Here is a 144,179-nt window from a genome sequence, read left to right as displayed (position 1 = left end):
GACCCTACAAATTCCACTGCTGAACGTAGGCCTTCCTATATTGGGGTGTTTTGCCAGTGGTTGCCGTGTTTGGCAGGTGGATTGGCAACCGCAATTAGGCTTTGATGATGTTTCAAGAAACACTGCTACCCATCCCTACACCGTTCAGTTCCTATAGTCGTCTTTTATGACACCCACGGGAAAAGAAGGGGTGGTTCATTAGAAAAGTAGCATACTACGAATGATTTAAATAGAAGAAGATTTACGAATAAAATTGAAACATTTATGAGAAAGTATATTAAATTTTCGTCATCCATTTTGATTTTTTTAACACACGGACCAAAGGAGCATTCGATACATCTGATGGCCAGTGACTACCGCCATTCATGAAGAGGAATAACCTACCTTCTAGGAAGTAACCTACTCTTTTCTTAAAGGTTTAAATATTCTGTCATAGTAGATCCTTATTAATATTATAAATTTTAAAGTGAGGCATTAAGAGGTAACAAACACCTCTTAATGCCTCGACGACTCAACCGATTATCGTAAAATTTGGTATATACGTACTATGTGGGAAAGAGAAGGATGACTAATAGTCTATTAGTTATCCTGGTCAATATATATCTCAGTTAGGTGGACAACATTAAAGGTACAGGCTTTTTCATTTAAGTGTTTCCTCTTGTCGGGGCAATTAATTCATAACACCTAGTGTTTCCTTTATCTGTCCCATTTAGTTATTTATTGGTCTTTCTCTTCACCTTTTATCCTCTATTTTTCCTTCTAGTATTCTCTTTAAAAATTGTCATATTATATGAGGTGGCTTAGATTTTTGTCCTTTTTATTCTTTATTATTATATATTTTTATTTATTGACGTTCTCTTCTCATTTACTTTTCTCAAGAGTTCCTCGTTCGTTACTTTTTTCTTTTCAGCTTATACTTTCCATTACCATATATATCGACATTTCCAATACTTCAAGACTCTTTCTTCCCTTTTGCGTCATTGTCCATAAATTGGTAAAGATTAGCAAAAAATTCAATTTTTTTTAATAATAAAAATCGAATTTACATTCTTTACATGATTTTGCATTTGTGCAACTGCAATTCCGAGACCGTCCGGTATCCCAATCCAATAAGGTCAACATAAAACTTACGAAACTTTGTTATAATAGTTTGCAAAAATAAACAGCTACCTATTTCAGTTGCGATCATGTTAATATGGGACCAATGCGCAAGTTTATCCTATCGATTCCGAGAAGGATTGCTTGTCAGCTAATTTGTGATTTCAAATTGAATAAAAAATATCGAAATCAGGTAAGAATTGCAGGAGATATCGCTTAGTAAAATAAAACCTGATGGGTTCGAGGTGACACTGCAATTCGTAATTCTTATTTTGGGGCCTTAGCTTGTATATCTAGAGCATCGAATGTCAAAAATTATTTGCAGTATATTTTTTCAAATGAAAATAAATACCTGCAAAAAAAAGTATAAAATAAATAAAAAAAATATAGATTATTTGCAACCGTGAATAAAATAACCTATATAAAAAAAAATCCAAATCGATTTATAACTGAAGTGGTGGCAACGCATGGGAGGTATCATGGGCGAAACAGTATACTCTGTTATGTCCATGGTACTGCTCATGTCTATAGGTGACGGTTACCACTTTCCATCAGGTGGGCCGTCAGTTTGTTTGCCATTTTAAGTTGTATAAAAAAAAATTAAACAAGTAATTCTCATAATCGACTTTAATTCGAGTCAAAACAACAAATAGTTGCTCATATCAGCAACTGCAGTTAGGTGTACAATCATAATTGTAATAGGATTAATACAATAGGATTAGTTGGGATCTGACTGTATCTGACTTAATGGTGTCTGTAGCATAGTGGTGGGCACGTTGCTTGGTGAAAAATGAGATTCCGGATTTGAATCTCGGTCGGATCAAATTAGGAAACCGTGATATTTGAGTTAGCTTGGGTGTTCTAGGTTGTGCACCCAGATTTTTTTTTTAGCACTGAGGTGGCAAACAGGTATACGGCACACCTGATTGTAAGCAGTTACCGCAACCGATAAACGCCTGCAAAACCAAGAGCAAATATACATTTGTCTATACTTTTGAAATATCTCTATTTTTATTTTAATAAAATTCAATTACATTTACAATTAAAATACATGATCATTACGACAGAATAATGATTAGTAAGCGCGTCTCCGAGCGAAGATTGTCGGAATCGAAAACAAAGTTTTAATTAGAATACTCCTCTAACTCGAGTTTTACTTTTTACAGTTTCAGGACTCGGCTTGATATACTAATAATTGCGTAGCAGAGTTTAAAGAAATCCATTGAAGCCTTTTATATTGAATATTGCTGTATTTAGTTGATCAGGTGCCATTATTATACGATATTCAGTCGCTTTTCTTTGTTAATTAAAATATAAATAATATTTTTTTTTTAATGGATGATAATGGTATGGTAACCCTGGTAACCCTGGTAACCCTGGTAACCCTGTCTGTATACACTGGCGAGGCACCAATGGTAGATGTCGGATGAGGATGAATGCAGGTCAGTTAGTCCATCCTGACGAATTCAACTAGAATTAGCCACGATGGTTTCCAGAGGGGACCACGTGGAGGTCGACCTGACAGGGTATATTGCTAATAATGGGGCTATTTGACCCCAACATATCATATTGTGGTATACAATATAAGCTTTTATAAGAGAAATAGCTAGAAAATTACTTGTCCACTTACATGGATACGTTACATTTAGAATTTCACATCCCGTGGCGTTGTTGAGACAATATACATGCATATTATTGCGTACTAGAGTTAACGGGATAATTCACACTGACAGAATGGAACGAAATGCAATGCGAAACCTGAAATAATCCACATTAGTAATATTATAAAGAGGAAAAATTTGCATTTTTAAATGTTTGTAATAAATTAACTGAAAACTACTGGTCTGATTTCAAAAATTCTCTTAACATTAGAATACTACATTTATCGTCATCATATCAGCTATTAACTGACCACTGATGAACATAAGACTCCCTTTTAGGGGGTTTTACCAGTAGTTGCCACGCTTGACAGGCGGATTGGCAACCGCAGTCAGGCTTTGGAGATGTTTAAAGAGGGACTCTGCTACCCATCCCTCGCCCTCCCTTAGTCGCCTCTTATGACAACAATGGGAAAGGAATTGGTGACCTATTCTATGCCATAAACATAAGGCGATTGCTACATTATCTCTGAGTAACATAGGTTATATATTATTTTCGAATTTTTTTTTTACTTTATTCTATTTAGTTGTGCGAAGCTGGATCGAAATGTTGATGATGTAATAGATTGAAAGAAGGCTAGTTTCAAAGTGAAAAAAATTAATCCAGAGATATTTCTCTAATTTATAAATAACACGAAAAAAATCGACGCAGATGACTGGAACACCGAACACAAAGTGTCTTTATGTAAAATATTTGGCAAATAAGCATACAGTCTGGCATATGGTGAGAATGAGTTGATAAATACTTGCAATTCTAGAGACGATACTTGAGCAACGAACCTATCTGGCTTCTTACTAATATAATAAAATTGCAATTAGATTATGTCTGTATAAGAGTAACAGAAATCAATACAAAAAACTTTCAGAAAATTTATAAATATAATTCTGTCTGTATGTTTGATTCAGTATCATGCAACTACTACAACAAATTAGATGCGAAATACATTGTAGTATTTCTAAAGATCTAATTTAAAAATTGGTATATGTTTTATCTTTATACACTGTCCAGAAAGTGATTTATTTAATTGATATCTATTATTTGTATGACACTATAGTCCTCAGGAATGGCAACGCATGGGGGGGGGGGGGTATTATGGGCGAAACAGTATACTCTGTTATGTCCATTGTACTGCTCATGTCTATAGGCGTTACCATTTTCCATCAGGTGGGCTGTCAGCTTGTTTGCCATTCTAAGTTGTATAAAAAAATTCTACTTTTGAAATCTGCGTGCGAAGTAGTGGACAAAAAGCTATTCAGACAAAAATCCTAGGTCACAATAGCTAACACAATTTTAGCAAGATATTAATTGTAACTTTCAAACTAGAACACACACAGCCAATTATATTTATTTGGCGGTAGAAATATGTACCCATTAGGACGATTCATACAAGTATTCTTTTGCTTCAATTTAAAACTTAAGAAGTATGCTATGAGACATGAAAGTGCAATACAAAGGCATGTCACAGTACAATGGCGTTCCAATTTCAAATAATGATGTTCAAATACACTCACTCACGCGTCTCAGTCGTCCGTCGCGTTCTGTGTGAACGAACCACAATGGCGCTTGTTCAAACGTTGCATGAGCAATAAAATGCAACGATTGTTGCAAATAGCCTGAGAAACGCTTTAGTACTAACGCTATTATATGTAGCCATTTTGTATGTGTATTCCCGCTTGCGTATTTGCTTCTATTTCATTATATTGTAAGTGTTATCCTTGTAAAACATTTCACGTTGTGTCGTATGGAGAAAATGAACAAATTCCTGAACTAGTCACTTTTATAAGCGCGACCCTAGTTCGCAGAAGTGAAAATCATGTTATATGGACGGCACAGTATCATGTGCGATATCTGCGGTGTTATTCATGGCTTTAGGCAACGGTTACTGCTTTCCGTCTACTGGGCTATTTTTATTTATTTATATATGTACGTGTTGGCCACTTTCCTAGTAGGTGTCGTAAGAGGCGGGAACTAAATGGTCGAGGGATGGGCAGCGGCGTCCCTCTTAAAACGTCATCAGAAGTGAAACTGCCGTTGCCAACCGCAAGTATGGCAACTACTGGCAAGCCCTACTTTATGAAGGAAGCTATGTTCAGCAGCGGACAGTTAATGGGTAATACAATAACATGTATGTATAGGAGGTGAGTTTAATGCTAAAAGCATTCTTTCTCAATCAACCAACTATATCAACTTATGTACTTATTAGTAGATACATTTTTTTTATAGGTGAAAATGGTATAGTAACGGTAACTTCGCCTGCGCTAATGGGCTACGCTGGCGGAGCACCAGTGAAGGGTGATAGATGAGAATGAAAACAGGCCAGTTAGTCCATCATGATGAATTCATCAGGAATTAGCCATGATAGTTTTCAGGGGGAACCGCGAGGAGGTCGAACTGGTTGGGTTATATTGCTAGCGATGAGATTCTCAGTCTCCATTACTAACAATTCTTTTCCTCCCTAGTAGATACAATTCAATTTTTAAAATAAAGCACACCTGCAATTTTCTGATGTACTGGTACTGACGGGCGGTTATAGTGACACACTCACCATCAGGTTAGCTGCATGCTCGTTTGCCCCCTGCATTATGTATGAGAAAAAAAAATTCTTAATAAAGTTTTTTATATTGAAGCCTTGTAATAAAAATATATATCCTTGAAAATACACCTGTTAGTTTTAAATATAATAATTAAATTATCTTTAAAACTAAAAGGTGAAAGGAGAAAATAAATACAAGTAATAAAAAAACTGCCATAAAATATGCCCTATCCCATTTGTGTTTCTACCGTGAAGCAGTTGTGTTTGCATGGCTGTGTTTCGGTTTGAAGGGTGGGACCCTATGTACCCTAGGGTACAGAGTAATAACACCCGAGTCCTCAGGAATGGCAACGCATGGGGGGTATCATGGGCGAAACAGTATATCTGTTATGTCCATGGTATTGCTCATATCTATAGGCGACGGTTACCCCTTTATTCCATCAAGTGAATATATATATGGCAAACAAGCTGACGACTCACTTGATGGAAGAATGTGGTAACCGTCGCCTATAGATATGAGCAATACCATGGACATAACAGAGTATATATATATATATATATATATATATATATATATATATATATATATATATATATATATATATATATATATATATATATATATATATATATATATATATATATATATATATATATATATATATTATATATTTATTAGTTCAATATCCTCAACAATAACATCACTAAATCACAAGGCGATGTGAATCTCGGATGATAAATTGTAACATTAATTGCTACGGTGCTAATAACCAACAGGCAAGTAAATCGATTGCTCGTAAGCAGCCATTCATCGGTAGACATCCAATTGTAGTAATTAAGCACTGCAATGCAATGACGCTCCTGTGGGTTCCAATATAGGGGAATATAGGAGGCGGTAGTCTAATCTAAGAGAGCATACGTGTTCATTTTGTTTCGCAAACATAACAGCATCTTTAATCATTGTAAAATTTGTTATTGCGATTTTAAAAAAAGAAACTAGATTTTTGAATTGATTTTGATGTATTTACTATGGTTGCAATCTGAAAGTAAATAAGTCGATTTATAAACGGCGTAGTTATGAGGCAAAAACACAAAAATAAAAGAGGTTGATATATATATAAAACATAACATGCATGCAAATAATGATCTTGACTGTATAGATAGAGCATCATCATATAAAGTTTTCACCAAGAATAGATCAATTTTTTTATCCATATGGTGCTTGAATAGTGACTATAATATGCATTTCTATGTATGGAAGAAATTAAATGGTAAAGTTAAATTAAAAAATAAAAACGATAGAAAACTATTAAGAATATAATATATTTGAAAGAACGAGATGATCAGTGCATAAATATTAGTGATGATTCATCATCATCTCCATCTCAGCCATTATCTGTTCACTGCTCAACGTAAGCCTTCCCCATAGAATGCCATAAAGAACGGTCCCGAGCCACATGCATAACTTGAATGATTTACTTTGATTTATAAAGAAATTTCATTTCAAAATCAAAAATCATTTCAATATCATTAAAAATTAATATTTAATCCAATTTATTTATTATTATTTATTAGTAAAGTACCAGGACTGTAGAACAAAACTGCAGTTCAATTCAGCGATGCAATGCCAGAGGGGTCTATAAAAATGGCCGTGAATCGATGATTTCATACGAAAATGAAATCCGTCCATTCAAATAAGAGCTCTGTATTCATAAACTAACGTATGCGAGTAACCAGATAATAAATTAATGCTGATTTTTAAATGATAGAAAAGGACAGTTATAAATAAATTGTATATCACTCACAACAAGGCAGTTTTTTAGTCTTCTCTGTGGTAATGGTCATTGATAATAATCAATGAATGAAAGTGACAAACAGAAACAATAGGTAAGACTACACTTGCATTTATGATTTCCTATTATTTTATGTAATTTTTCATTTGCAATGAAAAAGCAGCAGCCAGCAACTGATAGACGAACGTACAAATGTGGGCCGAGACGTAGACGAGGCACACATACGTGAGTCCATCTGGAGAGCTGGTAACCCTGCCGGCGCTAACGGGATATTAATAGTAATATAATAATAGTGAATGGTGATAGATGAGAATGAAAACAGGTCAGTTAGCCCATCATGATGAATTCATCAGGAATTAACCATGATACTTTCCAGGGAGAACCGCGAGAAAAAAGAAATCGACCTGGTTGGGTATACTGCTAGCAATGAGATTCTCAGTCTCCATTACTAACAATCCCTTTCCCACCAACTCAGATGAGTTGAAAGGCTGTCTCTTGTAACTTGAGCGCGCAATTGTATTACATCCATTCGATACTGTTGACCACGTCACAGGCACTGATGGAGTTTGATGGTTGATAATATGGTAAATATCTAGTTGCTCACTCGTGTCTGTCTACATCAGGGGATCCCAAACTTTTCTTGATTAGAAACCATTTTTATAATATTCTTGTTAGTAGGGACCCCTATGTAGGTATAATAAAAATACACTGTAATAATCAAATTGAAACTTTAATTGCCTCTTAGGACATACACGGAAAAGGAAGGGGTGGCCCATTCTGTGCCGGGGCACACACGTTTTAATACATATATATATATATATATATATATATATATATATATATATATATATATATATATATATATATATATATATATATATATATATATTTTCATTAATTAATCTTTATACTGTGAAGAAGTTGTGTTTGCATGGCTGTGTTTCAGTTTAAAGGGTTGGATATGACAGTGAATTTATAGAGTACAGAGGAGTAACACCTGAGTTTTCAGGAGTGACAATGCATGGGGGGTATCATGGGTGAAACAGTATACAATACCATGGACATAACAGTATATGTTATGTCCATGGTACTGCTCAAGTCTATAGGCGACAGACACCACTGTCCATCAGGTGGGCATTCAGCTTGTTTGCCATTCTATGTTGCATAAAAAAGAGTACTTTTTAAATAACCAACCAGTATGTTCTTCTAAAAAGGGATAAAGAGATTCCTTCAGGGTCAACACTGCGCGCGTAATTCCCCTGGTATTGCATGCGTTCATAAGCTACAGTAACAGCTTACCATCAGGTGGGCCGTATGCTTGTTTGTCATCTCAGTAGTATAAAAAAATATTCAATTGTTTTTGAGAACTAACAATTAAATGCATCGTTACTTAACGTAAGGTAGTAATATATTACATCTGATATTTAAGACAAATCATAAGGGGCCCCCATAGATGGAATGGAGTGGGAATGATTGGGGTGATCATTGTGCAAATGTCATTCTGTAAGCACCGCATCACACCGCACTCCCTCAGGGTGCCTGGAGCCGATTACAAATTTACATGACAATCGGCCTTAATCGCGTACTATCCAGTAGCTCGCATAATCACGGGCCTGTAGTGAATTATTACGATCCCTCGATTCTGTTGCATCGGTTATTTTTACTCGATTATCAAGGAAAAGACAATTGTGTCTATAATTATTAATGTATATCCTAGTATTAGGTACATATTTAACACATAATTTTGTTTGATTAATACGTATATGTATGTATATATATGTATGTATGTGTATGTATGTATATTTAATTTTTATATATTTTTAATTTGCAAAAGCTGCTTTTTTAATTATACAATACCATCATACCTACTTGTACAACAATTAGTCCATTACCTTAAGGTTGTCTTGAAAAGATCGCTCTCAGCAATAAGACCGCCTTACTGTACTTATACAATTGTATCGTTGAGCTTGTAAATTGTCTTGTTTATTTCCTATATTGTATAATACAAATAAAGTATACTCATTCATTTATTCATTCAAAACAGGGTAATGTCTATAAACAATTTTTAAATTTTTCTTTTCATTTTCATTTCTAATTTCCAAATATCTATATATGGTTTGTCTGGATACTGATAGTGGTAAAAAGATTATTCCTTTTTCATGTGTATAAATTTCGATCGGGTTCTTCGTTTCAATATTATATGGTCGATAATTAATATCTAATATATCTGTTATATAGATATTGTAACTGCGATATATAGATATCGCTATATATTACTTACTCCTACTCGCAATTATAAAATACTAGCGGCCCGTCCCGGCTTCGCACGGGTTGACATTTTTACAACACAAAAAAAGTGATTATTGTGACATAACGATAATAGTTGGACATATATTCGTAGTATCGCGAAGTTTTTCTATAGTTATTGATATTTTCTTCAATATTGTACAACATACTTTTGTTGTATCACCAATAGTTTCCGCAGCGCACGCGACCAAAGATATTTTATAGCATTTTTTTTACACCTTGAGTTACGTTACTAAAGTTTTAGTAAGAATCCCTAATCTTTTCTAGCAATATATATAGCCTATGTTACTCAGATTAAATGTAGTTTTCTAATGGTGAAAAAATTACTGAAATCTGCAAAGTAATTTTTGAGTTTATTCATTACAAACATACACACAAAAATACAAATCTTTCCTCCTTATAATATTAGTGTAAATAGTGTACGAGTAGATGTAGATTAAGTTTTAATGGTAAGCAGTTACCGCAGCCTGTGAACACCTGCAATACCAAAGGTATTACGCGTGCGTTGCCGACCCTGAAGAAACCTCTTTACCCCCCTTTTGAAGAACCCCATGCTGTAGTCTCTTGAGAAAGCCTCGGCAGGGAGCTCATTCCCCCCGCTAGGTCGAGTGACGACCTCAAATACATTGCAGGGAGTCTGTGAATGGAGGTGGCTCAGGACCGTTCCTTAAAGCAGTCTATGGGGAAGCTTATGTTTAGCAGTGCATAAATAAAGACTCCAATGATGATGATGATGATGATATAATATTCTGAACATTTATATTCGACCAAGTAATATTAAAAATTGCTTTAGATGTTGAAGCACTGGGTAAAAAGGTTAAGTCGTATGCAAATATTGGAGTCCCGTTAAAACACCGCAGTAACCCTCTCCAACGCGATTATAAATCAAATATTTAGTCTACGAGGTTTGTCCGGAAAGTACGTATAAAAGTTTTTTAAAAATTTTATTTTACAATTATTCAGGTAAATCAATTTTATCCCCTTCAAAGTACTCCCCCTGTGACATAATGCACTTGTGCCAACGCCGTTTCCACTGTGAGAAGGCTCCTTGAAAGTCCTCTGGTTGTAGGTTTCTCAGCTGCCCCGTCGTAGCTTTTTTTATCTCATTTATGTCCCCCAAATGCCGCCCCCGAAGTACCAATTTGGTTTTTGGGAACAAGAAGAAGTCACACGGGGCCAAATCCGGCGAATAGGGGGGGTGTTCGGTCACCGTAATGGAATTTTTACTCAAAAACTCACGGACAACAAGAGAGGTGTGGGCAGGGGCATTGTCGTGGTGAAGAATCCAACGCCCCTCTCGCGCCAATTCTGGACGAACTCGTGCCACACGAGCTTTGAGGCGTCTGAGCACATCGACGTAGAATTTTCCATCAACTGTCTGGCCTGGAGGGACGAATTCTTGATGGACAATCCCCCGAACATCGAAAAAAACAATCAACATTGTCTTGACATTTGAGCGGGATTTTCTTGATTTTTTTGTTCGTGGTTCCCCGGATGTCTTATCGAATTAGATCGGCAAAAATTTCACGGCCATTCTTGCCGAGTTTCGAGAGAAACTTGATTACGACGCGCTGCTCTTCAACGGAAGCGGGCTCCATGCCGACGGGGTTTCGTTAAGAGGTAACTTCACAGATGGCGTGACAAGCCAGTTCGCACCGCACGGCGGTCAGACCAGAACTGAAGCATTGTTAGGGACATAAGGAAGGGGTCCTGCGCTTACCTGGCCTCCCCACTCCTCTTTCTCGCATTCCAGAACACTTTTATACGAACTTTCCGGACAGACCTCGTATAACGCCTCAATTTTTTTTTTCTTCATCAGTTATTTAATATCATTGCTTTTTTAGGTTTTCGTATCAGCCGTTGATTGTTCACTGCTGAACATAGTCCTTCCCTATAAAGGGTATTTTGCCAGTAGTTGCCACGCTTGGCAAGCAGGTTGGCATTCACACTTAAACTTTAAACATTTATTTTTTGTTTTTTTTATACAACTCAGAATGGCAAACAAACTGGCGGCCCAACTGATGGAAAGCGGAAACCGTCGTCCATAGACATGAGCAGTACCATGGACATAACAGAGTATACTGTTTCCTCCATGCGTTGCCATTCCTGAAGATTCAGGTGTTATTCCCCTGTACCCTGTAAATTCACGCCATATCGCACCCTTCAAACCGAAACACAGCCATGCAAACACAACTGCTTTACGGTTGAAACACGGATGGGACAGAGGTACCCAAGCAACTGCAACCGTACACCTGAAGGGGTTATGAAGAAACAAACTTATAAAATACAATTAGATCGAGAACCTTCTTTTTTATAAAGTTGGCTAAACTATTTTCAACCCATCTCTGATGAAACCGTAGAAACCAGCTACGTATAACAATAGGTTAACATTAACATCTCTATAAACATCTATAGAACATCTCTAGAGGTATAATTCAAACAGTCACATTCGAATTTTAATTTGCTCTAATCTCGTGAAGAAAATGCAAATAGTTTAGACGGCTAGATGCAAGCGAATTATTCATTCCGAATACATTCTGTTTGCTGCCAGGCGCTGATTAACTGGCTCCTAATTGAGTAACGAACTCTCCTCGACTTGCTAAACAGTCGGCGGTGACTAGCTAGCGATTGGTGGTACAAGTCATAAAAGATAGCGGCAACGTAATTGTTAGCTGGCAGCTAGAATAATAATTGCCGTATAGTTCCGGTATAGAATGGGCTACCCCTTCTTTTTCGTAGGTGTCGTAAACTGCAACCAAGGGAATTTAATGGTTGAGGGATCAGCAGCAGTATCCTCCTTAAAACACCACCAAAGCCTAACTACGGTTGTCAATCCACCTGCTAAGCGTGGCAACTACTGGCAAAACCCCCCTATAGGGAGATGCCTATATTCAGCAGTAGGGAGTAAATGGCTCATATAGTATCTAGAATAAATTTTCGTTACAAAACTTTTATTGAGTGATTATTTAAAGGCAGTGGAATGTTTATAAGTTGTTAGTTTTTCACTGCGACTTCTTGGGATAATTTGATTGACTCAGATAAAAATTTGCTTATACCCCTTTTACATCCCAAATACTGCTTCCGTACGGTTGAGACTCTAAAGCACCAAGAGGAAAGAAAAGCAAAATATTAGTATGAATTATTAAACCTTTAGAAAAGTATTATACATTTGAGAGTATCATTATAAAATCTCTCCACTCACAGTACTAAATTCTATATATATGCGTTACAAATTTTATATGTCATTTATCTTTGAAATTTTACCACTTTTATTATTTTGTTTCTGAAAAATCGAAATCAAATTATTTATTTTAAGATAACTTGTTTTCCTTGTGCCTATAATGATTTATATATGTCCTAGTATTAGATACATATTTTACATAGAATTATATGTTGTAATATGGTTAATATTTATATATATACAAATATTACCTAAATTATACAGCACTATCATACCTACTTGTACAACAATTAGTCCATTACTCTAAGGTTGTCTTGAAAAGATTGCTCTCAGCAATAAGACCGCCTTACTGTACTTATGCAATTGTATCGTTACGTTTATTATTTGTCTTGCTTATTCTTTATATTTTATAATGCAAATAAAGTATACTCATTCATTCGTTCATCAAATTCTCTTTGAAGCTTATGTTTCTCGATTCATTTAACGTGAGGTCATTTAAGGTTATAATAAAAATACATTATTTGCTAATACGTGTAAAATATTAAACCACATAGTTACTTAACATCCAATAAAATTGGTCTCCAACGCGTCAAAATTACATATAAAAAAATATATATATCGCTAGAGCTAGTAACTTATACCTTACGTACCTACTAGTCGCGACTGTGCAAATTCGTTATCACAGTTATTCTTGTTAAATATATTCAACTACTAATTGTGATTATATTCCACGAACAACGCCGGGGCCATATTGAATTACTATAACATTATTTTAAGTTTTACCCCTTCTGTCATCGAATCTTGAAACGAGGTATGCTCTGTGACAATGTCCAGATTGGTGGCAGCGTGGTAGGCCGAGTCGTTGGGTTCCCTGTGATATGGTTGAACACGACGATGGCTGGTTCATCCCTCATACTCTTGAATTTTATCCATCCATATTTCTCTTTTTTTTTGTTAACTATTACTTGAAACGAGCAACAGCTGAGTTTCTTGCCCATTCTATTTAACTGAAATTACATTTCTAAATAGGCGGTAGATTCATGAAAAAAGGATTGTTCGAAAATGAAGGTAACAAACATAAAAAAAAAATACAAGCATTCTACCAGAGGGAGACTTTGTATAAAAGTCGATTGCTTGAGTACCTTTGTCCCATTCGTGTTTCAACCGTGAAGCAGTTGTGTTTGCATGGCTGTGTTTCGGTTTGAAGGTCGGATATGGCGTGAATTTACTGGGTACAGAGGAAAAGCACCTGAGTCCTCAGGAATGGCAACGCATGGGGGGTATCATGGGCGTAACAGTATACTCTGTTATGTCCATGGTACTGCTCATGTCTATAGGCGACGGTTACCACTTTCCATTAGGTGGGCCGTCAGCTTGTTTGCCATTCTAAGTTGTATAAAAAAAACAAGCAAATTGAAAAGTACCTAATTTTTTTAAGTCAGATTGAAAATAAAAACGGATTTTAAAAAGCCATAACTGTGTAAATTAGTAAGAAATTTAAACGGTGTTTAAATAGGTGTATGGATGTTTATGAATTCGGTGAAGAGCTTGTAAACGATCACGCACAGACCAACCGAAATACGCTTTGTAGAGGTCTTATGTGTAACTTAGTTCAGAAGTGAACAGCTGGGGAGCTTATCTGCTATTGACTTAGTTTGGAATTAGTTCTGTTATACCATATATACAGTCTCTACAGTCTGAAATCTCTATTCATTATATATATATATATATATATATATATATATATATATATATATATATATATATATATATATATATATATATATATATATATATATATATATATATAATCAAAATACCCATAGCCCATAGGATAAGGATAAGCAAGCTAAAGTGGCAAGATCACATGGCTCGAAGACCACAACGACAGGAAAGAAAGGTTCTTGAATAGCGACCCCGTATGGGCAGACGCAGTGTAGGATGACATCCACTAGATTAAGTGATGATCTCAAATGCATTAGAGTCAGTGGACGCAGGTGGCTCAGGACCGTTCCTTATGGCGGTCTGTAGGAGAGGCCTATGTTCAGCAATGGACAGGTAATGGCTGAAATTAATTATTGAATTATATATCAAAATACTATTTTGTAATATCTATCATATTGTAATATCTAAGGGAATAAAATAAAGTACGTGAAAGAGAAGGAAAACTTGTAACACTCGTAAAACCCTATATCTTAAGTTCGAACCCACGTAGTAGATATAAGTCCATTATTCTCTTCTTTTGGGGAGACCCGTACCCAGTAATGGGGACGTTAAAGGGTTGTTAAGGTAGAGTAGGATTCCATATATCTTTCTGTGACAGTTCACCTTTATTAACTTTCTAAAACCTGTGATAACAATGAAACTGCACAAGTTACGAACTTACAATATATAAAAAAAAATTAATTAAGATTTAAAATAAAAACTAACTTGAATTGTTATAAAACCAGTTATTTTAATTTAAAAACGGAATTATTGAAACGATTTTAACAAAATTTTTATATAATTAGTCTGTAAATATATTTACAGATTAAATATATATACAGATATAATTTAATTTATTCGTTTATTAAACAGTGTCAATTATTCGTTAGATTATTTTTATGTTAAGTTTTATTGAAATAGAAGATATATGGATTTCTTTTTATTTTTAACCGACTTCAAAAAAGGAGGAGTTTTAATGTTCAATTGTATAGTTTTTGTAGGGATTTTTTTTATTGTAGTACAACATGTGATCACTCTATCCTGAGTAAACACAGAGACAATATGACCTATTATGGTCCGAAAAGAGAATGACTCTCTTAACGATTGCCCACTATGCCGGCTCACTGTTTTTTTACGCTACACTTGAAGTATCTGATGTTATAGGATGAAAGAACCAAAAAGATTTTTTTTCTTTTTTTTTTTATACAACATAGAATGGCAAACAAGCTGACGGTCCACCTGATGGAAAGTGGTAACCGTCACCTATAGACATGAGCAGTACCATGGACATAACAGAATATACTGTTTCGCCCATGATACCCCCCATGCGTTGCCATTCCTGAGGATTCAGGTGTTATTCCTCTGTACCCAGTAAATTCACGCTATATCCCACCCTTCAAACCGAAACACAGCCATGCAAACACAACTGCTTTAAGGTTGAAACACGAATGGGACAGAGGTACCCAAGCAAACGACTTTTGTACAAAGTCTCCCTCTGGTAAAGAATACATAACAAGTTCGACAATGTTGTCCGGTCTGGCGAAACCCACAATTTTCAATTTTACGATAACTCGGAATGCTTTCAAATATTTTATATTAAATTAAATCTCCATCCAAAGGTTGCCTGGAAGAGATCGCTCTTAGCGATAAGGTCGCCCATTGTTTTCTCATTGTGATCATTTCTTGTAATTGTTTATATCTATAATAAGTTTACTAATGTAATCTTTTGGAGGAAACAATAAAGAGTATCTATCTATCTATCTATCTATCACGTGACTGTCATTGATCCTAGAATTCACGTGGATACTAGAGAGGAGAATACTAGAACTGGTTCCTTTGAAATATATCTATATTGTTATTATTATGGTTTGGCCATTTGGTGAGGATGGATGAAAGAAGAATTACGAAAGAGATTTATCGAGCAAGAATGAATGGAGACGTCGGTATGGACGTATGTCGACAAAGTAGGCGACGTGCTGAAGAAGAGCCAAATTAAAAGTACCCGTAACCGGCGAGCGTGTATGAAAAGATTGATGAATGTGGAAGAAGCGAAAGAGGTTTGTTTGAATCGAAGCATTTGGTGTTCCATTGTTTCTGCCTACTCTAATGGGAGACAGGCGTGACAGATATGTATGTATGTACTATATACACCTTCCTCATAAGGGGAGATTTGCCAGTAGTTGTCATGCTTGACAGGCAGGTTGGCAATCACAGTTCGGCTTTTAGAGATGTTTTAAGAGGGACGTTGCTGCCCATCCCTCGCCCTCACTTAGTCTGTTCTTATGACACCCACGGGAATGGAAGGGGTGGCCCATTCTATGCCGGGACACACGGTGGATTGTGCCAAATAACGATTTCAATCAAATACCTATACAAAGTTTTTTTTACAAACAATAATATTTAAAGTAACATCTGTTCCTCGCATTGTCTCATTCTTATTGTATCTGCGTTACCGAAACGACTCCACCATATAAATTATAAGCCGACATAAGGTAGATTTCCCCCGCGGCGTCGAACGTGTGACCTCGTGCTGTTAACTCGGTCCATATTTTTCAGATCTGTTCTCAGAGAGAGATTGATGGTAATGGAGCAAACTTATTGCGATGAAAATTTGATTTTACAATCCAAGAATCTAAAGAAAAGAAAGAATGAATAAGTCATTGCTTATTTTTTACATGTCTGTGAAATATATAGGTAGTTTTTGGTAATCATGTTCGAAAGAACATGGTATATATTATAGCTGAGTGATAGTGTCACCATTTAAGTGCTTTTTCTTTTTCGTTATTTTTTGTTTGTTGTAATTTTTTTTTATTATTATGTATAATATATTATTATGTGTTATTTAATGGGAAATTAAGCACTAAATAATTATTTTTATTTGTTTCTTTAATGGGACAAAAGGGTAACTCCGCCTGTACAAATGGTTTACATTATTTATTTATTAGACAAAACAATTTTCCAAAAAGACATTTAATAGCATCAATACAGACTATATGTATTGTGAAGTTGCAAAGACAGATAAAAGTGCATACAGTATAATTTTTTACCCACAGGGGGAAGTCGAGCGTGCGGCTGACTTGATGGCAAGTGACTACCGCCGCCCATGACACGAGAGTCACACGCAGACGGGTTTACCATTCCATTATCATCCATTAAAAAAAACCAGAATAGTCTTAGGTCTCCCTCGGCACCTATATCACTTATACATTTTTATTTATACTTCATATTACTAACAACCCCTTCTTTCCATGCATAAGTACTAGGATAGAGGGGAATAGATTTTTAGTATTGCGGAATACTAGTCCAGTTGAAAGCAATATACTCTTTTAGATTTACCTCTACGTGTTACCCCCTGGAAACCATTGCTCTTAATTCCATGTGTATTCATCACGCTGACCTAACTGATCGGTCTTTTACAACCTCTCCTACCAGCCCTTCCTGGTGCCCCGCTAGCGTATACCGTTAGCAGGCGGGGTTACCATTCCATTCATCATATCAGTCTTTAACTATCCACTGTTGAATATAAACCTTCCCTCTGGGGGGGTTTTGCCATTAGTTGCCACGCTTGGCAGGCGGATTGGTAACCACAGTTAGACTTTGAAGATGTTTTAAGAGGGACGCTGCTGCCCATCCCTCGTCCTCCCTTAGTTTCCTTTTACGATACCCACGATTGCTTGGGTACCTACAGAGGTACCCAATGGGAATGGGACAGCCCATTCGTGTTTCAACCGTGAAGCAGTTGTGTTTGGATGGCTGTGTTTCGGTTTGAAGGGTGGGATATGGCGTGAATTTACTGGGTACAGAGGATTAACACCTGAGTCCTCAGAAATGGCAACGCATAGGGGGTATCATGGGCGAAACAGTATACTCTGTTATTTTCATGGTACTGCCCATGTCTATAGGCGACGGTTACCACTTTCCATCAGGTGGGCCGTCAGCTTATTTGCCATTCTAAGTGGTATAAAAAAATCCATTACCAACCAAAAAAAAGTACTAGGACATCAGCAGTGTATCATATAATCGGGTGTATTATTTGTTATTTAAATTCTATCGAACCAAATAATACTTACTGTTACTTTAAAAGCTTCCATTACGCCAATCTACCTTCAAATATTTAATTTTAAATGGACTATTGTAATTTGTAACGGGCATTGTTTAACGGGCGTGCTGTCAGAATTGGTTTAATCCATTATGTATCCAATATTAAATGAAGTGGCTCAGTTTGTTTTATGAAATCAAATGGATCGTTGAGCTATTTAATTTGGAAAAGTCGATTGTCTGTACAAACGGACGGCACGGATTCATTGATGATTTTTGACAATGGCTCGGAATGGACGGAACGAAAAGTAAGTTAAATACTGAATGGAATTTTGAATTGATTTAATTTTGAGTGATCACGACAAAGCCGAGTAGGCACTAGTGCTTTTACATGAAATAAAAAATACGATACAAGTGGATATACGTATACAAAAGTTCTGTATTTGTGATCATTTATACAACTATCAAGAATCTTTTGTTTATTGTTACCATCTTTTTGTATATTACTTTATTCTAATGGATTTTAGAAGAAGAAAAATGAATAATATAGGGTTATTTCTAAATAGTGTCTAAAGATTGAATATATATACGATTTTTTTAATTAAACCATCAGGATTTCGACTGTGAAAACCGCGTTAAGTTTGAAGCAGTAGTTTAACGTGATGCCAGTACAAACATAAAGACAGACAGAAAAACAGATGCACAGATAAAATTCATTAACATACCGTCGTCATATCAGCCTTTAACTGTCCACTGCTGAACATAATCCTCCCCTTTGGGGAGTTTTGCCAGAAGTTGCCATGCTTGGCAGGCGGTTTATCAACCGCAGTTAGGATTTAGAGATGTTTTTAGAGGGACGCTGCTGTTCATCCCTCGCTCTCTCTTAGTCGCCTCACGATACCCACGGGAAAGAAAGAGATGGCCTCTTCTATGGCAAAACCACATGGCGACAGACTTTACTAAATGAATATTGTTTGACATCAGATGACCTTATTAAAATCCTTGATATATATAAATATCTCTCATCTAGACATTGTCTTGTTACAGTTTTATTACATTTACAAGATAAAATAATATACTTTATATGAACTGACCGCTATAAACTATTAAGGTTTTGTTTTACATCATAACATTATTGTAAAAATTCTCTCTCTCGAATTCCCACCTTTCACCTTTTTTGTGTACACAGACTTCTCTGATATTGAACAATTTTGAGTACTCTTCACGGTATAAAAGAAGAGATTGACTTTTTTAAAACATTAATATGTGTATTTATTTTTATTTATTCATTAGTAGGTATAAAAGAAGAGATTGACTTTTTTAAAACATTAATATGAGTATTTACTTTTATTTATTCATTGGTACAAATATGTGTACATGGCGGACTTAATGCTAAAAGCATTCTCTTCCTGTCGATCACGGGAAAGTGTCCGAATACTCGAATGCGGTACTACTAATTATTGATAGACATATATACTAAAAATTACATATATAAATACTATATGTAAATATATATAAAATATATTACATACATACATACATATCTGTCTGTTACGCCTGTCTCTCATTAGGGTAGGCAGAAACAATGGAACGCCAAATACTTCGATTCAAACAAACCTTTTTCGCTAAAATACACTAAAATGAGAATAATATATAATACAGAGTGGCCCATAAGTCCTTAGTAATGAAAAAAATTAATTGAAATAAAACGAATTACACTATGAATAATATTTTTATTTGTAAATATAGCTAGAAAAACGAGAATAATTTTTTGTAAATAACGTCGTCCAAATGTAATCCGTTACAGTCACGGCACTCTTGCAAACGCCTTCTGAAATTGTCGATGACTGCGCGGCACGTCACTGCTGAAATGCTTGCCATTTCTCTGCGGATGTTTTCTTTTAGGTCATTAATTGACCGCGGGTTAGAGTCGTACACTTTAGCCTTAAGGTAGCCCCACAAAAAAAAATCCATTGGAGTCAGATCCGGGCTACGTGGTGCCCAGGAAATGTCTCCTCTCTTAGAGATAACTTTGTTTGGAAAAAGTTGACGGATAACGAACATAGCAGTATTGGAGGTGTGGGAAGTTGCTCCATCCTGTTGAAACCATGTTCGGGCATTAAAGCCTGGAAAATTTTGCAATTTTTGTGTGAAAAACTCCTCGATCATGGCCACATATCGCTCCGAAGTAACAGTAACAGCACGCCCTCTGCCGTCCTCAAAAAAGTAAGGCCCTATGATGCCATGGGCTGACATAGCGGCCCAAACTGTAACTTTAGGGCTATGTAAGGGCTTCTGGTGCTTAAGTTTTGGATTAATCGGGCTCCAATAGCGGCAATTTTGTTTACTAACATGTCCGTTAATGTGGAAGTGTGCCTCATCAGAGAACAATATGTTATTGAACGAAGTAAACCGATTAAACATTTCATTAGCATAATTCACTCTCTGAATAGCATCAGTTTCTTTTAATTCTTGCACCAACTGAATTTTGTAAGGGTGCATAAGTAAATCTTTCTTCAAAATCCGTTGTAACGATGTCCTGGATACGTTTAGTGCACTGGAACGCTTACGAGTTGACTGTGTAGGATTTTCAGGAATAGATTGTGCCACTGTGTCGATGTTTTGTTCCGTACGTGATGTCCTTGGGCGACCCAACCGCGGTTTATCTAACGTCGAACCGGTCTCCTCGAACTTAGCAACCCAATTCTTAATCGTTTGGAGAGCTGGGGTGTCATCAAAGTTGTGTAAACCTTTGTGTTTTCGAAATTTACGCCTCGCAACGGTTGCCGAATTGTTGTTTTGATAAAACTCGCGCACACAAAACGCACGGTCCGCTCCGGTGAAACGCTCCATCGCGACTAAATTCCCAGAAACCGAAGTTACTGCCCCCGCTTCCCCTGCACCGCTCACGCGCGCCGTTTTCGTTTAATTCAAATTTTACTTTTCTAAGGACTTTTGGGCCACCCTGTACTTACTGTTTATTTAAAGTTTTTTTTCAATGAAATTATAATAAAAGAGAAAAGGCAGATACATCAGAAGAGTGCCAAAAATGAAACCTGCAGATGACGCTAAATTAGCGCCTCTAAAATTTGCATACACTTTCCCGCAAATGGTAAACATTAGCCGTCTTATTCCTATCGTTTTAGTCTCTCCGTCTTTTTTAAATTACTTAAAAATCCTACAGCCTAAATGGTCGCGTACAGTGAGGTTTCAGACATGTTTTCTCCCACGAACGCTCAGATTATGGAATGAGCTCCTTGCCGAGGTTTTTCCAAGAAACTGCAGCATGGGGTTCTTCAAAAATGGAGTAAAGAGGTTTCTTCAAGGTCGGCGACGCGCACTTAATACCTCTGGTATTGCAGGTGTTCATAGGCTACTGTTACCGCTTACCAGCAGGCGTACTTGTTCGCCACCTCAGTGGTATAGAAAAAAATATAAAAATATGGTGATGTGTACTCTCACCGTAGTCACAACATTTTTTCAGTTAATTTTTTTTACTACAAAAGTGGAAAACAAGCTTACAGTCCGTCTGATGGTTAACGATTATTGTAGCCTATGAATAGCTGCAGCACTAGGAATGTTACGTGCACGGTACTGACCCTAAAGGAACCTCAACACACCCTGTTTGAAGAACCCTATAATGTAGTTTTTAAGGAAAACCTCAGCAGTGAGATCATTCCATAGCCTGAGCATTTGTGGAAGAAAACCCTTCTGAAACTGCACTGCTCGCGACCATTTAGTTTCAATCGTGTGTGGTTGAATTTCTGAGTATATAGCTTCTCTCCTTTAAAAGATAATTAAGTTTATTGAGCTTGAATTAAATTTTGATATATCATTGTATTTTCTTTCCAGCGAATAAAGTGGGGAACAATATGAAAGTTTTTTCAATATTATTATCTCCCAGAGGGAGACTTTGTACAAAAGTAGATTGTTTGTATACCTCTGTCCCATTCGTGTTTCAACCGTGAAGCAGTTGTGTTTGCATGGCTGTGTTTCGGTTTGAAGGGTGGGATATGGCGTGAATTTACTGGGTACAAAGGAATAACACCTGAGTCCTCAGAAATAGTAACGCATGGGGGGTATCATCGGCGAAACAGTATACTCTGTTATGTCCATGGTACTGCTCATGTCTATAGGCAACGGTTACCACTTTCCATCAGGTGGGCCGTCAGCTTGTTTTATTACATTCTAAGTTGTATAAAAAGAAATAAAAAAAAATGTTGTATAATATCATACATTCTATTCTTAGAGAGGTCACACAGTCTTTTAGAAGTACAGTGGAAAAATATTCGTGCAAGTCACACTTTTATTGCGGACCAGTGTACAGCCCAAAGCTTTTAGCGGGAGCGTCGGCAAGACTGTTATGTTTTTATTAGAGATTCACTTTCGGGCAAATTGCACGAATAAAAGTGTGCTGCTGCCCCTGAATTATTGAATAGAAGCGTACGTCATATTTTCCTTTAGAAAATGACCTGACAACTCGGGTTTAGACGTCACGAATGCTGAAATTTAATGAACTCAGTTATAAGGCTTGTAGAAAGTTTTTTTTTTTTGCCGAGTACGAGCAACTGTTACGCAGTGTAAATTCTGATGCTCTCTTTATTTAGATGCTATGGAAGTATGATCAAATTGCTAACAAACTCGTTCTACATATAGTTGAAGAAAAAGATTGGTAGAAAACTTTTAAATTAGAGAATTAGACAGAAGTCAAAAAAGGAGAAAATTTTGAAGCAAGTTATGACATTGTATGACCATTTTATTAGGAGTAGGAGAGGAAGAGAAAAACCAAGGCGTAGTTTCATGGAGCAGGATAAAATTATTTAATATATTTTTTTTATTTTTTTATTTTTACTTAACTGATTTCTTTTATATGTAATTGATATGGACTAGGAGACCATAACGCAAAAAGAATTTGTTCCTAATTTATTTGGGAAGTGATATAGTGAAAACATATTAAAACAAACACATTACCTACTAAAGAATTTATTTTTATTTTTATTAAGTAAAATAAAAAAAATATATTCTTTAGTAGGTACTCGTATATAATTGATATGTACTAGGTGACTATAACGCAAAAAGAATTTGTTCCTAATTTTTATATAGAAATATAGTGATGAAAATAACTTATATAAATTGTATTTGCCTTTTCATAGACAGAAACCTCTTCTGTACTAACATAAAGAAGTCGTAGAGGCGTAAAATTTACCCAACTGGAAATAAAGAAGGATAATGTACTATACAGATGATATTTTCCAGTCATTATACCAGTATTTTATCTATTTAATTTTGTAAATATAAAATTCATAAGGACTAAACAAAGTGGGTTTAAATATCCAAAATAACCTGTTTGTATTCTAGTTAACCTTAAAGTTTGAAGGAGACTTGAAGGTTATATTATTGAAATATTAATGTTCAAAGTCAAATCAGATTCGAATCGGCGATAACTGCTAGATGATACGAATTCGTATTATCTCAGTATCTATATTCTGTTACAATAGATATGTCCCATTTACATGCTCCGTTAAATCAAATATGAACGTTCAATCTCATATCGCCCGACTCGCTAACTTGTCACTGTGTCGTAACAAACGACCCTATATCCAGAACATCAGTGTATGTAATACAATACAGATGGATTTATCGCTGTCAGTGTAATAGATTGAACGTTATCTAATACGCCACTGGTTAAGGTTCAAGTGTTATAGTGCGTTAATGGTTAGGTACTATACGAAATGATGACAAACACATAGATTTTTCTACATAAAAAAAGTTACTTAAATCGTGGTGAAATATACACACACACGCGCACATGCACATGCACACACACACACACACACACACACACACATACACATGCGTACACACACATGCACACACGTTACGCACACATTACATAAAGAAATTTTTCGAAGATATCTTTAAAATATTTGAATTTAGAATAAAGTTCCACATATCTACAAGTAGATTTAATAAGAAAAATAAAAGCTTTAGTTTATAATAAATTTTAGGCGACAAATAAACGCTTAATGCTTTGTATAAGTTTTAAAGATTGACGTAGGTATATACCTACCTCTTTTTTTTCTCATTGGCTAAACATTAAAATAATATAATATTACAAATGTGTAAATACATTTGCCCTTTATTTGTTTGTTACTTATTGGAGATTTAAATAGCTTCATAAATCATAAAATTTTGCATACATATCTCATTTGATACGATGCTTTTTATTTGCTCTTCGTAAGCCACCAATTTATTCCAGTCGCGTGGACGAAGTCACGGGCGTAGCTTGTAATGGAATAATTATTAGCTAAACATTGTTTTACTTTTTTCTATAGCTTTATATATAAAACCTATTAGTACAATGTTCGATTTCCGATAAAATAATTTAGCATTCATTTGTATTTAACCAAATAATAGATCAACAATATTTAGATAGAGTGTATATTTAAAAACGCCTTATTAAAAAAAATTTTAATTAGTGATTTTTATCATACAAATAATTATTTTATATATTTGTGTTTATTGCTTATTTTTACCGTCCTTTACATATTCGGTATGTACTAATTGACCGAGATAAAAAATAGTGGAAAATTTATAAAGTATTTTAGGGACGATATGAAAGCAAAATAAACAAGCAGCGAACAAAGAATCAAGATAAAAGTAATCTCTACTTGCGGTTGGCTCATGTCTACTCAGGTCAGCTCCGATTGTTATGAGTGAAGTATTCGTGCTTCCACCATAAAGCAATGTCACAAAACGACACAATAGAGTTTAAATAGAATTTCCACAGATTGCATTTACAGCATGACATTTACATGTGTATATCACGAGATGACCATGTTGCTACGACGTATTCAGCATGAAAACCATCTATTCCATAGATTTAAAAAATACGAAAAATACAAACACGCGATACTAGCTTACGAGCGAAACTGTTAATAATATGTAATATTGTAAAAACTAAACCTTTTTTTATGCAACTCAGAATGGCAAACGAGCTGACAGCCCACCTGATAGAAAGTGGTAACCGCCGCCTATAGGCATGAGCAGTAGGACATAACGGAGTATACTGTTTCGTCCATGATACCCCCCATGTATTGAGGACTCAGATGTTATTCCTCTGTACCCTGTAAATTCACTGCCATATCCCACCCTTCAAACCGAAACACAGTCATGCAAACACAACCGTTTATGGTAGAAACATAAAACTAAGTATTCCGTTCCATCCCAAATATTACCTATAACAACTAGATGAGATGTTGAAACACCAGCGCAGGTAACAAACTAGCGTATTTTTATATTTAGTATTACACTTTTTAAATACGTGTTAATAATTCTTCGATAATTTTTTTTATGATCGACGCGCCATCTAGATATATATTATCTATGACAATTTACTAATTGATGATATAAAAGCTATTCCCATTAGCTTTACATCGATTCCCGTAACACCAATAGAAATAAATTGATACGTTTTCCTGCTAATTTTTTTCTCACAATGACCATTTTAATTAAAGTTATTGCTTATTTCTTAGAAACAGGTTTTATTAATTCAAAGAGGAGATTTTATGCTGTTTGTGGATTTTCATGATATTTAATTTCAAATTGTGCTGTAAAATGAGTTTTTCAAATATAAACCACAGAGTATAAAATTTATAATATTATCAAGAAAAATTTCTACTCCGTATTTAACATAATTTAAGATTTTGTTTCACAAAAAATACCGACTTTAATAGTAGTAAAATCATTTATTTTGATTTAAAATCTAAAGTAAATTCTAAACCGACTTTGAGAAAATTTTATATATATCTATTTTATGTGTTTTATATGAAAATCGTTTTAAATAAAAATATAATTATTTAAATCAGTTTATAAATGAAAGAATTCTGAGGTAACAAATATAAAAAAAAATATATAAAAGAATAAAGGAACTCATCTTTTTTTGAAGTTAATTGAAAATGAAAACGAAACAGTTTTAATAAAAATAAACAATTTTCTATTAAAAAATATATATTTATTTTTATTGTTTACAAAAATTAAATAGGTGCATAATTAATGAAAATATCTCGTAACTTATAATAATAATAAATATGTATATTTGTTAGAATACTGTACAACAAGGCCGGTGTAGCCTGGTCGAAACGTGGGAGAAAATCCAGGCGAATTACAAAAGTTTGCCTAAATGATCGGTTTAATTCCAATCTTCTTCAAAAGGGGGGTAAAGAGGTTTCTTCAAGGTCGGCAACGCACGCGTAATACCTCTGGTATTACAGGCGTTTATAGGCTACGGTAACCACTTACCATCAGGTGGGCCGTATGCTTGTTTGCCACCTCAGTGGTATAAAAAAAATCTTTGTTAAACTATAAACCATGCAACACGAAAGTCTGAAAGTTAACATCACAGTACAGAATAACGCAGACTGCGCAATGTCAACAACCTCCGCCTCAAATTTCCCGCTCATTCCAATTCCTTTCATTCGTAATCCTTTACTGTCCAGGCAGTACGCCTGTGGAACTTACTGCCTGCCTCTGTTCGATACAAGACCTTTGTTAAATTCTACTATCTCTCCTTTTAGTTCTTTTGTGCTCTTTTCATCTTCCATTTTTATTCTTTACTATTGTATGTGTGTTGTTAAATATATGTATGTTTATGTATATATACAAGTGTGTGTGTGTGTGTGTGTGTGTGTGTGTGTGTGTGTGTGTGTGTGTGTGTGTGTGTGTATATATTAGTATCTATATAATAGTGCGCCATCTATCCTTTGTGTTTTTTCTCGATGCATTTATAAAATTTTCGATCGATTATTTTATAAATGGTGCACTAAAGTTTAGGTAAACAAATAAATATACTCTAATGCCCATGTCTTTTGGAAAATGGTTAAAAACGGTGAGAGAGTTATAATTTGAGTTTAAAATTGCCACAGACTTACACGGAACGTAAGTTAGGGAACTGTTCGAATGCACAGCTGCTGTGCGAACGCGCTTCTGTGTAGTTGGTAACTTGTGATTTATATTAATTGAATGTACTATTTTGTTGGCTGTTTACTGTGCAGTTTCAAATTGCATACTACATTTATGATAGAACTAAGTTTAAATTAAAAATAAATATAATAATCTCTGTAGCGTATTTGTGGGTGTTTTGTTTTGCGTAAATGTGGTTTCGGGTTTGATTTCGCATCAACCCAATTTATGAAATGGACATTTTTGAATTGGCCCGAGTCTTGGTGTTTTGTTTTATGGTCTCAGGTATAGTTGCCTGGTTAATGTCGATGACGAGCGATGCGATGATAAAAAGGAATTTATTAAAGTGAACATACAAAATGCCAAATCATATTAATATTATAAATGCGAAAATATGTAATAATGGATGGATGCATGGATTGTTACCCTTTCATGCAAAAACTATTGACCCGATTCGAATATAAAACGATAAAGCCATGGGATATGGAAATTTATTACACAACCTTTATGGAATGACTTATAGAAAACTTGGAATGACAAGCAAGTTTCAGCCCACCTGATGATAAGTTGTAACCGTACACATATGAATGGCACCAAGGACGTTGCAGAACACAATGTGACGGTATCGTGACAACGGTAACGGCTAATGGGGTCATGCTGCGTTGTTAGGGAGGGTAATACAATAATAATAACTCAGACGGTTGGGATTCCGAGGCGGCTCAGTCCCTGGAAAGATGCAGAAAGCGACGCTCTTAGATTCTGCCCGCATTGTACGCCGGTTTCTCTCCTTGGGGCCCTGAATCCCGGCCGACTGTACTTCTGCTGGGAGTTAGTTGGTCATCTCCTCTCCTTAAGACAGGAGGTGTGAATTTTGTAAAAATAATAATAATCAATATTGTAAATACACAATCGGGACTTAACGCGATGAAAAATTATTTACAGGTAAAAAGTGCCTACATACCTGCTTCTTTATTGCCGACGTTTCAACGTGGATTACTTTCTGGATTTCAAGCGCCTTCGTCTGGCAGCCCACGCAGTCTCTTCAGGCATCCTCACACTGTCATCATCATTATCTAGAGCCACCCTATACACCGCACTTGCGCTGAGTTTTATTCACACTGAGTTTAAACGTGCTTGTAATGTACTATTTATTGGGTCCTATGCTGATGAAAGCTTATATCTATCTCTCCTATTGAAAATTTTCGGTTTTTCCCTAATTTCAATTGCTTTATGTACTATCCGAGGATAATAGTGACTCTCGGTAGATAACGCCTTCGAGTAGTGATTAGAGTAGTAGAGCTGTTTAATAAATGTTTTGCGATCGCCAATTTATTTCTTTGTCTGTTTTTGACTATCGCTATGTGTTCTTTGACCCGGCTATAGTTGGTTTAGTTTGACCTTTGAAACTAATATCGCATGTGTCGCAATTTCGCACTTAATTTGTTACCTTATAGAGAATTCATTCAAGTTTCTGAACCCCACCATCGATTTTCTGTGCAACCATTTGTTCCTGAGATATTGAACAAAGAGAGAATGATCCGTTTTCATGCAAAATCTGATAGCTCAGCGAGAAATGGGCGTATCGAAATCAAAAAGAAACGAAAGTGAAGCTAAACGAACAACCTATCTAATATATAAGGTGGTTAAGTTGGAATTTTTTTTTCAAATCCGTACACCAATAATAAGATCGAAAAAAATAAAAAATACAAATTTCATGATATTCATTAAGATTGTGGGATACATGTTACTTTAAATTTTTTTTTTTGCAAGATTCTAATATTATAATCTTCAAGCTTCAAATTGCTGTTATTTCTACTCCAATACGATCACGTTTGTCAAAGATTTGGAAAATCACCAAAAGTTTAGACTTAATTTGGATCCTTTAATTTTTACCCTTAGTGTATTTTACAGCTTACGATTAATCTGTTTCCTTCAACAACTATATATCAGTGTGTCTGTAATTTAGTTCAGAAGTTCGGATCGTATTTTATAATTAGACAATCTGACCACGTTCTGACCATCTGCCAACCCTGCGTTCACTGCACTGTCCTATATAGAATTTTCTGCAACCCAACTGCATTTGTTCATTCTATCGAAAGTCTATATATTACAGTATTCTACGCGCGAAAAGCCATAGGATAATGCTAGTAATAAATTAAGTAAAATTACAATAAACAAACGACATTTATTATTCAATCAAGCTATAATTTTATTTATCACTTATTTTTTATTTCTTGAATTTGATATGATTGTACCGTGCTGTCCCGGCATAGAATAAACCATCCTTTTAACAAGACAACAGATCTTTTAATATCACCAAAGTCAATTGCAGTTGTTAATTTACCTGCCAATCATGGCAACTACTGGTAAACCCCCTAATAAAGTGAGGACTATGTCCAGCAGTGGACAGTTATATATACGATTATTTAAGTTGAGATTTGAATTTAATTTAATACTTATTTATACATTGTTTGTAATTAGTTATTTTATTATTGTAAAATAATTTAATAACCATTCCATTGTTTCTGCCTACCCTAATGGGAGACAGGCGTGACAGATATGTATGTATATATGTAATTTAATAACATTACTACAGACCAATAAATAAATAAATAAATAAATAAATAAATATTGTTCATTTTATATTGTTTGTTTAATAATTTTATTTGATGTGAAATGAATACTTGAAATATTTTAATTATTTTAAATCTCTACTAATATTATAAATGTAAAAGTAACCTTCTATGTTTGTGTGTTTGTTTGTGTGTTTCGCCGTTTATTACCCTTTGACTGTTATTAAGCTGCTATATTTTAGAAATAATAGAGTTTCATCGTGCCTCCGATCAAACTGTTTATAATTACTCCTCTCCATCCAAAGGTTGCCTGGAAGAGATCGCTTTTAGCGATAAGGTTGCCCATTGTGTTCTCATTGTGATTATTTCTTGTAAATGTTTGTATCTATAATAAGTTTACTAATGTAATCTTCTTATCTAAAAAATAGTTTAGCAGTATATGAAAATACAGGATATAGAGGCATAACACCTTAGTCCACAGAAATGGCATCGTATGAAGGATGTCATGGGCGACACAGTATACTCTATTATGTTTATGGTACTGCTCATGTCTATAGGCGACGGTTAACACTTTCAATCAGGCGAGTCGTTTGCTTGTTTGCCTATCTAAGTTATATAAAAAAGAACAAAAAGCATGTATAACCTGTTTCAATAGAATTTCATGAAAACGTAAACAAACCAGCAATTAATCCGCCTATAAACAATCTGATGTTTAAATGTAGTAGGAATAAAAAATCAATTAATTGGCTAAATATTTAGATTAAGAAATCTATTACTAAGAATTAATACAGATATTTGGGATAAATACATATAATTATTAAAACAATTAACTGCAGTTATTTGGTATATATATGGTCCCGGCATAGAATAGGCCACCCCTCCCTTTCCTATGCCGGTGTTGTAAGCGGTGACTAAGAAATTTATTGTCGAGGGATGGGCAGCAGCATATCTTTTAAAACATCACCAAAAGCCTAACTATGATTGCCAACCCTGATCACGGATTACGAATTGATCCCGAAATTAGTCGAGATTACTCGATCTAAGTACACGTAAGTAACTACCAGTTTGGTAGTAATTACATTAAAATATAATGTATGTTAATTTTTTTACATATACACATACACAAATATACATACATACACACACATATGTGTATCTGGATGTGTATATATGTGTATATACACATATATGCACATCCATAGTTATACATTTCTATTGTAATTAATTATATAAAGAACATTCTTTGTAAATTAATTTAGAGAACCATTATATAAGTCAATTGTATCTGCTCGTTAATTGTGTTAGCCAACTTGACGGAAAAAGAAGTTATGTAATTTAAAAGTGGCTATAAGATGAATATGTGCAATATTAATTCACAAACACCACAATATCTTCAATTAGATATGTTTCTGTGATATATTTTAACAATTTTTTTAGCATTATTACGTTCTGTTAAGAGAGACTTCATTCATTAATTACTGTTAATAAGTAAATATTATTTATGGAGACTTCATCCCGCGTTTATTTCCACCGCTGGCAGTGAATTGTAGAAATAAATGAAAACGCGCGCTTACAATGTCAACGCTAGGTTTGAGATATAAAACAATATGGCGCCGTCAATCAGGAGCAAACTTTTATAGCTGCGATCACAAATCCACCAATATTGAAGTGTTGAGGTTGACTATTACTATACGGTAACATATATCATCGTTCTTTGATGGGATAAAATAAAATTTGCTATAATAAAATCGTAGAAAGATCGAAAAATACATTTACTTTTTTATATATGTTCTTTATTGCACTTGTAAGTTACATATAAAATAATGTATATATAATATAATAATAGATGTCGGTAGGGGCCGCCCTAGACGGACGTATGTCGACCAAATAGGCGACGTGCTGAAGAAGGGCCAAATTAAAAGTACCCGTAACCGGCGAACGTGTATGACAAGACTGATGAATGTGGAAGAAGCGAAAGAGGTTTGTTTGAATCGAAGCATTTGGCGTTCCATTGTTTCTGCCTACCCTAATGGGAGACAGGCGTGACAGATATGTATGTATGTATGTATGTATGTATTTATAAATGTTGTGAGCAAGGGTGGACTTGTCTCTGATAGAGATCTCTTCCAGTCAACCCAGATACAGTAAGAAAGCATTTCATTAGCGGGCAGCTGAAGTGCTACAACTATTAATACATAAACAAATGTACAGTTAAATAAAATATTAAAATATATAATAAGATATTACATAAATACATACATAATACCTACCTACTTATGTAATAAATGTTAAAATAAATGAATATAGAAATTTAGTTTAATGATTTTAAGATTTGACAGTTCAATTAGAAAAATACAAAAAAAAAAAATATTACTCAAGGGAAAGAAAATGTGATTTCAACGTTTTCTTAAAAGAGGTAATAAAGGGACTTTCTTGTATGTGGGAAGGGAGTTTTTTCCATAACAAGACAGCTCGATACGAGAAAGAGCTGCCCACAAAGTGTGTACTACACACAGGAAATTCGAGCATCCTGGACTGAACTTGATAGGAGCGTTTAGGACGGTCTGGTGGTGGTAATCATTTAATTGAAATAAGAGTTATTTTGCGGAAGTCCATATCACTGGTTAGTTGATTAGAATCATTTTGTTTAATTCCGCTACCATTAGTATGTGTGCGACTGTCGACACTTGTCTTTATTGTCTACTATTATTATTAACAGAAGTTCTACAACCTTCCATTTTAGCTATCGATCTCTGACCGCCATTCCGTCCATGCACGTTTTGCGATATTTCACTTTTAAGCTTTACCAGGAAATATAATTAATAATTGATTTTTTTTTCCTTCATCATAATCATCGTCACATCATCCGTTATCTGTCCACTGATGACCATAGGCCTTCCCCATAGGCTACCTTAAGAATCAATCCTGAGCCACCTGAAGCCACTAATTTCTTGCAATGTATTTTCACATAATGTTGTCACACCATCTTGTGGGGAGGTCACCCTACACTACGGTTGCCTGTATGGAGTTGTCACTCAATAACCTTTCTTCACCGTCTGTTATCGGTTCTTCAAGCTACGTGACCAGAAAGAGATATTGGTTTCCTTAGTCCTCTAATACTGGAAATGGAAAGAAAAGGTGGATACATTGTATTCTTTCATCATTACTTAAAACACTCGGTAACAAAAAAGGTAGCACAGTATTTTTATGGTGCCGCTCGTGTCTATAGGTGATGGATAGCGGTTTACGTCGAGCGTATCGGCAACATTGTTCGCCACTCGCCGAACTATAAATAAATTTACCAGAGAGAGACTTTGTACAAAAGTCGTTTGCTTGGGTACCTCTGTCCCATTCGTGTTCAACCGTAAAGCAGTTGTGCTTGCATGGCTGTGTTTCGGTTTGAAGGGTGAAATATGGCGATAATTTACAGGGTACAGAGGAATAACACCTGAGTCCTCAGGAATGGCAACGCATGGGGGGTATCATGGGCGAAACAGTATACTCTGTTATATCCATGGTACTGCTCATGTCTATAGACGACGGTTACCACTTTCCATCAGGTGGGCCGTCAGCTAGTTTGCCTTTCTAAGTCGTATAAAAAAAATCCAGTAAATAATTTGTCGCCTTGTGAGTTCAATTGGAAATAACTCTGTAATCTGTGGTCTCATCATTCTGTAATTGTAAAATAGACTACTATTTTATTATTTAATTTCTTACTTAATTATTTTACTGACCTACCTTTTAATCCTCACCTTATTGGTGTTCTGCCAGTGTATACCGTTAGCGCAGGCGCGGTTACCATTCCATTAACATTCACAAAAAAAAATCCACTAACCAGTGATACAGGGGGGAAAGGGATTGTTAGTAATGAAGACTGAGAATCCCATTGCTAGCAATATACCCAACCAGGTCGACCTCCTCGCGGTTCTCCCTGAAAATTATCATGGTTAATTCCTGATGAATTCATCATGATGGGCTAACTGGCCTGTTTTCATTCTCATCTGTCACCCTTCACTGGTGCTCCGCCAGCGTATACCGTTAGCGCAGGTGGCGTTACCATACCATTTTCACTCATTAATAAAAAAAAACCAGTGATACAGTGAGCCACCCTACATACCGCACTTACGGTATACACGCTCTACATAATAACGGTGACAGTGTGAGGGTACCCGGAGAAACTGCGCGAGCTGCCAGACGAAGACGCCTCTCACTTTAGTCTTGTCATGACCACGACGTGGCTCAATCCACGTCGAGACATCGGCAATAAGAAAGCAGGTAGATACTATTTACTAGTAAAATCTTTTCGTGTTAAATCACGGTTGTGTATTTAAAATACCCCCTTACTGTACACACAATTAGAACTAAGTCCGTTTAAAGTCAATAAAATTACTTTTTTCTCAATGTTCCAGTTCGTAAAATGACTTCAATAATGGATACAATAAAAGTACACAGAAAAGCTCTCACGTTGCATTAAAACAATGCATTTTGACGTGGTGTAAGATATATTAGCATTGCTTGTGGTTAGTTTTTATTGCGTCGCATTTGGACCACAGCCAGCGGAGTGTTGCATTAAAAACAAAAGGACAGAACATTAAGCGTGACGTCAATATTTCTTAAATGTTCTTATTTCTTCTGTTTTTTTTTTATTTCCTTCTCAATCGACTTTAAAATAGAGGGAGATTTTTAATTCGTCTGTCTTTTTTTATGTTTGAAACTGATTACTAAAACGACTGACATAATGTTATAAAATGATTTGGGCAGCAGACATAACATTATCTTGTGATGGATCCCTGGTCATTCAAATATTCATGGAAATGAAATAGATGATAAATTAGTAATGGAAGAGGCAAAGAATGAACGAATCTTCGAAGCCTAAAGCTCAGACATCTCAAGATATAAAGCTTAGAAGCAGCAAATAATAGCTGGCTTTTGATACCAGGATTAAATAATTCGAAAGCCCTGATTAAGGGGTTTTCAGAAAACTACTCTAAGAAAATAATTCTTATGAGTAAAAATAATACTACCCTAAGGTTGTCTTGAAAATATTGCTTTCAGCAATAAGACCTTACTGTACTTATACAACTGAGTTACATTTACTAATTGTCTTGTTTATTCCTAAGAATAAGGAATCACATAGAAGGAATGATAAAATAAAAACTGTAAATCATATGGTTGTTTCCTTTTTTTTATGCAAATATAATTAGTAAAAAGAGGACGAAAGGTACAACATCAGTTGCAATTTTTTCTCAATTCATAACAGGCTAGTGTACAGAAAATGGGTATGTAAAATTTTTGTTCATTTACATTACTAGATTATATATTCAACACAGTTTATGTAGAAAGTGTGCAAACAGGATGTATCTGAATTTGGTAGGGTTATACGGCCGTATAACATTTTCTATACACTAGTCTGCTATGAATTGAAAAAAAAAAATGGCAACTGATGGTGTGTCTTTCGTCCTCCTTTTACTAGTTATATTTGCATAAAAAGAAAGGAGGCAACTATAAGATTTACAGTTTTTATTTTATCATTCCTTCTATGTGATTTCTTGTTCTTAGGTTTATTTCCTATATTGTATAATGCAAATAATGTATACTCAATCATTCGTTCATTTTTTAAATTGATATTAAATTACAATGTTGCCATACTTCATTATGCTAAAATATAAACAAACGTTTTATTAAACAAACGTAGTAACTGAATATCCAGCTTCCGAGCTGTCAGTCGATGATTGACATGAATGTAATATTCCAATTGTTGCAACGACATTAATACGCCATTGTTATCTATCGTGGTTCACTTCACATGACAGCGCTCCGTGCTTGAGCGGCCGAAATTTAATTAGACAAATACCTAAATGTACGTTAATACGAGTGTCAATAATGAACAATTTTGTAAAGCATTGTTCATTGTTATCAATTAAATTTTGTCTAGTTTGTTTAAAAATTGTCACAATATTGTACACTGCTCTATCCGCTGACATTGATGCTTCTTTTCCACTTTGGGTTTGCTGGAAGAAAACTATTAGAGTTAAGCTCACCTTTGTACATTTGATTACCTCTGTCATATCCTTTTTTCCTCAATCTTTTCCTCCATACCATAGGTGGCGGAAACCACCAACAAATGCATTCCCAAAGAGGGTTGATGTCAGGCAAGTGGCCGGTCGTAAAACTAAAAACCAAATCTTTTTGTAATATGGATAAAATCATATTATGCCGACCGCAAATGATTGGGATAAGGGTAGGAAGATGATGATGATTCTTATAACTGGTGTGTAAAATGAAGAATTAAATAAATAAATAAAGTTCTTAACATGAGTAACATAAACTATATTTAATTAAAAAAAAAAAACAACGCGATGCCAAGCTTATCACTAGGATCTCATAACCATGAAGTGTACGTTATAGATACTTTCTACTTTTAAGTTCTCAACGTTGACTGGAAGAAATCCCTTCAAGGGATAAGTCCGCCTGGGTAGATATTCGTTATAACTTTATATCTATATTAAAAATGAATGCATAAAAGCAAGTCAATAAACAAATGTTTGGTCATAGGCGTTTGTGAGGGGACACCCTTGGATGTAAGTAAATCACCGCAGACGTATTTGAGAATACATATGTCGCTTTAAAGTATCCAGCCCTCCTCGATGAAAAATAATTTTAAATACGCTATGTACTTGATAATGATTAGCGTAATATAAAAAATATGAATGAATGAATGACGCTTACATAAGTTAACAATATGTACACTAAAAATATATACCCGCATACACGAAGACACGCATGTACGCATGCACGCACACACACGCACACACGCACAAACGCACACACGCACGCATGCACGCACGCACTCACGCGCACATACGCACGCACGCAAGCACGCACACATGCACACAAAAACGCATATGCAATATTCATACGCACAGATAAACTAGATCTAGTTTCATAGATATTTAACATGGGAAACATGGGAAAACATTTAAAATATCTCCTCGAAAGTACTGTTGTCCTGGTATTTTGTTTATGTAGTACGTCCAATTTGTCTGCCGCAATGCAACAAGCAAAGCCAAATGTGGACACCTGTACTTGTTAAGAGTTGGCTTGTATCCAGTGGTTGATGTTTATGCCGCGATAAATAAGGTACCTGCACGTTTTTTCTGCAACTTGTAATTTACCACTGGATTTTATTTTTCTTAATTTCTTAAAGGAGGTTGGAAATTAAATTTTGATTATTTATTTATTGGTACATAAACAGTGTTACATATAATTAATATATATTAATATTTTATTTCTATTATATTATTACAATTAAAAAGTACTGTTGGGCGATGAAATATGGTATAGACACATTAGATTCAAATTTGGAGCGGTATTAAATTAACCGTTAACTGTCCATTGCTAAACATAGATTTTCTCCATAAGGAGGGATTTGCCAGTAGTTGCCACGCTTGGCACCCGGGTTTATGACCGCAACTAGGCTGTGATGATGTTTTGAGAGAGATGCTATTGTCCATCCCTTGATTATTAAGTTCCCTTAGTCGCTTCTTACGAAACGGTCTACTGCTAGCAGTTATTCATAATTTATCATACAAACGTTGCTAATTTTGATATCTTAGATAATTCTAATCCCACCAGAAACACTTAACAATACCGCATACAATTCAACCCCAGTGTGTGTGTGTGTGTGTGTGTATGCGCGTGCGCGCATGCGCGTGCGTGTGTGTGTGTGTGTGCGCGCGCGCGCGCTTGTGCGTGTGTGATTTGGTTCTCAGATCGCAAATCTCTAAGGGAATTACATATTGAGTATTTCAAATCAATTCTAGAAGTGTAAAACTGAAGAGTAGATATTTATTTACATCAACAAGTATATTCAGGTATATCGTCGGACGACATCAGAGTGTTTGCGTTCAGATATTTAGGCTCTAATGTTATTTCTAGTTAAGTTAAATCTTTTTTATATGATGACTTGCTATGTTCCCGATATAGATTGGGCCACCCCTTCCTTTCCAAAGTAAAAGATACATATTTATTTATTTATACTTTATTGTTTACAACAATTACATTGTTATAATTTATATTAAATGAAGATGTACAACAGGCGAACTTAACTCTGTAAGAGTTCTCTGTCAGTATATACCTTTTTTAAATATATATATATATATATATATATATATATATATATATATATATATATATATATATATATATATATATATATATATAAAACTTTTTAATCTTTCAATTTCATATTATTCATCATATTTCACAGTCAATTATATTTTCTGATATTCCTGTCTACGGTCGACGTCAAATGATGTGAAGGCCGCCATTTACACTATCTAGGTGTAAAGTTTATTAACTATATAAGTAATTATACAAAATATTGTTCTAAACTCCAAATTGTAAACAGCAATAGAAATAATAAATTTAATCCCACATGGACATAACTTTAAATTATTATTAATCTTATTTATAATAATAATAAAATCTAACTTCCAAAAACAGTCATAATTAGGTACACATTTCGTCCAATTTTCCAGGGCAAATCTGTCCCGTGGGCAGGAATAATTATTAATTATTATTCAGGTTATTCTACCTATACTCGAAACACAAGTTCCCTCTGAGGACTTCAGTGTGGGGTAAGTTACGTTAATATTAATTTGTTTATAAGGTAAACACCTGTACGAGTTTGTTTTAATTCCTATTGTTTGTTTACTGAGACGGAAATTGGAATTTAAATTGGATATTACTTCACATATATTATTCTTTCAATATGATGCCTGCGGCCACTTTCTATCATTTATTTATTTATTCATTAGTACAAATATGTGTACATGGCGGACTTAATGTTAAAAGCATTCTCTCCCAGTCAACCATAGGGAAGTGTCAGAATACTCGAATGCGGTACTACTAATTATTGATATACATACATACTAAAAATTACATATATAAACGAATAAATATATATGAATAAAAAATATACTTACACATATATTATATATACTATATTATACACGAATTTGGGAATAATATAAAGCACTTACTGCTCGGATAAAGATAAAAAGTGAGCGTGAACGCTTTTTTTGAAAGACGGTTTAGTCGGTAGTCTCTTATCTCTTATCATCGTACGGCTTGCCATCGACAGGGAGTTCACCCTCATACTTTACAGCCTAAATAGTCGCGGACAATGCGGTTTCAGAGATGTTTTCTCCCACAAACACTTAGGTTATGGAATGAGCTCCCTGCCAAGGTTTTCCTAAGAGACTACAGCATGGGGTTCTTCAAAAGGGGGGTAAAGAAGTTTCTTCAGGGTCGGCAACGCGCGCGTAATACCTCTGGTATTGCAGGCGTTCATAGGCTACGGTAACCGTTTACCATCAGGTGGGCCGTATGCTTGTTGGCCACCTCAGTTTGGTATAAAAAAAAATTACTTCTTTTTTTATTTTTCAATCGAGTTCAGAACAGTTCGTACAAAATAATAAACACACCAATCAATCTCAAGCTTTTTTTTAATGAATGATAATGGAATGGTAATCCCGCTTGCGTTAACGGTTATAGTTGGCGATGGACCAGTGTGGAATGATTAACGGGAATGGAATGGCAGGTCACCAGTTACCAGAGGGAAACTTTGTAAAAAAGTCGTATGCTTGGGCACCTCTGTCTCATTCGTGTTTCTATCGAGAAGCAGTTGTGTTTGCATGGCTGTGTTTTGGTTTGAAGGGTGGGGTATGGCAGTGAATTTACAGGGTGCAGAGGAATAACACCTGAGTCCTGAGGAATGGCAACGCATGGGGAGTATCATGGGCGATATAGTATACTCTGTTATGTCCATAGTCCTGCTCACCTGATAGACCTGATAGAGTTGCTAAAAATGGCACTGGCAGTACGTATCATTAACAATCTCTTCCCTCCTCGGTATCATGCTAGGATGATCTGTATTATAAAGAATCAACCAACGAATGTCTGGGAGCAAAACCCAAAATACCCAGACTCGAGCTAATTTTAAAAAGTTAGTTCCCCAAATTGACTCAATAGGAAATCGAATCCGGGACCTCATTTACATAAAATTAACACAAAATCCGTCTGTATGAGAATCTCTGTGCAATCCGTGTTTCTGCTGTGAAGCAGATATGTTTGAATGACTATGTTTTAAAAAAAAAATCACCTTTAGAATGTAGTAACATAGACTACAAATTATTTTTGAAAATTTATCTACACGTGTGAAGCAAGGCGGGATCGCTAGTAGGATAGAAATTAGAATGTATATTTTTAGTGTATTTTATATAAATATTACGACTATCTAGAATATTTTATCTAAATCTAAGAAAGGAATGAGACGTAAAATTGCTACTGACAGCTAGTGATTATCTGTCAATAGCAATTTTACTTCTTTATTTTAATTTTTTTTTTGTTATTATTAATATTTATTCACTTTCTTTCCCGAAATAAGTTATTACAATTTTTTTTTTCATTATGTTTACCTAAGAGTAGTAAATAAAGTGATTAAAGGTCGTGTACCACAAAAAAAAGCTATTTTAGTTGCGATAAAACCAGTAATTTTGGTTAAAAACAAAATATACCTCATATTATAATAATAAAAAATAATCGAATTTAGAACCTCCTCTTTTTGAAGTCGATTGATAACTTTTATACCTAAATATGTTTAAGTTGCTGCTAGTTTCTTCAACGCATGGGAAGTGTCATGGGCGAAACAGTATACTCTGTTATACCCATGTTACTAGTCATATCTATAGGCAACGGTTACCACTTTCTACCAGGTGGGTCGACAGCTTGTTTGTCATTCTAAGTTGCATAAAAAAAATTGTTATAAGGAGTTACGATACCCACGGAAATGGAATGGGTGACCAATCCTATGTCGAGAGCACATGGCCAGATGTAAAGTACGTTTGCTATAAAATAAAAAAAAAGTGTAGGGTTGTCAACACTGAAATTCAATAAATAATCACAATTCCAATTAGCTCCGGATCTAGTGCGGATCCAGATGTTACTTTGTGCATAGGTTCGGTGCTCTCGTCATACCAATTCGTTGCCATTCATTCTGTGAATGCGCTCCCGATAGTTTGTATGACCAGGATGTAGTAAATGGTGGATATAGTATATTTTAAACATCTCACATACTTACATACTGGGTTGAGCGATACATACATACATATCTGTCACGCCAGCGTGAGTTAAATGATTGACATGTATATATATGTATATTTTTCCATGAAGATATATTACTAGTGAAATTTAAGAGTTTTTCTAAAGTTTCTCAAAAAAGAGTTGAAAAGTAAAGAATAAAATGACAAATTAAATTTATATGACAGATTAATTAGTGCATAGTCTATTTTATTCGCTGATAATGTAAATTCTAAAGGTAAAATTTTTTTCTACACACACACACACACACACACACATACACACACACACACACACACACACACACACACGCACGCACGCACGCACTCTCACACGCACGCACGCACGCATGCTCGCACTCACACACACACACACACACACACACACACACACACACACACACACACACACACACACACACACACACACATACGCACGCACGCACGCACGCACGCACACAAACACACGAATGTATGCACACATGCAATTAATTACAAAATAAATTGTGTAAATGGTTTCAGATTTGGCAACGCAGAACGACGTTCAACGAGAACATTTGACAGCTTTTTATTTTATTTGCCATTTTTGAAACAGTAGGACTAGTACACTACTATTACTACTCCTATTCTGTATTTACCTTTTGTCTTACTTCACTTGTGTCACTGTGATCTAAACATTTTTAAAACCTATCCTTTTTTATTACAATTTTTTGTGGCCTTCATCTGAGATTTAAAAATAACAATGCCATATCTAAATGTAGCGTAGCTCTGTAACTAAAGCGGCGTATCAGTTCATCAGTGGAGAGAACCGATATCGTTTGAACTAGTTCGCACAATTTTCCACAGCTGCGTCGATTTTGTCGTACAAAGGGACTTTGTCTCTTATCCTATCTCTATTTGGCATGAATTTTATTAGAATGATAATAATATTTTCTCCGAATACTACCTACTTGAAATACTCGCTTTATTAGTTTAGTAATAGACTTCAAAGTTTAGTAAGTATTAATTCTGTGAAGGAATTTTTTACGCTTCTTAGAACACGCCGACAGCCTAACTACCAGTGGGAGACTTTATACAAAAGTCGTTTGCTTGGACAACTCTGTCCCATTTGAGTTTCTACCGTGAAACAGTTGTATTTGCATAGCTGTATTTCGGTTTGAAGGGTGGGATATGGCAGTGAATTTACAGGGTACAGAGGAATAACACCTGAATCCTCAGGAATGGCAACACATTGAGGGGTACTACGGGCGAAACAGTATACTCTGTTACGCCTATAGTACTGCTCATGTCTATAGGCGACGGTTACCACTTTCTATCAGGTGGGCCGTCAGCTATTTTGCCATTCTAAGTTGCATAAAAAAAATTGCTACTACATATAAACACGAACACGTACAATTCCACATTTTACTGTATAAAATTTTAAATATCGTCGTTTGAAAGCTACTACTTAGCAAGAAAATTAACACATAATTATGTGATGTAGATTTACAGGCAAGAGTATCCTGTTATGACCAATCTGGCCAACAAAAGATTACAAAGTACGCCTCCCTTTTCTAGCACCGACGACCGTAGATTATGCCGGTCCAATTACGCTAGCCGACAGAAAGGGTAAGGGATGCAAATTTATGAAATTATAATATTTTGTGTCTTTGTCTGTCCGGCTGTAAAGTGGTATTAAATTCATAAACGACTTAAGCATGCCTTTATACTTCCTTAACTGCATATTTTAGAGCTCATATCGGTGAAGAATTTTGGAAGAGATTTTGCACAAAATCTGTTAATGTAAGTATATTTATTTCACTCGAATGAAGGAGTGAAATAGCGAAGGAATAAAAGAGCTAAGGAGTGAATGAGTGAAGAAGCGAAGAAGTAAAGAAGCGAAGGCGGGAAGGAATGAAGGAGTGAAGGAGCGAAGAAGTAAAAGAGTGGAGGAGTGAAAAAATATCTTAATTGTAGGTTTTCTTAAATACTAGAGCACGGGGTTCTTGAAAAAAAAAGTAAAGGGATTTCTTCAGGATCGGCAACGCACCTGTTATGCGCCTGGTATTGTAGGCATTTATAGGCTATGGTAACTGCTTATCATCAGGTGGGCCGTATACTTGTTTGCTACCTCAGTAGTATAAATTTATTCATAGAATTTATATATTACAAACAGTAGATAAATTAGACATTAAAAAATTATAAAGACCCTTAATAGGGGTGTTCGAGACATACACGAGTACAGTTTATTAAGGCTCAATATGAATTAACTATAATAATAATAACTTTATTGCATAACCATGATTGTAACAAACTCAGCACTGGAAATTACAGTAAAAGTAGGTACGAATTCATTTGTACATTTGGATCAGTTTAAACATCTGTGTCTGAAGTAGGTTATAAAACCTGTATCTATGACAACAGCGCTCAACCCTCATTACATAGTATAATATTAGTTCAGCTAAATTTTTAGTACTACATATAGAATGTTGATTTTATATAAAGCTAATTCATTCTATATATCACTATATATTTATTGTCTCGACATCATAATCATTATTACCCTTGGTTCTTACTATCTTCGTTTTTTCACATTTTTAAAATAAGAATAAGTTTAAATAACTTGGATACTCAATTTTGTTATATCAGCAAATAATTCCATTTATAAAACTGTCTTTTCGAACTTTTCAAAAGTTTTGATCGTAAAATTCAGCTTTGGCCTGCAGCTGTAATCAGAGCTGAATTATCGACGTTCCTGCAAGTTTGACTGAGTGAAATTGGATATTAAAATTACTTCTAATTAATATTTAAACAACCCGGTAACATTGCAAAAGAGTATTGGGTAAAATGATCCTCATACAGATTTGTTCATTGTTCTATAATATTTGTAAAAGCGAATTTTATGCAAAACAAAAGACAACCCGTGGGACATCTATTGTTTTCCCATTTTTGTGATAATTTTGGAATATCCCTTTTCGGTACAGTATTTGCATCACATAAGGAATTTTTGGTCAAGTAGTTTTTGAGACTATTTAATACTTTAAAAAAGGATTAGTTTGCACTTACACTGTTAATGCTCGGTCAAAGCTTAATCACTAGCATCTTTTAAGTCAGTTCTCTACCAGATAAAGTGAACGAATCTCCCAAGTAAACATGAGTCAAAAAGTGGCAAAAAAAAAATCGAAGCTTACCACACAAAATAGACAGCTGAGTACACCGTGTCAATATGGGATGCTCTAAATTTATTATCGTTTTTCGACCCCATGTGTCTTCGGGGAAAGCATTCGGTTTCACTGGCAGACCTTTCCCTTGCTAACGTTAATGATTTCAATTTCACCTTATTGAAAAACATTAACATATTAATAATTGAACATGGCAAACGAAACCTCCGAACATACGCATAAAATATTTAAACGTGCAGCCGTTAAAACACCTCCAGAACATCGGGTACATAGTTATAAGTTAAAACGTTCTTTTAACGCTATCGCATGCATACTTAACATCACACGAGGAATCTACGAAACACGCCACGAACGAGCGTACCGCTAAAGGATCTATCTATTAAAAATTCAGCAGCTTTAAATAGAATCGAAAACGTGCCAAGTCGCCGTAACCTTCCCGATACCGGGAACGACCCGCGAGATGTCATATTATATTAATGTGGGTGTAATATTACGGTGGGATGCAGCGACGTAACCTACCTACGAAGTCGTAATTCGTCTATATGTCCGGTCATGGTGAGGCAGGTGTATTGTCCCATGTTTCCTTAATCGCCTTTCCTGGCAACTTGGGATTAAAAAGGAGCCGTGTTCTTTGGCGTCAAACGGGAAGGAATTTCCTTTCGCTAAAATTCAGATTGTGGAATAAACTCTACAAGTAGATTTTATAAGCGACTACAATATGGTCTTTCTAAAAGGGAGTAAACATTCAGCAAGTGAATGAAGGGAGAATTAGTTACGATGTCCCAGTTTTTTTTTTATATGTGGCAAACAAGTATACAGATGGTGAATGCTTAATATAACCTATGAACGCCTGCTACACTAGGAGTATCATGTGCGCGTTGCCGACCCTTAAGAAACCTTAATCCTTTTTGAAGAACCCTAACGAATCTGATTTCATCTCACGTATCATTATTCATCCTGTTTAAAGACATTCGTTAATGCACACGGTATACATCTCGTATTGTAACAAGCTGTAAACTCAATTGCCACTCCTGCTAAACGTAGAAAAGAACGTAATTTAACGATACGCATTATTTGAAGAACTTCATATGGTAATCTCTAAGGAAAACCTCGGGTGGGAACAAGTAACACAAGCTGAGCGTTCGCAGGTGGAGACTTCTTTGAAATCGCATTGCACGCGACCATTTATGTTCTAGGCTGAAAGGATGAATTCCCTGGCGATGGTGAGCGGTGCGATAAAAGGTTATCGTGGGCGTTGTTTCGAACAATTCCTCAGAACACAATACGGTTTGTATTAGGGCACACAAAGAGGCGAAGCCCCCACCTTAGATTTAAGGGCTTTATAGCATTTGATATTCACTTATTTTTGGCAACTATATAGTTTATATGTGAAATAACTCGGCTACTCTAGAACTATATGGAAGCGCTCGGTTGAGAATGAGGCTGCATCAACTGGACTAGGCTGGAAAGACCTGGAACGACCTGGAACATGCCATACAGCTGCGATATCAATCAAGGTTCCTTATATGAGCCTTATGCTTCTGATTATGACAGAAGGACATCATCATATCAGTATAGCGTTTTTTTCTTTATTAAATACGCTTCTTGCGTCAAGTAGCTACCGTCTTCTTTCTTTTCTGCTCTACTCAAAGGTTGTCTGGAAGAGATTGCTTTAGCAAAAAGACCGCTCTTTGTATTTCATAAGTATGTTGTATATATTTCTTGTAGTATTTTTAAGTGATACAATAGAGAGATTCTCCACTCTTGGAATCAACTTCCAGCAGCAGTATTTCCGAACCGATACTACAACATAACCTTCAAGAAAAGAGATTTATATATTTCTGTATTTTCCATATTTTCCGTTGTAATTGTGCATTTTTTCTGTCAATGAATATTTTTTATTCTATTTTAAATGTATAGCAAATTTAATAATGATTGGTTGAGTCGCCAAAGCGATGTGAGTTAACAAACAAACAAACACTTTTATAATATTAGTAAGGATACCCAAGAAACGCCAGTATATTCTACAACATTCCACATATGAAGGTACAGCGTGGCCGTTAGTAATAAATTTAAAAATGCATGCGATATCGCTCTATATTTTATTACACACAGGCCATTCCCACGAATGTTTTACTAAGATTTTCATACATTCGAACGGTGCTGGATATCTAAAAATTTATATTAAACAGTATATTGTATATTATCTGTGGTGTATCGACAATTTTATACGTAGCTAGCTTCTGCGCGTGACTTTGTACGCGTCGATTTTGGAAGTAGAGAAACTAAAGTTTGTTTGAATAGTATTTAATGAAAATATGAACAAACAAATATATATTTACGTATATGTATATGTGTATTTGTACGATAAAATATAATATAATTAATTTAATTTTGTCTGTTTAAAAATTGTACACTGCTGTATCCGCTGACATTGATGCTCCTTTCCACTTTGGGTGTTGCTGGAAGAGAACTCTATCAGAGTTAAGCTCGCCTTTGTACTTTTGTTTACCTCTGTCATATTTTTATAACTAATGTGTACAATAAAGTATTAAATAAATAAATAAATAAACCAACCAATAATTGACGCGACCGTCATCATCTTATCAACCGTTAACTGTCCACTGGTGAACATAGAATTCCCACTTGGGGGGTTTACCAGTAGCTTTCCCGAGGTTTTCCCAAGAGTCTACAGCATGGGATTCTTCAAAAGGGGGTAAAGAGGTTTCTTCAGAGACGGCAACGCGCGCGTAATTCCCTTGGTATTGCAGGGGTTCATAAGCTACGGTAACCACTTACCATCAGGTGGGCCGTATGCTTGATTGTCACCCTAGTGGCATAAAAAAAAAGTTATCAAGTTAAGCAAACGAATTGGATTTTCGCGTTTCGGATGTTTAAATTTTAGTTTTAGCTATTATTAAATGTACATAGGCTGTTTCTGTACAGCCATTCTCTGTCTCTAAAATTGGCATGCTTGGCAGGTGAGTCTGCAACTGAAGTTAGGCTTTGATGACGTTTTAAGAGGGACGCTGCTGCCCATCCCTCGATTATTAAGTTCTCCTAGTCGCCTCTTACGACACTCACGCGAAAGGAAGTGGTGGCCCATTCTATGCCGGGACCACGTAGCCACAAAATGAGCATATTGCTAACCATGTCTTTAGTCGACGATAATCGTTTTCCATCAGGTAACTCATCAGCTAGTTTCTAATGTTGCATAAAAAAAAATCGAATTGACTTATTTAAAAAAAGAATTCTAACCGTAAAGTATTTGTTAAAAAAAAAATATACAGTTTAAAGCTAAACAAACTCGACGAGCTAACCACATTGTTGGTTTAAAAGTTGGACATAATTAACAAAGTTTCGTCACCAACCCCGTATCACGGTTCCAACCCTCGGACCGTCTTTATATCGGCATGATATAAGTCCAACCTTTTGGGACCCAAGACATATTTTCCCTTTTATGGGTTTATTCACAGAGGATAAACGCAGGGTTGTCATTAAGTATTTTTTAAATATTCATACATTAAGAGTTTTGTACATTGTTAAAATAATATGATTACAAGTTTATTCCTGTGAGTACGTCCACGTGATTAGGATTTTTGATTGCTCGGAATAAATAGTAGCCAATTCCAGTTCTTTTTCATCACCTATAGTTATTACAATAAAATTATAATAAAAAAAATGTAAATAATAAATAGTTCTATATATGTATGTACGTATATTGTATATATATGTAAGTATATGCATATATGTAGGTATGTATTTATGTATATGTATATGTGTATTTGTACAATTAAATATAATGCAATTAATTTAATTTTGTCTGTTTAAAAATTGTCACAGTATTGTACACTGCTGTATCCGCTGACATTGATGCTCCTTTCCACTTTGGGTGTTGCTGGAAGAGAACTCTATTAGAGTTAAGCTCGCCTTTGTACATTTGATTACTTCTGTCATATTCTTATAACTGGTGTGTACAATAAAGAATTAAATTAATAAAATAAAATAAATTATCTTCCACAAAAACAAATCGATTTCAATTATGGCAAAACGAATTATTTTCTTTTCAAGATTAAACTTCTGAACCGATTTTGATATTATTTCTACAAGATTAAGCTGTAAATATATCCTTTTAGATAAAAAAAAGAATTTTCTAAATTGATTTACAGTTTTACAGATTTGAAGTTTTGAGGTAACAAATATAAAAAATATATACAACCGAATTGAGAACTTCCATTTTTTTGGAATCGATTGAAAATAAACGAATAATGGACTCAAACATTACAGTCTGCTAACATCCAATCCGATCAGACTATTTATAATTACTCCTCTCCATCCAAAGGTTGCCTGGAAGAGATCGCTTTTAGCGATAAGGCCGCCCATTGTTTTCTCATTGTGATGATTTCTTGTAATTGTTTATATCTATAATAAGTTTACTATTGTAATCTTTTGGAGAAAACAATAAAGAGTATCTGTCTATCTATCCAATTTTAGTACAAATGAAATATCGATTAGTCGATTGAATGAAATCGAATTCGATTTGCTTTCGATTTGATTCAGACTAAATGGTCGCGTACAACGCTGTTTCAAAGATGATTTCTCCTACGAACACTCAGGTTCTGGAATGAGCTTCTTGCCGAGGTTTTCCCAAGAGACTAGAGCATGGGATTCTTCAAAAGGGGGATAAAGAGGTTTCTTCAGGGTCAGCAACGCGCGTGTAGTACAGTGCGTATCGTAGCCTATGAACGCCTGGTATTGCAGGCGTTCATAGGCTACGATAATCACTTACCATTAGGTGGGCCGTATGCATGTATAACTTGTGTACCTCAGTGCTATAAAAAAAATAAAGTATTTCTGTAATATTTAAATAAAATTTGATTTACACAATCCCACACAGGCCCACCAATCAATACACAGGCCCACCTGATGGAAAGTGGTAACCGTCGCCTATAGACATGAGCAGTACCATGGACATAACAGAGTATACTGTTTCGCCCATGATACCCCCCATGCGTTGCCATTCCTGAGGACTCAGGTGTTATTCCTCCGTACCCAGTAAATTCACGCCATATCCCACCCTTCAAACCGAAACACAGTCATGCAAACACAACTGCTTTGTTAGATTCGTCTTAATTCGTCACAGTTCCACGGAAATATTGTAGAAAACGATATTGTGAAATGAATATGGCGTTCGTGAATTGTCAATATAATTGTTGCTTTTTACTTATTTATCGGTAAGATATACTTTGAAAGAAATTCCGAACTTCCCTCCACGTGTTTCTAAGTAACGCTATTGTATATCGTGATATTTTTGGCGCATCCCGTCCCCACGTTTTTACATTCAGATACCTTTCTTTCCAATTTAATCGTAAACATTACGTACCAAGAAATACTCAGTTTTATTTTTCACTGTTTGCAAATATACGTTCCAATTCGTTACTCTCAATCTTCTCGCCCAACTGTCTGACAAGGGCCGCGCCTAAATGAAGAAATAAGAATTACTCACATTTTTTTTTAACGAAATTATTCGGGAAATTTGTTCTCGGATAAAAATTCTCACGAGCCTCGAGATTTTTTCTTTTACAACATGTTAACTAAATATATTTAATCAATAATATATATATGTATATATTCATATAAATAATAAATGTGATAATAAGAGATGTTTTAAAGTTGTATCAGCCGGTAACTGCCTACTGAACATAGTCTCCTCCATAAGGGGGAGTTTGCCAGTAGTTGTTACGCTTGACAGATGGGTTGGCAACCGCAATTTAATTTCAATTTCTAATGAATTCGTTATTATGTATGCTTGTTTGCTATCATAGTTGTATAAGAAAAAAATCGACACAATGATCTAATTAACCTGTTTCCATCCTCACCTATCTCACTCTAATGGTGCCCCACCAGTGATACCGTTAACGCAGACGGGACTGCCACCCTATTATCATCCATGAAAGAAGAAAGTGACTTGACTTCATTCTTATCTTTCGTACCTACTGTTATCCCGCCATTGTGTACAATCCCAAAAACGCTTAAGTTATAACCACGGTAGGAGTTCTTAGAAGTTTTTTTTTATTTTATTTATTTATTTATTCATTAGTACAAATATGTGTACATGGCGGACTTAATGCTAAAAGCATTCTCTCCCAGTCAATCATAGGGAAATGTCAGAATACTCGAATGCGGTACTAGTAATTATTGATATACATACATACTAAAATTACATATATAAGATTTCCAAGAGATTACAGCATGGGGTTCTTCAAAAAAGGCGTAAAGAGGCTTCGGGGTGGGCAATGCACGTGTAATGTCCCTGGTATTGCAGGCGTCCATGGGCTACGGTAATCGCTTACCATCAGATGGAAAGTATGCCTGTTTACCACCTCAATGGTATAAAAAAACAATGGTGGCCATAATGACGGTAGGTGTACCATTCCATCTCGCCGTCTTTTTTTTTTTTGATGAAATAATATCCCGAATTTTATACCTAGTAGCAATATTTCAGGTGAATATGAATGGAAGCTTGCGTTTATTCACATTACTTATTTACTCGCTCGCCTTTGAATTAATTAAAAAAAAAATACGGGCCACCATTCTGAGTCATGCATATTAATGCATGGCCAAAGGGCTCCCTAGTTATCTTTCAAAAGATTTCCGACTCAGGGTCTTACCTCAGCTACTCATATCTCTCATGATTAAAAAATGACGGATGCAAATTTATATTTTGGAATTTTTGAACGTTACCATAATTCAGTTAAAACCTTTCATGTGTATATGTCATATAACTTCTACTGCTATACTTGTAAGCAGGTGTCGCCCTCTAGCGATATAAGTTTCTAGGCCGATTACTGTTGGTAGATTAGAATCCTTTAAAAACATAAAATAAATAATGTTAGAAGTCTAGGCTGATAGATCTTAGTATCCCCAGTGTAGTCAAATATTGTCCTACTGAGCTATTTCTCCTCTCTTTCCCTCTCACTCTCTCTTTCTCTCTCTCTCTCTCTCTTTCTCTCTCTCTATATATAAATGGCTTCAAAAAGAAGAAGATTGTGATGTACTCATTAAAGTTTAGACGAGCCTCCCGCTCCAAGCCACTTCGGGCGGATGATCGTGCGAGTTGTATTGTGACATATAAAATTATTGTTTATTATTTCCTACTTCTATCTACCATACCAAGAGGATAGCACAAATATTGTTTGTATATATAGAAGGATATACTTACTTACAGACTGATCTTATAAACATTTTATCAAAATCGGTTTAATATGGTAGTTTAGTTTATAAATCGAAATAACTAGGTTTAGCAATAACTAAAGACGGTTTTATTATGGAACACAATTTACTTCTTGTTAAGCAATAGTTGCTCTGGTTACCAGTATATAGAGACATAATATCTGTGTTCTGATAAAAAGAAAACTGTAAAATAATGGCATGTAAAAAAACATAATATAGCTTTCTTGATAGTACAAAAGAAATCCCGTATATTTTTAATATACTCCGTCTATTTTACGCAACTATGAATTCACCAGGAGAACATGAAATAATGCGGGTGGCACAATAAAAATAAAAAGCGCCATATTCAGTGCTCGTGACCCGTGAACCGGGCCCCATAAGCGAGTGGTTTGTTGGTATTGTATTATTGTGCCCGAATGTTTTAAGCTTTGAAAAGGAAATGCATTCAAAAAGTCCAAGTGGGTATATTATAGGCTCCTGAATAAATATGTACTCCTTGTACGGGAATATTACAATGTAAGGAAAGGAAATAAATGCAGAAGTTTTGATTATTAGGGAAATGGGCTTCAGTTAAGAATGCTACGTACTTACTACAACAGTAAATAAATTAATATAGGAACGAATCATATCGACTAATATTGAGATAAGATATCACAAGTGTACTTTGCCTGGATAAAAGAAGTAAAGAATTTATAATTATTCAATTTGACTTTAATCACGTTTTATATTAAGGAATACCCGGATTTCAACTTAAGGAGCTAATTGGGAATCAAATCTTTCACCCGACAACGCGAGTACATTAGTATGCGTAAAATACAATACATAGACTTATATGTATAATAGTTATTCTATGTTTATATATATTTACTTTTTACTTAATCTGTTACTACTGTTCCAACGCAGTGTAGGACGACCCCCCACTAGATGGAGTGACGACCTCAAATGCATTGCAGGGAGTCAGTGGATGCAGGTGGCTCAGGACCGTTCTTTATGGCAATCTATGGGGGAGGCTTATGTCCAGCAGTGGACGGATAATGGCTGAAATGATGATGATTAATTTATTATTTTCGCACTTTATATACAAACTCTTACAATTTCTCCTTTCGAGTTCTCAAGGTTGACTGTAAGAAATCCCTATATGCTATAAGTCAGTGTCGTGTATAGTATGAAGCGAAAGATGGCAACACCGGATGCGCCCCAAAACTTTTGCTGTAATGTGTCAACGGACTAACTTTCAAAATCGGAGTGGATCGAAGCAAGTACTCTTTATGTCAAAAATTGTATTTCTATAGCATTTTCGCAAATAAAGTAAAAAAAATCAAGCTTTTTTTTTATATAAAATTGACCTTCTAACGATCTGTTAAAGACTTTAGCGCCTACCAGTCCGCCTGTGTATATTTTAGCTATAAACTACACCAGAGGAAGACTGTACAAAAGTCGATTGCTTGAGTACCTCTGTCCCATTCGTATTTCTATCGTGAAGCAGTTGTATTTGCATGGCTGTGTTTCGGTTTGAAGGGTAGGATATGGCGTGAATTTACAGGGTACAGAGGAATAACACCTGAGTCCTCAGGAATGGCAACGCATGGGGGGTATCATGAGCGAAACAGTATATTCTGTTATGTCCATGGTACTGCTCATGTCTATAGGCGACGGTTACCACTTTCCATCAGGTGGGCCGTCAGCTTGTTTGCCATTCTAAGTTGTATAAAAAACCTAATATCTATACTATAAGTGAATGTACAAAAGCATATAAATAAATAAATAATCTACAACTTAATGTCAGCTCAGCATCAAAAACAGCAGTATCTTTCCTCCCCATTCCATTTATCCGTGGTATATTCTCTCTCATAATTGGCATAAGCTTCACCACAGAACTAGATAGTGATAGATGACGCATGTATCTGAATTTATATAAAAACTAAGCATATTACTACTAAAGTGCTCGCTTTGATGTTACTTAAACTATTTATTGTAAACGATAAAGGACACGTTTCATTAGTTTGAAAGTACTACATAGTTTTCTTTTTCAAACGATTCAGTTATTGAATGAACTTGCTGCCGAGGTTTTCCTTAAAGATTACAAGATATGGTGTTCTTAAAAATGAGCGTAAGGTTTTTTAATAATCAGAAACGCACAGAAGAAACTTATGGTGTTCCAGGCATCCATAAGTAATTCATCTATTTCAATTAATATCTGTGGATTTCACCGATCGATCTCTGTTATTGTAGCATACTGCTGTTAATTTCCGACAGGAAAAACAGTGGCTAAGATGCGTAATGGGATGGGATATATATTGTGTGGATAATACAGCTATGCGTAAATATTGTATTTGCTATGTACTATGATGGATGCACCTTACAGTTCCACCATAAAATGAGCTACTCTATTCTTTCCCATTCATCTGTCGTAAAAGGCAACTAAGAGAATTTAAAGATCGAAGAATGAGCAGCAACGTTTCTCTTAAAACATTACTAAAGGCTAACAGCGATTGGTAACCCGCCTGCCAAGCATGGCAATTACTGGCAAAACCCTCTTTATGGTGGAAGTCTAAGTTCAGCCATGAAGAGTTAACGGTTGATGTAATAAAATAATAATAATAAATTAAGTATAGGAAACATATTTTGTAACTTGGAATGGCAAATAAGCTTACGGACTATCAGATGGAAAGTAGTGTCCGCCAACTATGGACATAAACAGGACCATTTATTCAAAAGGACACATTGTAACGCCCATTGTACACTTCGTTCCTCGCTATTCCTGATTCATATCTTAATATATTAGGATGTAATGATTATAAGGTATGGAGGTATAAAATCTTAGTCCAGGGGGAGGGGATTCTTAATAATTGGGCTTAATAACTCCTGTCGTTAGTAATATACCATCACAGGTCGACCTCCATACGGTTTCCCCTGGAAACCGTCGTGATTGATGTATTGTTGAATTTGTCACGATGGTCTAACTGACCAGCTTCATCCTCAGCTATTATCTCTCACTAGTGCTCTGTCAGCGCATCCCGTTAGCGTGGACAGGGTAACTATTACATTGCCATCTATTAAAAAAACATCTTAATCCGTCTGAGTACTTTAGTTATAGTGTATTTGATACGCTATATTTGACAAGTAAGAGAGCAGGCGATTTCTAATGCTAGTTGATTAACTTGACCTAACATCCTCACATATCATGTACTCCTAGTACATCGCCAGCATATACCAATAACATAAACGGAGTTACCGTTCCATTTTCAATCAGTAAAAAGTGGGGGAAGAGATTGTTAGTAATGCAGACCCATTGCTAGCAATATACCCTGTCAGGTCGACCTCCACGTGGTTCCCTCTAGAAACCATCGTGTTGGATTCTATATCTATTCATCACGATGGGCTAACTGACCTGCCTTTTCATTCTCACCCCTCATTGGTGCCCCGCCAGTGGTACTGTTAGCGCAGGCGGGGTTACCATTCCATTATCATTCATTTAAAAAAAATCAATAAAAAGTAATAAAAAAAAAACACTTCAATCAAGCGTAGATAATTGAGGCGGAAGAGTTGATAAACATTGAAAAATACATGGGCATATAAAATGATTGCTCATATAATATTTATAATGTAAGTACGTTTGTTTTTCCCGCTCCCTGGCAAAGAGTTATCGGAGCGTATTTACGAGGTGAATGCTTCCGAATTTAGGGAGCTTCGCATTCTCATTGTAGTATTTTATAACTATGGCGGTTCGTACGTAAGGTTCACAGAAGAAAACCTCATATTTCGGATTCAGCGCAATATGATTCGAGGTTGAGTTAAACTTTTTAATGTTTTTTTAAAAGAAGAATGTTCTCTCATTATTATTTTTTTTTGTAACTTTTTTAATAGTCTTCTAAAAGAAGAATGTTCTCTCAATTTTTTGTAACTTTATTACAGAATCATGCTGTCAACTTTGAACTTGATAATTAGTTTTCAATCGATTGGATTTACTTTCGTATTAGACTCGTATTATTTCTTTCTTTAAATTCTTCTGTACATTCACATTTAATATAGATATCAGGTTATAAGAAAAATGTGTGTATTTTTTGAGTCAACGTTGAAAACTCCAAAGAATAAGGAATCTACATTAATCTTATGCCAATGTAAATATATAGAAAGACAGTTTTTATTGTTTCCTCCAAAAGATTACAGTAGTAAACTTACTATGAAGAGATACAAACAATGCCAAGAAATATTCATACTGAGAAAACAATAGGCGGCCTTATCGCTGAAAGCGATCTCTTCCATGCAACCTTTGGATAGGGAGGAGTAGTTATCAATAGTTTGATCGGAGGCACAATAAAAAATGCAATTTCTGATACTAAAATAATTCTCATAATACTACAGTCTCCGTCGTCATCTTACCTATTAATGTATTCGTCTACGGTAACCGCTTACCATTAGGTAAATATACAGCTGATAGTAAGCGGTTACCGTAGCCTATAAACACCTTCAATGCCAAAGGCATTACTCCTTTTTTGAAGAAACTCATGCTACAGTCTCTTGGAAAAACCTAGACAGGGACCTCATTCCATAGCTTAAGCATTCGCAAGGAAACATTTCTGAAACCGCGCCGTACGCGACCATCTAGGCTCTAAGGTATGTCGGTGAACTCCTTGTCAATAGCGAGAGGCCATGGTAGAATAGAATAGGCGATAGAGAACACCGTCCGGTGTTAAGTCCACCAAATGTACATAGAATTTCACTGTGCATTAAAGTTTCAATAGGCCACCTGACTCGACTTCATCCTTATCTATCTTCCCTCACTGGTACGCCGTTAGCATATACCGATAGCGCTGGCGGAATTAAAATACTATTTTCATCCCATATGAAGTTTTTTTTTTTATACAACTTAGAATGTCAAACAAGCTGACGGCCCACCTGATGGAAAGTGGTGACCGTCGCCTATAGACATGAGCAGTACCATGGACATAACAGAGTATACTATTTCGCCCATGATACCCCCCATGCGTTGCCATTCCTGAGGACTCAGGTGTTATTCCTCTGTACCCTGTAAATTCACGCCATATCCCACCCTTCAAACCGAAACACAGCCGTGCAAACACAACTGCTTTACGGTTGAAACACGAATGGAACAGAGATACCCAAGCAAACGACTTTTGTACAAAGTCTCCGTAGTCTGGTATGTCTGTTTTGGTTCCCAAAAAGGGTTGACATTAGACAGATGGCCGGTCGTAAAACCAAAACCTTGTGTAATATTAATATTACGTCGATTCCAAATAATTAGGATAAGGACAGGATGATGATGATAACGATAACGATGACGATAATGAATTTGGCTTTTTTATGAAATAAATAAATAAGACACATTAATCATTAAATACGTTTATTATCGCCATTAAGAACGAAACATCCAATGACAATATCGTATATTACATATAATTTATATAATGCAATATAAACTAATAAACACATGTATCACAGAACATTTTGATAGTGCTCGAAATTGACCATTTTTTTTTTACAGGGTGGACTTTTACTAATCGAACAAATTAAATAGGATTAACATATATTAATATATTTAAATAATATTAGTAATAAGGAGACAAACGATTCTTTATCGATCGTGTAAGTCGTGTAGGTAATTATTTTTTAATGATTGATGATTCATATCATCGATCGTTAAAAAGTTAATGATTGATGATTTACTTCATTCGTTAGTATGTGAAATAATTAAGTCAGTTATTTACAGAAATAAAATTAAAAATAAATATACTCACGACTGTAATCTCAAATGAGGTACTCAAAGGCTTTTGTTGACAAAAACTGTCGACCACATTTGTTTCGTTTATTATTATTGGGTGTTTTTTTTTTATAAAATTCTGAATAACGTACACAACTCACGTTTACATATGTATTTCAAAATTTTGTACAAGAAATCGTAAAAATAAACTGCGTGGCAAAAATTTGCTCACTATTACACAAGATATGATGATAATATATCAAGAATCGAAATGAAAATAATTTCCTTCAATAAATTTCGTAAATTCAAAATCATAATATTTGCTTATTAAATGTATGAGTTCTCTCGATGTATGAGAATTTGTATGAAATAATTGTGACGTAAGCAATTTGCTATTTACATACAAATAAGAAAAGATTATATTCTTTCTGTAATAGAATTGTAAATCTTGTAGATATTTACCGCGTAAAATCTGCTATTTACATATGAAACTAGGATAATGGTGTATATAAAGCAACGCTAAAACATCACATTTTCTCTGTCGCTCATTACCATTTTTAGTGCGAGAGAAAAGGATGGGAACGCAGATTATATCACAAGTGATCGTTTTATATATTTTCCCTCCATTCTGTCCAGATCTCGTAGCCAAGTTTCTACTTTATGATTATTGTAGGCATTTACGACTCAATGTCAATATATTGACCCATCTTTCCAATGAAGGAAAACGATTATGTGAATTCAAGCGAAATGTACAAAGAATACCGTCTCCTTATTACTAAATATCATAACATAGAATGGATCCAATCAATATACTCTCATTTCTATATTTTAGACATTTCGACTACCTATTTCGCGTTATATTTACAATTTACACACGATTAAATATATTAAGAGAAAAATGTGGCACGATATTAGTGAAGTAAAAGTATTAGTCCATGCATATATAATAATAATGAATCATAATATCAAAATATTACAATTTTTAAAATTTTTAATTACTTTTTTTGTTATTTGTAAATAAATATTTAGGATAATATTTCAATCGCTAAATATTTTATTAAAATTATTCAAATATTATTTGAACTATAAAGTAATGAGGTATCAATGTAAATAATATTCAAATATTTATTTAAGTAAATAATTCATATATATACACAAAATATTATACATTATAAGAAAACATTTTTTCCTTCATTCATTTTATATCTTTTGTAATTTAACATAAAATACATATATGTATTATCATTTTGAAATTACGCAAATATTATATTTTATTTTGACTGGTTTCATTTTTTTTTTTTCATCAGTGAAATGTGTCGCCGCTTCTTATCATTCCCAGGATATCATAAAAGGCAACTAAAGGAACAAATTATGATATATCTGCCCAAGAAAAAGAAATTAAAACAAAACCCCGCACCAAACCATTTGGCCACAATTTTATTTATTGTTGCTTAGAATGGCAATCAAGCTGACGTCCCGCCTGATGTACCCTGGACATAACACAGTATAATGTGTCATCTATGATTCCCTTCATGGGTTACCATTACTGAGGACTAAAGTGTTATACCTCTGTATCAATAATATGTAATCAATAAACTCATTTTGTACCTGAAGAGATCGGTGCTCAGGTGCGGAATGGTGACGGGTTGTAATGATTTATCAATGATACTTTATTAGTAATTTATATAAAACATTTACATACATTTGGTAATAATAAATTATTACCAAATGTATAGACATAATAAATACATCATTATATTTACATGCATGGACCATATTTATAATATTTGATGAGCCATTTCGCTATAAAAAATTTACAGTCTAGCGCAATGAAAAATTGTATTTATTAAAATTAATTAACAACACAATATTAACATTACAAAAATGGAATTTATTGTAAAATAAAATAAATAATCTGTTATAGATTTTTATATTTAACGATGATGATAAATGGTTTATAATTACCAATAAGAATTAATTTGTTAAAAATATCATTAAAAATATAAAAAGCTATAGCACGATTGTAATAAATAATACGAGTAATTGTTAAATTCGTTGCACAAAATTAAACAATAAAACAATTATATAACAAATATACAATATCTTATACAACACGTAATTATAACAACAATATTATTATTACCTTTTTAGAATTATAATACAATGTTTTTAAATCGATAGCCTTATTAATAAATTATTATAAATCAGAAACTTTTAATACTTTTTATTTTAAAAGAATTTTATACTCAGTTTTCTTTTTTTTTTAATTCAGTGTAGGTATTCATAAATTAAATAAAAGTGTGTCTATACAGTATAATAAATAAATTAAACATTTATTTATTATACTGAATACATTACATTACAATACATTACATAAACTAAATTTAATATAATTATACATTAGTTTTTTTCGTTTTATAAATTAATGTGTTAAAGAGAAAAATTATACATTCAATTATGTGAAATATATTTTCTAAAAAATTAAAAGAATAAATAATTGTATTTCTGATTTTTTTAATATATTTATTAATAAGGCCCTTAGCTATCTTTATTTTAGCCTCAGCCCCCCCAACATATGTAAATATAATTACAAATTTTCGTGACATAAAACATCGAAATTCAGTGCTTGCTATTATTTATAGAATAATTGATTTAATCATATTTTTATAGGTACTTTAGACATCCTTACAGTCATCGGTACATTGCTGTATCTTGCTATTGTTAAATTAAAAACCCCTATTAATTAATTAAATATATAAATTAATTCTACTTATAAATATTAAAATAGAAAAATGATAAAATTATTTTTGAGCAATTTTCCATTCGATTTCTTTTTACAAAGTGATACATAATATATCATATATTTATAATAATATATACAATTCGTAATACTTCAAAATGCATCCAATTCTCAACACGAACAGGCTAGAATCCCCAAGCACCTAGACAAAGTACATTTTACACTTTGTTTTCATTTCTGTATAAAATAAATATATGGACATCCGATACAGCAATGCTAGTGGTTCGCACGCCAGGAAAGGTATTTTATACTCATATCCTAGATGTATTCCTTTTATGCTCGAAATAAAATATCGTTTCTTTACTACTGGGAGTTATATGCGAGGTATACTTTGGTTTTCAACATCTTTCAGAGTTGTAGACTCTCAAGTCATAATTCCATATTGATATTCAATTTATATAGGCACATTAAATAGATAGATAGATAGATAATTTATTTACATTACTTACAGCACACAAATTACAATAAAAAAAAACATACACATAATACACAGTAAAAGAGATAAAAGAATGAAAATAAAAAAAAAACAAAAAATAAAACAAAATATATAAACTAACAATCTCCTTTCTTTCCCTTCCTTCATGCTTGTACCATAGTAACACAAAATGGTCACAACTCAGTTTATTGCTTTGCCCTTAAAAGAGCAAAACATGTGAATGTAAATGTACATAATAATTGTACAGGTCTTTTATTTTATAATATTTTCTGTAAGATAAATAAAGTAAATAAATATTACTACAGTATAAGTGGTGTAATGTATGTATAATAAGGGACATAAGTTCTCTCAAGCTAATCTCATCTCTTATCTATGACTCAAATATGACCTATCGGAGGGAAAGAGATTGTTAGTAATGGGGTCTAACTGATTGCTAGCAATATACCCTATCAGATCGACCTCCACGCGGTTCACGACACTATCGTGGTTAATTCTAGTGGAATTCGTCACATTGGGCTAACTGACCTGCTTTCATCGTAACCTATCATCCTTCACTGGTACCCCGCCAGCGTATACCGATAGCGCGGACGGGATAACCATTCCATTGTCACCCTTAAAAAAAAATATGACCAATCGAAAAAGGAACACATCACGCAACACAAATATAGATGTCATCTATGTGAAAGTGATCAATGATTTTTAAAAATACCTCACATTCTCAGATTATAACTGAGTAAAATAAAAAAAAATATTTGTGTGCATTATTTTAATGTAAAGATCAGAAATTTAACAACTAATTTGTCGATCTAAGAGACTGCAACTTAGAATGGCAAACAAGTGGATGGTCCACCTGATAGAAAGTGGTAACCGTCGCCTATAGACATGAGCAGTACCATGGACATAACGGAGTGTACTGTTTCGCCCATGATACCCCCCATGCGTTCCTGAGGACTCGGGTATTACTCCTCTGTACTCTGTAAACTTACTGCCATATCCCGCCCTTCAAACCGAAACACAGCCATGCAAACACAACTGCTTCACGGTTGAAACACGAATGGGACAGAAGTGGTTAAGCAAACGACCTTTGTACAAAGTAATAACTTATAGAGGGCACAGTATTAATGCCAAGATTTTATCTATAATGATATTACAAGTAACAGCCTAATATAATTCTTTCCCAGCGAATACTATTTTCATTATGGACATAATAATAACTGTCTACAAGAAAGCTTTCTACATTTATTTCGTAATTAATTGTGGAAAGGATCAGGTCTAACGAGAATATTAGGAAGAAAGGAAAAATAAGAAGCACTTACTTATCTTAAGTGCGTTTTCCATAATATTTATTTGGAAATTGTAGATTAGAAACAAGAATTATTATATTTTATTAACAGTCATAATCACTGTATGATTATAAGATAATGATTAATAATCATTAATAATGGTTATGATTCATTATGATTATCATTATTAATGATTATAAATGAACGTCAATTAGGAAATTGTTAATTACGTTTGAATTTATTTTTTTGTTTTAATTTTGTTTTAACATAATAATACTTATCTGGTAATTTATAGAATATGTAGAAATAGTTCTATTTCATAGTATTGAAATGGAAATACGAATTTTTAAATGTAAATTTACATGTTCCAAAGAACTGCAAACAGTATAAAGTACTAAGTAGGTTTAAGTTTTTATTATTGTATATCGTAGTTGGTTATAATTATGTTATTTATCATGATAAAAGTAATTATTATTATAAGACGCTGTTAGGTATTAAGTCCACCAAGCAATCAGTACTGTTTTTTATTTTCTTTTATTTTAGCGCTGATGAAACTATTTTTGGCATGTGTTATACGCAATCGTGTCTACTGTATTGTGTATAGTATTATAATAAATAAATTTACTCCCACACATAATTACGTGTATATTCTTCTTGAATTTTATGTAATATACTTGTTTTTTTTTAATAAAATTGTAATTTTTATTCTTAATACTTAGAGTTTACATTATATTTTACACAGATTTACCTGTAAGTAACAGCCTATTTCAATAGAAATTAATATATTCTTTATAATTAATATATTATTCATAATGCACTAAAACATACAGTAACAACAATAAGTTAATAATAATGTTAGCAAAGGCGAACTTATCTCTAAAAGAGATCTCTTCCAGACAACCTAACACAGTAGCATAGGATATACTACGATTAATTTTTTTTTTACTATTGACACGGGTACGCAATTGATCACAATCTCACGTGATGAAAAGCGATGTTATGGTCTAAGATAGGGCTCGCAGGCTCATAAACAGCCTATTCACATTTGCTTTATATTGGTACAGATTATATTTAGATGGAAAAACAGAAGCAGGGAGAGAGATCCACTCCTTGGCCATATACATGATGAAGGTAGATGTAAAGTACTTCGTGCGTATAAATGGTATGTCTACGACGTATGGGTGCAGGTTTTCACCCCGTCTGATCATTCGACATTAAAAGGGAGGAATCAAATCATGTGGAATTTTTTTTATGTTTGAGTCAATTATAATTTTGTTTACATTTTTGTTCTTCTATTGAACTTCTATTGAAATAGGCTATAGAAATACTATATAGGTCCAATAGAACGTAAGAAATTTATTTTCTTTTTTTTCTATTTCTTACAAACTTCATACTCCATGTACGTGGTGTGTCCCTTGCTAAATATAATTTGTAGTCGACACGCGATCATTACGGTATCCGTTTTGAACATCGAGCTTAAAGAAATTGGTCCGCGGTTCGCGTCGGGTAATACAATAACTCAACAAATCTCTTTTTTTATTTCTCTCGAAAAACGCGAAGAAATAATCTGATTTACGTAAAAAGAGATAATATCGCGCTGCAATACTGAACTATCTGAGGGGAATACAAATGTTGCTCGGCGAGAGGAATGATACAATAAGTGTATTCCTCTACAGACAAGTGGCGTACGAAACTGTTTCAATAGAACTTAATGCAAATTGTATTGAAACTACCATAGAAACACTCTGTAAATATTATTGTTATTATGTGAGTCGTTAACTGTCGACTGTTGAATATAGGCTTTCCCCAGTCCCAAGGAGAGTTTTGCCAGTAATTGCCCCGCTTGGCGGAAAGGTTGGCAACCGCAATTAGTCTTTAGTGATGTTTAAAGAGAAATGCTGTGAACATTAAGTTCCTTTATTCGCCTATTTCGACACTCACTGGAAATAAAAGGATGGTCCACTCTATGCCGGAACCACATGGCATAGAATAGATCATTTCTTCCTTTCTCTAAATATACATAATTACTAATAAATCGAAACATTCAATCGATGATCTTTTTTTATTCATACTATTATTGGGCATCAGTAGACTGGATTATGGTTATTAATTAATCTACGTTTGTATTAAGTTCTATTGAAATAGACTACAACGATAGACACGTTGTCGCTGCGTACACTAGCCAGAATGAGACAGCATCACCTGGCTTTTTGCGCTTTCTTATCAACGTAATAAAAACGTATATACGCAAATAATAAAAACGTATCGACAGATTTCTTCGCCATTTGTCTAGAGCAGCTGTATGCAGGATTAAAATAATTTAACTTTGGGAGAGTCATTAACTCCATTTTACTACGATACTGTTTATATTAGACACATTAATTTATTTTTATGGGCTTTTATATTTGTTTTGTGACTTCGTAATGAAACTTCCAATAGTTAATTAAGCCCCACCTGATGAAAACTAGTAACTTTTGTCTATAGACGTGATCAGCGCCATGAATATCAGAGAACACACTGAGACGCCTTTAATACCTCATAGGTTATTAGTCCTGACAACTAAGGTTCTCTGTACAGGTATGGGTTATTATTTCTGATGACTAAGGTTTCTGATGAATAAGTTTACCATGTAACCTCAGCATAGAATCGGCCACTCCTTCCGATACCCACGGGAAACCGTGGGTTTCGTAAGAAGCAACTAAGAGAACTTAATGGTAGAGGGATAAACAGCAGCGTCTCTCAATATCAGTAAAAGCCTAACTACGGTTGCCAGCCCGTCTGCCAAGCGTGGCAACTACTGGCAAACCTCCCCTTATGGGGAAGGCCTGTGTTAGCAGTAGTCAGTTTACGGCTAATGTAACAATAATAAATACAATCAATATAATTAAGTTTCACAAAGAAATCACAACACAATGAACTATACAACAGAAATAGGTCGGACTGTTGTTGCCTAATTTACGATTTTCGATATCGAGAGCAATAAATCTAAACTGTGAATTTCGTTCGTCGTATTTCATGGCGTGCGACCACAAACGATGACAAATTGGTAACTACCTATCCACTACCCACATTTAGTGACTTACTTGCATTATATCTCACTCAAGGCACTGTATTTAGAAAATATATGTAGTGTGACGGTCATCACGAGGACCGACACTTGGGAAACAGCCGGGTTGATGCCTGGAAAGAGAAATGTTTTAAAATCCACTGATTATGTTCTGAGAAATTTTCAATATGATGCCTACAACTACTTTTTACTATCGTACTAGTCGCCATTGGTAGAGAATCCATCCTCACACATTAGAACCAATATAATTACGTACAGTGTGGTTTTAGAAGAGCTTTCTCCCGCAAACATTCAGTTTGTAAAATAATTTTCCATTCGAGGCTTTCTCTATGGACTGCAGCATGGGATTCTTCAAAAAGGGCATATAAAGGTATTTTAAGACATGATGTTCCTCGTGTTACAGGCATCCATAGGCTTCAGTAATCCCGTTTACCATCAGACGGGCAGTATGCTTTTTACCACTATAATAGTATAAATAAATTACTAACTGAAACTTAAGAAGCTAAGTGAATTTTGATAAAGTTCTAATTGAAATATATTGTTATGGAATTAGATTTTTATGATAATAAATTATTATTGAAAATGTACATTTTGATGAGAACAAAATATTTAAAAACTTCAACAACGAAATATAAAATAGCTGTATCATTTTCTGGGGTTGATTTTACTGCAACTTATTCTGTGATCGATCGAAGCAGTTTTTAAATAAACAATTTGGAAATATTGAAAATTGCACAATTACTTTTTGTTTTCAATTAACGAATAATTGCAATACTATTATATTCAGGTATGAATGCTCCTAAAATAAAATTAAACAAATAAAATATAAAAAAAAGACCAATTGATAAGAATGTGTTAATTGAAACTTGATCAATTGAACTGAAATGATCAATGATAAACTGTTCATTACGTGAGCGGTTTAAGATATTAAATTTAATACTTCTTGACTATCGGTTCTAAATAATTTGATGTTTATTTTCTAATACTCTTCACTTTGCTAAGCATAACTTGGAGCAACCGAACTAAATTTAATTAAGGATGTTAATTAGCGAACCTTCGTTTCCTTAATTAGCTCCATTGAAAATTTATCATGGTTATATCAGTATTTTAATATTTAAGTATAAATATTATTCTAAATAATCTATGTATATTAGGATCTAATAAAAACAGAGGTTAAAGAAAACAAAAAGTGACAATAAGTTCGTATATTGTATCCGCTATTGTAACTACTAGTACTAGTTTCTTGATCATTGTCACAAAGTTGGTTCAAAGTTATTCTTACTAATAAGGTGAGTGTTTTTTGCCATTTTAAGAGATCAAGTAAATGACATTAAATTTGTTACACATATAGTGTGGAATAGAGGACATCTCTACTATCAATATTCTTTATACTTTGGTCTCTTAATATTTCTTAGTTATGTGCACAAAGTTGCAAGTACACCTTATAGGCAGCTTTGCATACATTCGAAAAGACAATTGTAGATCAACCGCCGTAGATATTTTTTCCCCCATACTGGCTCAACATATAGTTTTCAGATACCTAATGGTGAATGATGAAAATCTATCTATGTCGCTTGCAGAAACAACTCAAGATTGCATCTAAGCTGTGGCCTCAACCATGTTGGCTTACAAAAACACTTTTTTATGGCTCTTTTAAAGGATTCCAAAATATATTTAGACAAAATAACTCGCCAGAGAATTCCATAACTTGAATATATGATACAGATAGGAGCTATTAAATTTCTAAATGTTCTTTTTATTCTCTAAGTTAACTTACCAGAAGCCGTAAACATGGATAAATGTGGTGATCTCGCGACCACGAGAGTCGCGTTTGTGGATCTTACAAACGGCGGCCATATTGGCTGGGTAGCTTCGCATCGCACAGCCATGTATCCTCTCGGAGTGTTAACTCTAACCCTGAGGGATCTCCAACTTGTACGTAGCCCAAATTCGTCTGGGTGTGAGACTTGGGTGTGATTCACCATCCAAGGCTCCCTCTGTTGGAATTTATAGGTTTATTTCATTAATCGAATTATCTTCTTGAAATACAAATTAATTGGTAAGGAACTTCGTACAAAAGTCATCTGTTTGAGTATCTCTGTTCCACTCGTGTTTTTGCTATACAACAGCGATACTTGCATGCAACATTTGTTTCAGTTTGGGAGTGAAATCACAGGATACGAAAGCACAACGTTCCCAGGAATAGCAACGCATGTATAGTATCATGAAAATCAGTCTATGATGCCAATGGTGCTGTTTATGTTTAGAAGTTTACTATTAACCATTAAGTAGGTCGTTAGCTTGTTTGCTATTAACAATAAAAATAACAGGTGGCTGCAATCAGAACTTTTACATTCTAATTGTTTAAATAGACAAATTTAAAATGATACATAAATAGATAGATCTCTAAAATAACTTCTCAACATCACCTCAACGAATGCCAGTCCATTACTGTAAATTAGATTATAAACTTCTTTTTAGGTACAATAAGTTATAAATAAAAATATTCAAAGAAATGTCGCACAAAATATACTGTAATGGACCGCCATTCATTGAAGTGGCCTTGAGGAATCTTTCATTAGAAGTTCTGTCTCATCAGTACTAGCATCTTTCAATTTAGATACAAATGACTCTACAATTAGCTTATGATCAAAATTATAAAGCCCTGTAATGTTTTTTTTTATACATCTTAGAATGGCAAACAAGCCGACGGCCCACCTGATGGAAAGTGGTAACCGTCGCTTATAGACACGAGCAGTACCATGGACATAACAGAGTATACTGTTTCGCCCATGATACCCCCCATGCGTTGCCATTCCTGAGGACTCAGGTGTTATTCCTCTGTACCCAGTACATTCACGCTAATAAATAATGTTAATAAATAACTCACCCTTTCAGCTTTTCCGTCAACATACCACACGATGTTAGCTGGTGGCATTGCAGGAGACGTGGTGCAGTTAAGAGGCACCTCTTCTCCAAACTGGACGCTGCCAGGCATGCCAGTTATAATCGGATCTTCCTTCAATACAACTGTATGAAAAATGAGAGCATTTTAGCAAAAAGATTGAAACATTGAGAAAGCGAGAGAGATAGTAATGGTATGTACGTTGATTTGGCGTAATGAATTATTTTCCAGGGAAAGCCTAGCCAATGTCTTAGTTACATGTTTTAGCACATAGTCTTAATAATAATTATTATTTATTTATTTAGACAACATAAGGTCCATTTTGTTAGTTATAGATCTACTTAACCTATGTTAGTAAATGAGCGGATGGGAAAGTCTATTTTACCGGTAATTGCTTGAGCTTTATTCACATGTTGGGATGGATACCAGATAGTTCTGGGGTCGGCACGACCCTCCCAGTCTCCCTTAAACATGCCTATAAGACATTTATAGAGGAATGTAAGGTTTAGCAAGATGAAATGGCAATACATTTGCAGCATCAAAAGGGGGGTAAACAGGTTTCTTCAGGGTCGGCAACGCGCGCGTAATACCTCTGGTATTATAGGCTACGGTAACCGCTTACCATCAGGTGGGCCGTATGCTTGTTTTCCATCTCAGTGGTATAAAAAAAAGCATCGATTGAGAAATCTATAGTTCTTGAGGAAGAAAAGCATTCGAGTGTCGATCTCGTGGAGACAAATGTAGTTTAAGGTAACTGGCTGATTAAAGATAAACACATTGATAGTAGAATAACAACGTTAAGGGTTGCAATGTGTTGATGGACGTAAATGATTTAAATCCGCGTTATAAGAAGAATTTAGGGAAACCTTTTTATTCAGCAATGGATGAATAGATTGTTTCAACCGTGAAGCAGTTGTGTTTGCATGGCTGTGTTTCGGTTCGAAGGGTGGGATATGGCGTGAATTTACTGGATACAGAGGAATAACATCTGAGTCCTCAGGAATGGCAACGAATGGGGTGTATCGTGGGCGAAACAGTATACTCTGTTATGTCCATGGTACTGCTCATGTCTATAGGCGAGGGTTACCACTTTCTATCAGCTTGTTTGCCATTATAAGTTATATAAAAAAAAATATATATAAGATTTTTATATACAATATGAAATCTTAAGGTACTGTATAATATTGTGTATACAAAATTATTTACACATACAATGAAAAACTCCTATATTAAAAAGTTGTTTATGAATATTAAAAAAGAAAATTGTTTATTGAACGTAGTCGTCTATCGAATATAACTTGACTTCAGTATCTTTCTACTAATATTTATTTATTATGTTTGTTAGTTAATCAAGCGGTTGGAAGCATAATAGATGACTAAAACAAAGATATTAGCGTATTTAAGGATGTAAGTCATTCTGGTACACATATTCTCTCTACCTACTCTGTAAGGGACTCAGCTTGAAGATAGAAGAGAAGCGATACTTAAACTTTCTAGTGGTTTGTCGTCACTGAAATTTATTGTCAGTATAAATGTTGATAGGTAATTGATTACATAACAATTTATAACAAAATTGTTGAATAAGTATTTCCATAGACACTGACTAAAATAATTGATTAAACAACTTCAAAAAAGGAGGGGGTTCGTCGGATTTTTTTTTTATTTTATATGTATGTATATTCTCCGATTAATCAAAGACGCCTAGACCGATTCCGATTTTTTTTTCTTTGAAAGGCATTACTTTCAGATTGGTTCTACAGACATTTTATCAATATCGGTTCAGTAGTTAAAATAACTAGATTTTTATAATAAAAATATGTAATTTAGCGGTGGCTAAATTGAAGTCGATTTTTACAGAACATAATCTTAAATTAATGTAATGGTGGAACTTCTTTGCGAGACTTGGCAATCTTTATACATTTCATGTTTTTGATGCGATCAATATATTCCGCTCATATGAGATATGGAAGAAGTCATTAACAATTTGAACTATTTGAATATTTGCAACTCACCCGCAACAGTCAAATTCTTCGTCTGCTTGACGACTGCAAATCTGGGCCCCTCCGTGGATACTTCGCAGGTGAAGGATATTCTAGTGTTGATTGCCTTTGGTAGCACCACGCTGATGGCGCAGCTGTGCTGATTGCAAGACCCTCTGGTGACTCCACCAGCTGTGCTATTGAAGGTTCTAGTTGGAGGCTGTGGACAAGTGCTTCATTAAACATCAGCGATGAGTTATACATATACATATATATATATATATATATATATATATATATATATATATATATATATGCATATATATAAAAATAATGATTTACACCTTAATTCGTTAACACGTGAAAGAATTTGATCAGTTATTTACGTAAATAAAATAAAAAAATATTTATACTCACGCCTATAAACCCTAATAAGGTAAACAATCAAATCTTTTCCCTTTATAATATTAGTATTTCTTTTTTTATATTTATTATTGTATTAGTAAACTATTTTTTACTTGCAACATTTTACGCATTGATTTTGATAGTATAGTAGGTAATCATTTATTTGTATATTTATTTTTTTGTTAAATATTTCCTATGTCATTTATCATCTAGTTACAATTATATGTATCATCATCATCATCATATCAGCCATTAACAGTCCACTGCTAAACAAAAATCTCCTTTAGAAGGGGAGTTTAGCCAGTAATCGCAGACAGGTTGGCAGCCGCAGTTATGTTATGGCAGCTTTTAGTGATGATTTAAAAGGGACGCTGCTGCCCATCCCTCTATTATTAAGTTCCCTTATTTATTATATGTATACTTATTTATTTAAAGAAATACCAACAACATATTGCCTTATAACACATATAACAAACATTAAATACAATACAATATTAATACACATGCCTATAAAAGGTTTTTTTTTTTATACTACTTAGAATGGCAAACAAGCTGACGGCCCACCTGATGGAAAGTGTTAACTGTCACTTATAGACATAAGCAGTACCATGGACATAACAGAGTATACTGTTTCGCCCATGATACCCCCCATGCGTTGCCACTCCTGAGGACTCAGGTGTTATTCCTCTGTACCCAGTAAATTCACGCCATATCCCACCCTTCAAACCGAAACACAGCCATGCAAACACAACTGCTTCACGGTTGAAACACGAATGGGACAGAGGTACCCAAGCAATCGACTTTTGTACAAAGTCTCCCTCTGGTAAACTAAAGGTATTCACAGCATTTGATTCAACATAATTATACAGTATGAAATAAAGTAAACAATTTTAAGGAATTAAATAATACTAGACTAGAAATATTTTAAAAATTGCGTTATTAGTTATAGAAAGAAACATGTAACCTGAGTTGTGAGTAATATCAGCAATGTACTTATAAATAAACCCCACCTGTTGCCCGGGAGTGTACCGGAATATCTCATGGTTTCCCCTGTACCACTTGACTGAATGTAAGTCGGGGTCGTCCTTCTCGTTGATATAATGGCAGTTGAGGTTCGCGTCCCGGTACGGGTCACCATACCGGGGCACCTCCAAGAAGGTGATGTTGTGCGCTGTAGCTATCACTGTTGAAAAAAACATATCTCCAATGAACTTTGATTTGAAAAAAAAAATAAAGGTTTAGTCTTTTGGCGTTATTTTATATTAGATACTGGTATAGGAATATGAGTATATATTATACTGGTATAAGTATGTAGGTATATTTATATATGTATATTTATATTTGTATGTATGTATATTTATGTAATATTTGTTTAATGTATTCATGTATGTATATTTATAAAATTTCTATTGTATGTGTTGTAATTTTTTTCACCGCATAATAAAATTTCTGTTTAGCCAAAGGTTGTCTGGGAGAGAATGCTATATATAGTATTAAGTCCGCCTTTTGTACCAGACATTTTTTTTGTCATGTGGTCAATAAAGAATAAAAAAAAAAGAATAATTTGTTTAACTATCCCAGTGTCCACTGCTGAACATAAGCCTTTTCCATAAGTGGAATTTTGCTAGTAGTTACCACGCTTGACAGGCGGATTGGAATCCGAAGTTAGGCTTCGGATATGTTTTAAGAGGAATCCATGCTGCTGCTGCCCATCTCCCCTACCTCTCCACCATTTAATTGCGACACCCACGGAATAGGAATGGGTGGCCTATTCTATGCCGGGACCACACGGAAATGAATGTTATGCATAGTACTTCAATAGGAGTACAAATTTGAGGCTGTGTTATGTAATATTTATCTCATTAATGTATTGATTTGAATTTTTTTTATACAACTTAGAATGGCAAACAAGCTGACGGCCCACCTATAGTCGCTATAGACATGAGCAGTGCCATGGACATAACAGAGTATACTGTTTCACCCATGATACCCCCCATGCGTTGCCATTCCCGAGGACTCAGGTGTTATTCCTCTGTACCCAGTAAATTCACGCTATATCCCACCCTTCAAACCGAAACACAGCCATGCAAACACAACTGTTTCACGGTTGAAACACGAGTGAGACAGAGGTACCCAAGCAGTCGACTTTTGTACAAAGTCCTACTCTGCTATAAATAAAGTAAATAATGGTATTTTGCGGCCAGATAAATTACTATGTAAACTCATATCTGTCCTGTAATTTAAAAATGGGGTGACCTTTTACTTCGAAACATGGCTACCAAGGAGGTAACTAGTAAAAGGTTTTATTTAAATTTCGAACTGGCTTGCAAATAGAAAGCTGTTTATTGAAAAAAAAAAAACAAAGGAATATTATGGCGCGTGAAAAATTATTATTGTTCGTTATTCACCATTCAACTTAAAAAGTAAAATTGTGTTTTGATTTCCGCGCATTGTTTGAGAAAAGTACTATACAAGCTTTGACCACAACTAGGCATTGATGGACCCACGTATGCACGTTCGTCCATCAATGCCTCAGTTGCTGGCCGCTGCAGTAATGTACTATAATTACAAAATATACAAATATAGTAATGTAAACTTGATAATAAATAATTAATATTCTTAAAAACAATTATGGGTAAGTAACTAGTATTTATTTTTTCTCTACTAAGTCTGTTATAAATCTGTAAATGTAATATATTTAAGTTTAAGGTAAATTTAACGACAATTTTTTTAATGTAACTCGAACCAAAAATTATAGTCTTAAGTTAAAATTAACTGTTAAGATTAGTTTCAAGTTAAAATTTGAAACTAATCTTAACCACAAATTTAATCGTTGACAGCTGATTTAACAGTTAATAAATTCTGATGTACATGGCTATAAATTACAAGACATGGAGGCATAACACTAACTATGAACTTATGATACCCTAGTCCACAGGAATAGTCCGTTAGATTATTAAATCGCAGAGTGAGTGAATTTACTACCTACGAAGGTATGGTACTCTAGTCTATACAAATTGTAACACATGAGGAGTAGTGTTCTCTATGGACGCCTACCTAACACATGAGGAGGGGGGGGGGGGGTGAAGGGATTGTTAGTAATGCAGACTAACAGTCCCATTGCTAGCAATATGCCCCATAAAATCGACCTCCACGTGGTCCCCCTGAAATCCATCGTGCTGAATTCCTGGTGTTTTAATCATGATTCAACTAGTCTGCCTTTTTATTCTCACCTATCACCCCTCACACCAACCTCGCACCAGCCCTGCCAGTGTATACCGTTAGCGCAGGTGGCGTAACCATTCCATTATAGGAGTGAAAGGGATTGTTAGTAATGAAGACTGAGAATCCCATTGCTAGCATTGCTAGCAATATACCCAACCAGGTCGACTTCATCGCTGTTCTCCCTGGAAACTATCATGGTTAATTCATAATAAATTCATCATGATGGGCTAACTGGCCTGTTTTCATTCTCACCTATCACCTTTCACTGGTGCTCCGCCAGCGTATCCCGTGAGCGCAGGCGGGGTTACCATACCATTTTCACGCAACAAAAAATAAAAAAAAAAACCATTCCATTACCATCAATTCAAAGAAACGCATGAGAAGGTGGTACCATAAATCATTACGATAACCCATTATCTGAGCTTATCACCATTACCATTTTCATCAGGTAGGCTGATCAGTATACAAAGTCACATAAAAATATATTTTTTATATAAAATTGATGAATGTATATGATCAACAGGATTGCAAAAACATTGTTAAGCCAAATAAACTATTCGGTCCCAGGCCACCGATTTTAACTAGTTCCCCGCGATCGATGTTTACACAACATTCGATTGTGAAATACGAAACAATTTTAAAATTAGTACAGTGACTGAAACTTTTTAATTAGAACACCGTACGAAACTGTGCACTGTTTACACGAAAATACTATTGTTGTCTCGATTGTGTATACGATTTAGTAAAAATGTAAACAAATGCATAATTAATCCGAATATAATACTGCTGATGGTCCAATAGTAAATAGAACCAATAAAATCGGTTAATTGATTAAATGTATTGATTTGTTACTTTTATTACAGACTTATTTATTTAGGTATATAACATTTTATTGCACCAATATTACAGGATTATTGCTAAGCAATCTCTTCCAGATAATCTTTGGGTAGAAATAATTAAAGAATAAATAAGTAGGTAGCGCGTTAAAAAAAATAGACTTTTATGTTTCTATTTCTAATTTCATATAAAGAATATTTCTGTGATATTTTTTTATACAACTTAGAATGGCAAACAAGCCGACGGCTCACCTGACGGAAAGTGGTAACCGTTGCCTGTAGACATGAGCAGTACCATGGACATAACAGATTATACTGTTTCGCCTATGATACGCCCATGACTTAGTTGTTATTCCTCTGTACCTTGTAAATTCATGCCATATCCCACCCTTCAAACCGAGACACAGCTATGCGAACACAACAGATTCACTGTAGAAATAAAAATGGGACAGAGGTGCACAAGCAAACGGCTTTTGTACAAAGTCTCCCTCCGGTTAAAATAAAGTACTTGATATTATTATGTTCCTTATTATATATCCGTTCGGTCATTCATTTCTCCAAGCGTTCACATTTAGGATAAGATATGTCAATGGGAAGCTACTAAAATGAATTTTGATAACAAACTGCATAAAAGTTGGCACGGTTACTTGGCAAATAGTTTTTTTACTCGGATAATAAAAAGTTTCTTTAAGTTTTATAACCTGTAACTTTACCTTAGTACTGTTGTTCCTGTATAATATATGGTTGCTGCGAGCATCGTGAAGTGTGAAGCAAATTGCGACGACCTACTAATCAGCAACTACGTTCACGTTATTCGTTATACTTTACTTATATTATATACCATCACCTTTTTTTTCATATATATAAAAATATTGTAAATTTATATATTTAGTGGCTTATATATTAAAATTATATCCAAATCAAAGACAAAATCGTTATTACTCCAAACTTAGTAAAATAAACTTGGAACTACCCAATCGGCAAGGGCAAACCAACATACACATGCCCAAATAACTGTATCGTTCAAAAACGAGGTAATTCTCAATTTGGATGTAATTTTTGTTTTGTGTTTTAAGTGATATTTGCAGTAATTATAAATAGATTTTCAAACGACTTCAAAAATACTTTAAGAAGACTTCTTTTATATTTGTTATCTCATAATGTTGTCAGTTATACACTGATTTTCAAATTCTTTTTTCGTCTCAAGGGATTTATAGATCGGTTTCATAGAAATTTTATCAAAAACTGTTCAGTACCTTAGTTTTTAAATTAAAATAACTGATATGCTACAATTGAGGTCAGATTTTTTAAAATAATATTATTTTTGCACTAAATCGAGTGTAAAAATCAAAATAAATTAATTACTATTTTTAAAACAAACGTACATATATTTTTTTATACCACTGAGGTGGCAAACAAGTATACGGCCCACCTGATGGTAAGTGGTTACCGTAGCCTAAAAACACCTGCAATAGCAGAGGCGATGTGAAAGCCTTTTTTTTATACAACTTAGAATGGCAAACAAGCTGACGGCCCACCTGATGGAAAGTAGTAACCGTCGCCTATAGACATGAGCAGTACCATGGACATAACAGAGTATACTGTTTCGTCCATGATACTCCCCATGCGTTGCCATTCCTGAGAACTCAGGTGTTATTCCTCTGTACCCTGTAAATTCACGCCATATCCCACCCTTCAAACCGAAACACAGCTATGCAAACACAACTGCTTCACGGTAGAAACACGAATGGGACAGAGGTACCCAAACAATCGACTTTTGTTCAAAGTCTCCCTCTCTCTTTACAAGGAAATAGTATCTACATAACTGCTTCTTTATTGCTGACATTTGGATATAACGCGAAAGTTTAAAATTAACTTTATGCCAGTTAGTAAACATATCCCGATCACGCGGACGAAGTTATGGCTTCCTTATTATTATATCAATTATTAACTGTCTACTGTTGAACATAGGTCTACCCAATAAGGGAGAGTTTTGCCAATAGTTGCCAATCTTAGCAGTTAGGCTTTTATGATGTTTTAAGCCGGGCGCTGCTGCCCTCCCTTAATTGCCTCTTACGACATCCACGGGAAAGAAAGGACTGACTTATTCTATGCCTGGACCACACAAGTAAAACCTGGTAAATAAATAAAACGCGACTTTGTCCGGGTAACTAGAACATGTTATTTGACAGAAATAAAAATTACATACCCTATATCATTTTCCGTGATAAATATTTATATGCACGCTAAAGTTCATGGCGACGGATTGCTGTCGTTAAGGCGTCAAAAAGTAAAAAAACGTATCAAAGTTTCTTACTTACAATATTAGAGAAGAAAATAAATCCTATTAATATTATAAATGCCATAATTTTTTCACTTTGTAATATTATTATAGACGAATTACATTTAAAGTAACAAATAAATTAATAGAAAACAATTTAGATTTAATCAAAGTCATTTGTGTTGTATTTATTTATTTAATCTTTATTGCACAATAAAACTCTGTACAAGAGCGGAAATTGGAAATGTGGTCATAGTTACACAGTCCGAAGATGAAACGAATGCAGTTGTTAAGTTGTGCAAACGTTGCAAGCGATCAAGCTTATTTAACTGTTCTTGTGAGAGGTTAGTAAGACACGTCGGTATAGTCAAAATGCGGAAGTATTAGGGATAGAATAATGAGTAATGTAGTGGAAGAAGAGAGAAAATATAAATAAAACCATAAAGAGAACTTAAAATGCTTGTAATTCTACGACACATTTCAGCCACTTGGAAATGCCATTTATGTGTTGGATCGAATAACAGATCCAGGTCTTTGACTTTGGGACAGAATGGAATGATGCTGTTTTCAAAACGCAAAAACAAATGGAGCATGTTTATTCTAGGTAATAGTTCTGAGTTGCCAATAATAATAGCCTGGCATTTAAGCAAATTTCAAGACACTTTCTTTCACGCACAACCACTCTTTGGAATCAACTTCCAGCAGCGGTATTTCCGAACCGATACGACAACATAACCTTCAAGAAAAAAGCATATTCCTTTTTAAAAGCCCGGCAGTACACCTGCAATGCCGTTGGTGTTGTGGGTGAACATGGGTGGCGGTAGTCATTTACCATTAGGTGAGCTACATGCTCGTTTGCTCCCTATGTTGTAAAAAAAAATTAAACGGATTAACTGAAATGCCAAAACGATAGGACCAGCGCGAAATAACCAGAAATAACCTTTGCACAAAAGTCGTTTGCTTGGACACCTCTATCCCATTCGTGTTTCAACCGTAAAGCAGTTGTGTTCGCATGGCTGTGTTTCGGTTTCGGCGACGGTTACCACTTTCCATCAGGTGGACCGTCAGCTTGTTTGCCATTCTAAAAAAAAAAAAAACCCACTTTCCAGATTAGTATTTAGTTTATCTACAGCTTCTGAGATGTTATTTGGATCAACTTGAGCATAAAGCTGTAAATCGTCTGCATAAAGATTATTATTATTATTAATTTAAGCTCAAAATACGTGCATACATGTCATTATGTTTGGGAAAATTAATGCTAATTTCGCAAAAGAGCGACGCGCGTGCATATCGTCACATATTGTTGGCTATTTCCACCTAAAATTCAACGATGCCCGTGTACTATGACATTAATTATGTTTTCAATGGGTTAGATACAGCTATCGCAGCAAAATATAATTATAATGGAAATTATAAAAGGTAAGATTAATTAATTATATTGCTGCGAAATGAATTTTGGCTCGTTAATGATCTTGGCATTCTAATTAGACTCGTACATTAGTGTATTATAATTACAGATCATGTGAACAATACATTATTTTTTGAATTTTGTCTATTTACTTTATTCTTGTAACCGAAATATATTATAAGAAAAAATATTTTTATTCAAATAAATTTAGATTTTAACAATTTGGAACTGTATTTTTTTCATTATTTTGTTTTATATTATTTCATTTAAAATTTTAAATTTATTTTTTTCTATAACCATCCAATATTTATTGCAATATCACAAAATACATTGCACATATAAATAATGAGTTTTAACTTATCATTTAAAAAAATCATGTAAAAGGCTATTAACGTTTATTTATTTCTATTGCACTATTAATACATATTATTTTATGTTTTATCAAATCATCATGAATAATTTAAGATCGTGTTTCATAAAAAATCGATTTCTTTTTTTTATACAACTTAGAATGGCAAACAAGCTGACGGCCCACCTGATGGAAAGTGGTAACCGTCGCCTAAAGACATGAGCAGTACCATGGACATAACAGAGTATACTGTTTCGAGCACGATACCCCCCATGCATTGAGGACTCAGATGTTATTCCTCTGGTGGCTTTAGCAAAATCAGTTATTTTTATTTCAAAACTAAACCACTGAACCGATTTTGATAAATGTCTATAAAATCAATCTGGAAGTATATACTTTCAGATAAAAAAGCGAATTTTCCGAATCGGTTTCTAACTGACGGAATTATGAAGGAAAAAATAAAAAAAATACAACTTTTATTCGATTGAAAATAAACGATGCAGTATTAATATATTTATTAATCAGTTAAAACAAAATTCTTTTTATTTTATCAATTTATTTATTTTATGTACCGTTCCTATGATGAACAAAAAAAAGGTGATCATTATAAATCATAATCCATCAATTATGCCGACAAAAAATATATCATCTGTAAAAAAATCGCTTTCCGCGTCTGTTTGTTTCGTTGTTCCTTTTTACTAAACTCAACGGATTTTCGTACTGCTTTCACGGCCATTGTATTTTATATTATTTGGTCTCCCAGCAATTGTTACACTGATTAGATTTAATATTAAGATTACTATGTATTTATACATTTACTGGGTACAGAGGAATAACACCTGAGTCCTCAGGAATGACAACGCATGGGGGGTATCATGAGCGAAACAGTATACTCTGTTATGTCCATGGTACTGCTCATGTCTATAGGTGACGGTTACCACTTTCCATCAGGTGGGCCGTCAGCCTGTTTGCCATTCTAAGTTGTATAAAAACAACATAGTGTACAGTCATTTTAAGGGAAACACAGCATGCTAATTAACAAATAAACAATAATATACTTACTCTGGACGTATTTAACATAGGCATAGTATTTAAATTTAATCAATGATTGCTTTACATAAATGTTTGCTATTCAATTAACTGCAGTGCTTTCCTATAGAAATCCAGTTCCATATCGAAGTGAATATCCAAGTGTTGCTTGCATTTATTCAACAGCTTGCAAAGTCATTTAGAGAGATTCTAATTGAATTTTTGTAAAAGAAAATAATACCGCCTAATTATACCGTATAATAATAAAAGAGAACTTAAGGGAAATGTTAGAATGCTTGAATTCTAACATTTCCCGTAAGTTTCACCCCAATCATCTGGACGAGTGGCGGTCTTCCACCGTACGTTTTTCATGGCACTTTCTTCTACGCACAACCATTCTTTGGAATCAACTTCCAGCAGCGGTATTTCCGAACCGATATGACAACATAATCTTCAAGAAAAGAGTATATTCCTTTTTAAAAGGCCGGCAGCACACCTGCAATGCCGCTGGTGTTGTGTCGCCACTCAATATACATACATACATATATATACTGAATCACACGGAGAAAGTCGCGAAACTCACTAGCTGTATCCTGCGACTCTATCCACGTAAATCAGTACATAAAATATCCTATGTGCTAAATTAGGATATAAACTACCCGTGTACCAAATTTTATCCAAATCCGTTCAGTAGTTTTTGCGTGATAGAGTAACAAACATCGATCCTCAAACTTTACTTTCTCATTTTTTTATATTAACAGGATAATAATATTATTCGTTGCCTATAAATACAGTCAATACAGTTAACATACACGTATATTTACTCGGAATATTAATACACGTATTATGCAAAACACGGGCCAGAAGTTCGATAGTGCAAAGCTGTGGCAATCTTCTAAGAACAACAGCGGGCTTTAGAACTTGCTTAGTTCCGCTGAACTGTGCGCAGTTGTATGGCTGTACTAACTATAGTTTGTTACTTACAGCTATTAACGTATTATGATATAAAAGTATCTTGTATAATGTGCAATATTAAAGAAATATTTACCAGAGGGAGACTTTGTACAAAAGTCGTTTGCTTGGACACCTCTGTCCCATTCGTGTTTCAACCGTGAAGCAGTTGTGTTTGCTTGGCTGTGTTTCGATTTAAAGAGTGGGATATGGCAGTGAATTTACAGGGTACAGAGGAATAACACCTGATGATGAATCGTACTCCTGGGCAGGTTATAGTATACTTTTCATCACGCTACGATCAATAGGAGCAGAGCAGTGAAGGGAAAAGTTGGGAAAACGGGAGAAGTTACTCCATTTTTAAGCTTGCGTCGCGTGTGCAGCCTTAATGGCCACTTTTTAAAACGTAAAAATGTCCACCTGTGCGACGCCGGGACGGGCCGCTAGTTATATATATACATAAAAGTTCAATCGATTTTTTATGATACATATAATAGAAAGCCTTCCTTTATAAGGAAACTTAATGGACGAGAGATGGGCAGCAGCATCCATGTTAAACCATTACCAAAGCCTAACTCCGATATTTAGAACAAAAAAATATATGGCATGTTTTTTATCTTTTCATTTCAATTCCTCTTTTTAATCCCATTTGCCTCATGGGCATATTACCGTTGAATCCTATATTGTTATTCCATTCCTGGCAATCCAATATTAAACAATGCACGATACCAGATTTGTAATTGATTGAGTCAGAGTTATTTTAAATTTAGTTGTTCATAATATCATTACATACATTAACCTGGAAAATTATCTATCTTCACGCTGAATCCCTTGCAGTGTAGGCAGAGAGAACTATACGGTAAAGAGCTCAATCCTTACAATATATTATCTTTCCAACGCTCTCATAATAATATATCCCAAATGCGTCTTTATTCATTTATTTTACAAAACGAGCAAACTTTCATCGAGCTAGCATTTGATGCGGAAGTTAAAGACATATATTTTTTTCTGTATGTTCAAGTTTTTATTCTTTCCAATGCCCAATTATGGCGAAGAATCTTCTGAGGAATAAAAAATCGGCTTACAACCGTTAGTAATTTAATACCAAGTAATGACCTAATTTGTGAAGTTTTATAATAAAAAAAAAAAACAAAATAAATGACCGCAATAAATCGTGATGATTTTCTCTTAAATTAGGTACTTTCGTTTAAAAGTTAGGGGCCCAGTAAAATATCTTTAATTATGAGTTAGAATGAGCGTATGGTTTTGAAATAGCAATTTATTATTCTTGTTTTATGCAACCAAAAATGGCCCTCACCACACCCACCCAGTGGAAAATTATAGACATCACTTATAAATATGAATAGATTTTACAAAATATGCTATAAGATCTATGGTATCTCTTGTTATATCAATCGTGATCAGTTAGACCACTGCTGAACATAGTCTCCCCTGTAATGGGGAATTTTGCCATTACTTGCCACGTTTGTCAAATGGGTTGGCAACCACATTTTGTGACGCTGCGGCCCATATATACATACACACACAAATAAATAAGATATATTCATAAGGATACAAGTTGCTCTTTAAGTCTTAACCCTTAAAAGCCTGATTTTTTAAATCAAAAAATATATAAGTGTACCCTTTACTGTGTTTACTAATAGGGAAAAATAGTAAAAAAAAAATCAAAACGATATTTTTATATATTTATTTTGAAAAAACATTTGGTAGCATGTAAACAGCCAAATATTAAAATAAAATCGATTGTAGGCGCCCAATGCGATTTATAACACCGGTATCAAATTTGAAACTTCAGGTATGTAAGGGTTAAAAATATTTAGGTCGAACGGTCGTCGTCGAACGACAGGCTACACCATGGGGAACTAGGAAGTCAAAACACTCACAAAGATAGGAAAGATTTTTTTTTACAACACAGGTGGCAAACGAGCATGCGGCTCACCTGATGGTAAGTGACTACCGCCGCCCATGGTCACCCACAACACCTACGGCATTGCAGGTGTGCTGCTGGCCTTTTAAATAGGAATACGCTCTTTTCTTGAAGGTTATGTTGTCGTATCGGTTCGGAAATACTGCTGCTGGAAGTTGATTCCAAAGAGTGGTTGTGCGTGGGTGAAAGTGCCTTGAAAAACGCACGATGGAGGACCGCCACTCGTCCAGATGGTTGGGATGAAATTTTAGTTTATGGCGAGTTGTACAATAGTGAAAATCAGCAGCAGGTATCAATCCGAACAATTCATCAGAGCACTCCCCATGATAAATTCGGTAGAAGATGCACAGAGATGCAACATCACTACTATCATACACTAGATCGTAGTTCTGGATGACATGCACATTTTAGAGTCTTCATTGTTAACCTTAATTCTTAATTTAATCCTTTCATTTGATCCGTTGTATTTATTGTACCATACTAATACAGCCAGTCAAGATCCGCAAAAGCGCAGAAGCTCCCTAATATCTTTAGAGGTTTCGCGGAATGAGCTCATTGTGTCGAAGATTTGTGCACGTTGGTAGGTTATAATGACATTTAACTAAAACGAACCTTATATCAATGGCATACAATTCATGGCTAACTGTGACAAAAGCAAGGAAATGCTGTTATGTAAATGTGTTAGCTTGCTACTAGCAATTACAGCCTCGTTCCCGTTCAAGCAGTGATTGTACTTAATACACACTCGACACTAAGTAACAATAGCTATGTACAGTATAGAGTGAATTGAGCTCGTATATGTTCATATTGTATTAAGTGCGCCTAATACTATTAAATGCTGGGGGAAAGGGGTTATTAGTAATGGGTTCTAACAGCCCCATCATCATCTTCATCATATCAGCCTTTAACTGTCCACTGCTGAACATAAGCCTCTCCCTTGGGGCATTTTGTTAGTATTCGCCACGTTTGGCAGACGAATTAGCTACCGCAGTCAGATTTCAGAGATGTTTTATGAGAAATTTTTTATTCAGAAGTAGGAAAACCAACAAAATAGATTCTAGAAAATGATCAAGATAAGACATCCATTAGTTTTTTTAAATTAGACCTATTAGAATCAGGAATACAACTGTGAAACCATATCCAATGTCATGCAGTTGTTTTACTTTGAAGTGTACCAGAATAAATGTACAGACAGAGGGAGACTTTGTACAAAAGTCGATTGCTTGGGTACCTCTGTCCCATTCGTGTTTCAACCGTGAAACAGTTGTGTTTGCATGGCTGTGTTTCAGTTTGAAGGGTAGGATATGGCGTGAATTTACTGGGTACAGAGGAATAACATCTGAGTCCTCAGGAATGGCAACGCATGGGGGGTATCATGGGCGAAACAGTATATTCTGTTATGTCCATGGTACTGCTCATGTCTATAGGCGACGGTTACCACTTTCCATTAGGTGGGCCATCAGCTTGTTTGCCATTCTAAGTTGTATAAAAAAAAGACATACAACAAGACAAAAATTCTAAAATTTAACTTTTTGACTTCTATTGGCCTTATTAAGACTCCTTACTGCGTGGTCCCTGCATAGAATAGGCCACCCCTTCCTTTCCAGTGATTATCGTAAGAGGCGACTAAAGAAGGCGATGGATACGCAGCAGCGTCCCTCTTAAACCATTTCTATAGCCCAAGTGCGGTTGCCAATGCCACTTACCAAGCGTGGCAACTACTGGCAAAACCTCCCATCGGGAAAGCTTATATTCAATAATGGACAGTTAAATTCTGATATAATGGGGTCTCCATTACATCAATTTTTCCGAAATATCTCCCGTATATAGACATATAAATGTTTTCTCACAACGAACACTCAGGTTACGGAATGAGCCTCCCTGGCGATATTTTCTAAGGTACTACAATATGGGGTTCTTCAAAAGGGGGGTAATGAAGTTTCTTCAGGGTCGGCAACGCGCGCGTAATACCTCTGGTATTGCAGGCGTTCATAGGCTACGTTAACCGCTTACCATCAGGTGGGCCGTATGCTTGTTTGTCACCTCAGTGGTATAAAGAAAATGACATTGTCTATTTGGAATTTTATGATATAAGTAGAAGATGCCTGTGGCACCAGTTCCTATAAATTCTGTAAGAATAGAACGTTAGCGTGTTCGAAGAGATTCAAAGACGAGATAAGCTTCACGCGCCACCTGCGAATATCAATATTATATTATACTAGCGACCCGCCCCGGCTTCGCACGGGTACACATTTTTTTTTTATACCACTTAGAATGGCAAACAAGCTGACGGCCCACCTGATGGAAACCGTCGCCTAAAGACATGAGCAGTACCATGGATATAACAAAGTATACTGATTCGCCGATGATACCCCCCATGCGTTGCCATTCCTGAAGACTCAGGTGTTATTCCTCTGTACCCTGTAAATTCACGCCATATCTCACCCTTCAAACCGAAACACAGCCATGCAAACACAACTGCTTCACGGTTGAAACACGAATGGGACAGAGGTACCCAAGCAATCGACTTTTGTACAAAGTCTCTCTCTGGTGACATTGCAACACATCACATTAGAAACCTTTAAAATTATAAGTGTTTCTCTACTATATTATGCATGTATTATACATATAAAACTTCCTCTTGAATCACTCTATCCATTAAAAAAACCGCTTAAAAATCCGTTACGTAGTTTTAAAGATTTAAGCATACATAGGGACGGACAGACAGCGACAGCGACTTCGTTTTATACTATGTAGTGATTTTATATATTTTATTAATCGATACCTATGAGCAAGTGAAGGAACGATATAGGCGCCACCTTGTGAAGCGCGTTCGCTTATAGTATACAGTCGTATCATAAGATTGAATATATAGGTAGATATACCCAGCATGCCATTCATGCTGCCAAAGGAGCAATATGGATTATTATCAATAAGATCTAATCGATTCATTACTAGCAATATACCAGAGGGAGACTTTGTACAAAAGTCGATTGCTTGGGTACCTCTGTCGCATTCCCTTCGTGTTTCAACCGTAAAGCAATTGTGTTTGCATGGCTGTGTTTCGGTTTGAAGGGTGGGATATGGGTGAGTCCATGGTACTGCTCATGTTTATAGGCGACGGTTATCACTTTCCATCAGGTGGGCCGTCAGCTTGTTTGCCATTCTAAGTTGTATAAAAAAATCATTTACCATTAGGTGAGCCGTATGCTTGTTTGCCACCTCAGTGGTATAAAAAAACATCATTCACTACAACTTGCCACTTGATAATTTTAAGTATTAAGCTATTTTAATTAATAAAACATTTTTCACGTGCGATTATAAAAATAAACGATATAAATATTGTACTCTTAGTATGATTTGCTTTGTGTAAAATTATGAGAACTTTTAGAATTTTACTATTCGACATCCGGCCGAATACTGATTACTATCCGGTATCCGGCCGGATAGTGAAAGTAAGGCCGGATAAACTAGATACCAGATAGTTACCGGATATAATTTTTACCAGAGGGAGACTTTGTACAAAAGTCAATTGCTTGGGTACCTCTATCCCATTCGTGTTTCAACCGTGAAGCAGTTGTGTTTGCATAGCTGTGTTTCGGTTTGAAGGGTGGGATATGGCGTGAATTTACTGGGTACAGAGGAATAACACCTGAGTCCTCAGGAATGGCAACGCATGGGGGATATCATCGGCGAATCAGTATACTCTGTTATGTCCATGGTACTGCTCATGTCTATAGGCGACGGTGACCACTTTCCATCAGGTGGGCCGTCAGCTTGTTTGCCATTCTAAGTTGTATAAAAAAAATATATAATTTTCATCTCTAGTCTCTAGCACTTCCGGGTAATGCACCCATCCGCGTAACACACTCACGACATTTTTTATGAGAGCCAGGATCTCTAATATAATATAATAAAAGGATTTATTATAATTTAATTATATTTAATATATTATTCTAATTATATTAGAAGCATTGCAAATACAAATTACATCTCATCAATGAATTAACTCAATCGTGAGAGGGGTAATGAAACGTTACGTTACGTAAGATTAACCTGCCAATGAGCAAATTCCTGAAAAACAACCAATGAACTGTGAAGGAAGCCGGCTCGTTTGGGTACAGCTACAATTTAATGTATTTGTATTAAATAAATGGTTCTTTAAGGTAATATTTGGCAGACATTTTGTATAAAATCAAGCTATTTCAGAGAATATTGCGACACACACACATGGACACGAATACCAACACATTTGCACTTATTAATATTTTTTTGTTAATTTTTGTTTTAAATTATATTGTCATACTTAGTTTTTTCTTTCGTGTTATTGTGTGAGTTGCATGATTCTATGAATAAATTCTTTCTTTCTGCTCTCTCTCTTCTTTCTTTCTTTCTTCTTTCTTTTTATGTTTACTTTAAAATAATTTCTGATTGCGACTCCGTCTTCATGACCAAGAGAATAGATAGATATATGCTCTTTATTGTTCCCTCCAAATAATTACAGTAGTAAACTTATTATAAACAATTACAAGAAACGATCACACTGAGAAAACAATGGGCGGCCTTATTTCTAAAGGATCATTAACCAGGATAAAAATCATATGTTCTTTTTCATTCTATAATTATCATCACAGTTAGCGTACTGCAGTCCACTGCTGGGCATCGGAGATATAGAGATTGTTAGTAACAGGGACGCTAATCTCCATTGCTTATAATATAACCACGTGAAAGTTAACCTGTCAGGATAACCTTCACGTGGTCCCTCCTAAAAACCGTCATGGTTAACTCCCGATGGATGAACTCACCTGATTTCAATCTCATTATTTCATCCTTCACTGGTGCTCCGCCATTTTATACCGCCACCATAGACATCTCATCGATTGTAAAAAAAAACTGCTAGACATCAGCTCGTAAATTCGTTGAGCTATATCGACGTCGTTGAGTGGTAACAGCATAAAATTTGCCATCCCTTCCGTTCCCGTGGGTGTCATAAGTTGTGACAGGAGAAATTTACTGATCGAGGTATGGGCAACAGCGCCCCTCTTAAAACATCACCCGTGGGGAAGGACTATGTTCAACAGTGGACAGTTAATGGCCGATATATTGATGATGATATCGAAGTCGCAGAGAAAAGCTAGTTAATATTTCCAGGTAGTGGGATAATCCATGCAGCAGTACGCTCCGAGGGATTATGCTGACACTTCAAAGCGACCTGAGAATGTAAGTAAATTCCCAGTCACTCAAGGATGTGTTGTGAATAATTTATAAAAGGGATGTAGCTGTTAAAACGCAAAGTGGGATCTTAATAAGTTTTCTTAAGTCGCGTATTAAATATTACTGCAGGTTAAGCGCGGTTCAAGAGACGCCTGAGGCCCGCGCCACATAAAGCCTCCGATACTAGGCTGAGGTCAACCGTAAACAAAGAAAGTGTCAAAATGAAGACGGTTCACGCAATTTTCGAGCTCCAAAAAAGTGTATAACAATTTTTTTGTGGCTATTTTACGGGACCGCATCGCCAATTCGGGAGAAATTTTAATAATTCTTTTTGAAACTACAGTTTTACTTTGTGTGATAAAAAAAGGTCTTGTTTCGAAGCTTAATCTGTTATAGATACGCGATTCTATGTGTAAGAAGTTCCATTGGTAAGTTGTGAGTTCATATCCGGCTCGAAGGACCATGTAGGAAGTTATTCTTGTGGACTGTATTTTAAATGGTAAATCTTAACGGACTAAATCACGGTGATATTATACATGAAATATCCTGTGTTAAGTTAGAACATAACCTACCTATGTACCGAATTTTATTCAAATGTGTTCAATAGTTTTTATGTGAAAAAGCAACAAACATCTATCCATCCGTCCAACCTTACAAACTTTAGTATTTATAATATTATTATAGGATTTCATTTAGAGAGTATTTTTATGGTAACTTTAACAAAACTTGATTTCTCATTTATTTATTTGTTGACAAACTGACTTTAACTGCCTGCATTGACTGCTTGCAACATTTTTTCACATGTTATATTGCTTTAATCCGCGAAGATTTATAACCTAGTTCTCCTTTTGTCGCGGAAAACTTTTCGCGGTGACAACTCGAAAACAGTTTGTTATTTATGTACGAAACTTTTTGAGTAATTATAGCTATTTACACAGCCATCAACAGGAAATTATATTAAAAAACAACTTAAAGAAATTCTATTTTTTTTTAAGAGTCAAAATATACTCATCATATTAACATATCAGCCGTCTACTGTTCAATGCAGAATATAGGTCTCCCCCTATTAGGGGGTTTTGCCAATAGTTGCCATGTCTGGCAGGCGGATTAGCAACCACATGTTTTGGTAACATTCTAAAAGAAACGGTGCTGCCTATCGACCATTAAGTTCCCTTAGTCGGTTTCTACTTCAAACGAAGGGGTGGCCTATTCCCCTTCCTTTGAAGTAGAAAGTGTGTGTGTGTATGAATGTGTGTGTTTAAAATTAATCATGTACGAATATGATGAGAGATCACAATTTCTAGTAACTTTAAGTTCAAGGGTCATTAGAAAGAAAAAAAATTATTGGCATCGGAGAGACTTAGGGTCATTAGACAATGTTATTGTAACATTCGATGAAACTGCATCGTGTAGATTATCAGGTCAACTAATCGAGTCGAGGGAGTCTTCCACTAACAGAAAAAATAGAATCAGAGAAAAATAGTAAGTGCTAGGAAAATAGAATATAAATATTTTTAATCAAAAAAAAAAAAAAGATGAAAGCTATCAAAAACTTATTCTAAACATACTCGTAACGTGACGTATTTATAAATTATTAACTTGAAACATTTTCAAATATTCGCCGCGTAATAAAAACGTTTGCTAACAGAAAATAAGAGATCCCATTCATTTTAATTTAGCCCCGAGAAACCTGCAGCGACGAAGGTCTGAAGTGGGCACGCTTATTTAAATATTTCATAATATTATCACGGATACATTATGCTAATTTTATTTTGATGGAAATAGATTAAAAAAAGGTGACATAATGGTGTGGCGCTGTCAAACTTATTTATTACGTTCGCAATGAGAAATTATGAGCGAGGTCCAATGAAGAAATTTTCTTAATAATTTATAAATTCAGTGGAATTTGGCGAGAAAATATTTTTTTCAATTAATCTGTATTTTTCATTTTGATGACCTCTTTGGCGTAGTCACCATTATATCAGCTATTAATTGATCACTGCTGGATATATCATTATAGTCGTAAAATACCGACGGATCTTTATATGTAATCTTTGTCAGATCCGTCAGTATTCTACGACTATGACGATATAGGCTTTACTCATAAGGCTGGTTTTCCCAGTAGTTGCCATGCCTTGCAGGCGAGTTGGCAACCGCAGTTAGGCATTCTGTTATGAGGGTTTTAAGAGGGACGCTACTATACACTCTAAGATTTTTAATTTATAATTATTTTTCCCAATCGATATACTTTCGATCATATAATATTGTGAAAATAGAAGTTGTTGTTTTGCTTCGCAGAGCAAAAACTGCTTATTACATCAATAAGCAGTTTTTACTCAGCGTTGTTTTAATATGTCGTAAAAAGAGCAAAAAAGTGGCATAACATTGCTGAAATTCGTCGCTTTTTTGCTCTGTACAGACGTTGTCTTTGTGGAGCAAAAACTATTCCACTAATTTTCAAATCATATTTATATCAAAAACTACTTTTTATCCGAGATTTCGTCAACGTGACATGAATATAATTTACTCACCCGAAAAAAAAGTAGCCTATAGCTTTCTCCATTCCCTACAGTATGTATATACCAAATTTTATAGTCATTGATTAAACAGTTAGTGTGCTATAAGGTAACAAACAAAGATTCTCACTTTCACATATATAAATAAGGATATTTGTTGCATATAGCAAAGTAAACAATAGATATCTACAAGGAACATTTTCATTCTGCCAAAGAATGTTTTATCTACATAGCCCTCGGCGCGACGTCGCAAAGTTTTCGTACGAGACGAACTCTGAGTCAGATTCATTTGATTCTTCCATTATCTACTATTTAATTATTCATATGTGTGTATGTATGTTGTGTTGACTGTTTTACAACAGTAGAAAGTAATTTTAAAAATTTATTTGTATAATTAGTTTAGTTTTAAAAACAAAATAACCGTACTTCTTTGTAAATAATACAATGTATTTTTTTTAGCCTACTTTTATAAGATGGATAAATAGATATGTAATTTTAACTATTAGACAGACTGTGTACTATGTAATTATTAAAAATTTATATAAATTTTGACGCCTGACTCTCTGTACTTACCTCAAAAGACCTGGCGTGAAGATAGAGGAATTTTTAACATAAACAATTAAAAAGCAACCCCGATTTCGCTATTGGCATACGCTGGCGTGGTACCAGGAAGACATGATATGTGAGGATGAAATCAGGTCAGTTGGCCCATCGGGACGAATTCGCCAAGAATTAACAACGATGCTATCCAAACAGGGTATGTTAATTGCAGTGGGGCCATTAGTCCCCGTTAATAGCAATCCCTTGCCCTCTATAAATGAATGTTTACTCAAATATTAATTCGTAACCTTTTATGGCACTTGACTAACTATTATTAATATTGCGTATGATAAAAAAATAATACTATTATCGCAGTTTATATTTCTACCATAGTTATGTGCTCCTGGTATAAAATAAGCCACTCCTTCCTTTCCCGTAGATGTTGTAAGAGGCAACTAAGGGAACTTAATGTTCGAAGGATGGGCAGCAGCGTCCCTCTTAAAACATCTCTAAAACCTAGCTGCGGTTGCCAACCCGCATGCTAAGTGTGGCAACTACTGATAAAACTCTCTTTATGGGGGAAGGCTTACGTTCAGCAGTGGACAGTTAAGGGCTGATACTGAATGATGATACTTAATCAGATAGGAATTGTTTTTTTTATTACAAGAGGACTTTGTACAAAAGTCGATTGCTTGGGCACTTCTATCCCATTCGTGTTTCAACTGTGAAGTAGTTACGTTTGCATGGCTGTGTCTCTGAAGGGTGGGATATGGCGTGAATTTACAGGGTACAGAGGAATAACACCTGAGTCCTCAGGAATTGCAACGCATGAGGGGTATTATGGACGAAACAGTATACTCTGTTATGTTCATAATACTGCTCATGTCTATAGGCGACGGTTACCACATTCCATCAGGTGGGACGTCAGCTTGTTTGCCATTCTAAGTTGTATAAAAAAAAAAAACATACTAATGGTAGTGGAATTAAACATATATACAGATTAGCCTTATAGAAATTGTATCAAAATCGATTCAGTAGAAGTTTTAAGATTAAAATAACTCGATTTGTCATAAATGAAGTCTTTTTTTACTACACAATTTTTAATTATATTCAATTATTTTATGAACGTGTTTTGCTTTTGGTTTTTTTTTAATGTGAAAATAAGAGAAAGTGGCTTCATTAAAAATAAATTGTCATTCTATTTATGGCATTCTTAGAATCGTTGAGATATTTATTGTTACTTGAATGGAATTGTTTTTTTGAAAAATTCCCTGTTTCCAAATCTCATGTTTACAAAAGTAATATTTTTTCTTTAATACTTTATATTTTTTCAGTGTCTTTTTATTTAAGGTGAATAGTAAATATTTCTCTACCTTTTTTTTTTTTTTTATACAACTTAGAATGGCAAACAAGCTGACGGCCCACCCGATGGGGAGTGGTAACCGTTGCTTATAGACATGAGCAGTACCATGGACATAACAGAATATACCTACTGTTTCGCCCATGATACCCTCCATGCGTTGCCACTCCTGAGAACTCAAATGTTATTCCCCTGTACCCTGTAAATTTACTAACACATCCCACCTTTCAAACCGAAACACAGCCATGCAAACACAACTGCTTCACGGTAGAAATAAACTGTGATATAAAAATGTATATAATTAGTAGGGATATATATTTTACATTATTACATGTATCATATATATCAAAGTATAAATAAATGTATGGTTAGTTCTAAATTTGCCTATCACCAAATTGTTTATAATTACTCCTCTCTATCCAAAGGTTGCCTGGAAGAGATCGCTCTTAGCGATAAGGTCGCCCATTGTTTTCTCATTGTGATTATTTCTTGTAATTGTTTATATTTATAATAAGTTTACTATTGTAATCTTTTGGAGGAAACAATGAAGAGTATCTATCTATCTAAAAATGATGTTTTGATTTTAAAGAATAGCATAGCATATAAATGTATATACATATATACAATTATATATGTATAAATGTATATACTCGTACACAGTTAAATTACATGCTACTTTTATTTCTTTAACCGTACACGAGACTTTTTGAGAGTAACGACTTTTCTTTTTATTGTCTCCCGTCATCACTTCCAGTCGTTAATTATTTAATTTCTTTGCCTTTCTATGTACTTTTTTTTATTCTATCCTTAATAATAATGTAAAAGTTTGTTTGTTACCTTATAGCGCCTTAACAGCTTAACCAATGACTATAAAATTTAATATGCAAGTACTAAATGGGATGTAAAATGAAATAGGCTACTTTTGTCCCGATCAGTAAAATTCAAAATTTCTTTATTCCAATATATTTGTTGATAAGCGCTTTCAAATGGTCATTCGTTTTATGAGTCGGGAAGTAGTTATCAATTGAGATGAGTCCGCAAGTAACTCGACAGTAACTCTTTTAAATATGAATTAATAAGTTTGCATATATTTGTATAAATGTACCATGTCTAAAATTACATTCCCCTAGTTTAACCCTGTGTATGAGGGTGGAAAGGGATTGTTAGTAATGGAGACTAAGAATCCCATTGCTAGCAACATACCCAACCAGGTCGACCTCCTCGCGGTTCCCCCTGGAAACTATCATGGTTAATTCCTGAAGAATTCATCATGATGGGCTAACTGGCCTGTTTTCATTCTCATCAATCACTCTTCACTGGTACTCCGCTAGCGTATCCCGTTAGCGCATGTGGGGTTACCATTCCATTTTCACCCATAAAAAAAAAAACCCTGTGTATGATCGACTAACATTATGCACGGTTGTCATTCAAGTAATCGTTTAGTGTGTAAGGCTTTGTTCAATAAGTGTTTTTAATAACAGTTTTAAATTTATCAAAAGATAGATCCAAAATATCCTTCGGTATCTTATTGCACCATTTAATGTCCATTCCCATAAAAGACCTATTAACTTTTTCTAAACAATACTTTGGAACAGCAAGTTTGTATTTGTATCTAGTGTTATGATTATTCAGATCGCTGTTTTTAAGAAACAGTTAAAGATTCCCGCGTATATATAATACAAAATGTTTGCGTATATGTACTGTGAAGTTACAGTGGGAATGTTTGCTTCTTGAAATTTTTCTCTTAATGATTCACGACTTCTCATAGAACAAATTGCGCAAATAACAAGTTTTTGTAATCCAAATATGCTTTGGATGACGGTCGCTTTACCCCATAATAATATTCCTGCATTTTATTGGCAGTAAATTTACAGGGTACAGAGAAATAACACCTGAGTCCTCAGGAATGACAACGCATGGAGAGTATCATGGGCGAAACGGTATACTCTGTTATGTCCATGGTACTACTCATGTCTATAGGCGACGGTTACTACTTTCCATCAGTTGGGCCGTCAGCTTGTTTGCCATTCTAAGTTGCATAATAAAAAAATATTCCATAGAATTGTATACTATTAAAGTATGTAAAATATTATTTGTATACTGTTACAATATAATGTAAATCTTTAAATAAATACAACAGCAATTTACTTGCGCTTGCATGAAACTGTAATGGATGGCCAATTAAACAATATTCTCATAATTATGAAAGTTACAAGGACAATTAAATAATAAAGTAATATTAAAATTTACAACATAAATTACTTTGAAATAGTGTTCTTTTATATGTATTAAACTAAAATATAACATACACAGATGTAAACATGGATACCAAATTTGGAAAATAATATAAATATGAAAGATGGTATACGTAACCAATTTACAGCTAGATCCGTAGGTACAGCCGTTTAAGTGTGACTGAGTAACATATATCCAAATATAGTTCATTAATTTTTATGAACATTCTCGAATTTATAGTTCAAATCTATCTCTAGTTTTTCTTTTACTTACTGTATGTCTATATTTGTCAAATGACTATTTACAAAATAAAAAATCAAGGATTCTTTATGTATTAAATAATATATATATATATATATATATATATATATATATATATATATATATATATATATATATATATATTAAGTATAAAAGAAAGTTATTGTAAACATTTTTCATCTCAAAATGTATTTAGGATTCATCGTATCCTATTTGATTTAGCTATTCACAAAAACTATCAGGTTAGCCATAATCTGAGATTTTCTAAATGTATATTTCGGAACACAGAAGTGAAAGAGCATTCCATTCCTTAGCAGTTCGCATTAGAAACTATAGTTTTATATGCAATGACTTTGAATAACCTTGTTGAAATTTACGACGTAAGGACGTGGTGCACTTCAGAGGGTAGATTTACCAGAGGGAAACTTTGTACAAAACTCGTTTGCGTGACCACCTCTATCACATTCGTGTTTCTACCGCGAAGTAGTTCTGTTTACATAGCTGTGTTTCGGTTTGAAGGGTGGGATATGGCAGTGAATTTACAGGGTACAGAGGAATAACATCTGAGTCTTCAGGAATGGCAACGCATGTCCATGGTGCTGCTTATATCTATAGGCGACGGTTACCACTTTCCATCAAGTGGGCCGTCAGGTTGTTTGTCATTCTAAGGTGCATAAAGAAAAATTTCAATGGTATAAATGTATAATAAAAAGGGACGATAGAGTAAAGTGTAAACAAAAATTATCCCTGGCTCCACAAGTATCGTATCGTGTCAGCTGTTAACTGCCTACTGTGCTACTACTACTGCGTCAAAAATCTCGGCATTTGTTTTGATAGTACTTTATCCTGGTCACCTCAGATTGCTGAGATTAGCAGGAAGATGTTTGCGGCAACTGGATCCCTTTACAGGTTGCGTAAGGTTCTTCCTATGGATACCAAAATTGCGCTTGCTCATACATTGCTCCTCCCCATCCTTGACTACGCCGATTCCTGTTATTCAAATGTCACTGAAGAGCAGTTAAATAAACTTGAGCGTCTTCAAAATTTATGTATACGGTTCATATTTGGACTTCGCAAATATGACCATGTATCCCAATATCGTACACGGCTCAAGTGGCTCTCTATTCGTCTTCGTCGTAACTGGCACATCCTTTCCCTTCTTTACTCAATTCTCTTTAATCCAGTTACACCTCATTATTTAAAAGAACGTTTTATGTTTCTTGGAGAGAGCAATTCTAATTCTTATTCTTTACGTAGTACTGACAACCTCCAACTCATAATTCCTACCCATTCTTCCTCTTTCTACTCCAAATCCTTTTCCGTGCAAGCAGTTCGTTTGTGGAACTCACTCCCTACCTCTATACGGTGCGCTCAATCGTTGCCCATTTTTAAAAACTTAGTTAAAGCCCACTACCTATCCTTATAATCACTTAGTCCTACGTATTTCCAGTTTTATGTGTGTTATATATATGTGTATTAATATGGTATATTTGTATGTATTTATGCGTATATATGTATATGTATGTATATATATTTATAAGTGTATGTGTATGTAGATATATGTATATGTTTGGTTGTATGTGTTTATTTATGTATGTATATGACTACGCTGTCACAGATATTATTTTTTACAAATCTATCTTTTTTAACGCGCCAACTACCTACTTATGCTTTAATCCTTTCTACCCAAAGGTTGTCTGGAAGAGATTGCTTAGCAATAAGACCGCCTTTTGTACTTCACTATACGTATTGAAAATTGTTTTAACAAAACATGTTATGTTGGTGCAATAAAGTGTTAAATAAATAAATAAATAAATAAATACTGCTGAAGATAGGTCACCCCCATAAGACGGCAGTAGTTTTCACGCTTAGCAAGCGGACAAGTAACCACAGTTAGGCTTTTTTTTAGGCAAACAAGCAGATGGCCCACCTGATGGAAAGTGGTAACCGTCGCCTATAGACATGAGCAGTACCATGGACATAACAGAGTATACTGTTTCGCCCATGATACCCCCCATGCGTTGACATTCCTGAGGACTCAGGTGTTATTCCTCTATACCCAGTAAATTCCCTGCCATATCCCACCCTTCAAACCGAAACACAGCTATGCAAACACAACTCCTTCATGGTTGAAACACGAATGGGACAGAGGTACCCAAGTAATCGACTTTTGTACAAAGTCTCCCACTGGTAAAGGCTTTGGTGATGTTTTTAGAGAGACTCTACTGTCTATCTCTCGACCATTAAATTTACTTAGTCGCCTCTTACGCTGGTTCAAGTAAATTGAGGCCTATGGAATAATGATGAAGTACCCACTCTATGCAAATATTGGACCAAAATAAAAAAAAGACAAAATTTAAAAAAATATTGATTCTGAGGTGTTACTTCTCTAATTCCTTCTCTAAAAATAATTTTTATTTTAAGGTCTAATATGAAATAAATATCTAATAAATTTAGATCAAAATTGTCATAAATTTAATTTATGTTAATCCATAAAACAGTAATTTTACGAAACCATTAGATTTTAGAGAAATGACACCTTAGGATCGATGCCAATGAGAATCGAGAACACTGCAACACGACTGCAACATGCAACATCGCGTTGCAATCAGAATTAAGTATATAACCTCTCTAAAGAGGTTTCACATAAAAAAAATCTCGTTTTACAAATGTAAGTATATATAAATTTTATTGCACTTGTAAGTTACATTGTTAATACATTTAAAATTGTTGTAAGCAAGGGTGGACTTATCTCTGACAGAGATCTCTTCCAATTAATCCAATATAGTTGGAAAGCATGTCGTTAGCGGGCAGCTAAAGTGCTACAACTATTAATAAATATTATAAGTATATAACATAATCAAAATTATCCAATTCAAAATATTACTTACCAACAAAAAGTCCAAAAACTAGAAGTACAGTCATGTTGGAAAACAACTAAATATTCATAGCACAGCCAATGAAATCTCTTTCACATAATATCATTTCACATATTTTATCGAGAAGTAACTACATCCATGACTAGGCAGTCACTTTACAGAAGTTTTTTTTTTATATTTACATTTAAATTTCGAAACGTATAATTACACACACTTTATTCCATTTCTTTGAAATTCGTTGCGGAACTCCGCGCCCGCATTCGTCGGAAAAGTTTGTGTAGCGGAATGACAATTGACGAACGCAGCGATGCGCCAGCGAGAGCTCGTGTCACGTGACCGAATCCCTCAGCCACCTCCAGTCGACTGCGGCACAGCATCCCGTGTCAGTGCTCGTCCCCCGCCCCCCGCCAGATATTTCCCCGGCATCCACCCCCTCGCGCGCCCTTATCGCGATCCCGTAATTAGATAAATGTCATTGCTGTTGTCTGTGAGTTTTTTGCTTTTCCCCCACGAATTTTGTCGGCCAATGTAATAGACTCGGAGTCGTTTGAGACACTCATTTACGTAAACTGCGCTTGTGTTTGTGCGTATCACGTAAATGTTTGTTGTATGTGTGTGACATAAAAAGCTCGGATTCCCCGCTCGGAAATATGTCGTGCGCCGTATTGTTAGTGGTTTATGAGATTTCCGCCTTCACTCGCAGTTTCCACCTACTTAAGATTTTGTTTATGTATGCCGACGTTGTATAGAACAAGTAATTTGTTTATGCCATTATAGACGGTATCTAGAGTAATATGTTTATTTTAGCGAAACGGTACAACAATGCCGTTTTACAATTGTATTGGTGGAGTTCACATTATTTGCAGCTGAGTGTACCTGAATTGATTGTTTTTTTTTTTTTTATTAAATTTAACAAACAAATGAAAGGAAAATAGGAATCGAGACGTTAGCAGACGACATGTGAATGAAAAATTAAAAATGACAAATTTGAATTTCATGTTGTTAAAATTATCTGAACTCCAACATTTAATTTCCTTTTAATATTATTTGTTTAAATATGATAGTATATTAGTTTATTACCTCTTGTCGAACATAATTGTCCAATAGACAGATAGACTGGCGGGGCACCAGTGAGGGACGATAAGTGAGAGTGAAAAGGCAGGTCAGTTAGCCAAAAATCACGAATTAAACGACAAATTAGTCACAATAGTTCCCAGGGGGTGCCGCGTGGAGGTCGACCTGATAAGATATATTGATAGCAATGGGAACTAACCTCCCCATTACTAACAATCCCTTCTCCCCCGGACTATGGGGTTACACCTCGATACTCAACAATTGCACTGAATGTAGCTAAGCAAGTACAGCTGCTTCGTGCCAGAAACATAAGTGAGACAAGATACCCACGCAGACGAGTTTTGTACAAAGTCTCCCTCTATTTTATGTAATAAAGTTTTTCTTTCAAAAAAACCACGTCTGAAAATGTTTTTTAGCGGCATTTGTCATTGGATGCCGTTACCGTATGTCGCTTGGCACGTATAGAACAAAAACGGTCTAACACGTCCCGCCGCCGCTGGCGCGTTGTTTAACACTAAAGTTGAACTACGTCGCCTTGGATGCACAAAGAATAGATGTGGTAACGAAAATATTATATGATATAAACTTTATATGTGTTAAGTTGGCTGGAAGAGATCTCTTTTAGAGATGTGCTCACGCTTGCCAACTAGTTGCTGTATTTTTTACAAGTGCAATCCTAATTATACAATATTTTTTTATACCACAGAGGTGGCAATCAAGCATACGGCCCACCTGATGGTGAGTGTTTACCGTTACCTAGGGACGCCTGCAATACCAGGGGTATTACGCGCGCGCTGCCGACCCTGAAGAAACCTCTATATATGAGTTAATAATTTTATGAGTTAATATAAAAGTTAATAATAATATATACGAGAGTGTATGGAACGATAAATGTATGTATTGATAGATGGATGTTTGTTAATATTTCATGCAAAAACTACTGAATGGATTTGAATGAAATTTGGCATACGGGTTGGTTATATCTAATTTAATACATAGAATACTGTATATATTCACGCGAGTGGAGCTGTGGGATACAGCTAGTATAAAATACATATTTTCGGCAACGCGCTCGTAATGCCCTCAGGTATTGCAGGCTTCGTGGTTTACGGTAACTGTTTACCATCAGGTAGGCCGTATGCTTGTTTGGCACCTCAAATAAAAAACATATTTATATTTATAGGCTGAAATTTTTTTATACAACTTAGAATGGCAAACAAGTTGACGGCCCACCTGATGGAAAGTGGTAACCGTCGCCTATAGACATGAGCAGTATCATGGACATAACAGAGTATACTATTTCGCCCATGATACCCCCATGCGTTGCCATTCCTGAGGACTCAGGTGTTATTCCTCTGTACCCAGTAAATTCACGCCATATCCCACCCTTCAAACTGAAACACAGCCATGCAAACACAACCGCTCCACGGTAGAAACACAAATTGGACAGAGGTACCCAATCAATCGACTTTTGTACAAAGTCTCCCTCTGGTCTAGCTTATACTAGTTTCAATATTATATACAATAACAATAGAAAATATAGAACAATTATATATTAAAATCAGACACTTCTTTTGTCATTTTAAGAAAAAAATTTAAAGTATAAGCAAAAATGTCCAATTCATTACAATTATTGTACAGTCTGCACATGCATAGAATGGACTAGCCCATCCTTTTCCATAGGTATTGTAAGAGGCGACTAAAGGAACTTAGTGGTTGAGGGATGGGCAGCAGCATCTCTCTTATAACGTCACCAAAGCCTAACTACAGTTCCTGGGGGGAAAGGAATTGTTAGGAATGGAGATTGACTATTGTTAGCAATATACCATATTAGCTGGATCTCCACGTGGTTCCCCCTGGAAACTATCGTGAACAATTCTTATTGAATTCGTCACGATGAGCTAACTGACTTGCTTTATCCTCACCTATCATCCTTCACTGGTGCCCTGCCGGTGTATACCGATAGCGCGGGTGGGGTTACCATTCCATTATCACCCATTAAAAAAAAAAAAACTGCAGTTCCTACCTGCTAAGGTGGCAAGGTGGCAAATACTATCAAAATGTCCCCTAAAGAGGGGGAAAGCCTATGTTTATGTGATGAGTATTATGGTCGAAAAATAATAGAAATAATTGTGCTTCTAAAAATAACTTTCCCATTGGGTATCTATTTTTTTTTTTTCTATATCAATGCATCAAACATGTTCTATGTATAAAAATAAAATATTACGCGCTTGACATAAAAATAAATATCACTCCACAACAAGCCCATTCGAATATCCGCAGTGACACCGAATTGTCAAAGGGTTCCGTACCAGTTTGTGTGAGCCATATTTCAAATTTCGCGGCGCGCTATCTAAGCCCATTAATTATACGGCGGAGTCGATATTCCGCAATTATAGCCCACCGGACGGTTTGCACATAGCCCGATGTTGGGTTCCAACAGAAATTTCGCCTAACTACCAATATTATGGGGCAAAATAATGGTGTTGCTATTATTTTAAAGCACGTATAGACGTGTGTGTATTATTTACATTGTTTATATTATATTTTCGATACAAATTGATTTTGTTAATCAAATTAAAACAGTTACGCTAAATAAGTCTATGTTTAGTAAGTATCCCCATTGCTAGCAATACACCCTGTCAAGTTGGGGGCAAGAAGATTGAAAGTAATGGGGTCAAATAGCCCCATATATACCCTGTCAGGTCAACCTCCACGTGGTTTCCACCATGATTTCCAGGGGGAACCTCCTGGAAACCATAGTGGCTAATTCTGGTTTAATTTGTCAGGATGGGCTGACTGACCTGCTTTTTTACCTCATCAGTCATCTATCACTGGTGCCCCACCAGTGTATACCGATATCGCAGACGGGCTCACCATACCATTATCGAGCATTAAAAAAACCCTGTCAAGTCGACCTCCTCGCGGTTTTCCCTGGAAACTAGCATGCTCAATTTCAAGTGATTTCGTTATGATTAGCTAATTGACCTGCCTTTTCATTCTCACATATCATCCCTCACTGGTGCCCCGCCAGCGTATACCGTTAGCGCAGGCGGGGTTACCATTCCATTATGATCTATTAAAAAAACAACGTGAAGAATCTATTCTATCTATTGTCCTTTAACCCAAGGGTTAAAGGCGATAAGACTGCCTTTTGTACCTTTATGTGTATATTTCAATTTGTATTTATGTTACTGTATTTCACTTGAATTATTCACTTGTCATTGTATATTTTTATTTATGGTGCAATAAAGAGTTAAATAAATAAATAAGAATTCGACACGAATTAACTACGATGATTTCCAGTTAAAACCGCGTGGAGGTCGATCTGATAGGGTACATAGCTAACAATGGAGCTGTTAGACTTCATTATTGAAAATCCCTTCCCTCCAGTGAGTATATTTGTGACCTCATAGCTCCTATACGGTTTAATCCAATCACTATGAAATTTGATAAACATATACGGATTACATGGACTGGAAAACGACATAAGTTTATTTTCTCCGGTCAGTGAACATATGTGTCATGCGGACAGAGTCGGGAGTAAACGATAGTATGGGAACAAAGCTGATATAAACAACTAGCGAGTCGACCAAGCTTTGCATGTATTTTAATAAAATATAGTCAATCATTATCATCAACTAAACTGGGGGGAAAGGGATGTAATGGAGGAGTAATGGAGACTGAGAATCCCATTGTTAGCAATATACCCAACCAAGTCGACCTCCTCGCGGTTCTCCCTGGAAACTATCATGGTTAATTCCAGATGAATTCATCATGATGGGCTAACTGGCCTGTTTGCATTCTCATCTATCACCCTTCACTGGTGCTCCGCCAGCGTATCCCGTTAGCGCAGGCGGGGTTACCATACCATTTTCACCCATCAAAAAAAAAAACCTACTTCAGCACGCTCCCTTAACTGACGCAGTACGGTTATTAAATAATATTATGAACATCATTGATATATTTAGTCGTAGCCTGCCAAAGATATTAGAAGCGGCTCAGAAATATCTAGACTGAGGGTTAAATACATTTATTATAACTTTGTATGTTAGCACACTAGGTTTATAACATTGATTTGGCATTTGCTGTTATAATGATGTAATTATTTTTAATGAATAAATAAATAAAATATTTAAACTACGCAACGGATTTTGAAGCGGTTTTTTTAATAGATAGACTGATCCAAGAGGAAGTTTTATATGTATAATACATGCATAATATAGTAGAGGAATACTGATAATTTTAAAGATTTCTAATGTTTATTTATTTATTGAAATTAAATAAATAAATAAATCATCATTGGCTCAGCCATTATCTGTCTACCGCTGACTCTGAGCCACCTGTATTACTCACTAATACTGTAGCATTCTGCAAGTGAAAGAATTTTTAAAATCGTGTGAGTAGTTTTTGAGTTTTTTTTAATAGATCATAATGGAATGGTAACCCCACCTGCGCTGTCGGTATACACAGGTGGGACACCAGTGAAGGATGATAGGTGAGGATGAAGAAGGCCAGTTAGCCCACCGTGACGAATCTAACAATAAATCAATCACGATGGTTCCCAGGAGGAACAACGAGGAGGTCGACCTGACAGGGTATATTGCTAGTAATGGGGCTACTAATCCTCATTACTAACAATCCCTTCTTTCCCCAGTTTTTGAGTTTATCCACTACAAACAAACATGCAATAATTAAAAATTGTATCCCACAAATAAACCGACTTTAATTGTGACAAAATTAGTTAATTTTGATTTAAAAACTGAACTACTGATTAAACTGAACTGTAATACCGTTTTAGTTCAAATTTGTATGGGATCAATCTGTAAGTATATAATCTGTTGCTTTAAAATCTGTTGCGTAGTTTTAAAGACTTAAGCATACATAGGGACGGACAGACAGCGACAACGACTTTGTTTTATAGTATGTAGTCATATTATATGTATGTTTATATTAGTCTAATTATATGTTTGTAGGGGGAAAGGGATTGTTAGTAATGGAGACTGAGAATCCCATTGCTAGCAATATACCGAACCAGGTCGACCTCCTCGCGGTTCCCCCTGGAAACTATCATGGTTAATTCCTGATGAATTCATCATAATGAGCTAACTGGCCTGTTTTCATTCTCATCTATCACCCTTCACTGGTGCCCCGCCAGCGTATCCCGTTAGCGCAGGCGGGGTTACCATACCATTTTTACCCATAAAAAAAATTATATGTTTGTAATATATGAATATATTAAGTATTAATCTTCAATTCAAGAATGCACCGCCTACTTATTTCTCAGTTCGCCCAATGGTTGACTGGTAGAGAACACCGTCCGGTGTTAAGTCCGCCATATGTACATAGTTTCACTGTGCATTAAAATTTCAATAAATAAAATAAATAAATAAATAAATATTATTAATATTTATAATCTGTATCATTCATTCATTTGTTCGTTAAATATATTGTTTATTAACATCAATTGGAATGTTTAGCCCTCGCTATCGGCAAGTGGCAATGAAAATAAGTGGGCAATGTTGTCCCTTTATATAAATACATATCCCCCTTAATACTTCCTTAAGTGCTTTTTTATGGAAATCCATCTGCGATACGGCATAATTTCTCATTCATCGCGCCAAATCGCAATTTAGCCAGGATAAGCTAGTAAATCATAGAATTACGCTAGCAATTCGCTTTATTGTGCTTCGGCGACGTTTTATTGTGTTCCTTTTTTTTTTCTTTTTGCTCAGATAGCGGGCACGGAACAAACTTATTCTGCCAAAACAATTGTGTAAGTAATATATGGAATGATTCAGTGAAATGAGTTTATATAGGGAATGTGATACTGGATAGATAGAGAATGGATTGTTGTAAAAAAGTTTTTTATTCTCCTGTGAATAGTATGAATAGAAAGCCCTCCTGATGGTATGTGAAGTGCCTATAAACTTGAACAGTACCATGGACACCCCATTATATGCTATGCAATCCATGCTATCCTTTTTATATAGGGGGAAGGGATCATTAGTAATGGGACAGCGGTCACATTCATCATCATCATCATATCAGCCGTCTACTGTCCACTGATGAACATAGGCCTCCCACAAAAGCAGGGTTTTGCTAGCAGTTGCTTGGTAGGCGGATTGGCAACCGCAGTTTGGCTTTGATGTCATAGGAACGCAACTGTCTATGCCTCGACTGTTAAGTTCCTTTAGTCGCCTCTTACGACACCTACAAGAAATTAAGGGATCGCCTATTCTATGCCGGGACCACACATTAAGCAGTCACATTACTAGCAATTTCGCCTGACAGGTCGACCTCCAAGCGGTCACCCTGAAAACCATTGCGGTTAATTCTTGTGGAAAAAGTAAAATTCATCATGACGAGCTAACTGACCGGTTTTTTTGTCCTCACCTATCATCTTTCACCGGTGCCCCGCCAGCGTATATCGATGGCGCAGGCGGTGTTACCATTTTATTTTCGCCCATCAAAAACATACCTCGAGTACTTTATATTCTAGTCGTAACGCCTTTGTCAAAATTTGAGTAAAATTTACTTGTACATAAATAGATAAACACTCTTTATTGTTTCCTTTAAAACATTAAAATAGTAAACTTATTATAAATACAAACGATTATAAAAAATGACCACACTGAGAAAACAATGGGCGGCCTTATCGCTAACAGCGATCTCTTTCAACTTTAGAATGGAGAGGAGTAATTGTAAACAGTTTGGTCGGAGTCACGATAAATGAAATTAATGTTAGGTTGCTTTATGAAATGTGTTATATATATATATATATATTGTTTTTTTTATACAACTTAGAATGACAAACAAGCTGACGGCCCACCTGATGGAAAGTGATAACCGTCGCCTATAGACATGAGCAGTACCATGGACATAACAGAGTATACTGTTTCGCCCATGATACCCCCCATGCGTTGCCATTCCTAAGGACTCCGATGTTATTCCTCTGTAACCAGTAAATTCACGCCATATCCCACCCTTCAAACCGAAACACAGCCATGCAAACACAACTGCTTCACGGTTGAAACACGAATCGGACAGAGGTACCCAAGCAATCGACTTTTGTACAAAGTTTCCCTCTGGTTGCCTCATAACTCCGCCAGTTATAAACAGATTTACTAAATTTTCTTTTCTATTTGAAAAGATATAGTTACAGATCAGTCTCATAGAACTTTCATCAAAATGGGTTCAGTATGTTAGTTTTTAAATCGAAATAACTGCTTTTGCCATATTTGAAGTCCATTTTTTTTGTACAACTAAATTTTAATTAGGATTTTTTTCCATACACGGTATACGAATATGTATAAGTAAACAAAGCTAAACTGACATATGCATATTTCCTTTGACCAGATGATATCTTAAATCAATGTAACAACAAATATCTACGTAATGCGTCTGTTGTAGACAGCCGGAAATGAATCTAGAACCGTCTTCGTAGGCTCCATAGACAATAATGTTAGATAAACGAGGGAGATACAAAGATTTGCGATTGTAATATTCTCTCCCACTTTACTGACAATGTTTTACTGGGAACAATATTTAATTCTTTTTTCTATTTTGACTTAAAAAATGGTATAGCTTGTAGCATTTATAAATTTCCGGATATTAATTATGTACATCCGAAAGGAGGATGTCCATGTGTTATTTTTTTATGTGAATGGTTAGATTTCCGGATATTAGTTATTTCCGGATGGACGATGCTCTCAATTCATTTGTTGTATTTGTGTATGTGTACATTTTTACACTTCCGGATATTAGTCTCTTTCGGAAAGAGGATGTTCAGATCAGATGGATTGCATCAGTTATTTTTTATGTATACGTTTAAATTTCTAGATATTAGTTATTTCCGGAAGAAGGATATTCTCAATTCATTTGTTGTATTTGTGTGTGTGTCTGTGTGTGTGTGTGTGTACATTTTTATATTTCCGGATATTAGTCTCTTTCGGAAGGAAGATGTTCTCAATCCATCTGTTAATTTTTATATTGTATTTTTTAATTTATGGATATGAGTTACGTCCGTGAAGAAGATTCTCAATTCATTTGATGTATTTGTGTATGTACATTTTTAGATTTCCGGATATTAGTCTCTTTCGGAAGAAGAATGTTCTCAATCCATCTGGTATTTTTTATGTGTATGTTTAAATTTCTAGATATTAGTTATTTCCCGAAGGACGATGCTCTCAATTAATTTGTTGTATTTGTGTGTGTACATTTTTACATTTCCGGATATTAGTCTCTTTCGAAAGAAGGATGTTCTCAATCCATCTGGTATTTTTTATGTGTATGTTTAAATTTCTAGATATTAGTTATTTCCGGATGGACGATGCTCTCAATTCATTTGTTGTATTTGTATATGTACATTTTTAGATTTCCGGATAACATAACATACGAGTGTATTCCAAAAAAAAACTACTCTAATTGTGGCAAAGCTAGTTGTTTGGATTTAAAAACTAAACTGCTGAACCGATTTTGACAAAAATTCTACTATCTCTAACTCTGTATTATAATAAATATTTACATAAAAATTAACAAAAATCTAAAAATGATACATAAAAACAATTACAAATGAATTGCCAATATTTTCCTTCCAGTAACTAATATACGGAAATTTAAAGATATATCTACATATAAAAAATTAAATAGAGAACATCCTCCTTCCGGATGTAACTAATATCCGGAAATTTAAACATAGTTCTACATAGAAAAAAAAGAAAAAAAATTACTAAGAACATCCTCCTTCCGAAAGAGATTATTATCCGGAAATGTAAAAATGTACATACACAAATACAACAAATGAACACACTCGTATAAACAATTATAATATATACAATTATATAAACATGCAGACAGCACTTATAACCATGAGATAAACAAACAAACTCACTTTCACATTTATAATATTAAATAAGAATTTGTAAATCCAATTATTCTATTAATTAATAATCGATACCAATATCTCAAATTTTATTTATTTAAAATGAATACTTTATTATGATTATTATTTATTTAAAAAAATATATTTATTTATTTATTCTTCTTTAGAGAATAAAATTTGTACAAATGGCAAGCTTAATGCCATTTGTACATTTGCCAATTAACTTCCAACAGCAATATTACCGAAGAACATCACGAAGAAGTCACGTACCATCAGGTAAGACGCATGCTCATTTGCCCCCTGTGCTGTAAAAAAATGGCATTCTCTACTAGTTAATCATTAGATAAAAGCAGAAAGTGTTTAGCGAACATACATTACGAGTATACAAGAAAAATTTATCTATTAAGAATTTTCTTTTCCGTTTATAGTTCCAAATAAATACCAAATGGCAGCGGAATTAAAGGAAGCAATAATAATGACACAACTAACAACTGTTAATTCGATTAAATACCGTTTAGTTATAAAAATCCCAGGTCAACAATTGTACGTGCTTCCTTACTCACTATGTGCATTACATCAAAGTGCTTCTTTTAGAGTTCAGCCGAACTCGGCAAACATACATTATACTGATATTTCTGGAAAGTCCTCCATGGCAGTACGGTAGATAAATTTCCGGAAATAAGTAGACGGGTTCGAGTCTTTATTAAGTCACCCCACCTATTAAATCCTTAGTAATTCATGTACTATTTGAGATGGAGAAGGGAATGAGCGTCATGCAGACGAAGTTGCAAATAAAAGCTACTACATATATGTATATATAACAAATTTATATCTGATACTTTTTTTTTATGGATGGAAAGCAGCGTCTCTCTTAAAACATCACTAAAAATGTAACTACGGTTGTCAAACCGCCTGCCAAGTGCGGTGACTGCTGGCAAAACTCCCCTTACTTGGGGCTTGCTTACGTTCAGCAATGGACAGTCACAACTCGAAGAACCGACAACCGATAGGGAAGAATGTTTCTTGAGTAGCGACTCCGTACGGGCAAAAGCAGTGCAAGACAACCCTCAACTACCTGATGGAAAGCGATAACCGTCCTATAGACATAACGGAATATACTGTATCGCTCATAATACCCTTCAATAATTAAGGGTATCATGGGCGACACAGTATATAGATTGAAGTTTCCTTTGGACTAAGATGTTATGCCTTGTAATTCCATCGCCATATCTCACTCACATGCCATATGAGCCCCGGCATAGAATAGGTCACCCCTTCCTCCCTTGGGTGTCGTAAGTTTCGATTAAAGGAGGGCTAGGGATGGGCAGCAGCATACCTCTTAAAATATCTCTAAAAGCCTAACCGCGGTAGCCAACCCGCATGCCAAGCGTGGCAACTACTGGCAAAACTCCCCTTATTGGGAAAGCTTATGTTCAGCAGTGGTTAGTGTGCAGTGGTGGATAGTAAATGGTTGAAATAATAATAATAATAAATCCACTCTTAAAACTGAAACGCAATTATGCAAACACAAGTACTTCACAGCAGAAACACGAAAGCGACAGAGGTAGCCAAGCAGACGTTTTTTATACAAAGTCTTCCTCTGGTTTTTTCTCTAAAAAAGAATAGATAGAACTGATTTTCTCTTAACTTACTCCAGTTCTGTCTATAAGCACGTGCACACACGGCTCCCGATAGCTACATACGAGTATCTAACAACGGTTTTCATTTTTCCGTTTGTCAAAAACAGAAATGAAGTGTATATTTTTTTCGCTAAGGGGCCGCTTTGAACGGGTTAGATGTTTTTTTTTTTATTTACTCCACTTATTTACTTGTTTCACGTACGGCTCTTTTGGAGAAATAATCAACGAATAATAGAAAAAAATGTTTTGGATTAATTGTTATTTTATTCGTTTACGAACGACTTTTTTTTATATACAACTTAGAATGGCAAACAAGCTGACGACCCACCTGATGGAAAGTGGTAACCGTCGCCTATAGACATGAGCAGTATCATGGACATAACAGAGTATACTGTTTCGCCCATGATACTTCCTATGCATTGCCATCCCTGAGGACTCAGGTATTATTCCTCTGTACCCAGTAAATTCACACCATAACCCACCCTTCAAGCCGAAACACAGCCATGCAAATACAACTGCTTCAAGGTTGAAATACGAATGTGACAGAGGTATATATATATATATATATATAAGGTATTGTATCCTTTCCAGATTGATTCACACATACAATTAATAATTGTGATTAGTTCCTCTGGAATTCGCTTAGATAAGTTAATTACCCCATCGAGACCTATGTTCATCAGTAAGCAATGGATAGATTGTAATGATAAGGTAGATTAAACCTGATTTATTCCACTACTAGTTCTTCATCATAATACATCATTTTGTGTGTACCTATAAAAATCTTCTGCACCTTACGTCCATCGTCTGCGCATGCTGAATCGCATCTATTATTGGCATAACTATTTCTATAGAAACATTGAAGTAACAAATTACAAATGTCCGCGCTACCAGGCAAGGGTTTGTGCGGCGTGACAGTCGCCGACGTGGACAGATGACGTGACACGGCCGCCGTCCGCGGCGTGCTATCAATCACGCTGTGAAGGATGTGCCTCGAGGTAGATTGAAACATTGATTGGATTATTCTCTCGTATAATAGAATTCACTCACCTAACTATAATCTTAGATGAAGGTGAATTGTAAATCATTACTTTTCATACAATGTGGAATAGCCAACAGTGAGAACTCATAGAAAATAACCAACGCCATAATTATAAGTACCGCCATGGATATCACAGAGTAATAAATAACATATGGTACACTGCATGCATTGCCATTCTTGAGGACAAAATTTTTTTTAATTGTTTTTAATGAAATAGTGACCCAGCCTGCGCTAATGTTAGCGGGCACCAGTGGTGGATGATATATGAGATTGAAAGCATATCAACTGGCCCATCGAGATTTCATATTTCATTCACTTGCAATTAAGCACGTTAGTTACCAGGTGGAACCATAACAACTTTGCAAGGTTTTTTTCACCAATGGGATTGCTAGTTCCCATAACTAACAGTCCCTTTCCGGGGGGAAAGAGACTGTTAGTAATAGAGACTGAGAATCCCATTGCTAGCAATATACCCAACCAGGTCGACCTCCTCGCGGTCCCCCCTGGAAACTATCATGGTTAATTTATAATGATAAGGTTATCATGGCTAACTGGCCTGTTTTCATTCTCATCTATCACCCTTCACTGGTGCTCCGCCAGCGTATCCCGTTAGCGCAGGCGGGGTTACCATATCATTTGCACCCATCAAAAAAAAACAATCCCTTTACCCAGGAATAAAATGTTACATCACTGTACCCTGAAACTTCATTGTGATATTGCATCCTTTAAACTAAAATATAGTCAGCTAATAAGCAGCAGAAATACTAGAGCAGCAGCCTCCTGGTGGTAATATCCTTTCAAGCCAGTATTTTTCACCAGTGATACTGATCATTTTACCCAAAGAAATATAGTTGAAAAACTACAAATACTTCGAACCCTTCAGATCTAGACTGCACGTCCAGCTCTTAAGTTATTATGAGTGACTCAAAGTCGTTATATGTGAATGAACAAGGGTAACATGAAACATGTAGATAGATGGAGCGAATCGACATAAAGTAACGGTTTAAAATTGTTTTTATACCGAATTTGGTAATAAATTATTCTTGTAATGTATATAGAACACTAATTTATATTTTAATTGATTTTATAATTATTTATTATCATAATACTTAAATAAAAAGTGATGAAATTGTAAGAACACGTGGTCTCACTGACTTGTTCACTCAAATTCGGCCGTGTGGATATAAAAGATTGTCATTTGGGTAGGGAGGCACTTCTTGTCCAACCGTTGAACAGAGCGGAGCTCCCTGTCGTATCAAGAGTGAACAAGTATAGTAAACCACGTACGTGGTCATTATATAAAATATATCACAATTATTGTTGATGGAAGTCCTAAAGAAGCTATAGTTAAATAAATGTGAATGGATTAACAGAAGTTGAGTATTTATGTTATATTATTTGTTATATATCAAATATAAAATAAAATAAGTAAATATATGATTTAATAGTATGATATTTAGATTAAAGGAACTGTAAGAACTTGTGCTTAATTTCTATTTATTACTAAGAGGCTTACAACCTTTATATTGCTAAATAATATATCATATAACATGTAAAGTTACAATTACGTAATTAAATTACTATATAAAGCTATTACCCTACAGTTATTTAATATTTATTTTTGAAACGTCCAGTGCAGTAAAGAATTTGTTTGTTAATTAAGAAATTTAATAATTGTTAATTTATCACTGCACATACTAATTTAAAGTGTCGCCCACCTATTTTTGTCTTATTTTCCTGTATTTGTATTTAGTATATAAGCTTATTTTTTCTTAATATTGTCAATTATAACTAAGTTATTAGAAGTATACGTCTCTGCCAACCTCGTCGTCTCAATCAAGCAACACTATGGTTTAATTGCTTAGCTTAAATTGCTCATAACCTCCCCAATTTAGACGGTGGCTTAACTCAACGTTTACTCCAGTTTTCTTAATTTAAAACTTTTTAGTTTAGCTCATAAACTCTTTAGCTGTGTGACATATTTGTATTTATAATTAATCCTATCCAACTTTTAATATAATAATAATATAAGCCTTTATTAAAGAAGTAACATAATAAACAATTCAATGTAATTAATTAATATTCAATCAGTAACTGTTCTGTCACCTCTCTCTTGTCCAAAAACAAAGGCCTCCTCCAGAGTCTTCTATTCTATTCTGTCTTTGTCTATCCTTGTCCAAAGTGCACCTGCTACTGCTTTTATATCTGTAACCCATCGTGTCAATGGTCTTCCCTGTCTTCTTTGACCTATTCTAGGGTACCAGTCTGTTACAGTTGTTGTCCATTTTTGTGTTTTTTTCTCGCATAATATGTCCTGCCCATCTCCATTTAAATTTTTTTTATTGTATAGCTAACATTTTTGAATTTAGTTTTCTCTTTAATGCCTACTAATTGAACCCTATTTTTTTATTTTTATGCCCAAGACACTTCTTTCTATGCTGTTTTGACATACCTTTAATTTTTTTTTAATTTCTTTCAGTTAATGGCCATGTTTGTCACGCATATGTACTAACTTGAACTTACATAATGTAACCAACTTTTATTATAGCACACTAAAAACAAAAGCAATCAAAATGTTAACTTGATTATGAGTATTTAATGAAAATCAATTAGGAAACTTCAAAAATATTGATGTGGCGAGATGTTATTAAATTCCATTCAACCAGCCAGTTTGAGACACACTGGAATTGAAAGAAAGAAAGAAAGAAAAATATTTTATTCAGTGCAATGTAAAAAATACAATATAAACAACAAACGAGAAAAAAAAATGAGCAAATAAAATGTACATATAATTAAACTTAATTTACCATAATTAAAAATAAACATAAAATAATCATTTTTACATCCAAAAATGCACTGAAATGGCTCCACTCAGCTTTAATGTATGTCCTAGGTGAACATACAGCTGGTTTTCAGTGGCACCAAAAATATATATATAAAAGGGGTATTGTAGTGATCGCTTTATGTAATTCACGTATTTGATTCACGATCAAAACTTTAGAAATTGAGAAACTAGACAAATTAGTAAACTTTTCAGAATTTGCTCAGGTCTTGATGTACTAGGTTGTACTCTTAGATATTTGTTCTCTAGTACCGAATCATCATGATATCAGCCATTGACTGTCCACTGCTGAACATAGTCCTCATTCATAAAGGAGAGTTTTAACAATAGTAGCAATAGTGTAAACTTGGCAGGCGAGTTGGCAACCGCAGTTTGGTGATCTTTTAAGGGCAACATTGCTGCCCGTCGCTCGATCATTTAGTCGTCTTAGTCGCTTCTTACGACAACCACGGGAAAGGAAGGGGTGGCCCATTCTGTGCCGGGACCACGCAGCAAAGTACCGCACGATTCATATTGTTGAATGAAGTAATTTTATGACACCTATTAATCACCAGAGGGAGACTTTGTACAAAGTCGTTTGCTTGGGTACCTCTGTCCCATTCGTGTTTCAACCGTGAAGCAGTTGTGTTTGCATGGCTGTGTTTCGGTTTGAAGGGTGGGATATGACGTGAATTTACAGGGTACAGAGGAATAACATCTGAGTTCTCAGGAATGGCAACGCATGGGGGGTTTCATGGGCGAAACAGTATACAATGTTATGTCCATGGTACTGCTCATGTCTATAGGTGACGGTTACCACTTTCCATCAAGTGAGCCGTCGACTTGTTTGCCATTCTAAGTTGTATATAAAAAAAAACTAATAATTCCTATGATTGTTGTATATTTAATGTTTTTTAATGCATGATATTGGAATTGTTATCCCCTCCCCCCTCTCTACCCTGCACTATACCACTGCTAGTGTATACCCTAACAGGGTACCAGTGAGAGATGATAGATGATGATAAAGCAGGTCAGTTGGCCCATCGTGACGAATTCAACAATAAATCAGTCAGGATAGTTCCCGGGGAGAACCGAGTGAAGATCGACCTGATATATTGCTAGCAATGGGACTGCTAATCTCCATTACTAACAATCCCTTCTCCCCCTATATTTCATGTTACATATTGAATAGGCAGACAAAATCTAGTGTCAATGACTTCTATCCTTATCTATTTTCTATAATCATATATCGATCATATGGACGAAGTCGCGTGTAAAAGCTAGTACACGGAACGCCAGTGCGTATCATTAGCAAACGTCGAAACGGACTCATTAAAATTCCTAACGTGTAGGAAAGCTAATACCGCAGTACTCTCCTTATAGATGTACGTATAATAGGATTATATACAGGATCGTCTCAGTCGGCTTCATTTCCGGCCACGCGGTTGCGACTTGATCTCCGGCTACTCACACAACACTCTGTATATAACAAAATGGTTGGTTCCACTTGATACCCGGTATTTTATCCTTAATACATACACTATTACATTTTTTATTACATAAATTTTTTTATAGTTCCACACCAAAAAGGTACAAAGGAATCCTTATGCTGCATAATTCTGCCGTGAAGCATCTGTATTTGCATGGCTGCATTTCGGTTTGAAGGGTGTGATATAGCAGTGGATTTACAGGATACAGAGGAATAACACCTGAGTCCTCAGGAATGGCAACGCATGAAGGATATCATGGGCGAAACGGTATACTCTATTATGTCTATAGTACTGCTCATGTCTATAGGCGGCGGTTACTACTTTCCAACAGGTGCACCGTCAACTTGTTTGCCATTCTGAGTTACATAAAAAAACCTGTGTTTCTTGCAATTAATTATAATAGCGAACTAAACTTGCCTTAAGACAAGTAAACCACTTCTGTATAATATTACGTAATATGAAGTACAAACATAATTAAATTATTCTCAAATATTTGATGAACCGACAAACACTAGAACTATTTAATCTACTGGCTGATATCTTTATACAGGATGTTCACTGGAAATATGTCGTTTCTCACTGCTAAACATAGGCCTGCTCAAAAAGAGAGTTTTTCCAGTAGTTGCCATGTTTGGCAGCTAGATTGGCAACTGCAGTTAAGCTTTGATGATGTTCTAAGAGGATCGCTATTGTTCATCCCTCGACTATTAAATTCCCTGTCGCCTCTGATGATACCCTTCTTTTCACGTCTTATTCTTGACGAAATCTCTAGCTTTAATTTACGTTATTTCAATTAGAGTCTGGCTATTGTAAGAAATAAATTTATTTTTCTATGTAACTTAGAATAGCAAACGACCTGATGGGAAATGGTAACTGTCGTCTATAGACATGAGCAGTACCATGGACATAACAGAGTATATTCTTCATGCGTTGCCATTCTTGAGGACTAAGGTATTATACTTCTGTACTCTGTAATTTTATTGTTATATCCCATCTTTCAAACCGAAATACTTATGTGGACCATATTTTCAATATGCTAAAGAAGAAGGATCAAATTAAAAGTAACCGTAATTGGTGAGCGCGATTATTAAATAATTATTTGTTATTAAATATTTAATTATTGATTATTAAATATTGGGGAAAGCGAAAGAGGCTTGTTTGAATCGAAGCATTTGGCGTTCCATTGTTTTTGCCTACCCTAATGGGAGACAAGCGTGACAAATATATTCATTATATATATATATATATATATATATATATATATATATATATATATATATATATATATATATATACTATACTTTCCCGTAGGTGTCGTAAGAGGCGACTTAGGGAGAGCGAGGGATGTGCAGCAGCATCCCTCTTAAAACATCACCAAAAGCCTAACTGCGGTTGCCAACCCGCCTGCCTTGCTTGGCAACTACTGGCAAAACTCCCCTTATGGGAAAGACTTATGTCCAGCAGTAGACACAGTTAATGGCTGAAATAATAATACATATACCATCTAAGTTGTATGGAAAGTCGTGTCATTGTCTCTGAATTTTGAATTTACCAATTACAAATTACACCATGTACAAATGTGTTTGCCGCGAGCCTGCAATATTGTATGCGCGCGTGTAACAAAAGATAGTAATTGACTTGGTGATGTTGTTTATTTTATACCTATTTCGGGGGTAAACAATTAGAAACGGTGGGGTTTACCTTGTTTATAGAGTAAACATTTAATTTACACTCCGAGGGGCTCGGTTTAATCTGTACTTTCGGATCCTGATGTCTGGTGCCTATTCATTCGAGTTTTGTTTATTATTGTTACTTTGTAATTTAAAGTGAATTGTTTCTAGCCGATTTTCAAAGGAGGTGGTTCTCGATTATAGATAATCAGCTTTCAACCGTGACTTTGTCCGCAAGAAAGCGATCATATCCCGGGATATGATCACTGTCCGGGATAAAAAGTGTAATAGAATGATGGCACTAAGTATATAAGGTGGGTTGTATCAGTGAGAGAGACCTCATTGGTGATCTGACTTCATTCTCATCTACCATAGATGAGAATGAAGTCAAATCACCAATGAGGTCATTTGACTTCATTCTCTTCTGAGGTCGACCACATCGTTACTGATATTATAAATATTAAAAAGATTGTTTATTTACTATTTTTCAATAAATTAAGAAAATGTATTATAAATACATTTTGGTACTGCTCTATTCAGCAATTTACATCAGTTACCAATAAAACGATTTCAAGGATACTTGACTTACCGCATTAGTTATGGATGTTAAACGGAATTATTTATTCCATTAAACTGGTGTTTATTAGCTTTGATGTAGAGATAAATAGTTTGAAAGGGTCTAAATCCCAAATGGGATTTTGTATCATTGGAAAGGTCGGTAGGAAGTACAATTTAGTTAAAGTTAACTTTAGTTACACCACCTTGAGGGTTTAAAATACCGTCGTATCTTCCAATGGTCATGGGTTTGATTCCCAAACAATATAAACTGTCTGGGCTTTTCTTTGCATAATAAGTATGTATTTACATTTAAATATTATAAGGATATTTATATATTTTTGCTCTACAAATAAATTTGCTACTTCAAATATGATACAGTTAATATTGATTAATCTTACTAATACCTTATATCATTTATATTTATTTATATTATATATTATACATATATAAATATAATGAAATACTATTTATAGTCACAGTACCCACACGAATATAAAATTATCTTTATATTAATTTGGCTGAAAATACCTCGTTTAGAGGTGAAATGCGTGTTACAATATGTGCGTGGATTGGATAACGGTCGGAGGTTGACGACTAACATGGAAGCTCTTAGAACTTCTCTGATAATTTTATTATTATTATATCCGCCCTTAACTGTCTACTGCTAAATATAGGCCTCTCCCATAAGGAGTATTTTGTAGTAGTAGCCACGTTCGGCAGGCGGGTTGGCAACCACAGTGACGGTTTAATAACATTGTAAGAGGACAATTGCTGCCCACTCCTCGACCATTAATATTAATTATTTTATTTTTATTAAAATATCAGTAATATGTTTTATTATAATAATATATTATATATTGTTAGTACAATATAAATTAAAATTCAATGATTTTTTTATTATTAAGGACAGTCCGTTTCTTCGACGCATGTCTCGTCGGAAAGAGGCATGCATCAAAATAGAAAAATAGCAAATTAATTCGTTTCGAGAATAATGAAACTGAATAATATGGAAATTTATTTGAAATAGATGTACAATCGCGTAACGTAGTAAGAAAAGTATTCGGATGAATTAAGAAACTCGTTACTTTTTGGAAGGTTATTTAATTTTTTTATACATTTTATGCCAAGCAAGCTGATGACCCACCTTGTGTGGTAACCATCGCTTACAGACATGAACATATAACCATGAGCATCATTGTTGCGTTCTTCCTAAGTTTCCATTCTTGAAGATTGTGGTGTTAGACTTCCATAATCACTTTATAAGTGTTTTCTTTTTCAACACGAACTCTAAGTAATTTTACAAAAATCGAATTTTTTCTTTTTAATATAAAATTATATTAATTGTATAATAAGAATGGGTGTATATTTCAAGTGCTAAGTGGAACAAAACACTGCACACCAAGTTTAATTCTGTTAAGATATATTGCTTACATCGGTACGATATTACTGTTTGCGTTATAGTTTGAATGTGACAAAGTGCTATAAAGTTATGTACACACGTCACAAGAAAATTGGCAGTTACCAAGTTTTGCCAGATCTTTTAATTATACCTTATAAGATACTTCTGTCTTACTTATGTTTTTATCACCAAATAGTTGTATTTCAGTTTGAAGGGTGGGATATGACAGTGAATCCACAGGGTACAGAGAAATAACACCTGAGTCCTTAGGAATGGGAACGCATGGGGGGTATTATGGGCGAAACAGTATACTCTGTTGTATCTACGGTACTGCTCATGTCTATAGGCGACGGTTACCACTTTCTATCAGATGGGTCGTCAGATTTTTTGCTATTCTAAGTTGCATAAAAAAAAGTAATAAATATATATAGAGTTACGTTTTTATTTTCTATTTGCCGGAAACTGCACAATGTAATTTTAATCCAAAGCTCTTATCGGTTTTATCGTAAAATAAAAACGTGACTGTCACGAAGGGAAATTAATGGAACGAAATAAGAAAAGATTCGCAACATTGTATTTACTGTATTTAGTGCGTTAGCCTATAAAATTCGTTAGCTGTTCCATTTATTTGTTTCACACTTGATTGCATCGATCCAAAGAAAAATAATAAAAATATGTGTAAAAAAATATGTATGATTTTTTTATAACACCATATGACGTTACATATCAGTTTTAATGATGGTAAAAGGCAGGGGGAAGCACAAAAGATCCCTATGGGTCGACGTGCAACGGCTTAGCCGACCCCATATGCGAAAATAAGATAAGATACACACTAGTTGACTGTAGATAGGAATGACAGAAAATACAATTGACTATGCAACTTTTTTTTTATAACACAGGGGGCAAACTCACCTGATGGTAAGTGACTACCGCCGCCCACGATCACCCACAACACCAGCAGCATTGCAGGTGTGCTGCCGGCCTTTTAAAAAAGTATATACTCTTTTCTTGAAGGTTATGATGTCGTATCGGTTCGGAAATACTGCCGCTGGAAGTTACAAATAGTGGTTGTGCATGAAAGAAAGTGTCTTGAAAAAAGAAGGGATAATTAACTTACTACTTAAGAAGTAAATTCCAGTACCTTTTTGAAACTCACGATCGTAACCTTCGTTCCAGTAATACTCTCCAACTATCTATCCCCTCTCACCGTACTGGTTTCGTTTCATATTCTTTTCTCCTATATTCTTCACGACTCTGGAACGCGTTTCCTGACACCATTAAGAGACTACCGACTAAACCGTCTTAAGAAAAAAAACGTTCATGCTCACTTTTTTACTTTATCCGAGCAATAAGTACTTTATATTATTCTTAATTTCGTGTATAATATAGTATATATTTGTTATTTATATATATTTATTCGTTTATGTATATATAAGTTAATATGTATGTATATCAATTTTAGCTGGAGAGATCGAATTAGTAATGAGGAGGTCCTGCTTAGGGTTAAGGAAAAGAGACAAATTGTTAGAACTATTGAGGACAGAAGGGTAAGAATGTTTGGACACTTGCTACGATAGGACGAACTTATGAACACTATAATAGAAGGTAAGATAGAAGGAAGGAGGGGAAGAGAAAGAGCAAGACATAGTTACATCACGCAAATCAAGGAAAGAGTTGGTGTCGTGTCGTATCAAGAGGTGAAGGGACTCGCTGAAAATCGTAGTGAGTGGCAAGTGCTCCACCGACAAGAGCGCAGCTCTTAAATAGGATATAAAGATAAATCAATAATTACTAGTACCGCATTCGAGTATTCTGACACTTCCCTATGGTTGACTGGGAGAGAATGCTTTTAGCATTAAGTCCGCCATGTACACATACATGTACTAATGAATTAAAATAATCTTTAACCTTTCTGAACAGCAACCAGAGGACCCGGGCTCAGCAATGAGAAATTATCAAAACAAATAAGAATAATTTCAAACAAATACAACTAATAGCTACCAGGCTCCCAGGTATAGGGGGAGATGATACCTACATTGCCGTGTTTAATATGCCACCTACCTCGTTATTATGTAAATAGCCTCACGAGTCACGACTGACTGAACGCTGGCTTATCTGCAATAACATTTGCATTGATCCCCCATAAGTATTGGGGGGAGATTTTTTAAGTCCCCGCCGTTCTAGACTATTAGGATACCAGCAACGGGAAAGTATCTAAGCGGAATTATTCTTTGATAATGAAATTTTCGAATGAATATTAGAAAAAACTTGAACGCGAAATTGTTAGTGACAGCGGCAGATAGACAGTGGGCCGCAAATAGGATTTAATAATTTATATTTGTCATGTTCAGTTACAGACTGTTTTGTTCAATTGTTCTATACAATAGGTTTTGTCGAAAAACACGGGTCCGAATTCTATTGGACATTTTGTATTTCATTTCTATGAATGTTATAATTCAAATTTGTACACAAGATACAATAATATATACAGTAATATTTATATTACATTTTGTAAGATCATAGATCGAATGTGACTAGATAGAGTCGAGTCGTCGTCGAGTAAAGTGTCGTCTGTCAAATACAACATATTTCGATTAAAATTCTGCACGTTTGTGTAATAAATTAAGATTTTATTCTATGTAAAAAAAAAGTGGCAAGACTACTAATTTTGATTTAAAAACTAAACTGCTGCATGGAGTTTTATAAAATTTCTATGGATCTAATCTGTAAGTATATCCTTTCAGACTGAAAAATAGTTTTTCAAATTTACTTATATTATATACTTGACAGAATTACGTATGAGATAACAAACAAAAAAATACAACCAATTTGAGAACTTCATTCTTTTTGAAGTCGGTTGAAAATTGATAATTTGTAATATGAATGTAGATCATTCATTTAGATTTAACATATAATTGTGCGTGCGTGCGTGCGTGCGTGCGTGCGTGCGTGCGTGCGTGCGTGCGTGCGTGCGTGCGTGTAATAAGTGCGTGTAATGAGGTTCTGATAGCTTATATACCCTATAAGGTATATTGCTAGCAATTTACCCTATCGGGTTAACCTCCACGCGGTGGGGGGGAGGGATTGTTAATAATGGGGACTAAGGGCACCATTGCTAGTAATATACTCAAGTCGACCTCCACGTGGTCCCCCCTGGAAACCATCGTGCTGAATCCTAGGTGTATTTATCACGATGAGCTAACTGACCTGCCTTTTCATCCTCACCTATTATCTCTCACTGGTGCCCATGGAGGTATACGGTTAACGCAGGCGAGTTTACCATTCCATCATCACCCATTGAAAAAAAAAACCTCCACCCGGTTCTCCCTAAAAATATTTTTTTTACTTACCCATCATCCTTTGTTGCTACCCCGCCAGCGTATATCGATAACACAGACGAGGATACCCTTCCATTATCACCTAATAAAAAAACCTCACATTTACATTAACAACGTTAGTAGCGCCCTCTTCCGGTGCATAAGTCAATACTTGAAATTGAGAAAGTTTATCGTTATGCCCAAGGCGTTATAGACGCTTTTGCTCCATCAACTATCTACTTCACCCTTAACCAAGTTTATTAAGACGGTCTCTCATAACTTGAGACAAGAAGTTGTAACTACCGTTGGGTGCCATTTATTCTTATAGAAAATTAGTTGTTTGACAATTACAAACTTGTAATTTAGTTTTGGGACGAGAGCATTGTGGAATACTTTTTGAGTGGCAGTGTGGTCCAAGCATAGAATGGGCCCCTTCATCTCGTGTACAGACGTCGTCTAGTTACAATTTTATCATCATCATCATTCTGATAATATTAGTCGTTAACTGACATACTGAGGGGGGGCTATATTCATAGGCCTCCCCCTTGGCGGGTTTTACCAGTAGTTGCCACACTTGGAAAACGGGTTGGCAACTGCAGGTAGGTTTTGGTGATCTTTTTGAAAGGAACGCTGCTGCCCATCCCTCGACCTTTTAAGTTCCCTTAGTCGACCCACGGGAAAAGAAGGAGTGGCCCATTGATGGAAAGTGGTAACCGTCTTCTATAGACATGGACATAACTCCTCATGTGTTTCCTGACATTCATGGTGTTTCTATATCCCACCATTTAAATCAAAGCATAGCTATGCAAATATAAGTGCTTAACATTAGAAACATGGATGAACAGAGATACCAATTTACAATGGCAAACAAGCTGACGGTCCACCTGATGGGAAGTGGTAACCGTCGCCTATAGTCATGAACAGTATCATGGACATAACAGAGCATACTGTTCCACCCATGATGCTCCTCATGCGTTGCCATTCCTGAAAACCCAGATGTTATTCCTCTGTACCCTGTAAATTCACTGCCATAACCCACCCTTTAAACCGAAACACAGCCATGCAAACACAACTGCTTCACGGTAGAAATACGAATGAGACAGAGGTGCCCAAGCAAACGACTTTTGTACAAAGTCTCCATCTGTTTAATTACATAATTTATCTCAAATAGATCAACTGTGTAACCTGATTTCGAAGTTTCAGGTTCAAATTTCGTGCTTCGCATGTTTATAACGAAATTGTAGCCGAAAAATTATTTATTATGTGTTCCACAAAGAAACCGAATTCAACATTTTTTAATAATACAGAGGTAACTTTCTTAACTGTGACAAAACCAGATAACATATTTTGATATAAAAATTTAACCACTAAACCGATTTTGATAAAATTTCTATAAGACTAATCTATAAGTGAGATAAATAGGTACACTTGAAAAATACTTTTTTTTAATTGGTGTAGTAATGTATTAACAATTACATATTATAAGCATCATTGATATATTTAGTAGTAGCCTGCCAAAGATATTAAAAGCGGCTCAGAAATATCTAGACTCAGGGTTAAATACATTTATTATAACTTTGTATGTTAGCACACTAGATTTATAACAATGATTTAGCTTTTGCTGTTATAATGTTGTTGTAATTTTTAATGAATAAATAAATAAACAAACATTAAAAAATATACATATATACAATAGTGATTGCAATCCAGCGGCGTTTTCAATCCACAGGTTGTATAATACAACCTAATCGAGAGGGGGAAAAGGGATTGTTAGTAATGGAGACTGAGAATCCCATTGCTAGCAATATACCCAACCAGGTCGACCTCCTCGCGGTTCCTCCTGGAAACTATCATGGTTAATTTCTGATGAATTTATCATGATGGGCTAACTGGCCTGTTTTCATTTTTATCTATCACCCTTCACTGGTGCTCCGCCAGCGTATCCCATTAGCGCAGGCGGGGTTACCATACCATTTTTACCCATAAAAAAAACCTAATCGAGAGCCTCGTTCTTTTTTAAGTCGGTTAAAAATATTAATGATCCGCACCAACTTCACAACGGTGCGTATTATGTACTGTAGCTATGTAATGTAAGTACATACAGACAATATGAGGTAACAAACATAAAAAAAAACAGTTAAATTGAGTATCTCCTTCTTTTTAAAGTTGATTGACAATATCCGTCGTTCCGTCGTCAGATAATTCCGTCGTAAACTCTTTTAAAAAAATATGCAACCTGAATCATCGAAATTGAAACATACTCGTATTGGCAGCATTTCTTTCGTAATTTAACGTCAAGTTTCATTTCCTTAGACCTAATTCTTATGCCTTAGGCTTCAAAATTATAGAATAAATTACATGGTCGATATTCAGACTTTAGGACTATGTAAATTAGATTTATTAAGACGTTGAGAATTCAGCTCGACCGGGCAGCGTTTCGAAAGCTACGCCACGTTTTGTCATTCAAATAAACTCAGAGTTTAAAGATGAAGATCTTTAGCCAGTGCATGTCAGTGTAAACGTGGTTCTACAAAGTTGCCAGTATGCAGAAGCTTCAAATTGCTTAACGAGCTATGACACGGGCTATGAGACATTTTTTGCGTGATAGATTGCAAAATGAAGATATCCGCAGTGGAACAAAAGTTATCAACATAGCCCGAATGATAAGCAAGCTGAAGTGGCAATGGGCTGATCACATAGCTCGAAGAACCGACAACCGATGAGGAAGGGGGGAAAGGGATTGTTAGTAATGGAGACTAAGAATCCCATTGCTAGCAATATACCAAACCAGGTCGACCTCCTCGCGGTTCTCCCTGGAAACTATCATGGTTAATTCCTGATGAATTCATCATGATGGGCTAACTGGCATGTTTTCTTTCTCATCGATCACCTTTCACTGGTGCTCCGCCAGCGTATCCCGTTAGCGCAGGCGGGGTTACCAAACCATTTTCACCTATTAAAAAAAAACCGATGAGTAAAGAAAGTTTTGTAGTAGCTACGTTTTTTTTTTGTATGGGATATCTCGTAAATGGAGCATTCACTTCAAATGCATTGCAGGGAGTCATTGGATGTAGGTAGTCTGGAATAGCTCTTTATGGCAGCCTATGGGGGAAGCTTATGTTAAATAGTAGACAGTTGATAAAAATCTTGAAATTAATTTACAATAAATACTGACTGTCGAAATCAGTTTTAGTTCGAATATTGTTTGTTTAACAGCCGACATTTGGGTAATGATAGTCATTTGGCTGTATGTGGAATCGAGTAAATTACTCTGATGTGAGGTATTATTATATATTTATGCAATACGGATAACATTCTCTATGTAAATTTAGAATTTTATGACTATTTCATATTATACAAAATTCACACACAGTCTTTCCCTTAAAAGAACTTCTTTTCCTTAATAAATAGGGCGGCCCTATCTGTCAATTGAATTTAGAAATTTGAATGTCGGAATATTTATGAATTTGTTAGAGCCACTTGTTATTTTTTTTTAAAAGCGCAAGAAAATTTACAGATTACAAATATTGTGGATAAAACGGAAGAAGACAGATTAATTAGGTCAAGACTGCGCCAACTTCCCTTTACAAATGCACCAGGAGAGCAGCAGTAAAAAAGAGGTGTCGTAAAGCACGCTACACAACCGTCTCGGTAACGACCGCGATCACTCTGCCAAGTATGGCGATTAAGAAGAAATTACCACTTAAAGAGATACGTGGTGTCTAATTCACTTTCTGATCTCGCTCCGTATCTGTAAATCTCGCAACGCCGTAGAGATAGGCCGCATTATCTTTTATCTTTCCATAGTACGAAGGTTTGGGTAAACACAACAAAAGCAATTACATTTGCAAATAGAATCGCGACCAACATTTATTTATACTGACTGATATGGAAGCTAATAGATGCGTCAGTCGAGCGCTTTATTTCCGCCTGTCAACGTCAGGTAGGTTGAATTGGTTTGTATAATAACCTCTTTGGGCTTCATAGTGCCCGAGTAGGTTACATGTTACATGGAAATGCAACATCCGTGCAGTTCTTTATTTTCGATTTATGAGAGGCGATGTAACAAACATGTTTTCTTTTTTATATAATACGCCGGCCCCGGATATTAATTTCCAGGTTTTTAACTTTTATTATTTTTTCCCCATCTTATGTAATATTACATTCCACATATAAACTACTTATTCTATTATTACAATCTTAAACTATCTATTCTAACAATACCATTTTGGCTAGGGTACTTATTCTATATTATATTTACATTTAATTTACTACCAGTTTTCCTATTTCTACTTATTTTGTTAGCTAACTAACCTAATGAAGAAAAGGATTTTACTTATGCGGAACCAACCCTCGGATCGTGGAGCTGGCTCTCGTCATGGAATGTAGTGCACTCGCAAATTGTACATCACTTTTAGGGTTTTTTTTTTTTTTCTTGTCATTAATTTGTTGGTACACTGGATTCTTGTTCTGTTTTATTTTTTTTCTTTTATTCATTGTTTTTATACTTGTTTATTTTAGTTTTTGTATTGTTTTCTTTTATTTTTTATGTAATATCTACATCAATATATATATTTGATAATGAAACGGTGCCCCGTGTAGGTGCAAACTGAAAATCAGCGCTGAACGAACATCAGTCCAGCAAAAGCTGAGTTTGTACCTATTGCCAGGCGCATACGATTAATGGACAATATATTGATTAATTAATATATATATACATTATAATTTGTGAAGAATGGCAATAAATTTTATTATTATTATATTTTAATCATATACTTATTATACGACTTGAATATAGTCTTACTTGCTAGTGTAACAAATGTAGTGTAACAGTGTCAGATGGGTGTAACTAACATGTTGCCAGTAAAAAAAAATCCTCAGTTATATATACACAGATATATTAATAATACAGATTAGAAGGTTGTCGCATAAAACATAGCGACAGAAAACAAAGTTAAAAAAAAACATGTTGCCAGTGATGACTTATGGAACCCGATACGATTGCCCGTACAAAAGACTTCAAATTACTTAGCGAGCTATGGAGAGAGCTATGCTCGGAGTATCTTTGCGCGACAAAATCCGAAACGAAGATATGTGCAAAAGAACCGAAGAAAGTGACATAGTTGAAGTGACAATGGGCTGGTCACATAGTTCGAAGAACCGACAATCTATGGGGAAGAAAAGTTTATGAGTGGCGACCCCATACGGGCAAATGCAGTGTAGAACGACCCGCACTAGATGGAGTAACGAGCATTGCAGAGAGTCAGTGGATGCAGGTGGTTCAGGGACATTTCTTATGGGGGAGGCCTATGCAGTGGACGGATAATGGCTGAAATGATGATGACGATAAATGATGTATTTATATATTTTTATGTATTTATATATATATATATATGTATATGTGTGTGTGTGTGTGTGTGTGTGTGTGTGTGTGTGCGTGCGTGTGTGCGTGCGTGCGTGCGTGCGTGCGTGCGGGCGTGCGTGCGTGCGTGCGTGCGTGCGTGCGTGCGTGCGTGCGTGCGTGCGTGCGTGCGTATATATAATAAAATTTTCATCGTGTTTCCGATCAAACTGTTTATAATTACTCCTTTCCATTCAAAGTTTACCTGGAACAAATCGCTTTTAGCGATAAGATCGCCCATTGTTTTCTCATTGTGATTATTTCTTGTAATTTGTTTGTATCTATAATAAGTTTACTATTGTAATCTTTTGGAGGAAACAATAAAGAGTATCTATCTATCTATCTATAACTAAAGCTTTCAGTCATATCGAATGGTAAAATTTGCAACATATCAATCCTTTATCATATTTCATCCAAACATTCCCACTTATCCTATTATTTACACGGTAAACTCCCCTTAGACTCGTGTCAATCGCACGTCAGCTCTGTGCTCAATCAATTTTCACACTTGTCATTATATCTATCAATCTATCCATCACAGCACAGATAGCCTTATTCCTGCAATGCATTTCTATTCAAATTAATACATTTATTAATTCACTCTTGCGCCACCTACTCATTTCTATCTATCAAAATTTCCCTCTGGTGAAAGATCCTTACATTTATGAAGTACAAAAAAAAAAAAATAATAATAATTTACTATGAAGATATCTGTAGAAGAGTTATTTAAAATTAAGTTTATTTCAAAGAAACATAAGTTACAAATAAATTGAAAAAAAAAAAAACAATTACTATATATTATATCTAATTTTAATTCTTATACAAAACAAAACTGGATAATATACGCAAGTATCACGAATCGAACTGGGGGTAGTTTATAAAACCATTTTCTATCTTAATGCTTTAACATTATAACTCATATTTATTTATTCAATAACAATCATACTATAAAAAAAGTGTTTGAAATAAATTGCTATAATTTGTAAAGATAATAATGAAATTCATCCCAACCATCTGGACGAGTAGCGGTCCTCCACCGTGCGTTTTTCAAGGCACTTTCTCCCACGCACAACCACTCTTTGGAATCAACTTCCAGCAGCAGTATTTCCGAACCGATACGACAACATAACCTTCAAGAAAAGAGCATATTCCTTTTTAAAAGGCCGGCAGCACACCTGCAATGCCGTAGGTGTTGTGGGTGATTATGGGCGGCGGTAGTCACTTACCATCAGGTGAGCCGCATGCTCGTTTGCCCCCTGTGTTGTAAAAAAAAAAAAACAACAAGGTCAATTAAAAAAATTTCAATGAATATAATAATAAAAACAGATTTATTAAATTTACCCAAAACATAAAAACATCCTAACAACAAAATAGATCTGAATTTAACTTGGAAAGTATTAAAACTGTCAATGCTTTTCATGTCAGGGGGTAAATTGTTGAATAATCTATTTGACTAGTACAATGCATAATGTTTTGCAACTCGGAGTTAAGGACAAAAGGGATTTAGCACATCTTTCCTTGTTGTATTTAATCCAATCTGTCTTTACTACTACGGTTTGAGTTCAATAGGTGCTTATGTAATAATTGTAAATAACTAGCATTTAGTAAGGTGTGTATTTTATAATAAATTATTTAAAAAACTGCTGTTATCCTAAATAAATTAAATAAATAAATAAATATACATCTAGATAGGGCATAGAATGTCAACATTGTTAACACTCGACCTGAAAAATGGTCAGCCAAATATTGGATTGAATGCGTATTTTTTTTTATTTTCAATTAACATACTTAATGCCATGGGAAAAAAACTCCGGTGTACAGTTACATGCGAATTTAGTTGTGAAAAATGAGATGGATTTTCCATTATAGTATCGTATCTCATGAAAACGTTATTTCCAATTACTTTACTACAAAATATTTAAAATTAAATACCGAATTTTAGGAAATAATTTAATATTTTGTTCCACGTAAAACTTTACTCCAATCGTGACAAAAAAAAAACGTGAGAATAACATGAAAGTAAACCCTATGCGTTGTAAATCGAAATACGTTCAGAATTGGTAACATGACTACAAAAATACAAGCGAATTGAGAAACTAATACTTTGCGAATTGCTTAAAAATTCAGCAAATATCATTGTTTCACGGAAAATACATAGATAAAAGCAGAAAAGCCTGGGAAAAAACCCTATGAATAATAACCACGTTGTCAAAAGACGCTTGTGTTTTTATCATATATAAAAGAACACCTATCCATTGTACAAGAAGCCACATAATGGGTGAAATTGTAGCACCACCCTGGAAATGGTTGAATAATATATGATTAGCCGCCACCTTAACTTGACACCCCGCTCCTTCCTCGAAATGATAAAAATATAAGTACTCAGGGGGGAACAAAACATGTTCTACAGGTCTTCTTGGAATGGTCTCCAACGCCCTCAAGGAATGTATGACGGCGCAAAAGATGTAGATATATGAGCTACATAAACTTTTTTTTTTTTAGAAAACTTGTTTCTATTTATTTTGTCAAGACAGTTTTCATAGAAAAAATGTATAGAAAGTACATTCACTTAAACAAAAGTAATACTTTAATATGGGATCTGTTTTTTTGGTTAAAATAAAAAAAAAAAACTTTTTTTGAATATATGTGTAACGTCTTAAACATCATCACTTAATTATCAGGTGTGATTATAATCGAATGCGCTTAAGTTTAAATAAAAAATTCTGAATTGAGGTGTATTATTGTTGTGTTTTGGTTAAATATTGATCAGATTTTTATAATCAAATATCGATTATCAAAATAGATATCAATTCAATTCAATTCAATCATTTATTGCTATTTCATGTTGTAACAATATAGGTCTTAAGTTATTACAAGTATAGAATCAACATGAACCCTGGAAGGGCACAGCAATCACATTAATAAATATTTCATAAAGTATATAACAAAATTTTTACATTATATATATGTATCGTCGATTAACATAGAATAAATAAAACATTATTCCATTGAGACAAATAGGTACAAATACAATTAAATTTTCTCATTGAAAAATTCCTGTAGTGTATAATAACTTTTTGTAATTAAATATTTTTTTAGAGCTATTTTAAACTTTTTAGAATCATCTATATATTTATATATATCTTTTTGTAACACAGAAGAAAAACGAGCATGCGACTCGCCTGATGGTAAGTGACTACCACCGTGAATAAACACCTGCAACATGGGAATAATTGCAGGTGTACTGCCGGCCTTTTAAAAAGGAATATGCTCTTTTCTTAAAGGTTATATCGCATCGGCTCGGAAGTACCGCTGCTTTGTAAAACGGAAGGAAAAACGCCACTTTTGTCCTTTTTACTTTGTCATAATTGCGATTTTATGGTAACAAATTCTTAATGAATGAAACCTTTTACATTTGGGAAGAACCCTTCAAAGAACGTTATAAATTATTTAAATGATATTAAAATTTACTTTAATTTAATAACTTTTAAATCGGAACATAGCTTGCACTTGATAGAATACATACGGGTAGATACTTATAATACGTACTATTATTTGTATGAAATAATCGTCCTCTGGTGTTATAAATTCCTAGGCCGTCTTCTTTATCGACGTGGTTTAACGAACTACAATTTCACGCACCCTCTAAGGTACAACAAAACATGTTACAACGAAGTTAAGTACAACCAAACATAGGATTGAAAATTCGAAGATTTGAAGGTGTGGCTTTAAGTCTCGGCCACTTCGTAAAATTTTCAATCGCTTCATAATTATTGAAATTCATATTTTACTAAGGTCCATACATTAATTACTAATTAATAAACTTCATTTGGAGAGGATGGATGAAAGAAGAATTACGAAAGAGATTTATCGAGCAAGAATGAATGGAGATGTCGGTAGGGGCCGCCCTAGACGGACGTATGTTGACCAAATAGGCGACGTGCTGAAGAAGGGCCAAATTAAAAGTACCCGTAACCGGCGAGCGTGTATGAAAAGACTGATCAATGTGGAAGAAGCGAAAGAAGTTTGTTTGAATCGAAGCATTTGGCGTTCCATTGTTTCTGCCTACCCTAATGGAAGACAGGTGTGACAGATATGTATGTATGTAATAAACTTTCAAGTATTTAATCATTAATAAAAAATATTCAAAGACTAGCTGTCCTACGCAAGTTAGTCTTGCAATAGAAGCTCTCAAAAGAATCTATTACCCCCATTGTGCAACATTCTTTATTGATACTATACTTCTATGGTCGTAGTGTGACAATATATAATATATAGTCTTCCTCGATAAATGGGCTATCCAACATTAAAAAAATTTTTCAATTCGAACCAGTAGTTCCTGAACTCTTCAGTTTTATAATATTAGTTTACATATACCCTAAAAGTTGACGTGAGCAGTATCATGGACATAACAGAGTATACTGTTTCGCCCATGATACCCCCCATGTGTTGCCATTCCTGAGGCCTCGAGTGTTATTCCTCTATACTCTGTAAATTCACTGCCATATATATATATATATATATATATATATATATATATATATATATATATATATATATATATATATATATATATATATATATATATATATATATATATATTCGAAGTCGTTTTCGTGATACATTTTGTTTTTAAAATTTTTTATCGACCTTATTTGGAAACTGGTCATACCTACGCACCAAATCATCGCATCAAAACCCAAGGACACAACTCGAATATTAATTACTTAGCAATTTCTTAATTTAAAGATGCAGTACACTAAACGAAAAAATGTTCGGAATTCTCAAAAAAAGGATCGGACCGCCGTGCATAATGCCCTAGGTAATTTCCCATTTGATGGGAAATGGTAATCGTCGCCTATATACGTATATATGAACAGTACCATGGACATAACAGAGTATACTCTGTCGTTAATGATACCCCTCATGCGTTACCATTCCTAACAAATAAGATATTAAGTCTTTGTACCCTGTCTTTCTAATTTTACTGCCACTCTTGAAATAGAAACACTGCCATGCAATCACAATGGTTTCACGGTAGGAATAGAAATACGAGAGACACAGAAATAAGAAATACGAATGGGACAGAGATACCCAAGCGCACGACATTTGTACATAGCCTCAAAACATGTATGTGTACTTATAAATCTCCTCATCAAGTTAACGTATTCGAGGAATTCCATATAACAATGTTTTTGCAGTATAAACAAATTTTCTTAGAGCATCCCATAATATTGTTCACGAATGTATTTAAGCAACGATGCTCTTAGCGAGTTTACACTGAACAAAAAAATATATAAGTTGCTGTTGCTGTTCCTTCGTTCAGTGTGAATGCACCTTAACATTGACAATTATCTAAATTCGTTAATAAACAAGAGAATTCCAAGAAACATTCCAATTATGTTTAATATTCCAATTATGTTTTAATGATTAAAATTAATTTACACCGTCTGATCTGCATACATATAATTATAAGAAGCAATTATTTTATCACAATGAAGGCAAAACTCGAAACAGCAATTGCTAAATACACATTGGCTCGAGCCACTGAGCCTATTCTAATTTTGCTGAATATTATATAGAGAGGACCATTGTTAGGCCAAATTAATAATGTACCCCTAACATAACATATGCGGTTGAAGAACAATGAGATATGTTATATGTTTAAATATCAAAAGTACTTTTTAAAAAGCATATTACATTTTAGGTAGATTTCTGTGGTTGTTAGTTTTTAATAAATTTTTAATAACAAATTTTTATTATTGTATTTTTTTTTATACAACTTAGAATGGCAAACAAGCTAACAACCCACCTGATGGAAAGTTGTAACCGTCGCCTATAGATACGAACAGTACCATGGACATAACAGACTATACTTTTTCGCCCATGATACCCGCCAAGCGTTGCCATTCCTGAGGACTCAGGTGTTATTCCTCTGTACCCGGTAAACTCACGCCATATCCCACCCTTCAAACCGGAACACAGCCATGCAAACACAACTGCTTCACGGTTGAAACACGAATGGGACAGAGGTACCCAAGCAAACGACTTTTCTACAGTCTTCCTCTGGTGTATATATTAATTATTATTATTATATATAATATTTTTTATTGTGCCTATGAAGGGCAGTGGTGGAGAAAAAGATGTTATATAATTATTTTAACATATGGTAATGTGTTAGAGAGAGTTTCCGTGTGAAACAGGCTTTTGAAAAATTCTTTTTTATCTAAATCAATCCAGTACTTTAGTTTATAAAATAAAACAAAATGGTTTTACCACAATCGATGAGTGTGTGCATAATTGAAGTTGCTTTCGTAGAGTTTAACACTTGACATTACCGTTTGAATAAAAATAAACCAAAGATTAAAATATCATGAAAATATATATCCAAAGATTGCAGGTACGTAAGTTACGTGCATTCTCTTTTCAAACTTTACGCCGGTTGAAAAGTGAACGGCACGTGACGCTGGGTCACGTGGCACCCGCATACTTTATGGGACAAGTTTGCGTTGGATGCAATTTATTTGAGGATACATCGCGCATTGTTTTATGCATTGCTTAACGGCTTGGATATGCGTCTTGGATCTATCCACAGATGGCATAGATAGATATACCATTCTTTATGTCTATTAAGAATGGTAAACAAGCAGACGGCCCACAGTAAAGGATCTGACAGCCCATTAAAACTACCTTGAGTAATCTTGGTAATCCTATAGGCCATTTCATCCTTATCTATCTCTCATTGGTGCTCCTCTTGCATATAGGTACCGATAGTGCAGGTGCGATTTCTATGCCATTATCATGGGCACAGTACAGAAGTCATCTGTTTGGATACCTGTAGTACTCTTCATACGTTGCCATTGTGTTATGTCTCCATACTCTATAATTTCACTGCTAAAGCCCACACTTCAAACCGAAACACACAGGGGCGAAGGGATTGTTAGTAATGGGGAGGTTCGTCAGACGTCGACTGACAGGCTATCAATATACCCTGTCAGGTCGATCTCCACGCGGTTCCCCCTAAAAACTATCGTGACTAATTTATCATTGAATTCGTCACGATGGGCTAACTGACCCGCCTTTCAGTTTCACCTATCACCTCGCATTGGTGCCTCGCCAGTGTACACCGATAGTGCAGGCGAGGTTACCATGCCATTTAACACACAAAAAAAACCGAAACACACACAGCTTCTTCTCAACAGGAACACAACTGGAATAGAAATACCATGTTTCTACCACCATGTAGTGTGCTTACATTGCTGTATAATAATTTTTAATATTTTTTTTCTATGTTTCTCTTATTAATATTTTCTTTTTTTTTTCGCTTTATCCTTACCACTCAATTAAAATTATATCAAATTATACTTTGAACTATTTACATTATTTTTATTATACACACACCGCACAGACAATCACCAAAAATATTGCTCTTTTTATTTTATATTTATTTTAATTATTATTTTCACGTACCCTCAAATGGGTTAAAGCTGAAAATCTGTGTTTTGTTCCTTGAACAATGTTCCACGCTGAGCTTCGACCTTTTTGTATTGCTGCAGATCACACATAATAACACAATTTTATAAATCTTATGTTGTTTTATGTATTATCTATTCTTATGTACATGTTGTGTGTGATTAGTAACAAACAAATAAACGATATATCTATCTATCTATCTATCTATATCGATATGATAAGTATGATATGACAGTAAAATTTCAGAGCACAGAGACATTATAACTTTGCATCGATGTAACTGTATAATCGCAAAACTGATAGTTTCCAATCAATTCCAAACGAGAATTATTAGAAACTGAGTCACATAATTGAAATAGGCAACAATTTTATCTTACATGTAGTTCTATTGTTTTAGCTTTTGTTCATTTTTATTCAATGTTACAGAGATTTTGATTTCGACTTTACCCAGAAGTCTTCCTCAAGCGTTTAGCATTTTGCGTCACTGCGTCTCGCTTCACTGCGGGCCGCAGCTCGCGTAGTCCGTGATGACGTCGGTGCGGGCGGTGGTGAGAGCGGAGATAGCGGTGATCGGAGGCACTGGTGTTGTCGAAGATAAGTACCTCGTGTATTTATCGTTGACTGTAATAGACTCTCTTCTTTGCTGCTGCTCTCTTCTGAGTTGTCCAACACAGTCTGACATGCAAAGCTCAAGTAATTCAATAGATAGTAGTTCTCCATTGCATGTGTTGTGATTTGTAAGTTTTTTTTTATACAACTTAGAATGGCAAACAAGCTGACAGCCCACCTGATGGTAAGTGGTAACCGTCGCCTATAGATATGAGCAGTATCATGGACATAACAGAGTATACTGTTACGCTCATGATGCCTCCCATGCGTTGCTATTCCTGAGGACTCAGATGTTATTCCTCTGTACCTTGTAAACTCACGCCATATCCCACCCTTCAAACCGAAACACAGCCATGCAAACATAACTGCTTTACGGTAGAAACACGAATGGGACAGAGGTACCTAAGCAAACGACTTTTGTACAAAGTCTCCCTCTGTTAAGTATATCAATATGTACGTGTAACTGTTTATCTGCAACAATTTTCGATTTTTTCACCGCATAATTAAATTTCTGTTTTGTCAAAGGTTGACTTGCAGAGAATGCTATATAGCATTAAGTCCGCCTTTTGTACCAGACATTGTTTTGTAATATGGTCATTAAAGAATAAATAAATAAATAGTATGTTTTGTTGTATATATCTATTTTTAATGATATTGAAAAAAAATAAACTAATTTTTTTTTATGATATAAGGTTTCATAGGCACCCGCAATATCAGAGATACTGCAGATGTATTGCTGGCCTTTTAAAAAGAAATATGCTCTTTTCTTAAAGGTTTTAATGTTGTATCTGTCCAGAAATACCGTTGGTAGGAGTTGGTTCCATGCTTTAATTGTGCGTGATAAAAAATGTTTACAGAAATGCACAGCGGAGAAATGCCACTCATCCAGATGGTCAGGATGACACTTTAGCTTGTAGCGTTTAGAGGTGAGGTTTCTCCAAAAGATTACAGCATATGGTTCTTCAAAAAAGGAGTAAAGAGATTTCTTCAGGGTCGGCGACGCGCGGGTAATGCTCCTGGTATTGCAGGCGTTCATAGGCTACGGTAACCACTTACCATCAAGTGGACTGTATATTTGCCATCTTATTGGTATGAAAGATAAATAAATATTGTAAAAATAATAATATTCCTTTATAATCCCGCTACTCCTGATTATCTAAAAGACCAATTCTTGTTTCTCAGTGAGGCTAATGATTTATTTATTTATTTATAAAAGACACACCAATAATATGCTCACAACAATTAAGCAGACAATGTACAATGTTATAAGCAAGTAAAAAATGAAAAATTACTATTAAAAATGCTGAAATCTAAGTTTACTTGAACAAAAACATCTCACTCCTCACTACCAAGCTTAAGGCCATATGAACACATCAATTAAAGGTGTATACAGCTCTCACAGATAAGCGTCAATGTACACTAAGTAACAATTATACAATTAGAGAAGATCTTATTACCAATCCATATTATTAATAAGCCTAGTAAACTGCACTAAAGAATTACCAAATGCTCATACTTTACGCAGTGTCAATAACCTCCGCCTCCAATTTCCCACTAACTCTTCTTCCTTTTATTCTAGATCCTTTACTGTTCAGGCAGTTCGCCTGTGGAACTCACTACCTACCTGTATTCGGTGCGCTCAAACTCTTACTTGCTTCAAAACCTCTGTTAAATCTTACTACCTCTCACTTTAGTATTATTTTCCTGTATTCTCTCTTCGTTTTCGATTTTTTTCTATTGTATGTGTTCTGTTAAGTATGTGTATGTTATGTATATATTTTATTGTGTATATATTATATATGTATGTGTATGTATGTATGTATGTATGTTTGTATATGAAAATATTTATATAATAGTGCGCTACCTACCCTTTTTCTTTTTCTCAATGTCCTCTACCCAAAGGTTGTCTCAAAGAGATTGCTTAGCGATTAGGCCGCCTTTTGTATCACTTCTTATTAATATTTACTGTATTTGTTATTTCACTTTTTACTTGGTGCAATAAAGTGTAATAAATAAATAAAATAATAATAATAAAAAAAATAATTAGTCTAATCGTTTTGTCGGTGAACGGTCTTATCCCAACCAGTCTGGAACAGCATCTCAGACGGTTGGGATTCCGAGGCGGCTCACTCTCGGGAAAGATGCAGAGAGCGGTGCTCTTAGATACTGCTGCGCATTGTACACCGGTTTCTCTCCCTGGGGCCCTGAACCCCGGCCGACTGTGCTTCTGCCGGGGGTTAGTTGCCATCTCCTCTCCTTAAGAGGGGAGATGAGATTTTTGTAAAAATAATAAAAATACACATTGTACTCGTAATGCGTTGCCTGTATTCCTGTGAACTAATGTGTCACGCATCCGTACCCTATAATTTCACTAGCATATCGCAGAGAAGTTAAAACTATGAAATGCATCCTCTATTGTCTCGTCCCAGAAGGGAATTATTGCGCCACATTACCGCTTCGTTAGATTTATGTGCGGCTGCAATCTATTCCGGTTGTGTGCTCAGTTTTAGCTGCAAGGAGTAATTTCAACTAATATCACAAGTATGTAAGTTTTTAAATATGTTTAGACATATTTACCAGAGGGAAACTTTGTACAAAAGTCGATTGCTTGGGTACCTCTGTCCCATTAGTGTTTCAACCGTGAAGCAATTATGTTTGCATGGCTGTGTTAATAACACCTGAGTCCTCGGGAATGGCAACGCATGGGGGTATCATGGGCGAAACAGTATACTCTGTTATGTCTATGATACTGCTCATGTCTATAGGCGACGGTTACCATTTACCATCAGGTGGGCCGTCAGCTTGTTTTCCATTCTAAGTTGTATAAAAAAAAAAAACTTAATGGTCAAGGGATGGACAGCAGTGTTCTTTTAAAACATCGCCGAATATTTAACTGACGTAGCCAACCCACCTGCTAAATATGGCAACTACTGGAAACAGTATTGCAAGTACAATTCTTAATCTATGAATAAGTTAAACATATTCAGAGCTTCTTAAAATTATTATAGAAAAATTAACTAAAAACGTTTAATTTCTACATTTATGAACGTAGAACAAAATAAAACTGCACTAAACCGAATTCCCGGTGCCATTTCAAAGGTAAAATGCTTGTAAGAAAGCTATTTTCTAATTGTGCCCGTGCGAATGTAAAACTCAGAGTACATAAAAGTACCTAGATGTAGTGAATTGCCATTGTTGTGTTCCACATAGCACTTCTTTGTACGTCTTCTCTCTCTTTTCATATAAGAGTTTCCTCTTGTCGGTGCAACTAATTCATGCATCTTCCTCCAGCCAGCTCTATCCCAGGCCATATCCTTTATCTCCCTATACGACGTAACGCTTAGTGTTTCCTTTATCTGTTCCAGGTAGTTGTACGTCTTATGGTTTACAAATTCGTTACTACTATTAACGTGTAAGTGGCGCCCTCTAATGTTTCTAGAACCCTCTGAAATACATAGCACAATCATTTTTATTTAAAATTGACTATTATTTTAACAGTAAATAAATAAACCGTTATCGCTATCTTGTTCCAAGTACAGTTTGTAGTATGATGGGTACTAGATAACAATCCCTTTTATATGTATGTACAAACATGAATTTATATCTTGGGATCATCAGACCGCTGTCAAACCAACTGAGCTATTACCGCTCAAAGCGCATTCATTAGAACATGATATTGAGCTGCATGCTTCAGACTACATACTGTTGAAAAATATTTGAAATCCTTACTAATATTATAAATGTAAAAGCGAGTTTGTTTGTTTGTTAACTTTGGTATACATATACTATATGGGATGAAGAAGAATGTAAATTCAAATCATCTTTATTCAGGTTTTTAAATGTACTGTAGGGTTCGGAAAGTTGTTATCTGCTGAGAAGAACCCTCAACAGTTAACATATATATAAATCTTATATATATATAAGGTAACGTATATATATATATACGTTACCTTTTTCAGTGAACATATTTCGTTCATGCCGAAGAAATCCGAGATAAAATCTAGTAAGTACTCAATCAAAAGGAACGAGTTATAACATTATATTTAAAAATAAGACAAGATTAATATGGGGAGGCCCACATTGAACTAGTCTTGTTTTTAAAAAAATTAACAATAAAAATAATTAATTCTAATACGCTCGATAAATTGTGATCGTGTCAAATATTACTTACACAATAATGCCAACAGTCAACAAATGCTTCCGATTTCCCCTTTAAAGATTATATTTATTGGCATATATTTTTAAATAAATTATATTCATTACGTTCTTTATTCACCTACATTTTTTGTTCTCTTTAATACTTACATTATCTTACCATACTTTATTTCAGACCTTTATTTTATAATTTAATGTTTTTATTACTCATATACGTAATCTTAATAATCTTTATTTTATAAATATGAAAGTGAGCTCTCTTATTTGTTACCTCTTAGCGCCATAATGGCTTAACCAATAAGCCATTTACTATGAAAATTGGTATACACATGTAATATGAACATAGGCTACTTTTTTACTTTTTTTTCACATTGAACATATCCAGATCATGTGGAAGAAGTCATAGGTAAAAGCTCTCATTCACTTAAGATATACCATACCATATCAGCCATGTACTGTCCACTGCAGGGCGTATGCCTCCCCCATAAGGGCAATTTTACCAGTAGTTTCTACGCTGGACAGGCGAGCTGGCAACCGCAGTTAGTTTAGTGATGTCTTAAGAGGGACGCTGTTGTCCATTCCTGGACCATTAAATTCTATTAGTCGTCTCTTAAGATACTCACGGAATAGGAAAGTTTAGCCAATTTTAATCCGAGAACATACAGCACAAAAATAAAAGAAGAATATACTAACAAAATAATTTTTTTTTGGTTCTAAGTGGAACATATCTCCCAGATTGCACTTTCGGGCACTTACAGTAAAAGTCAAAACGTAGTGAGGGAAACTTAAAAGCTAGTGGCTCCCATCGCTCCCGAGGGACGTGGGACGTCTCCGGGAGTCGCCAACGGTTCAGACGACACACGAACAAAGCCATTTACGACTATCAGTATTATGTGCTGGTGAAAAATGGAATTATCTACTCGTACATTTACACTAGTTTTATAAAGAGGAAAGATTTCTATTTTTGTGTGTATGTTTGTAATGAAGAAACTCAAAAACTACTTTGTCGATTTCAAAGATTTTGAAAAAAAATTTTTCAAAAACAAAAGGTTCGATATTCATAGTTGTACTTCACTACCTAGTATAAAACAAAGTCGCTGTCGCTGTCTGTCCGTCCCTATGTATGCTTAAATCTTTAAAACTACGCGACGGATTTTGAAGTGGTTTTTTTAATAGATAGAGTGATTCAAGAGGAAGGTTTATATGTATAATACATGCATAATATTGCACAAAAACACTGATAAATTTAGAGGTTTCTAATGTGATGTCGTAAATAAACACATTTTTTTGCGCTTACATTGCAAACGCTGGCTGAACCCCATGAGATAAATCAAAATAATGTACTACAGTATTGTACACCTTAAAAAGGTCAACAAAAAAGTCCCCGATGGTATATGTCTATCTCTTAAGGATAAAACACAATAACCGTGTTTTATCCTTTACATTTTATGGGAAAAAATAGCTTATTTACGAAGTGATTTTAAGCAATACAGCATTAATTTTTATCCAATTAAGTACCTAAATCTCAAATGCCACCAAAATAAGACTAGTCCGTACTCTGATTTTCCCGATATTTTTGTATGGAGTCGAGTCATGGACAATAAGAGCAAATGATCGAAAAAAGATTGATGCTCTCGAGATGTGGTGCTGGCGAAGGATGCTGAGAGAATTCTGGACAGGGAATCAGGGAATTCAGGGAATCCTGGACAGCAAAGCGCACAAATATATCTATCCTGACGCGACTCCGCATAAAAGATAGGCTCTCGACAGTCTGCTATCGGAGGATTCTTGGATACTTCGGTCATATTGCTCGACGACAGTCCGACAATCTGGACAAACTAATGGTTGTAGGCAAGATAGAGGGAAAAAGACCACGCGGACGATCGCCTAATCGATGGTCGGACCAAGTAACCGCCGTTACGGGACTGTCGATTGCAGCTGCCCTGCGAGAAGCTGAAGACCGTGTAAAATGGAATAACATCATAAGAGAGGCAACAAACACCTTTCAAGGACACGACCTTCAGTAATGAAGAGGACGAAGAGAGAGAGAGAAAGTACCTAAATTACATTATCCATTCAATATAGATTAATATGGCCATTTACAGTATGTAATTTAAACGATTATTTCCGAAGATATTACAGATTTAAAATGCAGAGACATAGCGGTGCGGCATTGCACCCGTGCGAAACCGGGGCAAGTCGCTTGTAAAGTATAAAAATATATTTTATCTTAACAAACCATCTATTAAAAGTAATCTATTTCACTAATTTTTCTACATCCAAAATGCACTCGTACAAATTCACGAGCCAAAGCCAATGAATATTTATAAATTTGTTTGGTAATACCAACCAAATAATTAACAATCGTTGAATGATTAATTAATGATTAATCATTATAGTTGATATTAAAATATTAAATGTATTTCAATGTATTTCCGATAGTTTTATTGTATTCACTTTTAATTAAAATGTTGTAGTGGGAAATTAATATTAAATTCATTTTCATGTAACATATATCCGATGATTTTGCTATTTATGAAAGCAAACGCAGTTTACTCTTTTATGTCTAATTACCATAATGAGTATATATTGCTAGCAATAGGGCTATTTGGTCTTTTTCTTTATGCAACTTAGAATGGCAAACAAGCTGACGGTCCACCTGATGGAAAGTGGTAACCGTCGCCTATAGACATGAGCAGTACCATGGACATAACAGAGTATACTGTTTCGCCCATGATACCCCCCATGCGTTGCCATTCCTGAGGAGTAATTACAAACAACCCCCCCCCCCCCTAATTACGTAATTTTATTTTACCTATCATATCAACCGTTAACTGCTAAACATAGTTCTCTCTCCTCTATAAGGGGAGTTTGCCAGTAGTTGCCACACTTGGCTGGCGGATTGGCAACTACAGTTAAGCTTCAATGATCGTTTTAAGAGAGACACCTTTTTACCTATATTATAAGTATAGACAGTGGACGCAGGTAGCTCACGAACGTTCCTATGCCCAGCAGTGGACAGATAATGGCTGAAAACTACTTTATTCTAAAAGTTTAAATTGTAAGTAAACAAGTTTTGGAAACAATGTTGTTTAAAAGCCAATAAACTATACAAACTTGCGGAAAAATACTAGGAGCACAAAACTGCATAATAGTTTTTTCCGTGTTCCATCGAAAAATCGTTCTTGATATGTCCAATTTCTTTAGAAACCCCAGTATCTAGGTGTCACCGCCGCACTGGTACATTTTACATAAAATACGAGGGGTGAAGGAGGTCAATTTACATTAGGCAGTATTCGGTTTGGAATGGACCGCGCGTTCCAAATAGTAGCCGTGCTTTCCGGTGTTAGAAAACGTTTCTCTTTTTCATGTTAGCCTGGTGCTTCATGGCACGCTGGCAACCGCGGAAACTGGATTTTAGTTTTTTTTTTTATTATTTAGAATAAATGGTTGCTGCTTGAAAAGCTGTTGAAATAAAATAAAAAATAAATGTATAAAATATTTCACGTAGATTAAATTTTTACAGTTTTGTAAAGGAAGTTGTTTTTCGAGTTAGAAATTGGTTTATGTGTAGAGTGTGGAATTTAATACTTCATATAAATAATAGAAACAAACTGGTTTTAACCAGTTGTTTATATATATATATACATATATATATATATATATATATATATATATATATATATATATATACATACATATATATATATATATATATATATATATATATATATATATATATATATATATATGTGTATGTGTATATATAATTATATATATACTTTTTATTAATGCAAAAATAAAAAAATATATATTTTATAGATTACTTTTTATTATAGTATAGTTATAGATTAAATTTTTATTTTATCAAAAACGGTTCAGGAGATTAGTTTTGAAATCAAAATTACTGGTGTTGCCACAATTAAAATCGATTTTTTTATGGAATATATTCTTAAAAATATTAAAATTTGGGATTTTAGTATTTAATAGCCATTTAGTATTCGGCCATTATCTGCTTTAAACATAATAATACGTGCATATATAAATCCCTACTCCCTACGTGTTAGAAACTTCATATTGTAAATCAAAATGAATAATATAGTACGGTATCACAAGTGAAAATGTCATGGTGAAATATCGCATACAACTCTCATTATTATTTCACACCAGTCAGCAATAAATACGGATCTGAAGAAACTTATTCAGCCGGTCATATTCACACTGACAAGATAGAGGCGACATTAATAAAAAAAATTTCAACTTAGAGTGAAAAATAAGTCAAAGGCGCACGTGATGGATAATGGTAACTGTTGCCTATAGGGGGAAAAGGAAATGTTAGTAATGGGGTCTAACAGCCTCGTTGCTAGCAATAAACCCTATCAGTTCCCCCTGGAAACCATCATGGTTAATTTTTGTAGAATTCGTCAAGATTGACTAACTGATCTGCTTTCATTCTCGCCTATCATCTATCACTGGTGCCCCGCCAGCATATACTGATAGCGCAGGCGGGGTTACCATTCTATTATCATCCATAAAAAAAAACTATTCATGGCTATACCAGAGGGAGACTTTGTACATAAGTCTATTGCTTGGGTACCTCTGTCCCGTTCGTGTTTCAACCGTGAAGCAGCTGTGTTTGCATGGCTGTGTTTCGGTTTGAAGGGTGGGATATAGCGTGAGTTTACTGGGTACAGAGGAATAACACCTGAGTCCTCAGGAATGGCAACGCATGGGGGGTATCGTGGGCGAAACAGTACACTCTGTTATGTCCATGGTACTGCTCATGTCTATAGGCGACGGTTACCACTTTCCAGGTGGACCGTCAGCTTGTTTGCCATTCTAAATTGTATAAAAAAAAATTACAGAATATACTGTGAAGGCCTTGATACCCTTTCACATTTGAGAACTGACTATTAATAATGGTAGCAGAGGTTTTTATGATCGTGTTACAATATGTGCGTGGACTGCATAACGGTCAGAATTGATGACTAATAGGGAAGGCAGTAGAATCTCTACTAATAATAATAGTCAATCTTAAATGTTAGCAGTCGTATGCATACTCGTGGTACTGGATGCGGAATTAAAGCTATCCCAACCAACTAATCAGTGATATGCGTATTATCTAGGATGAGTAGGTACTTAACACCCTACGGATCAATATAACATCATTATTTCATCATTTGACATTTTTTTTTAAATGGATGATAATGGAATGGTAATCCCGCCTACGCTAACGGTATACGCTGGCGAGGCACCAGTGAGGGATGATAGGTGAAGATGAAAAGGCAGGTCAGTTAGCCTATCGTGATGAATACACCTGGAATTCAGCACGATGGTTTCCAGGGAGGACCACGTGGAGGTCGACCTGACAAGGCTTATTGCGAGCAATGGAACTGGTAGTCCGCATTACTAACAATCCCTCCCCCCCCCCCATTTCAGTCATGAACTCTCCACTGCTGAACATAGGCCTTCCCAATATACAGGGAGAGAAAGATATTTTGTCAATAGTTGCCACGCTTGGCAGGCAGGTTGGCAACCGCAGTTTGGTGATATTCTAAGAAGGATGCTGCTGCCCATCCCTCGACCATTAAATTCTACTCACGGGAAATGAAGAGGTGGTCCATTTTACATCGAG

The 144,179-nt window shown here is 35.0% G+C and overlaps 1 protein-coding gene across 1 annotated transcript; it reads right to left on the bottom strand.

Moving 5' to 3' along the window:
* Positions 1 to 59,287: 59,287 nt before the first annotated feature.
* Positions 59,288 to 97,364, bottom strand: LOC113522296 (uncharacterized). Its single transcript, XM_052894549.1, has 6 exons — positions 97,024 to 97,364; positions 70,990 to 71,162; positions 69,608 to 69,794; positions 67,581 to 67,720; positions 66,468 to 66,687; positions 59,288 to 64,803 (listed from the first exon to the last, which is right to left on the bottom strand). The coding sequence occupies exons 1-6, from the start codon at positions 97,055 to 97,057 to the stop codon at positions 64,712 to 64,714; spliced, it is 846 nt and encodes a 281-aa protein (XP_052750509.1). The 5' UTR covers positions 97,058 to 97,364; the 3' UTR covers positions 59,288 to 64,711.
* Between the last annotated feature and the right edge of the window lie 46,815 nt (positions 97,365 to 144,179).

This window comes from Galleria mellonella, unplaced genomic scaffold, assembly GCF_026898425.1.
Source record: "Galleria mellonella isolate WM207_F2 unplaced genomic scaffold, CSIRO_AGI_GalMel_v1 utg116, whole genome shotgun sequence".
Classification (NCBI taxonomy): Eukaryota; Metazoa; Arthropoda; class Insecta; order Lepidoptera; family Pyralidae; genus Galleria; species Galleria mellonella.
This window is presented reverse-complemented; position numbering and strand designations above follow the sequence as displayed.

Excerpts from the sequence above, each read along its gene's own strand:
- LOC113522296 (XM_052894549.1), bottom strand. The coding sequence starts at position 97,057 with ATGACTGTACTTCTAGTTTTTGGACTTTTTGTTG. Across the intron at positions 66,688-67,580 it reads TTGACGGAAAAGCTGAAAGG|AGGGAGCCTTGGATGGTGAA; the intron begins GTGAGTTATTTA and ends AAATTCCAACAG. Across the intron at positions 64,804-66,467 it reads ATCCATGTTTACGGCTTCTG|GCATCAACCCGGCTGTTTCC; the intron begins GTAAGTTAACTT and ends TTCTCTTTCCAG.